This window comes from Lissotriton vulgaris, chromosome 2_1 (genome assembly GCF_964263255.1).
Source record: "Lissotriton vulgaris chromosome 2_1, aLisVul1.2, whole genome shotgun sequence".
Classification (NCBI taxonomy): Eukaryota; Metazoa; Chordata; class Amphibia; order Caudata; family Salamandridae; genus Lissotriton; species Lissotriton vulgaris.
In genome coordinates, this window is record NC_141687.1 from 208,535,347 (window position 1) to 208,679,525 (window position 144,179).

Genomic DNA, 144,179 nt, shown 5'->3' on the forward strand with positions numbered 1-144,179 from the left:
GGACACTAACCCTTCTCGACCCTGGGAGCAGTTTGCACTGGTTCTTCTGGCCCATGTGACCTGGTTGACTACACCTGGAGCATTAATGACTGCTGTGGTCTTGTGATCCATGCCGGGAGGAGGCTACAGTGGATTCCTCAAACATCTGAGGCTGTGTGCTGCCCGCACCTGCTCAGTCCTCATCTCTGGATTTTCAAAGCATTTTTCTCAGTAGAATTTATTTGAGTAAAATCAGCAATTGAGTATCTTTACCCTTAGCAGTGAACTACAGCTTTTTGATGAAGTCCAATTGCATGTCCAGTCAGTAACTGGAAGATCAGAGAGGGCTAGACATTAACCATGCCTTACGCTGTTTCCATTACAACACTGGGTTACACAGTATCATAATATTCTCTAGTTGAGGGTGTAAATTCAATACCTATAACTAGCTTGAATGAATGTCTGCTTATTATCAACAATCCAGTGTATAGCTTATTGTGGAACACTTCCTCTGCTCTAATAACTACCAGTAATGGATGGCAGGTCTAACACAATTCCATTGTAGTGGAGTCAGTTGATCCAGATGTGGTGGGTAGCGATGTCGAAGATGGCAGGCAGGCCCAGGAGGATGAGGGCTGCTGTTTCACCGTGGTTTATTGGTTATGGAAAGACTAAGAGATAGGTCTAACACACAAAGACAATGACAGGAGGGGGTGGCTGGAGGTTGTGAGATGGGATTACACAAATAACAGAGACACTTACACCCAAACATTGAACCACTGGTCATCTGCAAGGATAGATATTTCCTAGTGGGGTCCGAGCTCCTGAAAGAGTTAGCAGAGACTATGATAAGTCATACTGCCATGTCAGAAGGCTTCTTGGTCTACATGACTCATCACACAATAATTGCAAGTTGCAATTAAATAACAACACACTGCATAATGGACAGGCCCGGCCAGATATAGAGGAGTCACTGAAGTCCTTAATGAAGGCAATTGACAGTAGGGAGAAGTAGGTGAATAATAAGGAACAAACTTTGAGACATAGTCAAGGCACAACAGGACTTGGAAACATAGCATAATGAACTTGAGAGTATAAACAGATGGAGAAACTTGATGAAAGTGGGTGAGACCGTAGTAGTAAATGTGGTATATAATTGACAGTGTGCACTGCACAGCTAAATAAACACGGAAAGGTTATTTGACTATGGTATCTGGCAGTTTCTCCTCTGTTCCTGGAGGTGCAGCTTTGGGCAGAAAGTGCAGGGCGTTATACTGGCTGGGTAAAACTTGATATGTGAGGATCAATGGTGTTAGCTCACCCATCTTCTCGATAAGTAGAACTAGGCAGGGGTGCCCCATCTCCCAGCTCCTCTTTGCCCTGACAATGGAGTCCTTTTTGGACAGACAAAAAAGACCTATGGTGTCACCTAGGGGGGTTAAAGTGGAACTTACAAATATAAAATGATAAAATACAGAGAACCAGACTCCATGCCCCAGGTTAAGGAATGTTGTATGGTGTCTGGGTTTAGGGAAAACTTGCAGAAATAAATCAAAGCTAATGGACCTCACACTCCCTCACAATTAAGTCAGACAGCTGAAAGTATGATACCTGTTTATTTGGATGAGTGACTCACTTACCTATCTGGGGATACATATCATGTCCACACTGTCTTAAATGGCTCATTCGAACACACAAAATCACAGGTGGTTGAGTGTAAATATAACTTTAGACATGAAGAAGAAGCTCAGAATAGCATGGGCTACCTGTACCTCTTACTGAAAAAGAGGTCTGGGATCACCAAGTGTTTCTGAAATCCTATTAAGCATTCCAGCTTGGTTCATGATTGAAGAGGGTTACAGGGAGTCCAAGAAGCAAGGGTCGTGTTCGATCAAGCCATAGCAGCCACTCAGATCTGCAATAATTCCATGTCTATCCCAAAGCATCATAGCTAGGGACTTTATTATTCTTCAATGACTAGGTCCAGCCCGGTGGTGTGGCACCAACTAACACGTGGATGAACACCAACTACCTTCCATCATTTAAAACACTAAGGAGGAGTTTTCACCTTCTTGAAATCGAAGTTTACATACCACAAGTTTAGACACGATGTCCAGCCTACACTCTTTGAAAGATGGCTCCTAACCAAAGACAGTAACAAAAAGATTGTCCATCACATATACTGACTGGAATGAGTTCATCAGATCACAGATAAGAAGTGGAGAGATATGTATATATACATCACAGAATTTATCAGGAAACATTAAGGCAAGAGTGGCTATTTCTAAGCTATCACACTACTGCTATCATACTCTTCCTATGTATGGTGCTTAGGAGCAATTGTGGATGAAAGGGCACATTACTACACTTAATATGTGCTGGTTTTAAACTCCAGCACTTCAGGTCTAACCTACTGGATGAGAGTGATATCATGTTTCAAAAGAATACTCCCAGATTATATGCATACATGTTGCATCGGATACCCAATACACAAACATATAAACTGCACACTCAGCAGATGGCTCATGCATTTTGCTTGTAGACAGCTGATAACCCCAGACTGGAGAAACATGCACACCTCCGATATTGGAGAATGGCACTTGAGACTGTGGGGCCTGCTAAGTGATGAGAAACTAACCACTGGTCACATTGTCAGACTTCAGTCTTTAGGGAATTTACATGTCCCAGATTCTTTAGAGTACTCAGGATCATCCCGTCAGCCATTTCACAATTTGTCCGGTTAGAAATGTGAGTATTAGTTGAGGGTAGTGAGACCCACCTCAAATAATAATCGCAATCCTTGTTAGGTTGAAGCTCTCATGGCAGAGGGCCCCCCTGGAGGTGACGACGCGGATACGGCAAACAAACTGCTTAACGCCCGTATCACGGCGGCTCTAGACCGGACGTCCCCTCTTGGCCGGCCGAAGGTGGGCGGTCGTAAACAGAGAACGGCACCCTGGTTCAACGAGGAACTACGGAGTGCCAAGAAGAACTGTAAGCGAGCAGAAAGGCAGTGGCGGTCAGCATATGACAGCCAAGTAAGAGAAAAGTACCTCGCTAATAGACGGACATACCACAACCTAATTAAGAAAGCAAAAACGGCCTACTATTCCGTCAGGATCATGGATGCAGAAAATTCAGCTAAGGAATTATTCTGTGTCTACAAATCCCTGGTTGTCCCTAAGTCCTCGACAGGATCAGAGGATCGCTCAGTCACTGCATGCAACCGCATTGCTGACTATTTCAGCGACAAAGTATCTAAAATCTACTCTGCCTTCCCTGTCCAACCCGTGGCAGGAGGGGAGGTTAAAATACCAGCAAGAGAGGCTGATGGACAAAATATGCTGCTTAACTTCTCCACCCCACCAGCAGAAGACCTGATCAAAATTTGTAAATCAGTAAAATCAGGCTCTCCTCTGGACCCAGCATCTCCGAAACGGTTGGGCGACAGCTTGACAACACTTGAACCATATATTAGGCATCTGCTGGATGTCTCCTTTAGTTCCAGCTGCATGCCTATGGAATGGAAACAAGCTGTGGTGCTCCCCCTCCGCAAGAAGCCAAATATCAGCTTCGATAAGTTGGAGAATCTGCGTCCCATCTGCCTTCTACCCTACTTCTCAAAAGTGGCGGAGAAGGTGGCCAATTTGCAGTTAATGCAATTTGTGGAGAACACGAGTATTCTTCACCCCACCCAGTTTGGATTCCAGCCCCGACACTCAACGGAGTCGGCTCTTCTCATGGCAACCGAATCCATCAGGCAGGGCGTCGACGAGGGCCACACTATGGCCCTGATCCTACTAGATCTAAGCGCTGCGTTCGACACTGTAGCTCATTCCATCCTGCTACAGTGTCTGAACAAAGGAGGGGTAGGAGGTGCAGCCCTAAAATGGATCCAGTCGTTTCTATCTGGCCGTGGTTTCCAAGTCAGGCTAGGTGACTGCTACTCCGAGCGAGTTGCTCTAGACCAGGGGGTCCCACAGGGCTCATCCCTGAGCCCAACTCTTTTTAATCTTTATGTTGCCCCGGTTGCCACCATAGTGGAGAGTCACGGCTTGCGCATGGTATCGTACGCTGACGACATGCAGCTGGTCATCTCCCTATCACGAGCGCCCGGTCTTGCGGCAGACATCTTCAGAGCATGCATGCAAGACCTAGCTGCCTGGATGTCTGCCAACTGTCTCAAGCTCAACGGAGGCAAGACTGAGGTGCTGGTGGTAGGGGGAGACCGAGCGGCCTGGACGTCAGAGTGGTGGCCACCCTGCCTCGCACTCACACCAATCCCTTGCCAGGAAGCGAGGAATCTCGGTGTTTGGTTAGACTCCAACCTAACTTTCGGACCACAGGTCAACCGTGTGGTCGGCTCATGTTTTGGGACTCTCAAGACCCTCAGGAAGGTCTTGGAGTTCCTTCCCATCAAAACCCGCCAAACACTTGTGCACGCACTAGTCACATCCAAAATGGACTACGACAACCTGCTCTACTTAGGGACCCTCGAGAAGAACTTAAACCGCCTGCAGGTTTTACAAAACGCCGCAGCTCGGCTGGTCCTCAGACAGCCCAGAAGATCAGCATCAAAATCCGCGCTCCAAACGCTGCACTGGCTCCCGGTGAGACACAGGGTGAAATTTAAAGCACTCTGCACGTGTCACCGGATCATCAACGGCAGGGCACCTCTCCCCTTGCAGGATCTCCTGGCACAATACGTGCCTATGCGTTCTCTCAGATCATCTGGCACGGGACGCCGGTCCATTCCAAAGGTGTCCAAAGCTAGGATGGGTGGCAGGTCCTTCAGGTACCTGGCAGCGTCCAGCTGGAATAAACTCCCTGTGGCGCTTCGCCTGGAACCCTCAGAGTCCATCTTCAGAGCTAAACTTAAAACATTTCTTTACGCACAATAGCGGACCACCTTTTCACCTCTTCTGCTAGCACTAGGATCTTCAGCGCGGGGACACGCCGTTGGCGTCACCATGCGCTCTACAAATCCCCCTATTATTATTATTATTATTGAACCTCAAAAGTCACTTACTAAACCTATCCTTAACTCTCTGGTAGGACATAAAAGCAGAGAGGCTTACTTTTGAGGCAATGTGAATGAAGTACTCAAACAGTAATAAATTGAGAACACCACAACAGAAAAATCTATCTCTGTGGGGTCTTGAGTATCACCGTAATCACACAATGTCTCTGTGGGTACCTGACCGTCACTATAATCACACACTATGCTTGTAGGGACTTGAACATTGCTATAACCTCACACTATCTTTATGGAGACTTGAACATTGCTATAACCACACACTAATTGTGGGGACTTGAACATCACTATAATCACACACTATCCTTATGGGGACTAATCACACTCTATCTTTGTGGGGACTTGAAAATCACTATAATCACACACTATTTTTACTGGGACTTGAACATACTTACCTTCACAAACCATCTCTGTGGGAACCTGAACATTCCTATAATCATGCACTACCTCTATAGGTTTGTAGAGAACATTGCCTTCACATACCATCTTTGAAGGACTTTAACATTCCTATAATAACAAATTATATCTGTTGAGAACACCAGAACAATCCTTCTCAATGTGGAGGCTTGAGTATTCCTACAATCACACACTGTCTCTGTTTGGACTTGGACATCATTATCTTTAAGCAATGTGTGAGGACTCTAACATTAACTTAACACACTATCACTCGGGGTGTGTGAACATGATTACAGTCACACACTATTTTGTGAAACTTGAGCACCCCTATAATCACACACTATTTATGTGGAGGTTTAAACATGCCAATATAAAGATTGAGGGCCTGATTTACAAACTTCACTTTGTAGTAGGTTTTGTAGTACTACAATAGTACTACTGAACATACTACAATGTGCAATTCACAAACTGCACTTTTGTAATAAGTCACTATTTCCAATATTTTCTATAGGAAGGTGTTGCAGTACCAGTGATTGGTCATGTGTAGCGCTGGACTTCCTATAAAAGTGTAGTTTTTTTCAGAGGTGTAATATACTACAAATGTGAAGTTTGCAAATGCTGAAAATTAGTAAACTTACTCAAAAGTGTAAACTTACTCAGAAGTATAAATTACCTTTGTGACTCATGCCCATTATCTCTGGACTTAAATATCATTATCTCCACAAACAATCTGCATGGGGGCTTGAAAATCTTAATAAGGCACTCATTCTGATCAAACACTATCTTTGTAGGAACTTGAAAACCACTACAAACACATATTGTGTTTCTAGGGCTTAAACATTGCTATAACAACACACTATTCTTGTGGGGACTTCAACATTGCTATGATCACACGCTATCATTATGGGGACTTGAACATCACTATAATTACGCACTATCTCTGTGGGGACTTGAAAATCACTATGAACACACACTATCCTTGTGGGGACATGACAATCACTATGATCACACACTATCCTTGTGGGGACTTGAAAATCACTATGATCACGCACCATCCTTGTGGGGACTTGAACATTACTATGATCATACACTATCCTTGTGGGGACTTGAACTTCACTATAATCACACAATATCCTTGTGGGGACTTGAAGATAATTACCTTCACATACCATCTCTGTGGGTATTTGAACATTACTATCATCTCACATTATCGGTTTGGACTTGAACATCTTTCTCTGTACATGTGTACGTGGAGACTTGAACATTATCTTTACATTCTAGTTCAGTGGGGAATTAAACACAAATTTCTTCACATTCTATCTTCACACTCTGTGTCTATGGCGACTTAAAACTCCAAATAATCGCTAATTAAAATCATTATATTCACCCTATCTGTGTGGAGCCTTAAACAATATCTTCATACATTATCTCAGCAGGTCTTGAAAACGTTTATCTTCACATACTCTCTCTGTGGGAACTTGAACATCCTTACAACCACACACTATCTCTTTGGGGTTATTAACATTGCTATAATCATACATATCTTTGTGGGGACTTTGAAATGATTCCCTTTCCATATAATTTCTGTGAGGAATTGAACATTTCTATAACCACACACTATCTCTGTGTTTATCTGACTATCCTATCTTCACACTCTACCTCTGTTGGTACTTCCATCACAGTTGTAGACATTATCTCTGTAAATACTCTGGTGCCTCTGTGGTCACAAACCCTCTCTGTTGATATCAGAATATACCATTCCTATACATCGATAGCATACCAACTCTGTGGGCATCTTCACACTGCATTTGTATGCAGACATTAACATTCCATTCCATTCCTAGGGAGATATGCTATAGTATCTACTCTTGATTTCACTCAGCCTTTGAGCACTAAGCAATGGATTGAACTCAATGTTAAGTGTATTTCAATGAGTATGGTATGTGATATTTTCTGACATATTTTGAAATAATCCAGTTATTCTTAACTAGTGGTTCGGGGACTCTGTACAGGTCTGCAACACTTTCTCAGGATGTCCGCAACAGTTTTAGAAATTAAATAATATTATCAAATTAGCAACAAAAAAAAATATATATATACATAAAAAAGCAAAACATTTAAAACTCTGTAAAAGTGAAGAAATCTGAAAATGGAGGCTAAAACGGAAGTTAGTATCCTGTTTTTGGCTTGTGGGAGCAGTGCAAACATAGTAAAAGGAATCTAGTAAGGACGATTGATGTTCTCAAATGAAGCTTTAGTGTACACCAACAAAAATATGAAGCATTTGACCCAAAAAACAAAATAATATGCTAGCATCAAGTATATTGCTTTGTATTTTAGAAAAATACTGCATTTTGAAACTCTCCAAACTTCTGATTAAAATTACAGTTTTGAATTTTGCCTCTTTTTGTTTATGAATGTAATCAAATATTTTATCATTTTTAAAATTTTACGTGATATTAATTTGTTTATGTATTTTCTTGTATTGTTTTGAGTTTCAAGTCCTAGAAATTGCTTAGATGGGGGTCCCCGGCATTCAGTAGTGATTCAGTGGTAGTCCACAAAAGACAAAAGGTTAAGGACCACTGACATAGTCCATCTTTTGTGTTTACATAAATACGTACAACAATTCAAATGTGAATAGATTATTATGTTATTTATATGTATTAGTGGTAAAATAAACATTTAGTCATGCACCTTGGACTGTATTGAATCATATATGATGATTATGAAGCAGGTCCCCACAAGGATGGTAGCACGTGTTCAAGTCCCCACAAGGATGGTGCTGTGCGCGTGATTAAATAACAATATATTTGCAAATTTGAAGCAAGATCCTGTATCATGAATTTTTTCTTAACATTTTTCTGTTATAAGTGTATTTTAAAAACATTGGGAAAGGTTAGTCCCCACAATGCAGGTGTTCACACATAGTCCCCACAAGGATGGTAACACGTGTATGTATGTGTGTGTGTGTGTGTGTGTGTGTGTGTGTGTGTGTGTGTGTGTGTGTGTGTGTGTGTGTGTGTGTGTGTGTGTGTGTGTGTGTGTGTGTGTGTGTGTGTGTGTGTGTGTGTGTGTGTGTGTGTGTGTGTGTGTGTGTGTGTGTGTGTGTGTGTGTGTGTGTGTGTGTGTGTGTGTGTGTGTGTGTGTGTGTGTGTGTGTGTCTCTGTCTCTGTCTCTGTCTCTGTCTCTGTCTCTGTCTCTGTCTCTGTCTCTGTCTCTGTCTCACAGTCAGTCAGTCACAGTGACTGATACCCATCTGCCTTCTTGCCCTTGGACCCTCTTAATGAATCCAAAATGCGGTTTATTTTGGAACCCACTTAAAAGATGAGGAATAGCGTGGATGATCCTGTGGCAAGGCATCTTCTAGCCCAGTGGCTCTTATCCTTTTGCTGACCTCCACTGATTATTACTGGAACTCGGGGACCCCACTTGTGTATTTACTGGAACCCGGGGACCCTGACTTAAGCATTTTCGATAATTTGAAATGCAAAATAAAGCATATAAATTACAGAAACAAGCACTCATCAAACAAATGATTTAATATTTATTTAATTCACAATCAAATACATTTTAATGAGAAGGTTGGAGCTTTTCTTAATTGAAATGGGCCACTGATCGTCCGTACTGTGTTCTATCTGATGCATTTGCGCTGCTCCCGTAAATCAATCTGAGGATACTGACTTCATTTTTAGCCTCCAGTTTCAAATCCTTCGCATTTACAGAATGTTTTAAAATTTCCCAGTGTGCCTTTCACTTATGTATTCAAATATATACTTTATTCATCTGTTAGTATAATTTAATTTTCTAAGCAGTCGCTAATCCATTGAGTAATCTTCGTGTACCACAGATTAAGAAGCACTGTTCTAGCCCACCTTTCTCACTGGGATCCAGTGTTTCAGATCACACTTGGACAGCTCCATGCAACCAAATATGTGATCCTCTAACAAGAGAAGCTGCTCAGAGACTCATACGTCAAGAAAGGGGGATAACATTTCCTCCGTATGTTCCCCTCAGAAGCCAATTCTGTTCCAAAGAGCACTTTCACCAGTCTTCCACTAAACACTGCCATCTGGAAACCCAGAACAGTATTGAAGTGTATTCGTTTCTTACACAGAGTTCTGGAATTAAAGTGAGATGCTTTTCAGCAGAAGCAACCGCCTGTCTTCTGCCAGAGCTGATTATGTGTCATGACTGATGCTGCCTGTATATTTTTCTATAGATACACTCAAGACTCCTTCCCTCGCAGTCCCCATATTGTCAGTATTCCTACACCTATATGATACTCCATCTACCCCATTGCTTGCCTCAGCTTTTTAACGTTGTCTAAATTAGTACCCAATTAGACTAAAATACAAGTTAAGACGTTATACTGTCCAAACTAGTACTCTAAAATGTGCTGCCTATGCAATAGGTTCTAAAGTAGACCTAACCTATGCCCCTGCATGCCTCTGTGCCAAGAAACACTGATCTAGTAACATGGAACTAGTTACCCATGAAGACGTTGTGTTGTAAGCCTGATCAGGGATCAGCAAAACACACAAGCCACACAAGCGGGGCTCGGCTTAACCACAACTTGAGTTCTTAGAGTGCTTGGGTGAATTGCTGCCTTCCTTTGTGGCATTTGAAATAGTCATGCCTTGCACCCTGTAACGTGCTGCTATTGCATGGTCGTCCTAAATGTTCAACATGCTTGTTGGTTGTGGATTGTGCTCCTGTGTATTAACCCTTAGCCTCACTCCAGGACACTTTACTCTCATTAGTGTTCTTTAAAGGGACCACCACGTTCACACGTTCCTTGCCATGCAGCCTCACTCACTGAAGGCTTGAAATTCGCCCACGACCGCCGGGGGGTGGTGGTCTCTAAAACTGTGCGGCACAGTTCCCTGCTCGTTGAACTGAAGGTTTTTTAGGTCGAGCCTGGGCAGCACATGCGCTGCTCTGAGAGGCAGGCTAGGGACTTGAAGCTCCGCCCACTCTCCGCCCATATTTTTCATTGGCTTGTGTCATTGACCACTGTAAACTGTGGCTGTTCATTGGTCAATAGGCATAGTCCATCATTAGTACCGACTTGTCTCATTTTTTAACATCCTATGGCGACACCCCCTGTAACATGTGTTGTTACTCGGTAGGCTTTAATTACAGCCTCCGAGCACTATTTTTCCCAAATAACTTTGTCCTGCCTGCTGTTGCAGGTAGAACACGCTCTCTCCTAATGCTTTTTCATTCTTTTTATAGCACAAACACATATGCAAGGCAATAGGTCTTTCATTTACGAGTTTAAGCTATTTGCATTGTAAATGACAATGCCTCTTATTTATCTGTTCTAAAAACAACACATAAATAAAAGCCATTGTCATTTACAATGCCAATAGCCCAAACTCTTGTAAACGCGAGACCTATTGTATTGCAAATGCTTGTTCTGTATTTAGGGCCTGGCATGACTTGTCTCTCTTTGTCTTTCAGCTGGGGAGTGACCTCGGAGTTGGCATCGGTGGGAGTCCTGCTGTAAGTTTTATCTCTGTGATTGTTGCAGCATATTTTCTAAACACTTTTTGCACTGCTTTGCAATGTAATTTTATCATTAGTTTTGATGCACTGCGTGCTCAGTGGTGATAGGTGGCCCAGGCTGGGTATCCTTCTGATCGGAATGACTTTTACTGATGCTGACAGGGTGATGGAGCCTCTCAACTTTGAAAATTGTTTTCTTTCATTACTCTGGTATCCATTGACACACATACTGAGCTGTTAATACGTGTGTTCATTATGCCTTATCCTTGGCACCAGTAAGATACCAGATCCTGTTTATGCCAGGGAAACTGATAGAGCACACTTAAATTATGCATGCACAAGAGTTATTCTTTATTTTTAGTAATGCAGATAATCATGCGTGTAAAAGTGAGGCAGGGTCACCCAACAAAACATATTATGGAATAGGCAAAGTAAGACAAGCGGGGAATAAAAATACAGGCGTTACCTTACATCACCCTGCAAGCACATCGAGCACCGCAAGGCTTAAGAGTCCGCTATACAAATACCAACACAAAGGTACAGAGAAGGAATAAGGTGGCCCAGATGTGAGATATTTTATCATAATCCTTGGTGAGTCCATTCCATTTTAGTACAGACTCCTTCTCTGGTAGGGAAGGGAAGATAAGTCACAGTGAAGGAAAACATCTGCAGCGGCCTGAGACTGTACACGCAAGGATGTGCCAGTCAGATGACGTTTTACACTCTGACACACCTCATGTGAACTCTTGTGCCAAAAAGAAGGCAGTCTCTAGGAGTAGGGCCCGCTCTTTCCTGGGATTTTACATGTGAATGGCAGAAGGGATTTTATTATTACATCACTACATCAGCACATCAGCACAGCAGTACATTATTTGCAGCCGTAAGAGCCAAGGTCGAAGTTCATTATGTCCAGTTCAATTGTACTACTGATTTTGCAAATGAACAATGAAACATTTGCGTTAGGGTGTCGGTACCCACCACATCAGAGTAACAACTGCATATAATGGTGTTAAGATACACACTCGTTAGGTGAAAATTCATGAGGCTGCTTCAAGGGCTTTTGCATTCCTTCACAAAAAACAACTGTCTATGTGGGTCTTATTGCGAGACTGTTAATAAATCTGGTGTGTACATTTTGCTTACCAGGTGTTCATGTTCTGCCTAACAGCATATTTCTTAGTGTGAGGCTGTGGGATTGATTTTTAGAAGTACGTTTCTGACCATGGACTGAAGTTAAGGAAACTGCACCTTTGCAAAACACGCCTTTGACGCATAACATTGTATAGTTTTTGCAAGATAAAGCAATCACCATGATTGCATCTATTTAAGGGTTCTAGGCAAACAAACGTTCGGCACTAAACAGTTAAGTTAATATTATGTATTTTTTAAATACAGGGCAACATATAAGTTTTAGTTGCAATAAAAGCCAACAAAAGATGAATAGTATCAAATGTAATATTTAAAGTGCACACACTTATTCATTCATGTGCTTCTGTTGCTCATATCAAACTATTAATTTGCCAACCTGGGAAAAAAAACTTAAATGAAGGATCTGATATCTTATTTCCCTGTCCGGTACACTCTATAGGAAAACCTCGGTAACCGGGCAAATGTAAACATTTTCCGAACAGGTAAGCTATATCACGGTTTTGTTATAATCATAAGCCTGACATCTTAAATGCACTTTAAGAACATCTTGAGAGTGATTTCTTTTGTGAACAAGCGACTTTCTTCAGCATTTCTTTAACTTGCTTAGATCTATAGCAGAGGGACTAGAACCGCCCACCAATGCATTCCAACATACATAAAGTTTTTCATGAGAGCATCAATATCTCCAAGTATATATACAGTTTAAACCACAAGATTAAGCTATCACTTCCCAGGCAGTAAGATTAAGCTCTAATCTCACAGGTAGTCTATAGCATTGGGAGGTAGTTTCAGGAAATGTATTAAAAATCGCCTTTCTTTCCCCCTGATCTGACATTCCAGGTATCTTTCACTTTATGTTACTATTTACCGGCTTCCCCGCTGACCCATTGCACTCAGAGGTCCTTCCCGTATGAACACACGTCCGTGTATAGTGTACTATTGCCTTGAGTATTGTTCTTTCTTTTTCTTTTATAAAAAAAAAACAAAAAAACAAACATAAATATGACATGACTCTGCGTTTGATGCAAACTTCATTCTGAATCGCTGCCGGGCCTCAGGGATGTCTGCTGAAGACCTGTGACATATAGTAATATACTTGCTTCTATTTTTAATTAGCGGCCGGCCCCTGTGGTTGTAGGCCCTTGCTTGTAAAATTATCGGAATGCACAATAAAGGTTTTCACAAAAAAAAATCGCCTTTCTAACTGTAACCAACAGAGTCTTATGCCTAAGGCTAAAAGTGTGGTTCAATAGTTTGCTTGAGGAATTACTTTACCATCAGATTACCAAGGCATCAGTCAGAAGTGCATGCACCATACATGCTGTCACAATGTGGAAGCCATGTACTGTGGCAAGCACTTTAGTTCAAACATCGGGAAGATGAGCATCTCAGCTTGGCCTTAATGAAACTATCAACCCCCAAGCATTTAAAGGATTACCCTAGCTCCAAGTTTACATTTGCGAGCAACCAGGAAAAATGACATGATATATATATATATATATTTTTTTTTTAAAATTAATCTTTATATTGAACCGTTATGATGGTACATTGATAAATCGTAAAACCATACAGCAGTGACATAAGAGAGGCATGATACATATAGCAACTCAGAGGTCAATTCACTCTCGCATAGGACATTAGACAGGCAAAGAAACACCATCCAAAACATTATCCTGCAGTTCAAGCGAGAGAGAGATACATATATTCCCACAGGACTTATTCCATTTAGCCCACTTGTGGTCCCATTTTGCGGGACTATCTCTGCGTTTGAATACATCCTTTTTGGCAACCATGGCCAGATCCATATCCCTGACCCACTTTGCATACCTAGGGAGCTCCCCAGATCCCCATCCCTGTGCAATGTTTCGTTTAGTAAGTGTGCACCCTAGCGACACCCATGAATGCTCGGTGTGAGTCGGGTCCATGGCTTCCATACACTTAACAGGCCCAGTCACAGGGAAAGAATGATGGCCTTCCCACATATCCTGGTCAATATTGAGATTTTTCCCCATAAAGGCTGTAGTTTTGTCCACTCCCAAATTATTTGAAAGAAGGTGCCTTCGGCCGTACATCCTCTGAGGCAGTGCAGATCGGTCCTACTACCTATCCTAACTAATATGTGCGCAGACAGGTATGTTCTATGTAATGTTTTCAGTTGTACAAGTCGTAAACACATTGGGATGGTCACCTTCCTACAGGAAAAGATGGCTTCATGCCACTAGTCATCCCGTAAGTATCCTAGGTCTGTTTCCCATTGTTGTCTAAGACGTACCAAGGGGTCGGGCTTGTTGATCAGTTTGTGGTAGGTGAGCGAGATCGCCTTACGGGATCCGTCAGGAGCCTATCCTCCAGTGGGGAGGCTTCGGGTAATGTCTCCCGGCTAGGGACAACAGCTGTTAGGGCGTGGCGGATTTTGAAGTATCTGAACATCTCGGCCTCCTCCAACTGATATTCCCGTTGGAGGTCTGCGAATGAGACCATCGCCTGTCTCTTCTATAGGTCCCACACTGAGGAAATACCAATCAGGTCCCATTTGTCAAATCCAGGGCACCTGCTCAACTGACATGATATTTTTGACAAGATTAGTGTCAGCATTACTTTTGGACTTGTTTGTTCTATAATACAAAGCAAGAGCTGTCTCTTTCCCTCTATAATGGATGACAAGACCGTTGGTATAATATCAACAAGGTATATGTCAATTCCCCATATTTGGATGAAAAAAGATTGTCAGCCGACGTCTTAGGAAGGCCAGATAAAAGTAGGCCAAAACGGATAAGCGCTAGATCAGCCTTTGGTTTTAACCATTCTCTATGGGTACCAGGCGGGGCAAGGCCACTGTTGTCATCACATTCACTTGAGTCCAATGGTAAGAGTATAACCTCTCAAGAACAACTAATAAGCCTTCAGGACTATTCAAGCTTAGCAGTTAAAGGTGCACAAAATGCATAGGAGCATGAACAAAAATTTATTATAATTCATGAATAATTGGGCAACCCACTGAGCAGTATTTGAGCGGAATGTGCCTTAGATAATGGCCAATCCTATGAGAAATCACAGGGATAGTTGGTGGAATCCAAAACCTCTTTCATGAAGCAAGAAAACACACTATATCACTAGGAAACCATGGATGTATTTATTTTAAAATCGAAATCCTATCCTAGTTAATACAATATGAATTGGAAATATAATAAAGCTAGAATAGTAGCACCAACATTTACCAGAAGCGGAAACAACAAGAAGTAGTCCAAAATATTTGCAGGATGACTGTATAGCAATCACACCCTAATTATTCTATTCACTAAGCTAATCGTAGCACTGAAAAAAATGCTGATTTAAGTTTTAGAGATGATTCACACCTGCATACCGGTTTGAAAAATAAAACTTTGTGTCCAATGTAATAGAAGAGTCTGCTATACTTGTCTTGTGCTTGCAGCTGGTCGGATAAGCGCAGCAAGTGAAGGCTGAAAGCCTTCCCGTTAGCCTTCAGCCAAAGTAGGTGATGCAATTTTATATGCACTGCCTCGTCTGTGTCTCCTGGCACGAAGTTCCTCTCTAATTCTTCATACTTTGTGCTTAGCTTTCATAACATTATTCAGTTGTTGAATCTTTCAGTACACGCAATTAGAACAAAGTGACATGATGTCTTTTTGATGATTTTCATTCTGCAACGCCGTGTTCTTGTAGTTATCGGATTGCTAGGAAACTTTTTTCACAACTCAATAACAGTTTTGTAACGCAGAACATTCAGCTCAGATTAAATACAGTGACTACATCCGAGCAGACTTGATTATCACATTGAAAATAAAAAGTATATAAAAGAAATGTGCATTCTATATTAATCACACACACTTTCTAAATGATTGACGTGTATATCCTAAAATGGGGATACCTAGAAGAGAAAAACATAAGAATCATAACAATATAAGGAAGAGCAGGATGACCTTTTGTATATGTTTTGGAAACATTTAAGAAGAAAAGAGTGGTCTGGGGATTAAAAAAGAAAAATGCAAAATTAGATTGTATGTGTGGACTCTGGGTCATCGCATAGATTTTTCATGGAATCAGACCGAATTCATCCCTTGTTAAGTAATCCGATCAGGCCAGCTCACAAAACAAGGAACAGTTATGTTCATTCTTGGATCTTGCTGAATTTTATGCTAAATTTGTTACCAACTTCGCTAACAAGACAAGTTGCATGAGAATGTTGATGAATAAAGATGCCAGTTTTTGTGTGATGCAGATTTTGATATACTCACGGATAAGAGATCCACAGCTCCTTATCTAAAACGCTTTTGGCACAAGATGTAATTTTATCATTGTAAGGGATGCAAGTAGTTATGGATTAGGAACTGTATTGTTGTAGATCAAGGATATTGGGAGACTGTGGTAGCGTATGCATCAAGGGCTTTAATGTAGGTAGGGACTAGGTAATTTGTGGGGCACAATATTTAAGATAAAGACAAATTATAACCATTTATTAGGTCTTTTTACTACTAAAGGGGCTGGTAAAGCAACTACCCGGCCTTGCTACGTGGCTTTTCCCATTAGTATGATTTTGATGTGCAATACATGCCTCTAATTAAAAAGTAACTACTGGATGTTTATCATGGAAGATTATGTGGTTGTTGCAGTTAGTGAGACGACAGTGAGGTGTGTATTACAATGCAATGATAATTTTCTTGAGGATTTGGTGATGAAGAATGTTCAATGTCTGGAGGGTGGGATTTGGCCCTGAATTTATAGGCTTGGTGCGCCTGTTGTACACTGAGCCACTTGTCCAAATAGTTGTTAATAATCGGGTCTCGGCGTCTTTTCGCCTTGGTCGTGGCACTCGGCAGGGCTGCCCTCTCTCTCCCCTTCTTTTCTCGCTGGCCCTGGAACCTTTGGCGGCCTGGCTGTGCTGGGAGTCATCTATCCGGGGCATTCGGTGGTCCCCTGATTAGGAGGACCGAGTTTCCTTGTACGTGGATGATATCCTGCTTTATTTAACTTCTCCCCGTAAATCTCTAATTGTCGTGGCCTCGTTTGGTAAGCATTCCAGGCTCTCCATCAATTGGGGGAAGTCTCTGCTGTTTGTCCTTAAGGGAGAGCCCCCGACCCCCCGCAAAATTGCCCCATTCTGATTAGTATGGACGGGTTCAAGTATCTGGGGATTTTCATCTCTCTTGACCCAGCAGTCAGGTACGACAAGAATCTCCTTCCACCTTTGCAGAGGCTTAGAAGTGACATCGCTAATTGGAGGAGACTTCTGCTCTCTTTGATGGGGCGAGAAGCTCTTTTTTTAAATGATGGCTCTGCCCTGTTTCCTTTATGCCCTTCAGAATTCCCTGGAAGTGGTACCGGCTAGCTATTTCCGTGAGGTGGAGGGGTTGCAGCATAGCCTTTTATGGGAGGGCAGGCCCCGTATCGCCTTAACAAAACTGACGCTCCCTTGGTATGATGGAGGCATTGCCCTCCCAGACATTAAACAGTACCATTGGGCTGCCCAGCTGGCTGCGATCAATCATGGTACATATGGCATGGATAGAGGGCTCCTCCCTGGAGGCAGATATAGTAGGGCGTTCTAACTCTAAGCCAACAAAGTTAGATTTGACAGGACCGACTAAGCACACGGTTCGGTTCTGGCACGATGCCACGAGTTCTCTGGGATGGAGGGACAAATTGACACTAGCTACCACATTTTTTGACTCTGAGCGGCTGGGTACGCTTTGGAAGACGAGAGGGTTTGGTAAGTGGGACTTGATAGGAATCTCTACCATTAAAGACATCTGGAGCAAGGGGAGGATTAAGACCATTTGAGGACCTGCAGAGGGAATTTGAGCTGACGAGATCTGAATATTTTCGCTATGCGCAAATTCGGCATTCACTACAAGCAGCCCTACCTGTTGACGCCGACCTTCCGGAGGCCTCTCCCCTTGAGGATAGAATTTTAGACTGTCACCTCCTCAAAAAAACGATCTCCCTGATCTACAAGAAATTAATTAATCACAGGGCGGACTTACTTATAGAGTTGAGGGATAAGTGGGTACGAGACGGAATAGAACTTGATGACGAGGACTGGCAATCTGCTGTGTCTTCTGTTAAAGTGGTGGCCATTCCTGCACGGTTGCGGCTTGTTCAATAAAAAATATTGCATAGGGTCTAGGTTACGGGGCCAACCTGGTACGGATGGGTCTGTCTGATACCGGACTGTGCAGACGGAAATGTGGTCTCATGGGACGTTCCTCCATATTATCTGGGAGCGTCGCCATATCGCTGAGTACTGGTGTCAGATCCATAACATTATTCATAAGGTTCTGGGGGTCTCCTTACTACCAGAGGCGAGGAGATGCCTCCTTAACATATGGGAACCTACCGACCTTAACTCCGCACAGACACAGTGGGTCACATTGAGTCTCGTGATAGCGAAAAGGAACATTGCCCAGCAATGGGGTACAGAACAGCCCCCCACCCTTGAGACCTGGAAGAGATTGGAGCATGTTCCAGACTGTTTTTGTGGCAAGGAGCCGCCCTCGGAGGTGGGCATCAATATGGGGCCCCTGGAATAAATATAGAGGAGAGATCTGTGTACCACCTAGTAATGCCGTTTTTGACGTACCCCCATCCCTGTAACGTTCCTAATGTGCATGTATTCTTATATCCTCTACCCCCGTGGGTGATGAGTTGAATGTGACATTATTCTTCTGTACTGTTTATTTTTGACTGATGCTATGTTTTAATAAAAAGAATTGTTAAAAAAAAATATCTGGAGGGTGGGTGGCCAAGGAAAGAGATGTTGAGCGACATGATGGGCTATAAAATGTGGAGATGAAGGTATCTTATCAGGATGGTATTTTAAAACAGAAAGAGCTGTTGGTGGGTTTTTGAGATCTGCGATTTTGAATATGGCTAATGAAGGACATAAAGGAACGAGTACAATGGAAAGGATAATCATAGCAGATTGTTGGTGGCCAGGAGAAGGTGAAGCAGTGCATTCCATATGTATGGAGTAACAAGTTGCAGAAACCAGATACTAGTCTTACAAAAGAAGTGGAGAGATCAGGTGGTCCGAGGAAGATCGCTTTGGACCTCACTGGACTCTTTCACATCTTTTGTAGTGATTCAATCTACACTTGTGATCGACTATTATTCAAGGTGGCCAGTGATCAAATGTGTGTCACATGTTGAGACCAGGATAGGTGTTGAGTTTTTAGTGGAATTGTTTGCCTGAGAGGGCGAAACTGCAGAGGTGGGAACATAAAACTGGGTGCAGTTAGTATAAAGCCACCCCCTTTCCGGCCAAGGTCATCGAGAAAACAGTCAACAGACAGCTAACCCGATACCTCGTAGAAAACAGAATCATGGACCCTTCCCAGTCAGGGTTCCGCTGCAACTACAGCACCTAGACTGCCCTCATCGCCGCCACCGACGACATCAGGATCATGCTGGACAACGGCGAGACCGCAGCACTCATCCTCCTAGACATCTCTGCCACCTTTGCCACCGCACACTATATGCATGCCTCCACGCCGCAGGGATCTGAGACAAGGCTCTGGATAGGACCACCTCCTTCCTCTCCGACAGAACCCAGAGCGTCCACCTCCCCCATTCCGTTCCAAAGCCTCCGAGATCATCTGCGGCAAACCCCAGGGATCCTCCCTCAGCTCCACGCTGTTCAACATTTACATGGCCCCGCTCGCACACGTAGCCCGACAGCACAACCTCAACATAATCTCCTACGCCGACGACACTCAGCTGATCCTCTCCCTCACCAAGGACCCCATCACCGCTAAAGCCAACCTCCACGAAGGAATGAAGGCCGTTCCGGACTGGATGAAGACCAGCCGTCTGAAGCTGAACTCGGACAAAACGGAGGTCCTCATCTTCGGCTACAACCCTTCAGCCTGGGACGACTCCTGGTGGCCGACGGCACTGAGGGCAGCCCGACACCCACCGACCATGCACACAACCTGGGAATCATCCTCGACTCAGCGCTCTCAATGACCAAGCAAGTCAACGCCGTCTCCTCCTCCTGCTTCAATACACTCCGCATTCTCCGCAAGATCTGCAGAATGATACCGACAGATACAAGAAAGACAGTCACCCAGGCCCTTGTCAGCAGCAGACTCGACTACGGAAACGCCCTCTACGCGGAAGTCTCGACCAAGCTCATCAAATGACTACAACGCATCCAAAACGCCTCTGCACGACTGATCCTCAACTTACCACGCCACGGCCACATCAGCCCCACCTGAGAAACCTGCACTGGCTCCCTGTCAACAAGAGGATATCCTTCAAGCTCCTCGTGCACACAAGGCACTCCACAAGACCGGCCCAGCCTACCTCAACAGACGGCTCTCCTTCTACATCCCCAACTGCCAGCTACGCTCTGCCGACCTCTCACTCGCCACCGCCCGCGCTCAGAAGAACAACCACCGGTGGGAGATCCTTCTCCCACCTCGCCCCCAAGACATGGAACACCCTCCCACTGAGCCTACGAAAGACCCAAGAACTGCAGACCTTCAGGAGAATACTCAAGACCTGGCTGTTCGATCAGTAGCAGCCCCCCACTCCCAGCGCCTTCAGACCCTCGCGGGTATTTAGTGCCCTTTACAAATGATTGATTGATTGATTGAGTGATAAAAAATAAATGAAGGGAAGGGACTTATTGGGAAGGCTTCTCATTCGTCATTCAAGGATGTCTGTGTTTTACCCGCAATGGATTGATTGAGAGATGGAATAGCGTTTTGAAGGATAGTTTGCATTTGGCATTGTATGGTGCTGAGAACAGGAGGACTGTGGCAAGGAAATGAGAATGGGCATACCGCTCTACTCCCAGTGTGGTGACAGGAGAGACACTAAAAGTTGATGCATAGAAGGGATTTTAGTTCTGACATCAAAACAAAATGTGACTTAGTGTTGTTGTTAAAAGGAGCAAAGATCAGAGAAATGGTCCAAATCATGATGTAACTGGCTGCGTTGAGTTCAAGGAGGGGGGTTGGGTGCATGTAAAACTGGAACTGAAGGTGAGAAAGGGTATGTCGAATTCCTCCGCGTCCATGCAGGTAAGTAGAGTTGGGTTGCATGTAGTTGAATTATCTGACTGTAATGCATGGAATGTGAGAAAGGTTGTGCATATGCCAGATATTTCACTGCACTAAGGCTTCGTGGTAGACAGTGATGTGGCAGCATAAAGAAGAGGAGGAAGGTGGTAGTCCTTTCAGGAGTTCCTCATTATCCTTTTGGATGGTGGTTTTGCCAAGATTCCTTACTTCTAGATCTGGAAAGTTGAAGGGATCTGGAAGTTTCATGTTGTTCTCTTAAGGTGTGAGTATGTTCTACTGAGAATAAAATCGTCAAAACTTGGTTGAAGAGACCGACAGGGCTGGCTTTAGCACTGGTAGTGCCCTGTGCGACAGTGTCTGTTGGCAAGCCCCCATTGACCAACTCTACCACGGATTCCCTCACCACCTCCCTTTAACAATGGCCCCTCAAGACACCAGAACCACTGTCTCTCAGATTCATTTAGTTTTATAGCACCACTCATACCAGTGTAAGGTGTCCGAGCACTTTACACCACACACACGTTGCACAGAGACAATCATATGTGTGTAAATCAGTGTTTAGGAAATGTTACATCAGACAGGACTACAAGGTGTAGTGTAGGAGTAACATGTCATCGATACTGGTAGGCAATGTAGTTTAAGTGTCCTTATTCTGGAAAAGCACTCATTCAGAATTTAAAATATAACACCATAGTTAGGGGTTTTCTTTAATAACAAGAATTGTATTCCACCCAAATGAACCCTTTTGGCAAGATTAGGATAATTAAAGACTGGCTCTAGCATATACCTTGCAGTTTGCATGTAGCTCTTTGATTGCAGTTAATAGCTCAGTGTTCTATATTAGGATTTTGACAAACGTCAAGTATCAAAAGGAGCTCTCTTGCAGAAGCAGTAACCCACTGATCTATTTACATTACATGCACTTTTATCTACATGGTACATGTTCTTAGCAGCAGGCATTTTACCCTCTGCGCTACCTTTGCATGATTCAAAACTTCCACTAGACAAACCTCGGGTCTCTTTCCAGGAACCCGATAAATCACCGGAGCTATCATGACGTTTTAATTGATACCTACAAAAATTGCTGGAGGCCATGAACACGCCAGCAGGTTGGTGCTTTTAAATGATAATTTTACTTGTAAAAATGACGCCCTCACCCCAAGTCAGCACCCGGTGCGGTGGCATCGATCGCACCGCCCTAGAGCCACCGAGCATGCTTACCTAAGACTTCACATCTGCCCTGCCTCTGGCTAGCACGGGCATTAAGATGTCCAGTCAGAACATCATCAAATACAGCTGGGTTTATAAAAACGCCAGTTACGACTAAGATAGTACCTAAATAAGCTTCTCTTATGATTGTGACATCACCTTCAGGCTCTAAAGAAATAGTAAAACTGTGAGAATCTGGATGAATAATTAACTTAATAATTAAGCAGAGTATGTAATCTGAACATAAAGTAAGCCAACAAATCAATATCCAGTGACATTCTGAGTTTACTGCATGTGCTCAAGAAATGAATGTACGTAGGACTCCCTTGCTATCAATTGTTAATTTTTCAAAAGTGAGAAATCACAGTTTGAAGGCTAGACCCTAAGCTTAGACCCCAGTTCCTAGTGGGAAGCTGCAGGTTCATTAGGCACCTCAGGCACACGGTTTATCTAGTCACTTGAGCATTTAAACACTATCAAGAAGAGGGCGCTGTATCACTTCAGCCCCTTGCGCCTCTCTGTATAGTTCTTGTAACTTTAGGTCTAGGGATAAGAGGGGATTCGTTTAGGTTACAGATTCATATATTTTCTTACTGGATGTAAATGTCCTTGCAGCTTGTGTAGTTTTTTTTTTTACACAGTCGTCTCTCACATTTTATTTGCGCACTCTGGGTGCTTACTGTTTCTTTTTGTCCTTAGCTAAAGTTCTTTCTCCTCCTGTAGGTTGGACAAACCTTCATTCCATCATCTGTACCCACGACTTTCGCCCCTTCACCCACACCAGCCGTGGCTAGCAGTGGCCTCAATGACTTGTTTGAGCTTTCATCCGGCATTGGGATGGCGCCTGGTGGATTTGTGACTCCCAAGTCTGTAAGTACGGCCTCTAAAACAAAATTCCAAACAGCTCTTGAATGGCCTCAAAATGTTTGTTTTTCTTTTCCAGACGATTCATTTAAGCAGCTAATCATGTACAGCCAGATTACTTGAAATATTTTCCCAACCTTTTTTGTTCTTTTGTCTGGTACGTTAGAGCTTTCAGCAGAGATTGCAAAGCTCTCTGTAGCCTGATGAAGTATATGGCTGTTTTGCTGGCTCTTTACCATTAGTCTTTGATGTTTTGGCCTCAGTAGAAAAGTAAATAGCATCTTTGGGATATCTGAGCGGTGTTTAAATTGCGACTCGGACTGGGCTCAATTGTCTGATAGACAGTTTTGGAACAGGCTCTTTGCTTCGATCCATTTCACTCTAAATTTGATTCCCTGTTCAGTGATCGTTCTAGCCCATCTGCTAGCGATGCATTGAACGCCTTCCGCAGTAGACAGCAGGGTCCTCTCTCCTTCTTCAGGGCTTCTCTGTGGTGGTGGTACTTATTTTTAACCTTGAACATTATTTTTGCCAGATACCCCTGTGTTGAATTGGTAGTCATTGCATTAAGCAGTTGTTTTCCTCTGAGATAAGACTCTCTAGTTCTGATGTATTGGAAGTCTTGAGTACTCTGTAGAAACATTCTCTTTGAGTAACCTGGTTAAAAGTATATTATTTCTAAAGAATTGCAAGGGTGTGTCACAGTCTCTGGTGCAGGTTTTTTGTGGAAAATCAGAATTCTTGATTGTTTGCTGATTTCAGAACTTTGAAATCTGTACTCATATTAAGGGTATTTTTTAAATTTCCGATGAAATTGAGGAACATAGATGATTATTTTGCATATAGAAAATATATGGCTGTATCAAAGATTGAGGAGAAATGTCTAACCGAGGCTGTATGGCGGCACCTGTTGTGATCATTGTAATGTAGCAAACTGTTGGTATTGACTCAGGTACTTCATAGTGATTTTTTTGGTAGTGGGCCACCCAGCCATGGCCATTGGAGGTTTTTACTGAAGTAAAAATTGGCAAGCATGCATATGGTTTTATAGGCAAAAACGGGCACAGCAGGGTGGATGGAGTGGTGAGAGTACAGATACTGACATCAGGACAGACCTGTACATAGGGTGAGGAACAATAGTAGGAGCAGCACAGAGACCCTTCCTATTTCAGTTGGCTTGATTTCTAAACATTAATTGTTTGAAAATATATACTTAAAGCGAGTCCAGTGCAAATTATTATTTTTATAATACCATTGAGAAATATTGGTATAGGTTTTAACCATTGTTTCTTCAGATTTAGATTTTTCTGTAAAATTGTTACATTCGTTTCACCTCAGAAACGTGAATACATTTCCTCATATGTTTGTTTGTTTTTCAAAGATTTGAACTGTTTGGTCAGAAGTAGTATTAAACGGTCTCTTCCTTCTCTGTTTCGTGATAGTTGGAATTTTGACAGGTTCATCTCATTCGCTCGTTTAATAGTGGTTTCTGTCAGTTTTCCTGTGTTATTTCATGTTTTGAGCAGTGTCCGGTAAGAAGGCCTGTCTCACTTTGACCATCTTCCTTGCACTTTCTTTATCTTTCTGCTCACTCTGTCCTCTTAAGATTTTTCTTTTCCTCTCTTCCACTTTTTCTTATCACGCTTTCCCCGTCATTTCCTTTTTCTCTTTCTGATGTCTTTTACCGGGATCTTTCATGACACGGTTCAAATGATTGTACTGTTTCTTTTGCAGATTTGGCTGCCTGCAGTGAAAGCAAAGGGGTTGGAGATCTCCGGTACCTTCTCGCACCGGCAGGGTCACATCTACATGGATATGAACTTCACAAACAAGGCCCTGCAGCACATGTCTGACTTTGCTATCCAGTTCAACAAGAACAGGTGAGATATCCAGCTGAAGCGAACCTGGTGCAAGGGCGTCATTCCGCTGCTGTTTTTGAAGCAATTGTTTTTGTAGCCCAGCCCGAGGTTGGGAGTTCTTGCTTTAGCTCTTCTTCCAGAGAATGATGCTCAGTCACTTTTACCGTCTCGGTTCGAGAAGGTCTTGACGTCCGCTCCCCATAGTGAAACCTGCTGCTACTTCACTGGAATCAGCTTGCCAAACTCTCTATGGTTCTGTTCTATTATCTTGTTTCTCATAGCTAATCTATGTTTTCTTCCTTGTACTCCAAAAAGTTCTACTTTTTAATTATCTAATGAAAGAAAAACACCCACAGCATCAATAATGCATGTCCTGCAGTGGCATTTACTGTGTGCGTGTTTGTTTAGACCACGATTTATTGGTGGCCTTGGGAGGTGTCATCAATGTAACATAATTAAAGGTCCCACTTAAGATTTTTGTGGCCTAGCTGTAATATCTAACCTGCTTAACAGCCTGCCTCTTCAACTAGCAGATTGTCTATTTTTCACATGCAGTGGCCTTAAAGAAAGGACTTTTAACATGCTTGGTGGCTGGCTTAATGAGCTGAACGGTTGCCACTGACAAGTGTGGTGTTCTGCAGGTCATGAATTTGAATCCTAGGAAGGTGGGTTTGGTCTTCCATCTTCCTTCCTTCCCTTAAGTTTGGTAATGGTAACATGTATCATTTACGGCATGAAGAAATGGCAGGAATGTAGTATTCAGTGTTACATAAAAGCAAGCTACTAACATAAACGCAGTACCATTTATCTCATTAATAGTTGGGTATCTGCCGCCACAGTTTCAAAAATGGTCCTAATTTACTGCATTAGTTCCCATTACTGTGAAGAACATTTCAGTCATTCTGTGTCTGACCTGAATTTGCTCCCTATGTGTTTTACACTTTCCTCCTGTGATCATGCAGTCAGTCTGTCGCAGCCTTTTAAGAAGAACCTCTTTTTCCCTTAATTTTTTCCTCCTTCCTTTTTCCCCGGACGCGGGCCTCCTCTCAAGGCCAGTAGTACATTCTTGACTTCCCCGTGTCACTTAACATTAAGCGGCCTCACAAGTTTTTAGGTCTCGCCTGATCTTGCGCTGGGCTGGCCGAGACATTTAGTAGCTGCTTTTAAAAGTGCTACCAAAGCGGCCACCAGCTTACTGTCACGCGCACAAACGCCCGCATCCCTAGCGTGCTTTAGCGCGTCATTGCAATCACTTTCGCTTTCAGAGTGATCGCGATCGTGATGACTTTCGCTTTCACGGCGGCGCTGCGTTACTTTTACTGCCACGCGGCCAATGCTTGTTGATGTATTAATTATGAGGACAAGAGGAAGGAAACTAGCATTCTCTTTTTCAGTAGACAACAAAAAAACTGTAACGTTATACTTATTTTGTTTAACAATGTAAGTGAGGTGAGATCGATTGCTAATTCCTGCCACATTTTTTACCATTTGCTAAAAAGTCCTTGACTTATCTTCACAAACGTAAAGGTGAAACACGCTGCATGGCGCTGCAGTAATTGTGTTACAATTCGCCATCTGAGTGTTGAAGCTAACAGCAGATGACTCAAACGGATTAGGTACATTTTTCTCCTGATAAATTAAGAGATTTTTCTCCCCCCAAAGAGCAATTTCTAGCACCAGTCATGTGGCAACCATTTTTTTCTTTGAAAACCTAAGGAGTTAGGCCCTTATGGACAAGTGGTTAGGCTGGACCCTATTCAGATAAGAAAAACACAAAAGTGCCTAGCCACCATTATTTTTACACAATTTTCAATTCAATAGGTCAAAAACACCACTTGTCTGATTTGACCAGGTATTTTTATTTATACCAACTATTTGTATCTATTTTAAAAAAATTTAAGACATTTTTTCAGCAAATAAGACAACTGTACATCCACATATTTACACTATTATACAATGCAAAAAATGACAATACAAAAAACTTTAAATAAAATGAATACTGACATCCTACATAAAATACAAGACTGTTAAACAAGACCATACATCATATAATCATGTGCCTTGAAATTTGACACTTCAATCAATTCAAAACTAAAAGGAATTTAGTCAATAAATGACAACTATTTGGACCATCAATTGCTGGTTTAGTGCTTTGAATAACCAAAAGTCCTCCTTATTAAATGCCTTAGGCATTTAATAAGGAGTACTTTTGGTTATTCAAGGCCTTAGGGATTTAATAAGCATTGCAGGCATTAGGCGAGGAATATACCCATTAGGAAGGTTTTGGCCTCCTTTTTAAAGTGAGCCAGCGATGGAAGTCTTCTAATGGCGGCCGGGAGAATGTTCCATATTCTTGTAACGGCTCCATAGAAAGCCTGATTGTAAGGTTTTTTTTACGCAAGCGTGCTGGTTGGAGCAGGAGGTTACTGGCAGACCAGGAGTTTCTGGCTCCTCCCGATACCACAAGTTTCTGGGCGAGAAATGCAGAGGAATTAGCGTATAAGGCCTTGTGAGTAATGCACGCCAGCTTCTGGTGGATTCTGGCTTCAAAAGAAAGCCAGTTCAGAGCTTTTAGGTGTGGAGAGATGCTGTCAAACATTTAAGAGTCAGTTAGGCGTCTGGCTGCCGCGTTGAGGCAGGCGTTCAAAGGGGCCAAAGAAATCTTGGGAAGACCGGCGAGGGTTGAGCATCCATATTCTAGTCTCGAGATGACTAGTGCCTGTATTGCCATTTTCAGGTCGGGGTGTTGAGGAAAGGTTTTAGGTTTCTTAGGCCATCGAGTTGATATGGCCACGCATGTTCAAGTTGCAGTTGAGGGTTATTCCGAGGGATTTGGCAGAGTCTACTAAGGTAGGAGTGCAGTTTAAAGCTGTGGTAGTCTTAATCCATTCCTGAGTGTCTGGGCTACTTTTGGGTGGGGAGATTAGAAGACATTTGAGGTTTTTTTCCGTTGAGTTTAAGCTGATTGGAGGAAAGCCAATGGACAGTCAACTTCAAGGCCTCATTCAGGGAGATAATGTTTGCAAGAGATGAGATTTTGATGTAGATCTGGGTGTAGTCGGCGTACATATGGTAGGCAATGTTGGTGGTGTGTAGTACTTATGCGAGCGGCTCAAGGTAAAGATTTAAGAGGGTAGGGGCCAAGGTTGATCCTTGGTGGACTCCAACTGTGATCGGGGTGGAGGTGGATAAGCTACCATTAACTAGGACTCTCTGTGAACGATTGTGGAGGGAGGATCTAAACCATTCAAGAACAGCACCATCCAATCCCATCCTGATATTGAGGCGTTCAAGGAGTTTTTCATGGTTGACCGTATCGAAGGCCGAGGAAAGGTCTAGGAGGATTAGGAGACAGGTTTTGCCTTGGTCAAGTGTTTGGAGGGCAACATCAACGAGGTGGAGGAGGGTGGTTTCGGTGCTGTGTCCAGGCCTGAACCCGGATTGGAAGTCGTCTAGCAAGTCAAAGTTAGTGATGTGTTGGTTCAACTGTTGTTGCACACATTTCTCCAGGACTTTAGCTAGAAGAGGGATATTGGATATAGGCCAGTAGTTGTCAGGGAAGGCAGGGTCCAATGTAGGACTTGTCCTGCTTTGAGAGAGGCAGGTATCGATCCCTGTTGGAGGGATGCGTTGATGATTGCAGTCCAAGACGGGATGATAGCCTGGGAGGCAGCCGCTAGGCAATTGGAGGAGAGAGGATCATGAAAGTGATTGTTCGGTTTTAGGGAAGATAGAATTTTTGAGCCGCTTGGTTTTTGGGTGGGGTCTGGGCAGGTAGCACGGAAGGAGGAGGCAGAGCCTCAGGGGTTTGGGAGTGAGTGGCAGATCTGAGTTCATTTTCTAGGGCAGCGATTTTGTCAGCGAAGAAGGAGGAGAATTCCTAGCCTGAGACTAGGGATTTAGGGGTTTCTTTTGATGTTTTTGCCAGTTTGTTAGATTGGTGTTTGACCAATTCGAATAGCTTGCCAGGTCTTTTCTTGGCGTTATCCAGTTCTGTTCTGAAAAATATTTTTTTTTAGTTGAGGATTTTCCTATTGTAGGCATTTCTGGCGAGGCAGAGACGTTTTAGATGGGCTGCTGATGGGTGCTGTTTCCAGTTTCGTTCTGTCTGGCGGAGGGATCTTGTCTCATTTTTTGGGGATCCGTTGAACCAGGGGTTTCTGTCTTTTGGGTTCCTTTTAATTTTAGCAGAGCAAGGTAATCAAGAATGTTGGATATAGTCTTGGAATAGTGTTCAGTGAGGTTGTTGAACGTTTTGATATGAGGGGGGAGGTCAGTCTCACAACGAGGAGCCAGTTTCCCAATCTGATCAATACAGGTAAAGCCATTTTTTCAGATGGACAGCCTTTCATCTTTGGAGAGGCCCAGTAATGTAGGGTACCCTAGAAACCCACATGAATCTGCAATGCAAAAAGTCCTACCAGCCGCCAAGCCGATATGCGAAGAGAAAAGCCTTTTCTTTATCAGAACCACCTTCAGCTTCTTCTGATGTTAATCATCTGAGGATGTCTTAGTGTTGCCAACACTGAGTCTGTGAGCCCCTAGTAAAGTCATGAATCCACATTTTAATAATAATAATCCACATTTGTAAAGCGCGAACAATCACCCGTAAGGGTCTCTAGGCGCTGGGGGCTGTCGGGAAGATTAAGCAAGCTATTGCCCAGAGTCACATGGTGCTGGGCTAATCTGCTGCCGGAGCCAGGGATCGAACCTTGATCCCCAGATTCCGGAGTCAGTCGCCCTGGCCGCGGCGCCACACCTCTTCCTCTCCTTTGAGCCAAGTCAGACTTAGCCATGTTGATTGCAAACCCCAAGTTCTGTAGGAAGTCCATCGTCGGGGATATTTAGTTCCAAAGAGTTTGTTGGTGGCCTTCCCTCTTAAAAATAATGTTTCCCATGCACAGTGTTGTGGTATTCCCCTGGGGCTTGAAGACTCCATCACTGGTTTCATCAGTGTGATGAAGCATAATGGAGCCAAGAAGAGATTGATAGAAAGGGTTGTTACATCGAACACCTTCCCTCTTCAGAGAATTGCATGAATGTGCTGTAAGGAGCAGAGATTAAGAAAATCAAATAAGAGCCCTTCAGGTCCACACTAACTATCCAGTCACATAACCAGCAGAAAATCACTGCAGCAGTAAAACATGCATAACAGCATTGAGAATGTGTGCACCATTTTCCTGCCCAGTCAGTCGCTTTGGCTATCTCCCTATTTGTGCTCCCTCCATTACACTAAGTGCTGAAGGGGAAGATTCTGCTTTTCATTCAGGGCAGAAGAGCTTCTTCTTCGGTTTGTAGTCCGTTTCTTTCTGTTTGTCACTGATATGTATCGCACAGATCCAAGGAGAGCTGAGCGCTGGCATGTGTGATTATTCCCACTGCTTGTTGTGCCAGTTGCTTTTCTACATCTCTGCAGTGCACACTGCCTTCCTTACTAACACTTCTAAAAATAGCTCCAAGGGCAGCTGGCCCAGGTGCCTGCTTCGTCCTTATTCTCCCTATATTCTCATTTCACTGAGAATGGCCGCCGGACATCTGCCACTGCAGGCTGCTTCATCTAGAATTCCTTCAGTTAGGGAGACTGGGCCGAGGAGTAGAGTAGCTTATGCCAAAAGTGAAATCCCTCATCAGCAGGCTGAGGCAGAAATCGCCACAACTTAAAAAAAAAAAAACAATTCAATTCGGAATGTTTTAGTAGCATTTAATTTTAAATAATGCTTAGTGACCTTGAGCTCTCTGTCTGATCTGAAAGCCAGTCAGCAGCTGTTAGCTTATACTCCTACCCACTCTCATAATCTTTGGAAGCGGGTTTATGTGTCCTTGAGGTGCAGGCGTAAGGCAGCAGGACCCAGTACCCTGCATCCATGTTTGTGACTGTGGTGGAGTTGCCTATTCCAGTTGCAGTTTGGCTTAACCTCTGCTTTTGTAGAGCCCATCACTTCTGTATACAATATCTTAAATCTCTTTTTCGTGCAGTATTGCTAAATCTGGTGGTGTTCCAAGCTATTGTAAGACAGCGAAGTTTGACTCTACAAGAGATGTAATAGTTATTAGTAAACTTCCCCACCAGTGATCGGTGATGTTTGTCTGTGGGTATTAAACAGTAGCAAGCCACGAAGTCGCATGGAAGGACAGAGCTGGAAACTGAAGCGGGCTCTTCTAAAGAACAGAGTAAACAAATTTAGTATCTTCAAGTTATGCAAAAAGTAAACCACTTTTGTTCCGACAATTGAGCAATGTTTCGTAAGGAGCAGTACTTCCACTGGCAGAACTTCTTATGTCTCACTAGATCTAGAGCTTCAAAGAAAGGTTCTGAGATAATCGAGGTACTGCTGAAAATACTCCAACTGGCCACCTTGAAACTTGATGTGCTAGAGATCAGACTGAGGTCTTTGAAGAGTACGGTTGGTAATGGCAACCGGGAGCAATTGGTTTTACCAAGATATGGCCCTGTAAATTCTGTGTTTTGTAGACTTAGGAAAGTTGACAAAAAAGTGAATGTGAATCTGATCCAAAAGATCCTATTGAAAGGACTGGAAACACTTTGGAACAAACACCATAGGTTAGCGTGGAATCGCCGATGGGCATTTTGACTCATGCGTATTGTATGGTTAGGGTTGTACAACAGAGCAGTGCGTGTTCATTATTACTTTTACAGAATTCAGTACAGGCACTAGGATTAAACATCTACGATCAGCAGTTAGACTCCCTTACCGTGAAAGGAGAAACCAACATCATTACTATTGCTCTCACTTCTTTTACTTTCCTATTTGTACCTCGAAATAATATCAGATTGTAGAGTAAAATAATTTTGCATTTAGGATTAATTCCAGTGTTTTTCCAAATAATCTTACAATGGGCTACAGTCATTGCCAGTTAATATTTTAAGTATATGTGCAACATCTGCTTCCCTCAGATGGAGAGAATCTGTTTATTAAAAATGTAGGGCTTTGAGTTTTTGGTGAAGTTTTGAATAGAAAGGTGAAAGATCTTACGATGGGCACGTTTTGCTTGAAAGTAAACCTACAAAGCCTACTTTTTACTGGGCAGTTTTCCTACAGAAATTAAGTTTGCGAGAAATATTTTATTTATTTTTATTTGCCAGAAGGCTTCACCTACATGCCTAGTTGTCAGATTACACATAGATACAGAGTTAACTTAGCACATATCTGCTAATGGAATGTTAACTTCTCACATATCTGATTTTGGGATATTCATTCTGTTTCGTTTTCTTGTGGCCTACCTTCTGAGGCATCAGTGGAGACCCCCCACCCCCACCGAGGTGGTTAAATATATTGAGTGTCTAAAATACATTTTACAGTCTGCACATGTTCTAGATTCTTACTCTTTCCTTTATATTGCCGTTTAATGCTTGATCTGTAGATATAGGTTTACAAATATTTGCATACTGCCAGAAAAAACACCTGAACTTGGAGTGTATAATCTAGTCAGGCCTCAACAATGACCTGGGCTGAAGCCCTTCAACTCCTCGGGATAGCCTAGCTTTTAATTAGTCTCTCACCACATTCAGTCCAAACCACATGCAGTATTGAACATTTTCTCATAAAACCACTTCTAAAGATAGTCGTAATACTTATGAGAAAAAATATCCTAACATTCCCGCACAATCTCCGTATTCCAGTTGAAAATTAAGATTGCTTTTTTCTTCAAATCAGCAAGAGTCTTCCAAGTATACTTTTCTCAGCCCAAATTGTCTCCCGTATTCAACTTTAAAATGTAATAAATTTTGATCACATCCAAAAAGCATCCAATTGAATAGACCTAGCCAACGCTTGGTTCACAATATGGTTGTTTATTCACGCCTAACAATATTTTCTTAGTGACTTATTAAATACAGATCAGAGCAAAGCAAAATGCATGAAACCCCCTTGATACGGGTCTCAATAGCTTACTCTCATTCACACTGGCACTCACTTTTACTTACTCTAACGCAATCTCACTCATTCTCACTCTGACCCTCTCACTCACCCATTCTCACTTACTCATATTCAGTCTCATTAAATCTTTCTCACTTTCATTCACTTTTACTTACTCTGACTAACGCAGTCTCACTCATTCCAATTCACTCATAATCACTCACTCAGTTTCACTTATTTATCCTCACTAGTTTTGACTCAGTCTCACTGGTTCTCACTCATTCTCTCTGACTCCCCTAGACTCACTCAGTCTAACTCCGTCTCACTCACTGACTCAATCACTCATTCGCACTGTGACTCACGCTTTCTTCGACTCGCTAAGGCTTACTCAGTCTCATTCTAATTCACTCAGTGTGTCACACAGTAATATTCAGTTACACTCACTGTCACTCTGTCACTCATTCGTTCTCACTCATGCCCACTCTTTCTATCTCTAGTGAGTGTCTGTCCTTCACTGACACACACTCACTTTCTTGCTTTCTCCAACACATACACACACACAGAAATGCTCACACATGCTGTCTCACAGACACACACACAGTTGTGTGAGTGTAACCGGATGTGCCCAGGAGAATAATCACTGTGCCACTTCGTCGAAGGTCTATTGCTGTGGGTCATAAGACACGTTTGGAGGGGGCACTGCAACAGCACTTTATAGCTGGTGCTCCTATGAGCTTTTCACCATGCTCAACCTGGCTAAGAGACTGCAGAGATTCACCAGGCTCGCACCCAGAGGACTAGTAGCAGACCCGGTATGGTGATACCACATGAATTATGAAAAAGTGCTAGCAATATTAACTGCTATAAATGAACTGTCATAAATCTAAAAGGAGACAGAACAGCTCTCAAAGGAACATATTCAAATTTCGGAGAGGGCATTCAGATTACTTCTTTACTGGGGTAGCCGAGTTTGTTATGTTATGTTAAACTTAATTTGTAGAGCGCACGTACACCGGGTTGGTTTCTTGGCGCTACTCTGAAGGAATTATAATAAGGTGTTACTAGTATGCCTGTTTGAATAGCCATGTTTTCAGGAGTTTGCGGAAGCTCATGAGGTCAGTTGAGGATCTGATCTCCAATGGTAGGGAGTTTCAATATTTGGGACCTAGGGTAGCAAATCTTGACCCCCCCTGCTCGTTTTAGTCTGAAAGGATGTGTGGTCAGGAGATGCATATGGGTAGATCGCAGGTTGTGGGCGGGGGAGTACCTATTGATCAAGCTGTTGATGAATTTTGGGTTTTTGTTATTCAGGGATTTGAAGATGATGCATCCCACCTTGAAGGCGCATTATTAGGAGCCAGTGTAACTTTTTCAGCAGTGGTGTGATATGTTGGCGCCTGTTGCCCTGAAGGGTCAGCCTGGCCGCCTGGTTTTGAACCATTTAAAGGCGGTTGGTGAGGTAGGCCGGAATGCCAAAGTAAAGGGAGTTGGCATAGTCGATGTGGGATATTACCATAGCGAGGACTGCCTGTATCTTTGCTTCCTGGTTAAGGAACCTGCTGATTTTCCTTATTTCTCTTAGCTGGAAACAGCATGTTGAGATCACAGATCCAATTTGATTTTTCATGGTCAGGTCATTGTTGATCATGATCCCCAAAGTTTTTGCAGATGTAGAGGGGACAGGGGATTATCCCAGTTCTTTAGGCCTGATGTGGGAGTTCCAGGGATTCGATGGGCCACCTGTGAGGATGACTTCCGTTTTATCTGGATTCAATTTGAGGTGGTTGCTGTTCATCCAGTCACGGATGAACAGTATTGTCGTCTGGAATTCGCGAATAGTGGTAGGGGATTTATTGATCGGAAATATTGATTGAAAATCATCTTCGTAATTGAAGGTTTGGCCTTTTCTTTCTTTTAGTGCATGGATCAGTGAGAGGAAGTATAGATTGAATAAGTGAGGGGAGAGTGAGGAGCCCTGGGGGACACCGCAGTGTTTTTAATCTTGGGGGTTGTGAAGTTTCCCTGGCGGACTGCTTGATAGCGGTTTCTTAAGAAGGAGCTTATCCATTTGAGGGCTAGTCCTTGGATTCCTGCATCCATGACACGGTAGATCAGGGTGTTGTGGTCAACCGTGTCGAAAGTGGCAGAGAGATCCAGTAGCACAAGTGCTTGGGGGGATCCTCCGTCCGCCTTCTCTCACATGGAATCAAGGAGTGACAGTATCACTGATTCTGTGGAGTGGGCTGGTCGGAACCCTGCTTGATGAGGGTCCGGGAAGTCTGACTGCTCCAGAAAGGCAGATAAGCTTTTAGCTACGTGGGCTTCAAGTAGTTTGGCCAGATATGGAAACAGTGAGATGGGTCGTAATTGGTGAGAGTTCCAGGGTCAGCTCCTGTTTTTTTCAAGAAAGGGATGACAGATGCCTCTTTGAAGGTATTAGGTACGTGGCCCTGGGATAGTGAATTGTTTAAGAGGGCCATGGCTGTCTCTGGGCAGGCCGAGAAGGCCTTCTTTAGGATCCACAGGGGGCAGCAGTCTCTAGGGGAGCCAGATTTTACTTTGGGCATAAGGTCAGTGAAAACGTCTTTTCTTATCATAGGGAACTGTTCTAACCTTTGTGTGTTTTTTAGTTTCGTTTGGCAAGTGGGCTTTGTGCATATGGGGATGCTTGCTTTGATAATTTAAATGTTATCAATGAAAAAGTTATTCAGGGAGTCGCATAAGGATTGTGATGGTGTGGTTTTTAATGCCACTCTGTCAGGGTTTGATAGATCATTGATTATTGAGAAGATGTCCTTCGATCTATTTTTGGAGGTGAGGATTTTGAGTGAGAAATATTCGGCTTTTGTGGGCAGAATCGTTTTTTGTAAGTTCTAAGGGCTGTTAAATAGGTGTTTTTGTCTGGTGAGTATTTGTGTCTCCATTTCCTTTCTGCTTGGCGCAGCGCAAGTTTGAATTCTTTTAGGTATGTGGAAAACCATTTCTGGGCTTCGTGCCGTATTGCCCGTTGTAATTTCCTCAGCAGGGCATGTTTATTGCTAGCTGTCAGGGCCAGTCCGACAAGTTTTTCTCACTCTCATCTATGGAGGATTGGGTGGTGGGGATGTATTGTCCAGGGTTTCGAGAAATAGATGTTTGTCGATGGTGTTCCAGCTCCTAAAGTATCCGGGGTCTGGTGGGAGAAATTTAAGTTTGGCAAGGTTATTAATGGAGAATTTAATAGGATCAATTGTGACTTTTCAAATTCAAGCAAGAACCTGATACAAGGAGTTACATCTAAGTTTGACATAGTCAGGTGTGTGGACCATACCTGGTCTAGTATATGCCCTTTAATTTGTGTAGCGGTGGTGAAGTGCCGGCTGAGGTTTAGCCCCATAAGTAGGTCAGTTAATTCCGCCGAATGCGGACCACCTGCTGGGTCATTGGCCCAGTAGTTGAGATCACCAATGAGTAGTATTTTCGCATGATTAGTTATGAGGTGTGTCATCTGTTCGCTCAGGGACTGTGGGAACTGTGGCATGCTCTGTGGTGGTCTGTACAGAATGACACAGACTAATGGGGCAGAATCGGACTCTAGTTTAATCACTATGTTCTCTACTTGTGGTAGTTCAAGGGGGGTAAGTACTGAGAATTTTAAGTCTTGGTGTATTATAGCTGCTACCCCCTCCAGTTTTTCCCTGGTGGCGGTTAGCTTGGAGTATGTAATAATTACTAGATAGTGCTGCTAGGATATCAGGCGCAGAGTCCTGTGTTAGCCAGGTTTCTGTTAGCAGAAGGATGTCCGGTTTTTCAGTCGCCAGACGGTTGTGTATTTCAAGTTGGTGTCTGACCAGGGAGCGGGTATTTAGATAAGTGACTGTTAGGGTTTTTACATTGTTTATTGCATTGAGGTTCGTGTTTTTACTCGGATGAGTATATTCACCGACTTCTGAGAATGAGGATCCTTTACCATTATCCCATTTGCGGCTATGTTCACCATACAGCGCTGGTCGATTGCTAGATTGTTGGAGTGGAGTGATTTCAGTTGGGTCGTAGAGAGTAATAGTTTGGCTTGCCCTGCTCGGCCGCGGACGGGCGCAGATGGGCTTGCCTTTGGCACGCCTTCGGCGCGACCCGCTGCGCGCGTCCGCTGCGCTCCCGCGTTGCTGCCTGCATTTATAACCTGTGGTATCCCCAGCTCCTCCCCCTCTTCTCTGATTAGCGCTCGGGTGGCGGCTCCACCAGGAAGAGAGTTGAGCTGGTATGGCGGCGGGTTTTGGCGCGGTGAGTTTAAGTTTTAAAATATCAGAGCATCAATTCATCAATTCAAGTGTGACTTTTCAAATTCAAGCAAGAACAGTTTTTAAAAACAAAGCAGGCTTAGTGCTTCGCGCAGGCAGTGGCACGTTCGAGTGTTTGCTCCCGCGCTGCTATCAGCTTTTATGTCCATTGGCAGCCCCAGCCCCTCCCCCTCTTCTCTGATTGGCGCTCTTGTGGCGGCTCCAGCAGGAAGAGAGTCGAGCCTGCAGAAGCACCAATCCCTGATGGCTGGAGTTCTGACCAAAATAAAATTGCAACTGTTATTCACAGTACCACATCTTCAACTATTCTGATACCTTCCTAACTCCAATCTGCTGCGCACACTGATAGTTTTGAAACTTGACATTGGCAATTCTTCAAAGTGGCAATACACTATCGAAAATGTCAAAATAAAATAAATAAACCGCTTGTAAGTTAGGATCTGGCTAGAAACGCCTAGCACCTACTGGTCTGCGTATGCCAAGCAAAAGAAAAATCTCTAGCCCTGTTGGATGGCAAATCCTGACCAATGATTTTGAACTTGACCTCTGATACCTAGCTCTGGCTGCTGCCACGGAAACATGCGAGTTCTTTCTGTTAACAGTCCAACCTGATTTTCCAGAAAATATGGTGGTCTTTTAAGTGTAAGAAAATTAGGTGGTCTTTTAAGTGTACAATTCTGCAGTCCCTAAAGCTTTCTTAAGCTCCATGCCGAGGCAACGTAGTACCAATTTTCCTCCCTGCTCAACTGATACTGAGATTAAAAGGATGAGCTCTGTAATCCTCCAGAGACACTAGAGATGTGAATATAAATTCTTCAGTTCTTACTGTGAGCAGATCATTGCAGTCCAAAAGGTATTTTCTCAACTACTTACCTGTTCAAGGGCAGCAGCATCCACTGCTCTCTGCATGTATTGTAACAGCAGGCAATGATGCCTCCATTTTGGCAATATCTCCTCTTCAGTTTATTTTACTAGAAGTCCAGAATTTTACAGAAACAACCAGTGGCACCATCTTCTGATTTTTAATAGAAGATGGCGGAGATAAACATCAAGTTGGATCCCTTCCCAAGCAGTCCAACAGAATGGAAAAGTAGATATTAGACGTGGAGTTCACTCCTTAGATCCTCCTCTGTAAGGTGTACTGCTTTGGTATTAAATGGCAAGGTGAGGAATGTGCGGTTATAATGTCCAGTAGAAGAAACACTTATTTCTGGTGGATGCTCTAACTGCAGATTCCTCACCGCCCACTCTTCTCCCTGTTATGTGAAGAGGACTTTCTAAGCAATTATGTTCCCAGCTAACTAAAACACACACACACACACACACACTCACACTCTCATACACTCACACACTGAGGATGTGGGAAATATCATTGGTATGCAGGGCTGGCACTTACATGCGGCACTATGTTGTCATGTCTGGACGTGGGACAGTGACACAATAGAACTTAATTGCACCACCTGCTGGCACATAGAAGCCATTGCAAAAGAGTTTTTTTGATCCAGCTTGGCCGCTGGCATAGGTGAACATTCAGTGGTTATAATAGCCACAAGAGAAAGCTCTAATGAAGGTGAGTAAATCGTTTATCTATGCTCAACTCAAAATGCCCTAGCCCTGTCTGCCAGGTGAAGTTTATGCTTAGTATCTACATTAGAATAGTCATTGGGATTATCATTTTCTAAACAGTGCATGAATGGATGGCAAAAGCAGCGCAAATATGCGTTTCTCTGTAACCAGTGGAAATGAGCTTTTCGTTTTAGTTCTGTTTATCATGGATCTTTCTCCTCTTTTGTAAATAGCAGTAATACCTCACCCTCAGTGGCCAAGATTTTAGTGCTTCGAACAAAGAAGTCACAAGTTTAAATGGTTTTGAGTCTGAGGTTCGTTTTCACTCTTCAGATAGTGTTTACTCATTTGTCGGTGAAGCGAGACAAGCCTGGGAATGGTTCTACTGTGCTATCCATTATTTTTGGGAACATCTTGAACTACTCTTTTATGTGCTCTTAGCCAGACATATGACACTAACAAATTAAGTTGTGCATCTGTATGTGAATAAAATAGTCCTGTGCGAAACGAGCAGGTCGTCTTACGTTTTGTGTAGGTTGCATTGCTAGTGTTTGGAACCAGATCCTTGTTTTTTAGGTACGTTTTGCTAATACATATCATAATCTTTCTCTCTTTGCCCTCTATTTAGCTTTGGCGTTATCCCCAGCACTCCACTCGCAATCCACACCCCATTAATGCCAAACCAGAGCATTGATATTTCACTCCCTCTTAATACTCTGGGACCTGTCATGAAGATGGAGCCACTAAACAACCTCCAGGTAATGGGGACTTTCATGCATGGAGTGAAAGGGGGCTATTAAAGAGGATGGTTAAATGCAGGGTTATGGCACTTTAATTGAGAAAGTTGAACAATTTCACTTCTTTGTCAGCTATTTTTCTATGGCTGGTGGTCATTTGGAAGTAGCCTCGAATGTGCTGGGTTACATGAATATCTCATTATACTTAGCTGCACAAGCATCCATTTTATATGTCATTATTTTCTCTCCTTTACTTTCCCCTTATTTTCTGAGACCTCTGTTAGTCACCTGTTTCTGTGATGGTTCTTGCCAAGCAGTGCTCCTTACTTTAAGTATCTGGGATTTATTTTTGCTGTCTTCGCTATTACTTTTAATCTCTGCTATTTTCATTCTGCTCTGTTGCACGTTTTCATTTTTGTTTTGTTATTTCTCCAGCTGCTTCTGTTTCCCGCACGTTCCATAGTCTTGTGCCCCATAACTTCTTTGAGTTTCCCTTCATGTTTCTTTGTCGCCTGGTATTTCTGTTCCTCCATCTCCGGCGTATTGACATTTCCAGTCTTCATATATGGCGCGTTCTTGTTATTTCATATACCCTCCCATGTCATTTTGTGATGTGATGTGATGTGATATGCATTTCTATAGCGCACTACCACTCCAGGAGCATCTTGGCGCATTAACTCATGCAGCTGAACAGATGGTCACAGCTTCCTTTGTCTCACTCAGCCGGCAGGGGGGGTTAGATTAGTATTTTACATGCGGAGTCTGTAAGGCCGTAGATCCATGTCTTAAGCAGTTTTCGAAACTTTTGTTCGGTGGTGATCGTGCGTAGATGATAGGGCAGTTTATTCCATGCCTTAGCACCTATAACCGCCAGGGATTTTCCTCCCTTCGTTGTCAGTCTAAATTTCGGGACCGTCATCAGGTTCGCTGTCGCGGATCTGAGGTCTCGCGTAGGATGGTATCGCCTGATGTTTTTGTAGAGATACCGTGGGCCATGTTTATGAAAGGCCCTAAAGGCAATCGTCAGGACTTTGAATAGGATACGCTTCTGGATAGGAAGCCAATGAAGGGCATCTAGCGAAGCGGAGGCAGAAGATTTTCTTCGCCATCTAAGAACCAATCTCGCTGCTGCGTGTTGAACCATCTGCAATCTGTGCAGGGTCGACTTATTCGCTCCTGCATACAAGCTGTTGCAATAATCCAATCCGGATGTGATCAATGCTACTGCAACAGTGCGTCTGGCTGATAAAGGAAGGAGATCAAAAAATTTCCTACGGCCCTTTATAATGTTGAAACAAGAGCCGGCAACTTCCCGCGCCTGCTGTTCGAACGAAAGGGTCTTATCTAATTTAATCCCTAGATTGCGTGCAGCTGTAATAGTATTGGGCGGGGCTTCGGCCTCCTCAGGCCAGCACGTCTGGGGGGGAAAAGAGGTTGTTTTGTCCAAACGGCAAAGTTTCTGTTTTAGCTGAGTTACATTTGAGATGATTATTAGACATCCAGGCAAAGGTCGCAGTTAGACACTCTTTCAGGGTCTGTTCAGCATTGGCCAGGTCCTCATCTAAAACAAGAACTAATTGCGTATCATCAGCATACGCTACTGTGCCGATGTTAAACTAGGAGATTAGTTCAATCAGGGGGACCATATACAGATTGAAAAGAGTGGGGCTCAGACTGGAGCCCTGTGGTACCCCTGATTGCACCACCTTCTCTTCAGAGCAGAACTGTCCCAGCATAGTAACCTCCCGCCTGTGTGTCAGAAAATTTTTGAGCAGCTTTAACACGGTGCCCGCTATGCCCGCGTTTGCCAGGCGATGTAACAATATAGCATGGGACACTGTGTCAAACGCTGCAGATAGATCTAGTAGGATTAGGACTGCCTTCTTGCCCTGATCCAGAGCAGTTCTTAAAGTCTCTGTTGTAAACAGTAGCGTTGACTCAGTAGAATGATGGGCTCTAAAACCAGCTTGGTTAGGATGAAGAATATTTTCCTTCTATGTGTGATTTGGCTTCTGTGTCCTTTAATTTTTTTGATCACTTTAGTTTGTTAGTCAATAACTGTTACTAACATAAGTTGTCAACTTAAGGAGTTTACATGCCCAATACAAGTATTAAAATATTATGCACTTCTTGGTCACCGCCTAAGAGTATCAGACATTTACGAAATGTCATTAGAAGCTATTGATAACATTCTGGGTGTACAACCAGGCCCCACTCAGCAGACCAAGCGTGCAAAAACTTTTCTGCTAATGCAGTGTTCAACAATCCTGTGAGAAGTTGGCCTGGCATATGATGTCCACTATTCTAGTGGGCACCTTGCACCAGTTCAAACGACCCTTATTGATGGTAGGTTTAAGACAACCTTTATGGAAAGCTATCCTAGTGGTAGCTGTGGAGCGCAACCTTCAGGCTAAGTCTTGAAGGAATGTAAAGCAGCTTGTTTTACCAGTTTATAATCCCTTGAATAATCAAATGAAAGGAGGACCACACCAGGTATATATCAAATATATATGTATTTATTCTAAACACAAGCCCTCTAGTCTCTTTACGTGGCTAGAGGCAAAAGTACAACACAAGGACTTAAACAGCACACAGTAAATTAGCACAGTATACGTTTTGCCCTAGGGGCCCCACAAACCATATACTAAGACAGTGGCGAACCACATAGAGCATAGAGACAAGGCCTAGAGCCTGTAGAAACCTGGGGTAACCAGGAACCACCCATGGTAGGGACGCAGGAGATCCACGGGGGACGCATGCAGTGTCTAAATACAGCCGCAAATCGCCATTGACTTCTATGGCGGAAATTCAAGTTAGTTTTAAAGTTTAAGGTCACTTAGGAGTGGACTGCAGTGAAACCCCTTTAGAACTAGACACTTCGAGTGTCAAGACCCACGGGAGCAGCAAGGACTCGTGTTACTTCACCCAGGGAAGCTGGGGTGCATAGGTGTCTTTTCGTGTCAGGGTTCGTCGTCAATTCCAATGGAGAGCTGCAAAGAAGTGCTGCAGGCGACCAGAGGAAAAGTGTCCGGATGGATCCAAGGGTGGATCGGAGATCTGAAGAACCTGAAAGCAGAGGGGACAGAATCTGGGTCACTAGCCAGTGACCAAGATGGCGGCGAGATGAGGCCAGCCGATGTCTGGTGCTTTAGGGTGATGTAGGTGAACCTTGATTCTTCAGCCACGAGGACCAGGGGGCATCGACGACAGCCAGGAGCTGGATTCGAGCTGTCCCGTGTCGGATGTCGAGTGATGCAGCGTCGGTATCCGGATTGGACCCAACAGCCTTGGCAACAGCAACCCACGCAAGATGACAAGATTGGCTTTGGTGCAGACCAGCAAGGTCTGAAGGACTCACCATTTGGAGGGGAGTCACGTCACGTCTGGAGCAACCACGAAAGCCAAAGAAACAAAGGATTGTCCTTCGTGGGGACCCACCAGTCGACGGACTAGGGATCTCAAAGGAGCCTCAAGCGGAAATGCTGAAAGCGGGCCCACTCGTGGAGTGGAGGCCCACAATCTTCGATACAAAAGGTGCTCGGGCTTGGACTACAAGTAGCCCAGTGCACAACTTAGGGAAAACTCGGGAAGTTGATGTGCTAGCAAATGTGCAGGATGTCCAGAGTTCCGGTCCCAGGTCTCTCGTGATAGCGACAGGTCTCAGCTTCGCTGGGGACTCGTGTCAGCCTTGGAGATGTCTGAAAGTCCATGTCCTTTGTCGCAGATTCTTCGGGATCCGGCGGGAGCCTCGGCAAGATGCTTCTTTGGTGCCTGTTTGAACAGGGAAGCCACTCCTTGACCCCAAGGTCAGATTTCTTCTGTCTTCTAGTCGATATGGAATGTTGTAGGTCCAAGATTTCTTCTTCAGAGTTTCGTCCAGGGTAATCTAAAGCCCTAGGGACTGGGTTCCTATACTTATACTAAGGAACTGTAAAATGCAGGGGACACCTTGTGTGCCCTAGACAGTGTCTGAAAAGCATTCACTGAATGCAAACCACACTGCCCCAATATACTAAAGCCTGTCTGGGGAGGTGCTGGCACCTCCCTGGACAGGAAACCTATTGTCCAGGCCTCCCCTGCCGGAGTTTTGTCCAGCTGCAGGAGGTCAGCCTCGTGTCTGTGGCAGCAGCATCCATTTTGTATTGCTGGGGCTCTTTTAAACTATTACCGGGAAAGTATGGACACTGCATTCTTGAGGGACAATACCAGTGCACTCACCAGACGACTTGTCTAGTCAGTATCCTAAACTCAAACCCCGAAGGTCCAGCAACATCTGCTCAACCTGCCCTTCGATGGAGAAATCTATTCAGCCCACAGGTTGATCAGATGTTAGAAAAAAACACTGCAGAGACCATGGGTGCCCTTCAGACTCCATCATTTATGGTTTACTTTCAAAGGCTACATTACAGGGAAGGCTCGAAAGCCGCTTCCCCGTTACCCTACCCCCTCATTCCAGATGCAGCAATAGTCCTACCACCAGCAGAAGGCAAAAGGGTACACCAGGGGTGCCTACAGGGGCAACAATACCCAGGCCAGGAACCAAAGAGGTTCTGACAAAGGGACCTCCACCTCAAAACATTTAATTGCCCTTCCTCTCCTGATTCTGCTCCCCTACCCCCCTCAAATTTACACAACATCCTGTTGTGGGAAGAATCCAGGATTTCCTTCCCCGCTGGCAGACCAAGTTGGTGTTAGTGGTGGTTTGCCACAGCTACTGCCTAGACCTTCTCACATCCCCTCCAAAGATTCCTCCCTGCAGCCTCAACCGTAACCATCTCGCCCTTCGACAGGAATAGGTATGAGCGGTCCTGCAAAAAGGGGCCATAGAGCTAGTGCCCCCTTACCAGTGGGGCCAGGGCGTTTACTCTCTTTAATTCACCCCCGAGAAGGACTGCTCCTTCAAGCCTATTCTGGACTTCTCGTCGCTACCCTGGGAACACTTCAATATTGTAACACAGCAAGCTGTTGTTCCCCTACGTCAACAAGGTGATTACATAATAGCATTAGACCTCTAGGACGCCTGCTTTCATGTCCCCATCTATCCCGCTCACTGACGCTACCTCTGATACATGGTAAGAGGGCATCATTATTAATTCAAGGAAGTTTCCTTTTATGTCACCACTGCTCCAATGATCTGCCCAAAGTGCCTAGCAGTAGTAGCCTCCCACCTAATGAGAGGGCCATCCATGGTTTCGCCTACCTTGATGATTGGCTGATCAAAAGCGCAAGCACGAGTGCCTAGCAGCTACCCAGGATGTCATCTTAATCATACACATCCTTGGTTTCACCATGAAAGCCGCTAAATGCCACCTTCAACCCCTTCAAGCCCAAGCCTTTTTAGGGTCGTAATGAACTCTGTTACAGGCAAAGGCCTACCCCAGCCTGTCCAAAGAGGATGTTAGCCTTTCAGCGGCTCTTACTTCTTTTTCAGCCAAATTGTCTACTCTCCGAACCTTTATGTGCCTACTAAGCATGATGGCTTCTTGCACTGCTGTAATACACCAGGACTAGATCCATATGTGTCCGCTACAACAGTGACTCTTGGATCAATGGTCACTACAGGAGGGTCATTGGGGACATCTAGTGTCTGTAAGTGCGAGCAGCCATTGTTCTCTGCAGTGGTGGAACATAAAAAACTGTTGTAGGGCAGACACTTGCTAGACCCCTGTCACGTAGTCACCATAATCCTGGACATTGCTCAACCCTGCTGGAGTGTGCATATGGACCACTTGACCCTAGAAGCTGTCTGGCTCCTCATCAGCAGGGGCACCACACTAATTATTGTGAGTTCTTTGCCATGCATCTCACCCTGAAAGCCTTCTTTTCCTTCATTTAGAGAAAGGTATAACTAATCAAAACAGAAACCATGACAGCTATTCACTACCTCCACAGACAGGGCAGTACTCACTCTCCCTCGTCATTCCTGGCACAAAATATATGGCATTGGGCACTATGGTAACACATTTATCTCATGAAAGAGTATCTTCCGGGGGTGTACAACAACCTGACTGGCCTGCTTAGTAGGATGCATCAACATTAAGTCCACGAGTGGAAACTCCATCCGAAAGTCCAACTCCATTACTTTCAGCATTGAGCACACCACATATAAATCTGTTCACCAACCCTGAAAACACAAATTGACAAATTTAGTCTCTAGGTACCCGCACCAAAAGTTCATGGGCAATGCCCTATGAATGAACATGTCGGTGATATTTGCTTACACTTTCCGGCCTCTCCTACTCCTTCCATTTGTGGGCCAGAAAATTAAGTATTCCTCTCAGTCTCTCATCCTCGTATCCCTCACTTGGGCCAGAGACACCATGTACTCACACTCCTCTAGATATCATTCCGCCCCCGCGAGAACCTCCCCAACTAGCTAGACCTTCTCACCAGGATTCCAGGTCAAATCACACTAAACCTAGCGATTTGACACCTGAGGGCCTAGGGTTCAACTATCTATGTCTTCCACAAGAATGCATGGATATCGTATGGGAGCCCTACAGGCCTACCACACAAGCCTGCTATGCAGCAAAGTGGGACAGTCTTCTCTATGTTTGCATCCCTGAAAGGAAATGCCTCTTTGCTTTATCACGCCAAATATTTTGGACTGATGCTGCTGGTTTTTGGACTCAGAGTGCACTAGGGCCTGCTAACCAGACCTCAGTGCCAATGTTCCAGCCCATTGCAAAATGTATGTCTAATTTGCTACTCCCTATCGGCATATGCTGACTTATAAATCCCTAGTATATGCTACCAAGTGCACCCAGGGCTGCAGCACTGATTGTGCCAACCTGTGTGTGACAGAGTACAAAATGGCTTCCAGCCTTCCACTGCAGCTTCGAAGAGCGGTTTTAAACTGCTAGTTCGACTTTGCCATTTAAATCCATGGCAAAGCCCCCTACTTCCCTTAACAATATATATGTCTCACCTAAGGAAGCCTATGGAGCCCTGAGGCAGGGAGCTGTATATTTTTAAGTGGAAGATATGTTATTAATATGTCCTTAGCAGTTAGTAGCCCCATTGACTTGCACAGAGTTACCGGCTGACCTCTCAGTCCGGCTAAGTTCTGAATGGGCCTCCTAAAATGTGTACTTCAAAGTATCAAATTATTGGTTGCATTAAATGTTGCCCAAGTCAAATTTGATGTAACTTTTTAGGAAAGGCAACTTTTAGAACATTGCCACTCTGTTACTTAGTTTGTCCAGCGGCATCGCACAGTTTTTGGCCACCGGCAGCCTTCTGCCTTCCTGGATAGTAATGTGAATGACTCCCAGGCTCATGAACATTAGAAGCCTGCTGCAGGGAGAGGTGTTAATTCCTCTTCACAGGAAACCACTCAGTGTTTGCCCAAAAGTTGAGCTTCAAAGGCAAAGCCGCCTATGGTGGGCAGATGACAATCACACTCCTGAAGGGCTGCCCCTTTGTTCAGCTAGACAAGCTGGCGGTGGCAACAAAAGGTGGAAACCAGTGGCCAAATGTGTTTTCCTGTGGGCGTGTAGCCCACAGGCAGCCACATCGCTTAGGTGGACTACCAAGCTCCTAACATCCAAGTAAGGGGTCAGACATCTTAGGAGTGGACAGCATAGTGCACTTCTGGGATTGCTGGATGCCACACATAGCTGGAGGTCATCACAGGGCGAGAAGAATCCTGGTATTGCACCTGCCATACCTTGGGCTAACATATATAGTACTGTGCCTGTGGCTAGAGGCTCATTGAAAAGTCGCTCTCGAGCCCCAGACCAAAGAAGTGACTCTAAGGGTCAGTCTACTGGAACCTGCACCAGGGTCATCAAAGCTGAAGAAGCCTATTCCGGCTTCTTCAAATCCGAAATCACCACTGGGTGACCCAGGAGACCAATCCTCAACAGCCGAAAATTGCACCTGAGTCTGCCAGACCCATAAGTGTTTTCTGAGTGCAGATTGGTGGTCAAAGAGGGACACCAAACTTCACCTAAGGATACAGCTGGAGCTGCAGTACTGAGATCGATAGTCCAGCCACAGCTGGCATTCTATTGGCACGAAGAGGACTTTGAGGAACTCCAACCTCTGTGGCCAAAGTCGCCCCACCTTACCTGTGGACCAAAAAATAACCACAATGTCACCCCCGTTGATCCAGAGCATCCTTCTGCATTCTGCTTCCCTAGCATAAGGACCAGTCCATTGAAGTCTATGGGGGCCTTGATGTAAAGTGTGGAACTGGACTTGAGACTGCTTTGAGGACCAGGTAACAGTACAATTACTGCTTAGTGCCGTCCCTCTCCTCCCCCCGACCTTCTCCCTGTCAGATTTGGCCAGCCCACAGTTACCATTGCTTATTTGTACATTGGACTAAAAAGCTGAGATTTACATTTTACTTAAAAATCTATATTTCGGGAACCCTCTGGTGTATTTTGCGCATCTTGGCTTCTAAAGGTTCATATAAATATAGTCAGTTTTTATAAATTAGTGTTGGTTTTCTTTTTGTGCTCTGCGACTTTCTTAAATCATTGTTTAGTGCTCCAAAATGCGTTACAGTAGTTCCTATGTTTAAGCCTTGCTGCTTGAAGCCACAGCTAGCTACCCAGGGTCAAGGTAAAGGTTTTACAAATGACCCTGACTGAACCCAAGACAGGTTTGCAAGTGTACTACAAGGTAAGGTCTCACAGCCATACCATATAATACACCACAATCCCCAAATATCTGCATCCCTAAAACCTGCTGTCCAGGACATTATTTGCTAATTGCTGTAGAAGTCCAGTATCGCCTACACTTCCATGTGGCCTCATTTAGCAGCCATAGCTGCTAACCAGTAGTTAAAGCCTTCATGGGGAACTTAAAAAGAGTCACCCCTTTTCAGAGTTACCCCTGCACCAGTCTGAAATCTCAATATAGTTCTCACTAGACTAATGGGACACTTCTCCCCTCTTTTGAGCGTTTGCACTCTCGCCCTCTCCAGTACAGTCCCTGGAAGGTAGCTTTTCTTGTGGACATAACCTCTCCTATATGTTTTAGTGAACTGCAAGCCCTTACATTACAGTGCCCTTCATTCGGGTTTATAAAGATAAGGGTACTCAGGACCACTGCAAAGTTCCTTCCATAGATGGTTACCCCATTTCACCTCAGTCAAACCAGAGAGCTACCAGTTGTGTTGCCTCAACCAGACTCCGTAGCAGAAACAGCCTTTTATACTATGTACTTCAAGCGGGCTCTCATGTGCTACATTGACTGAACAAAGCCCTTTCACAAAACTGACCCCCACAAAGGGACAACCCGTCCCCATAACAGGCATCGCTAGGTGGGTAGGTAAGTGCATCCAACCTTGCTTTCATAAAGCTGAAAAAGCATTCCCTGTTACCCCTAGGGCACACTCTACATGAAAAAGGCAGCAACCATTTTTTCAGGGCAATATTTAATTCGCGGGCATATGCGTAGCTGCTACATTGTCAACCCCACACACATTTACTAAACATTATAGTGTGGATATCTTAGCCAGAAAACTGCCAATGGTTGGCCAAACTGACATCATTGACACTAATTCAGACATCTGCATCATTTACATGCTAGCCCTCAGTTGTAGAGGGGTACTGCTTTACAGTCTATGCAGGACATGTGTACCCATCTATTCTACATCAACACGTTACTAACTGGAAATGTTACGCTGTAAACATCAATTCTAAGTGTGAAGTGCTGTAGATTCACATGCGCTGCCCCGCCACCCCCCGATGTGTGTATGGTTCTGATCACAAATCTGATCCTGTATTAACTAACTTTCTTTTACAATACACATATGCACCTTACTTCGTTTAGTCACCACTTCATACAACTCTCACAACCTATGCTTAAATCAGTCTAATACGGAGTTGGTGCCATAAATATTCCAAGAGAGGGGTCACACTGCTTTTCATGACTCAAAAAAACTTTGAAAAATGAAAAACATCCGAGCTCAACAAGAGTATGCCTAGCATGAGAATCGACTGCTCGATATGCTATTAATAGATGCTTTTACAGGATAACATATTTCTTTTATTACAGAAGGCCGGAACTGCCTGCCGTTGTTTGGTAGTGGATGAGCATCTCCTTCAACAACATAAGGACATTCTTTTAGACAGTGTTAGTCCCTATGGGATGTACTTATTTATTTTTAGCTGGTATCTCCTTGTCCCTCCTCTTTAAAACCAACAGTGCTTTTGGCACCACTACCTCATCTATTATTCTGCTGAGTATCTCATACATTTTGACTTGTTTTAACTTCCCTACCTCTCTGCCTGGGTCCACTGCACGCTGCACTTTCGAATCGCGTTTTTTGCACATTCTGACCCGTGCCGCCCTTAGCGCTCGGCCCCAGCGGTTCCCGGAAGTGAGGCGGGACCGCATTGCACCGGGGTTGGCGCTCTAGTCTCCTGCCTCGCCCGCCCCTACTTATTTGGAGCAGGGAGGCCAGTGTGACACTATGTGAGTACTATCCGCCCCATATCTTGCACTGTTACTCTGCCGATTTTTAACTTAGTCGCTTCTGCCGTTTTTTAACTTACTCGCTTTTTAAAAATAAATTGTTTCATTTAATTATATTGCCGCCTTAGCGCGAGCTTTGTATTGACTTGTTTTAACTTCCCTACCTCTCTGCCTGGGTCCACTGCACGCTGCACGTTCGAATCGCGTTTTTTGCACATTCTGACCAGCGCCGCCCTTAGCGCTCGGCCCCAGCGGTTCCCGGAAGTGAGGCGGGACCGCATTGCACCGGGGTTGGCGCTCTAGTCTCCTGCCTCGTCCGCCCCTACTTAACGCAGCAATGCGCAGAGCGCGCAGCGGTCGCGCGTTGCGGGCGCGCCGTCTGCGCGCCGAAGGAGCGCCAATGGAGGGCCCGTCTGTGCCCGTCCGTGTCCCGGACGGGCCCAGGGCCGTGGCACCCTCTTACCTCCCTCGCTGCTCTCAGGCTGGCTCTCTGAGGTATTCTTCTGAGGAGCTGTGTGCCCTTAATACCTATAGCTGCGATGCCGCCAATTCTTGGGAGGTGCTAGAGGCTACGCATCGCCGATGCCCGGCATGTGGTTTCTACTTTGCTAGCCGCCAATCTCCGGCCGTTGCGTCCAGGACCAACCTAGATACTACTAAGCCGGCCTGATCAATGCTAGATCAATGGTCAGACACGCGGCTGATATATTTGAGCTGCTTGATGAGAAGGAGCTTGATCTCCTTTTCGTCACCGAAACTTGGCTTTCTGAGTCCTGCATGCCGGTGGTTGAACTTGCTATACCACGCGGCATCAGGATCACCAGGATGGATCGACCGACGGGTAGGGGTGGCGGTTTGGCAGTAATTTACTGAGACCACTGGACAGTGGTGAGCGAACCGCCCGAACTACTTGGCGAGACTGAATTGTTACACTTCGCTGTGGTCCTCTTCCCCCCATTTCACCCTGGGAGGTACTCTGCTTTACCGCCCCCCTAGCTATGCGGGTTGTTTTGCTGGTAATATTGAGGAGGTCATCGTCCCCCGCGCCCTTAAATTCTCTCTATCTTCTTTTGGGGGACTTTAATATTCATATGGACGCGGTGGATTTACCGGAAACGATCGGCTTGGCAGAAGTCTTTTCGTTGGCGCATCTTACACAATGGGTGAACTTCCCCACCCATGCGGCTGGCCATTGGTTAGACCTGGTCTGTTCTAACTTTGAGATCACTATGTTACCCCCTAGGCGGGTTATTTGGTCGGACCATGCCTTAATTCTGTTCACCTGGCCCATAAATTCAAGAGGGCCGAAGGAATTTTCTGCCTCTCAAGCTCATGCCCAGCGAATAAATTTGTCTACCTTTTCGGACTCTCTTATGTCTAATCGGCCGACCCTGCCATTAAATCTTGATTCTGCGGTGGAATCATTCAACACCTGGGTTGAACAAAGTGCCGTCCTACATACTAATAAGAGTGGTAGCAGGCGGACGAGGTCGTCTCCCTCCAAACCCTGGTTCACCCATGCTCTTAGAGAACTCAAATTAGGGTGCAAAAAACTAGAGCGAGCCTGGCGCCTTGAGTTCTGCCCTGAAATTAAGAGCAAGCTGCGGAGGGCGCAGAAGGTATATTATGCTGAAATCAAGGCTGCTAAAAGTAGCTACTTTTCAGGAAGGATTGAGAAGGCAGATAACAATGGCAGAGAAGTCTTTGCCATTGTTCAGAGCTTCCTCTCTCCATGTGCTGCCTCCCCAGCTCTCCCGGCTTCCGATCTGTGGTGTGAGGAACTGTCATGTTTCTTTGATAATAAGATCAAAAAAATTCAAGAGGAGCTCTTAAACTCCGGTGGTCCCCTTCTGCTTTCACCACCTATCATTGATATGGATGTGAAGCAACATGTTAGCCAATTTTCCACCTTTGAACCAGCTCAGCAAGCTGATGTGCTGGCCATTTTGGAGTCGCTTAAATCTGGTTTACCCTTTGACCCGTGCCCTGCTAGGGTTTTGGGGGGAGCGGCTAGCGTGGTGTATCAGGAGGTTACCCAGGTTGTTAACATGTCTCTGGCTTCTGCCTCAGTTCCTCTCTGTTGGAAACAGGCGAAGCTTCTTCCTCTGTTGAAGAAGCCCGGCCTGGACCCCCTGGCTACCTCCAGCTATCGTCCGATATCAGTGCTCCCAGCACTAGCGAAAGTGACTGAAAAAGTCGTTTTTAGGCAACTGAATAGTTTCATTGAGTCTTCTCAGGCCCTGCACCCGGCTCAATCGGGGTTCAGGGCTGCTTTTAGCACTGAAACGGCTCTGGTGGAAGTTTCAGAGGCCATTAGGGAGTGTCTCGACGGAGGCGGCAGAGCGGTCCTGGTTTTGCTGGACTTATCTGCCGCCTTCGACACGGTACCCCATGCCCAGTTGTTGACTAGGCTGGCAGAGGTGGGGTTGTCGGGTGCTGTTCTGGCCTGGCTGTCTTCGTTTCTGTCTGAGCGGTCGCAGCAAGTTTGGCTGCCCCCATTTGCCTCATCACCCAAGAAGCTCACCACCGGGGTACCACAGGGCTCGACGCTAAGCCCACTGCTGTTCAACGTTTATATGACCCCGTTGATCTATCTGGCTGAGCAGTGGGGAGCCAAAATAATGTCATATGCTGATGACACGCAGCTGTTGTTCACCTGGCCTAAGGACTGCTTAGACGCTCAGGCTGTCTGTTCTTGTTTGACCCATGTCTTCCGATGGCTTGTCTCAGCCCTGCTCAAATGCAACAAGGACAAGTCAGAGCTACTATTTTATGGCAATTTTCAGGCCAATTTTAGGGAGCTTATTTGGCCAACTGATTTTGCCAAAAACCTGGGGGTCTGGTTTGGACAGGATCTTAAGTTTGAAGCTCATCTAAAAAAACTTACTGCGACCTGTTTTGCGACCCTCAAGTCACTCAAGAGATTCCTTCCACTTCTTCACAGGGAGGCGAAGGAGACTGTTTTGCGTGCTTTGATCCTGTCAAGGCTCGATTATGCCAATGCTCTCTACAGTGGTCTCCCTAAATACCTCATAAAGCAATTGCAGATCATTCAGAACGCGGCCGTGCGACTTCTGTTCCATCTTCCACGAAGAACTAGTGCACGTGCCCATCTTCGAGAGTTCCACTGGCTCCCAGTGGCACACCGCATTATGTTCAAATCACTGGTTCTGGCCTTTCGGGCCGTGCATCAGCAAGGCCCACAATACTTGCACAAGAGGTTCACCTTTTACACTCCTCATCGTGCTCTTCGATCGGCCAATCCCCGTCTGATGTCTATGCCTAAAGTCAGATATGCGAGACTGGGTGGTCAGTCAATTTCTGTCCAAACAGCACGGGCCTGGAATGCCTTGCCGCTTTTTTTGAGATCCTCAACTACATTAGCAGGATTTAAGAAAGGGCTAAAAACCCATCTTTTTAATCTCAGTATTTAGTTTTCTGTTTCTTTCTGTCTTTTGGATTGGGTCAGCTTAAGTGCTTACATATCGCGCCAGGATACTTTGTAGTAGCAGAGCGCGTAATAATAAAATGTTTTATAACATAACATTTTCCTCCAATACCTTACAGTGCTGGGACGTTTCCATGCCACATGCATGAAACCTGCACCTACATCTGCTGTGTCCTCTTATTTCTATATTCCTGCATCTTGTTGCTGCTTTGAGGAGAGAAAAGGGTATGGATGCAATGTGTGAGTTAATTCAAGCACTCCAACAATCTTTTTTTTTTTGCTTTCAGTTAGATGCCATAACTGTGGCAAGAATCCCGAGGCTTCAGTCACATAGCTCACTGTGCCATAGGACACAAGATGTACCTCACTGAATATTTCCTTCAAGTCTGAAACGGTCTGGGGTTCCTGTTGTTCTCATTTAGAGGAGACATGGCCTGGCGGTTGGATCCGGACTGTTCCATTTGGAGCAGAAGCAGGACTGATTTGAATAACATTCCATGTCAGAAGCTGCACAGTGAGCAAAAAAGTATGGACTGGAATACAGCCCAGAGTAATGCTCTGTGACTAAGATTACAAAATGGAGTAATGGATATAGATTAAGGAATAAGGTCTTTGGGGGTGTACAAGGATGTGAAGTTGCGAGACTGCGGTTTATCTTAATTTAAGTGATGTAGATTACACTGGCTCGAAGTGGTGAGCATCACACAATAGTAGGCTTCCACCCGCAGCTAGAAGGAAAACGTGCTACTGGGTTCCTGGGAGATGATCAGAGTACTAGGTCGAACAGGGACAGAAAATAGTCCCGGACTCAAAATAAATATAGCCCTCAGAAGTGAATTACACATAGCTAAAAGTGGAGAATATTTGCAAATTGGGGAAGTTTTAAACTTCTAAAGGCACGCTGTATAAGGGTTTTGCAATGCAAGATATGGGAGACTGCATGGATTTGAGCTTGCTGCTAATTTTTTGGTAATATCGGGGAAATAAACAGTAAAAAAGTGGCACCACCAGACCAAAAACAGGCCCACAAACAGCCCAAAAAATGGCCCCTCACAGAACAGCCCTTCAGTCAGTGCCAGAGTGACCTATAGCACAGTCCAACCCTGCCTGAGTATACAGGATATAAGACGCAAGCCCTTTGCAATTTAAGCCTAGCATGCTGTATCCAGGCCACTTTTATATTTTTAATAGTATGTGGAGAGGAAGTATGTTCAAGGAAGTGAGATTTAAATGGCTCTAGGAAGAGACTCCATTTCTTACTGGAGCTGAAGTGTTTGAAAAAGTGATGTCTTGCTGCTCCTGGTCTCTTGAGCCAGGAGCAGCTGGCACTTTTATGAGGCATGATACCATTGTTTATTAAATATACTTTCTTCACATTCTAAACCTGTGCTAGTAAAAACATCCCAGGAACTGAACCAGAGGATCACTAGGAACCTACTAAACAACAAGACCTGAGTGGCTGCTGCTGTCATCCTCAACTTCCAACTATGCCTGTGTGTGCCAGCTAAATTTAAGGTGCAAGGAAAGGCATAAGGCCTGTGCTAAAAGCAGCTGTCATTCTCCCGACAATTCCAAGATAAATGGTAGTGCAAAGGATAACGTAACAGCTATCACACCTGCTGTTGTCGTTTCCCCCTCCAAGATAAGTGAGAGAGCAAGGGATAATATGGGAACAGTCGGTACAACCGATGGCATTAGCCCTCATTTGAACCAGTTGTCAGAACTCCTGTTGTCTTACTGACAAAACAATTTTCAACCTGGTCAGGCAGAATAGATGTTCTTCAAGCAGCTTTTCAACATCAGCAATATTACTAGGTCTTCCCCGAAAGTTAGCCAAATGTCTTATCCGCCAGCCTCGTCTCCTTCCCTCCAAGGAAGTTGTAACAGTCCCTCATTTCATTAGTGCGGCCCTTTTTCACCTTTGAGAGGTTTTAACCAAAGAGTATTTCTTCTCTTTCTTTCGTTAGAGTTCTATTGTAATTCAGACATTCTAGTACAGGGGAAATGAAGGTTGCAAAGTGAGCATGCATTCCAAAAGTAATCCTCAAATTTATGTTTTTTTGTTCTATAAAGTTGCACATTGGAGAGACGAGGAACCTCAGTTGAATGAAGTACAAAAAGTAATGTAAATTAAGAGTTCCCAAAAAGTTTGAGGGTTTTGCAAGAGATTATGTACAAGCCTTTTGAACGAGACTACATCTAAGGGATGCAACATACACTCTTGGAGAAGCAGTCTCTTCCTAGAGCACATTTCTCTTTCAGTAGAGCTCCCTCCTAAATATTGTCCCTTGAGTAAGCTCTTTTGTTTTGTTTGTTTTTTTAGTTCTGGTTTTGTGGACGCATCTGTTGCCTGCGTAACAGAGTGCTATACTCCTGGGTTTTAGAGCCCATTTCAACCAAAAGAGCAAAAGGGGGCCTTGGTCTAAAATATTTGTTTTGTTGCAGAGGTTCTGCATTTGCTACCCATGGGGCAATGATAAACTTGTTCTCCTTTGCTTCCTATTTCTATGGTGCATGATCATTACAAGGGGGGCTTTGATTGAAGGAAGAGGCATGAAAGTGAGGGTTAATGGTCCAAGTTGCTGACTGCTTACAAAACAGCTTCTTGTAAGGGAGCTCTGAGGATGGCGGAGAATGAGCGGGGTGGCTGTGGGATCTACACTCAACAGCACTGTTGGATGCTGGCTCTTTATGTGGTACATCAAAAATCTGATATACCGTGTAAAGAGCCCTTTGCTGTGCAATCCCAAAGTGCTCTATTAGGGGGTAGTGTGGTTGAGAAGCTTTAGGCCTAACACAAGACATTTGCAAATGTACTCAATGAATAATTATTGAGACACACAACACAAGAAGGAGATCCACACCAATTTATAAAAAGAGCAAGTATCTTTAGGCATCAGAGAAAAATTGTTTCGGAAAGTACGTTTTAAAATATAAATTCCTTTCATTTTAAAAAGTGGACACCATTCAATTTCTGAGTTCTGCATTGTTATCCTATGGAAGGAAGAACACGTTCTGCAAACAGTTATTATAAAGCAACTTATAAAACCAGTCTCCAGGAGTTAAGGTGGGTGGTGGGCAAGGTGCAAGGCAGCACCAGCAATACACTACCAGCAGCATGAGCAAGCCCGGGTGCAGGGTGGAAACAGCGTTAGGAGGCCAATGTATTTTGAGGGAGATCGGTCACTGTGGAAAGAGGTTACAAAATATGTCCAGAAGGCCAGTAGTGCTGAACCAGTAAGTGGCTCAGCACTTGCGATGCTTGGGGATGGGGGGTACAACTTTGGTCCTCTTCTCCAAGGCCTAGCGGCAACAGGTGTAGGGGTGTCCTTAGGCGTCTGATTTTTCCTTACAGGAGCAGTCAGGGTTGAGGGAGCATGAATGCAGAGGATGCAAGCGACGTCGGGGAGTCTAGTAGGGGTGAAACCATGATGCACTCGAGCTCTGGAGGACCTTGTTGACACTGGTGGCCCACTTCAACTCGGGCTGGAGGCGACAGGTGCAGTGGTGGCTACGGGTGTCGGGTTTTGGCAGTTCTGGAGGCTTCAGTCTTCTCTTTTGTAGTTCCTTCAGAAGAGATCCACTGTTCAAAGGAGGTCTTGAGTCTTTTTCGAGAGCAGGCAATCCTTCCAGGTTTCTGGAGTCCACAACTACAGGCCGAGTTGACTTTGGCCCAGTTTTCCACAAGGTATGCAGACAGTCCGGCAGGGTTGGTATCCGGTCAGCTGCTGCTTCTCTCTTTTCTGCTTTTGCAGCTCTTTGGTATCCACTCTCTTCTTAGGTCTTCAAGTTCTGCTTCTCTGGTGCCAGGGGCTCCCCTAAATACTTAATTAGGGGGCATTAGAGCAGTGTAGGTTTGTAGACGATTGGCTACTGACCCTTGGGGTCATTATGCCCCCTGTAAGACCCTTCCTGTGGAGAATGGGCATAACCCTGTCCCAGAATTCCTATGTATGCCACCACAACGATCACTACTTCCGAAAAATTGAGTCCACCTCACAGTAGCCCGCCTTTGAGGTGATACTAGCCTGGAGGTGGCCTACCTGACTGGTTAATTTTGCCATCTGTGCGGGTGCTAAGGAGGTCCGGGATGGGGGGTGTGGCTTCCTCTCCTGTGAGGGGAGCCAGATTTTCATTCCAAAGGTGGTAGCTCTTTGAAACTTGCCAGCCCCAGGAGGCTAATCAGCTGGTCATCCTGTGGAAGGGGTTGCTACGCCCTCTTCCCGGACAGGCTTGTGTTCTAGGTCTCCTGAGAGCAAAAGCCTCTCACCCTAGGAGGCCAGAACACCATCTGGCAGAAACCACTCCGCAAGTACACCAGAGGCTGGTAGGTTTTCAGGGGGCACCTCTAAGGTGCCCCCTGGGTGCAAGTATTGGTAAATCCAACACTGGCATCAGTGTGGGTTTACCAATACAAGATGTTTGGTATCAAACATCCCTATTTTCAGTGAAGCCATCAAGTAGCTGGTGAACTCATTTTCACCAGGGTCCAGCACATTTTACAATGGCTTCCCCGGTCACTTGTATGGCAGTAAAAGGACTGACCAGCACAGGAGCATAATTGTCATGTAGGTATGCCCTCACATATAATATTCAGCCCCCTGCCTTAGGGTTTTCAGGACTGCTGTAGGGGTGAGTTGCAAATATTACAGGCAGCGTTAGGAATATGGCACACATAGGGTACACAGACAAAATATCGAGTTTTAAATTTCGATATACAATTATATCGAAGTTTAAATATCGATGGGACAAAATATCGAAGGTAAGTAATATCGACAGTCTTAATATCAATATTAGTATGATATCAGTAATATCGAAGTTTTAAATATCGATGTCAATAATATCGAAATAAATAACTTTGATGTTACTAATATCAATTTTGTAAATAAATTTAGTGTATATTATATTGTATGTATTATGTTTTATTATTTATTTTTAATGTAATTTAATTAAATATTGTCTTTTACTACTGTAGCGGGTTGTGGGTTTATAGGGGAATAGGGTGGGAAGTAATTTAATTATGTTAAATTAATTATTAATTAGTAGGAATTATTAATTAATTAATTGAGAATTACATTTTAATTAATTTTAATTAATTGATTAATTGATAAATATGTTCTGTAGCGGGTTATGGGTTTATAGGGGAATAGGGTGGGAAGTAATTTAATAATAATTAATTAATTAATATATGTTTGTACATATTTTAATTAATAATTAATTGGTAATTAATTTATATTAATTAGTTAATTAATTAATATAATTGTGTACATATTTTTAATTATTAATTAGTTGGTAATTAATTAATATTAATTAGTTAATTACATTAATTAGAGTAATTTTTTTATATATAATTTTGTTATTCTTAATTAATTAATTGGGAAAAATAATATTAATTATTAAATTAAATTAATTACAGCTAATGTGCTAATATATTTACTTTATTGTTATTGTTAATTAATAATTAATTGGTAATTAAATGATATTAATTAATTTTGGGTAAAGGAGTATTTTTAGGGTTCAGGGTCAGTTTTCAGTTTTTGGGTAAAGGGGTATTTTTAGGGTTCAGGGTCAGTTTTCAGTTTTTGGGTAAAGGGGTATTTTTAGGGTTCAGGGTCAGTTTTCAGTTTTTGGGTAAAGGGGTATTTTTAGGGTTCAGGGTCAGTTTTCAGTTTTTGGGTAAAGGGGTATTTTTAGGGATATTTTTAGGGTTCAGGGTCAGTTTTGGGTTTTTGGGGTACAGGCGTACAGGGTAAAAATAAAAAAAATTACATTAAATCAATTAAATGAAATTAAAAAAAATTACATTAAATTATTAAGTGTTTTATTTATTTTAAATGTATTAGTTTTAATTTTGTTTTAATATTTTTATTTAATATTTGTAAAATTATATGTATTTTAAAATTATTTTTACATTATTATTAATACATTTTAAAAAACGATATTTTTAATTTCGATATTTTTGTACTACGATATTATTTTTTCGATATTTTTGTACTTACCTTTATGAAGATATGACTCCGATATTTTTGATGTCGATATTTTTGTGCCGATATTTTTGTATTTCGATATTCTGTCTGTCGATATTATGTCAGACATTCACACATAGATGTGTGACATATCCTGTTTTCACTCTTGTCTACACCCAGACATGCAGCCTGCAATGGCAGCCTTGCATGTGCTTGGTGAGGGGGTCCCTTTGGGTGGCACAATTTCTGCTGCTACCCTTCGGGACATTCTCTAGTACCTCATGCCCTAGTTACCAGTGGTACCATTTACAAGGTACTTACAGAGAGCGCTAAAGGTATTGTCAATTGTGGGAAACCTATGTACAGTTCTCTGAAAAAACACCTTTACTGGGGACTTGGTTAGCAGAAACTCAGTACACTTCAGTCAAAGTTGCATCAAATACCAGGCAAAAAGTAAGGAGGTACTCCAACAAAAATCCAGTTTCTCAAAAGCCCTCTGAAGCACACATCCCTTCATAAATGTGTACATTCAACCTTCCAACTTGTAAATAAATTTCAGTGTGCAGAGGGGGTGGGGCCTTGTGCCTAGGCCTACCTAAGAGGCACTCTGCCCTCCACCTAGCTCACCACCCTCTCCCCCGAAAAACAAAGGGTCGCTGAGGCTGTAGCCAATGTCCTGTGTTGTTTTCACCCTCCTTTATGCACATCAGCGGCTTACTGCCTAGAAAATCAAGCTAGAAAGCCACTTTGTGCTGTGGTTTCCAGCTCGTCTTTCCAGCCACCCTGTGATTTCGGCTCTTTGCTGGGTGACCGTGCAAAGGGAGCTGAAATTGTGTGACACACTGTGGCACAGTGTGAGTTGGCAGGTAAGAATGTGACTGTCTTTGTTTCCACACACATCTAAGGAATGTAGCATAGTAGCTAGAGAAAAGACCTGCATCCACCTCCCTCCGAGAAGAGGTGCAGGTTTGTGAAGCTCTCAAGGCGCTCTTTAGCATGTGGCCCAGTAACACATGCTTTCCTCCTGTACATCTCACCCACCGCACTTCTTACTCATCCCAAATGACCAGGAAAACGTAGTGCCAAGACACCCTCTTGGGTCACAGTGCACTTTACACAACTCCTTAATCAGTCAGTCAAAGCTGTAAGAAAGGTAAAAATACAAACATCCATTTTTGTATTCATATTGTTCAATGAAGTGCGTGGTGCAAAAATGGTTGGAGGAATCTGTTCTCCCACGTCTGCATGCTTCCTAAAGGTCTCCTCTCATAAGTCGTTCGCTCTTGAATTGCTTATTTCAGTGCTTATTTATGCTTTTTGTTGGTTGATTCAAAATTTCACTGCTGTCATTCTTTTTTGTGCAGGTGGCTGTGAAGAACAACATTGATGTCTTCTATTTCAGTTGTCTCATTCCTCTAAATGTTCTATTTGTGGAGGATGGCAAGATGGGTGAGTGTTGCAAGCAATTCCACCTCTCCGTTGGCCTGTCACAGCCCACAGAAAATATTCCCATATTCTTTAGCTTTCTGCGCTCTCACTTTAGACTGCAGGAGGTAAGTTTCCTCTTAACTGTCACTTTAAACTGCAGTTGGTGTTTCCTCTTATCTGTCACTTTAGACGGCAGTGAGTATGGTTCCTCTTAGCCTGTCACTTTAGACTGCAGTGGGTATGTTTCCTCTCAGTCTAAAAAAATGAAATCCTATCTTAATCTGGCTTTATTTATCCCCGCTTTCTATCCTATGGGGTTAAAAAGTACTGAAAGTTTTTCAAGTGTAGTACTAAAACACTAGCAATGTTCTCACAAGCCTTTCCTTTCCATTAACCAGCCATACCATTCTAGAATTACCTAAACATCGTCCAATTGGGACAGTCATTTGTTGCACCTCCAAGTTTCAGCACGTCTCTCTTACTTCACGTCTCCCGGTCCACAAAACAGATGGTGGTCCCTGGCTGGTTCATACTGATAGCCCCTAAGTCTCTTTACCATTTTTTATGAAAGTGAGCGCCTCCACGACCTCTTGCAGTTTACACAAATATAGTTTTGTTTCAGCAGTGATGTACTTTGCACCTAAATCATCCGACATTTTCCCTATTATCACACCTGTGAGAATATTCCACCAATAGAAATATCTTTAATTGGAATGTCCGGTTATGATACCCTGAATCCTCTACAAAATGTACTGTGTCCCTTATACTAGGGTCAAGATCCTTACCAGAATTATAAGCATGGCCACCTTACCTTTGGAATAGTTTTCCCTTCTTGGCCCTACACGCTAAGGCATTTCCCTACTTACAAGACTCTTTCCTTGCTCTATGGACAGAGAGGTAATCGAGAACCATGCTGAAAGAATGCTACCTCCACAACAACATGCCCCTTTCTCTTCCTGCCTTTGTTATTTATGCTTTGCTAAGTCACACACTACTGCCACCACCCACCTCTCTGGGCCACAACCAAGGCACCAGGGCAAACTTACTGTCCGCACTTCTGTAATTCTCAATCGAAATCTTCCCTACAGCTTGCAGAAGCTCTCGTCAGTCAGGGCAAATGCTTCAACTTTAGATTGTCGGTTCATCATGCCATTAACTGATCTTAGTAGAATTGGCCCAGAAACGAGCACAACCCTATTGCTGCCTTATTAGACCCTTCAATAACTTCGCCTTGGCTATCTTTAACTGTTATAGACCATAAAGCATCAGGAGCTATGCATATTAGGATGGAGATGCTTCTCGTACTTTTGTTTTGTCCTTCAAAATCCATACATTGCAGCAGTATGGATTTTTTAAATTATATTTACTGGCAACATATGCGATCTTCTGATTGCATATGTTGCCAGTAAATACAGTTCCCAGGCTATAAAGTGTTGTCCCTCCCTCTGTAAATAAGCATGGAAGGGACTGTGGAGAGGATTTCATCAGATGGATGATAGAAAATCAAGGCACTAACAACTACACTGCGTGAATGATCAGGCACAAGATGTTGGTACAATTGCATAGGTACATAGAGCAGAGACAGAGCAGATAGTGTCTTAAAGCACCAGCTGTATGTGTGTTTTGCAGTCTGGATTCGAAACACATACTCGTTGATCCACACTCTCTTTATCTTGCTATTTTTCTCTATCTAACACTGTCTCTCTCATAGAACTGTTTGTTCAGATACTGCTCTCTTCCTTCTTCGGTAGTTTTGCCTGGAAGGTAGCATTCTTATTTCTGACGCCCAGTCCAACTGAAAGTTATCCCTGTAGGACTGGCTTTCTAACGTTGTGCTATCTTCTTTTTGCAGAGCGTCAGGTCTTCCTAGCAACGTGGAAGGACATCCCTAATGAGAACGAGCTGCAGTTCCAGATTAAGGAGTGTCACCTCAATGCTGGTAAGTAGCACAAAGTGTACATAGAAAGGACCCGGAGAGATGAACTTAGACTTGAACTGGGGCTAAATCCTCACCACTTAGGTACTAGAACTACAGCACAAACCTAACTGTGAAGCAGCAAAGTGCTGTATAATTCTGAGTAGGGAATGATTTGAGAGATTGTTCACGTGTGTGTATATGTCTGTTTGTCTCCCCCCCGCCCCACCCCTAGAGGCAGAAGGAGCTGTGACTTTGTTTTATTGGTGGTGGAAGAAATTCTTCCAGACGGACTGTGTTTAGCTCCTGTGTGAAGCAAATGAGTGAGCATGATCTGTGGTGTGGCTATTGTTCCAGACACAGTGATACAAAAGCAGGGAAGGCCACCTGAACACTAGTGAGTGAGGCAAAGCATTGTAGGACTGCACTCAGCCACAAGATGATTAAAGCGATAACCTAAAAAGAAGAATTGCCAACTGAACACCAGGTCAGTCTAAGGCTTAGTACTCATGGATCGATACCTAGCTTTGCTGCACTGAGAGGGTCTTGACTTAGCCAGGGAGGATAAGGGTCACAGAAACACCAATAGACGTTGAAGGGCTTAGTCCTCCCGGGGTCATAAGGGAAAGAGGACAACTCCCATCTATAACCAGCTAATAGCCCAATGTATACGCCTACTCAATAAAAATGAAGTTGTACTAGCAAGTAGTTAGTATCCCTTGGTTTCACTGTCTTCATCCCTATCCTTGCTCCACACCGCCTGCCTGATTAAACCTTAAAGGGCCAGACTTCAACAGCCCCCTAGCCATTGGCCACAGTTGGAATAGTTCTTAACAAATAGTGGTTCCTTCATGGGCAACGGGCATCTTTGGTGATGTGTAGTAAATGTCACACACCTGGTATGGGGACATAAAGGCCTTATTTTTGTTTCCTGCAGGATTCTCGAATTTGCAGCTGTGCTCTTGGCCTTACTAGTGAATGGTATTACTGAAGGGCAGTTGCTCTGTTGACCTGGCCAATTGACAAGGACTGGTCCTTCTCTAAGACAGTGCCCTTTGAAGAACTAGTGCTCGTACACTGATCCATTGCTGAAGGGCTGGTTCTGTACGCACATGGTCTGTGGTCCTATTGATGAGGGACTTGTGCTTCTCACTCACCAGGCTCACTAAAGAAAGATGAGCCAACCACACTCTCACCGAGAGAAAGGGGGATGCACAGTGGGTCAGGACAGGCATGCACCCACCCACCCTTAAACCCCTTCCAGTCTCCAGAGGCATTGCGCTAGAGTCCGCCACCTCACACATCATCACAGACACTTTCCATTCCATTCCTGGGTTTTCATGTTACGAAAATATGTATTTCTGGTGTAATAGTCTTACTTTACTTCCACTGAGATATAGTTTGTGATTAAAAGCACATAACTGAAAAGGTCTTCCATGGACCAGACTGTATCAGACCTGCCAAGTTTCTCAGGTCCATGCCTCCAAACCAGTCAGGCTTTTTTTTCTCATTGTTCTGGAACTTTAAAATCCTGGAGCAGCACGTCACCACGGATTGAACTGTGAAACCTGGCAGCTGCGCATAATAAAAGGTGTATTGTCGAAGGGCTACATTGCTCGTTTATTAGTCACTTTGTTGGGTCAGGAGGCGAAGGGATGTAGTTGTGCGCACCTGTTTCAATGCACACAAACGCCACGCTGCTGCCGTGGCCTCGCAGCTCTAGTCGCACCCTCTAACCTTACAAGGCTGATGGGCCCAGTGCACGAGACACGCACGTCAGTACTGGTTCGTGAATCACAGCAACCCGCTGCTTTTCCTCTCAGTAGAGCCCTCAGCGCGTGAGAGACCGTCCTTCGGAACACGCTACCCGGGGCATGCTTGGAGGTAGTGTCGCAGCAGGAGTTTCTCGAGACAGGCCTTCAAGTGCTTGTCGCAGGCAGGCGCGGCTCACAGGCCCACGGCCTCCCGCTCCTGGCGCTACTTCAGCGGCATTGATTGCGAGAGACGCCGCAGTCTAGAGCTCCCCGACAGAAGGCCGCGGCCGCAGCCGGATGAAGGATGTAAGTACAGCGGCGCGGGAGGAGGCCGAGGCGGGCGGAAGCCAATCACGGCCGCCGCTCCCGTCTCTCGCAGCGGAAGGCGGCACCGAGGAAGCGAGCGCTACTGAAGAAATACAGACAATAAAACATGGCACGAGGGGTTGTAAAAGAAACATTAGAAACCAGCTCAAACAGTGCGCTGAGGAGGGTGGGTGTAGTTAAAAACGTCTGAACGGATCAAATGGAGACAAGTGACAGAGAATTAAAAAAAAAAATGACAGATGAACAAAAAAAAAACAATAAGCCAGTTATTTATAGCAGTAGCTTCAGGACTTTAAGCGGGATTAAAAAAGTGTTGGGTGTGATCTCTGGAAGGTATTGGTCTACGTAAGTAAAGGGTGTGGCTTAAACCCGGACACTACATTTCTGTGATTCACTTGTGCCACCCGATCTGTATTTTGGTTCCTCTCTAAACTCTATATAACACAATAACTGACATACGCCAAAAAGCAGCCGGGATTATTGGCTTTGTCAATGGTTGTTAGTAGTAGTATATAAATGAGTAACAGCAATGATTTTGTTGTAAATAATATAATTGTGAGACTGTGAACTAAACATTACAGAGGTCTGTACAAGAGCGAGTAGGGGATCACAAACCACCAGAGGGTTCCGGAGATATAGACTTTACAGAGTATAGTAAATAAGCACTTTTCACTCAACCACGAACAAGCCTTGTTGAATTTGACACCTAAAACTTCTTAAGCAAAAACTTTGTTTGTATTGCAGTTGGTTAGAGTTACTTTGGGTGACCAGCTCCGACAGGGATCCAGTCAGGGGGACCAGTAAAGAACCTCAGAAACAGTTATCTCAAGAGGTGAAGCAGTCTTCAGTCAGTTGTAGGCACTTTTGTTTTTCGTTGTAGGTTCCATTGATAGAGGTCCTGATGCAAGGGATAGGGGATGCTGTAGATGCTTAAGGATGCTATGGATGCAATGCTGTTGATGGGGGTCTACCTGCAGCCACTCCTCAATCTACAGAGGGGGTGAGGCAGTCCTGGCCACAGAGTCTACATCCCTCAAAGTATTCTTGGTTCTAGCTGAAGTCCAGTCACCACTGGACTACCAGTCGCTCGATATAGCAGTTACAGCCATATCCTGTCCTGGGCAATAACTTGGATTCTGGGTGACTCACCTGCACTTCAGCGACTCTTGCTGGTCCAGCAGACTCGGGTGCAACTTTGAACGTCAAGTCCTGGTCTCTGCATGGCGGCGGTTGGTGGTTGAATATTGATTCTGGGCTACCAACTTGCCCCAGCAGGCTTCCTCAGCTATGGTGGCCCTGAGCTGCAAACAGATCAGCCAACTGACCCTTGGAGTCTCTTGCTTTAGTAGGACTCCAGAGACAACTTTTCCATGAGCAAGACACAGCAGGCACAGTCCCTTCTTTTTTTGTTAGTCACCAGGCTCAGCAGGTGAGTCCATTCCAGTTCTGGTTCAATGTTTCAGCAGGGCAGCCCTTCTCTAGTCCTTTGTCCATTCCAGTTGAGATCTGAGTTCTGGGTGCCAGTGGTTCAGAATTTATGCTCAGTAAATGCCCTCAGGGTAGGATGCAGTTGGTAGTGAATGGGCTGCCAGATTCGCTCCCCCCTGATGTCTACTTCCTGCTAAGTGGTGCTTCTGACTATCTCAGGATGTTCTGCCCACTTCCAACATGGTAGAACGTCTCTTTGGTGTCCAGAGTGCCCAAGCCAAACCCAGAGGCTGGGCTTACATACCCCTGAAAAACTGGTGTGGCAACTGGCTCACCCTCTCCTGCCGAGTGCCAGCCTGTATAATGAAACAATAGGGCACCCCTCTCCCAAATGGTCTCACCTTTGAAGCTCACCTTTTGAGCTAACCCACTTATTATGGCTTCCTGCCTGGGAGGAGGCAACACCACTTCCAGTGGCAGGCCACTATAGTTATCTTCCCTCGGAGTCGTTCACACATCTCCCCAGGAGGGCAGAGGCTATCTGTGAGGAAACCTTGGGCAACCAAAGCAGCAACTTCTAAAGTGCCCTTTGCTCGCCAGTGACTTTACCTTTAGATCATATTTAGGCCTTCCTGTTATTAGTTTCTATTTTTGGTAAATTCTGGTGGGGTTTTCCAGTTTTTTCAATACCTTAAAAAACAGTGGTTATCAGTAGATACACATTTTCACACCATCAAAAACAACAGAAACAGTGTTTTTCCGGTGTTTATGAAAAGTTTTGCTTTTAATTATTGCTTGCTTTCTGCACTGTTAGTGCATGTGTATAGATAGCATGTGTACAGGGTATATGAGGTCCAAATACATTTTTACAAATCAAACTTATTGTAGTACACAATACAATACTTCTTTAGTGAGTCTTTGGTCGTGCCGCTCGCTCTTTCCTTCCTTTGTAAACTTTTATCTGTGAAAAGGCCCTCTCAACATTGGTACTTGAGACCGGCAATGCCTAAACAGCCAGCACACAATTTGCTAACTCTGGCCAATGACATAGCTTTCCATGCCACTACTGGTGCACCTAAAGATTGTGATTGTCTAGGCCATGTTCCTCAACATATGCGTTGAATTGGGCGCATATGCCCTCAGTTATTGAAGCGGTCAAATATGAAGCAGTACTTTTCAAAGTCTGGAGAAAATTCAGAAGAAACTTGTGCAGAGTACCTCAGTGAGGCTTCATTAACTCCAAATGCCATGGTTGGTGAAGGGACATGTCTATGCATCACTGCAAGTCATTTCCCATAGACTGTAAAATAAAATTTTCTGAATAGCTCCGCAACATTTCTTTGCTTACTAGGGGCAAGAATTCTAACATGGAGCATGTTGCAGTGCCAGCAGGCGAGCGAGCGAGGAGGAGAGAGGTGCCGTAGGAGCAAGCGGGCTCGGGGCTCGTAGTTGCCAAATCTGCCAGACTACCAGCGGATCGATTTGGGGCTGCGGTTGCGGCTTCGGGAATCGCTGCGGCTGCAGGAGCTGCGATCTGACACAAGGGCAGGGGAGTGGTGAACGAACTGGAACTTGGCAGCGGCCTCCCGCCCCCTGCGTTTTCCCATGACCTGCGGATCTCGGCGATTCTCGGCTGCAGGCGGGTAGAGAACAGCCAGGACCAGAGAGCGTCCCAGGAACTGAAAGACCATAACGGACCAGACCTCGGCAAGCTTCGTGGGTACACGCAAGGCTGCCGGGGAGGCGTATGACTCTCCAGCGGGTGCCACAGCATTTGAGGTGCTACGTGTGGAACTCTTGTGTTTGCCCTTACGGAGCTGATGGGTGAAGGAACATACCTGCCCAGTTTTGTATCGTCACTGCACCAGGGCAGATTTTCGGGGGCGAGTGCTGACATTGTTCGGATTCATAGTCCCAGGATTCCCCTCACCGCCCACGCCTGAATCGGGGCTTTGAGCACCACCCCCTGCTGTCGTTATTTAGTCAACCTCCCCTACCGCTGCGCGGGAGCGTCCCGGGAGAAGCCTGGGCCAAGGGCGGGCCGGGCTACCCCTCTTTCATTTGCAACTTGGACTTTAGCGTAAGATTTCACTGTGTTCATTGCATCATTAAATGTTTGTTTACTTTTGACATTTGTTTCAGATACGCAGCTAATACTAGGTTGCATTGAAAATACTTGTTATCATTAGATGGGGGTAAAATGTCACGTAAACGGAGGAATTTAACTACAGCGGGGAGTGTTACTGGCACCATGGAACAGTCCATAACCAGGGCTAGATCAGTCTTGGAAAAAGAAATCGCCATCACTGAGCGTCGCCTGTCATTGGAACCTCTTTATAACAGACGTTCCTCCTTGGGCCCCATAGCAACAGCCACCACTCCAACGAATGATGGGAATGAATCATCCAATAATGGGACTAGAGTGGGAATCAGAACTGAGCGTTCAATCGAGGCGTCACCTAACCTAAACATAATCAGGGAGGATAACGATACTGACTCGAGCCCAGATTCAGACCTAGATGTTACATCCAACGAGTCACTAATGCTTCTTCCAATAAAACCTAAAGCAAATGCAAATTTAGTGGTAACAGCCAACGGGCAAGGCCCCGCAAACAAAAGGAAACGCGGTGGGACTAGTCAGAAGGGAAGATGCCCAAAAACAGCTAAAATCCCTAAAGTACCCAAAAATGCTGTCAAACAACCACAAGATCCTTTAACCTCAACCCTCATACCGACTAATACCCCTTTACCTAATGTTTTAATGGTAGAAAAATCAGTTTCCCCTTTATTATGCCACTTACATAATGAGGGGCTCATGGATAAAGTTGAACATCTCATGAAATCCCTAATGGCTCCACTCTTGGAAAGGGTAAAGTGGATGTGCGAAAAAATTGATAACCTGGAGCAAGTAATGATATCTAGTTCTAATACTAAAAGGCAACTTGTGGATGGTGCACACAGCAAGCCCGCGGAACCCCAAACATGTTCCAGAGCCCAAAACAGTGGATCCAACAACATAATCCCGTCACCATCTGCCCCCAGGCCTTCAGCCGCCCAACAAATGAATAACACCGATGAGACTGGTAGGCTTTCTCTGAGGGTGCTGAGGGCGGTTGAAGGCGAGGGTGTGCAAATAGGGGAGGGTGGTTTGGATAAGGTTATAGAACCCGCGGGACAGGAGAATAAAAATATTTGTGTAGGCAAGGATTTACCCATAGCTGCTAAAGCAAAGAGGATATTCCCACATATTGACCTACCCCCACAATCATCCCCATGCACTGTAGTGCTAGCTGGTGTCCCGTAGTTGGGCCAAGAAAAATCAGAAACTTACCCAGAGCTAAGAAACAAAGCTGCCCACTGGTTAAACAAGAACAGGCCACTCCCGCCAAATATGTGTGGAGAAATTTTATTTGCCAGGAGATTAAGTTGGGTGGGCCACAGAAGAAAAGATTTCCCGGGGGACTGTATTATCATCAACTTCAGGGATAGACGGGTGGTCCATCACATATGTATCTGGCCTATTCAGTTTGGCGACAGTGGAATCCATACCAGAGATTTGATTTTTTTTCTACCCCCAATTACCCCCCCCCCCCTCCCCACTCCCCCACTTCCCCCTCCGCCCCCGCAACACCAAAAACTATGTGCTATAGGGGAACCGAATATGGAACTGATGGAGGGGACTAGAACTAGATATAACATCCCAACTTTCAACTATTTTGATAAGCTCTCTGAGCTGGAAAGGGTGGACTGACTTGAGTCAGAGGGTCCGACTTCTAACATAATGTCTAACTCCTATGCCCCTATTGAATATCCAATTAACCTAAACCAAAGCACTATTGCTAATGAAGAAACATTGTCTACCACGACCCAGATTAGTCATCATGAGAAAATCATGGGTTTAGACCGTGAAATTGCAATTAATCAGAAAAACCCGTCCCTGAAAATATTATACTGCAATGTCGCTGGTCTGCGCGCTAAGGTGGTGAATGACACCTGGCTCAATTTTGTCCATAATTTTAGTATCCTGTGTTTGCAATAAGCATGGGCGACATCTGAGATACACCTAGAGGGCTTTAAAACATAATTTTCTCCAGCCCTACCATCACCCTCTGGCAGAGCAAAGAGCAGTCTGACTATTTTCATGTCCAATGTCTTGCAGTTCACGAATATAGTCCCTATTAAATTGGAATTAAACTTCCAAATACTCATTCTACACCAGAGTAAAACCAACGCCCTTATAATGGTGAATTTTTATAATAATCTCCCCACAGACGATCTAACAAAAGTTATAAAAGAAATATTTTTCTCCCTCCATGAACTACTTAACAAAGCCACTAAGGAAGTGGCTATAATCTGGGGAGGGGATTTCAATCAAACTCTATGCAATCACAGTGTAAATATAGTCTGTGGCGTTGTGGATGAATACGATAATCCGGTAACTCATTTCCCTCACACTTTAATTGGGGATTGCTTGAATGAAACTCTTTGCGGCCTTGACCTCGCCCTTGTAAATGATATGGTGAATCCCTCCATACCTCTTATTCCCACCTTCAATGGTAGAGGAAGGTTGAGCATAATTGATTTTATCTTTATCTCCGTCAAAGCAGGACCCCAAATATTGAAATGTAAGACCCATGACATTATTATCTGTGACCACTATCCAAATAGTATCATATTAAAAATCCCACAGAAATGCGACAGGTATGATATTATGAGGACCCTTGGTCAAAATAACCTGATACTAGATAGGTTAAATGGTTATTCAGTTAAGTGGGAAAAAGTGGACCCGTTGGATATTACTGCGAGACTGGTCAGAAACTCAAGATCAGTGATCGATAAATGTCTCGATCCTGCTATCACTAATGAGGGAGTTATGGCTAACTTTGCAATATTATTAAAATCAGTAAAGGAAATTCTATTTGTTAACCTGAAAACCAGTAAGTACAGAACTAAGGGATGGTTTGATAGTAGCTGTACAACTGCCCATCAGAACCTGAAATTAGCCTTACACAAAAAGGATAGAGACCCAAAGAAAATTGCTACTCTTAGGAACATTTATAACCGGGCCTTAAAATGCAGGAAGGAATTGAAAAAAGATCTCTTGGATCAACTGCACAATTCATACACCCTGAGGGATAGTGCCTCCTTCTGGAAGGTCATTAGTCGCCATTTTTATCAGATCCAAGGACTAACCCCAGTATTGACGTTGCGATCGATGAACAGCTCTGGGTTGAATATTTTGAGCGGATATTCGGCCTCCCATTAACCGCAACGCAAACGACCCCAGTTTTGACCAGCATTAGACCAAAGTTAAATCCCTTCCCGTTAGCCATCCACATATCTCACGAGGAGGCCGAACTCGCACTGTTGGCTAACAGGAAAGGAAAGGCGCCAGGCCCTGACGGGGTTCCAATGGATCTTTTCAAATTTAACTAGGGTCCTTCAAGTATCATGTGCCTTGGGGCTTGTTGACTCTTGGTCCCAATCAATTCATGTCCCCATTTTCAAAAAAAGGGGACCGCCTATCACCCTCTTGTTACCAGCCTATTTCCTTGTTGGATTCGCTGGGGAAAGTGGCTGGGCGCGTTATCCTAGCGCGTCTGCAGCAGTGGGCGTCCGATAACCAAGTCCTATCCGACCTGCAATTTGGGTTTCGTGAGGGTCTGGGCACCACTGAACAAGCCCTTAATTTATCTCTCCTAATAGGCAAATACGTAAATGCGAAAGGGGGGGCTCTATACATGGCGTACGTCGACCTCTCGGCAGCTTTCGACTGCGTGAGTCACATCAAGCTGTGGACTTTTTTAGCGTACATGGGAGTAGAGGTGTCCCTTGTAACTTTCCTACGCAAATTATACTTAGACCCCACAGCTAGAGTCAGGTATGGCGTGGGGGGCGAGTTAACAAAGTCATTCAGAGTAGAGAGGGGAGTAAGGCAGGGCTGCGTCCTGGCCCCGTTTTTATTCAATCTTTACACCAATGGCCTGGAACAAGCCATGGTAACAGGTTGCCAGGACCTTCCTACCATTTACAAACGCCCAATACCGGTGTTACTTTATGCGGACGACGCTGTCATTCTAGCCCGTACCCCCATGGAATTACAGCGTGCTCTCGTGAGATATTGTACCTTTATGGCCAACCTGGACCTGAAGATCAATATTAAAAAAAGTTTGTCATGTCCGCTGGTTCCAGGATTAAGAATATTAAGGCCATCTATATTGATAAGCAAAAACTTGAGAGTACAATTACGTACCCGTATTTGGGCATCGTTTTCGATCACAAATGCTCCTGGAAGTACGCCATTGAGTCCAGGAAGCTGCTTTTTATGAGGGCGACAGCTGCCTTGGTTAATTTTGTAAATAAACTGGGCAGACGGCCTCCGGCCGAACTCGGAGAGATCTATAGGGCAACATGTTTAGCTACTGCAATATATGGGGCTGGTGTGAGGGGTTACTGGAAGGTTGCAGCAGTACAAAGGATAGAAGATAGTTTTTAAAGATTTTTACTTCCAGTCCCACAGGGCACATCGACCTATGCATGCCATTTGGAAGTGGGCCTGTCTTATATAACCGATTTTAATTAAAATCCAACCCCTTCTCCTATGGCACCGCATTTGGTCTTCTACTGAAACAACTTTCTGCCAAAGGTTCATACAGGACTGTATTTCCTTAGACAATGCTCATAAGATTGGGTGGATTGCATACATCAGGAAATTCCTCAATGAATTGGGCATGTCACAATATTATCATTCCCGACCTTAATTGCTGTTTTACCGAGAAATTTGTTCAAAAACGTTTGTTTGGCCCACTTAGAATCTCTGAGGCTCTCTAGCGAGGTTAGTAAAGTTAGAGAGCAACATTTGCTATTAATCCAAACAACTATGACGGTCCAGCCGTATTTAACTTTCAACTTCTTAGGTTATGAAAGATTTTTACTAACTAGGTTCAGACTAGATATTTTCCACCATCTGGTCACTTTTGCCACAACTAACAACTGGGCAAAGACCCTACAACCCTGTCCTTGCGGCGACATCTCCCCTCAATCCACGATCCATACAATATTGTTTTGCAAATTCTATTACGAATCGAGGAGACGCTGGCTCATACCGATCTTAAAAATTATTGGCCTACGAAAGTGCCGTCCCGCTTTCCTCGCCCTGCAATGTTTGGATCCTGAGTATTTTGCTAAATCGATAGCGAAATTTCTGAGTTTAGCTGTTAGGCACAGGCGAGACTTGGACTAACACGGGGTGCTTATTTTTTATCATGACTTGTTTTAACTGCCAAACTTTGACTTGATTTTACTAGTATTTAACTTATCACAGCAAATGATTGCTGTTTTTTTTATTGTTTTAATTATTGATCCTAACTTTAGCATGATCTTTTCATGCACGCACCACGCACTTTACGTACGTCACGTGGAGGCTCTGTTCCATGGAGTCTCACCTTAAAGATTACTGCCATGATTTTTTCACTGTTACTAGGAGAATTGGCAAACTGCACAATGCTACAATGAACCTGTCATTCCTATGAAATCTTACTATGATGGTTATATTTTTTAAACTATATTTTTATGTACTTGCAAGTTTACTATGCTTTTATGGCTGTTTGTTACAACCGAATAAAGCTTTATATTGAATTGAATGTTGCAGTGCCAAAGTCACAAAAAGTGTCGCCCAGCCTACTCTCAAGGAAATGTTTCACATCTACACCTATTATACTGAACACTTGGTAGACAAGGATGTTTTCAGATTCTAGTATTTTCATTAAGTCCACTACAGCAGTCATCTTTTCATGTAAAAACCTAAGCATGCAGTACTTTTTTCACATCACTATCAATGTGTGACCAAAGATCATCAAATGTTTTTCCTTTGACATAATCACTAAGCAAAAGTTTCGTAAACGGTCACCACATGGATAATATGGCTTCCCAGCTTCTGTTACTGAGAACCACTGGTTAGATGATACAGTTAGGATGACTCTTTATTTGATTCCACACAAAGCACAAAATGAGAAAGATTTGCATTTTAGTTCCCGGGCATAACGAAACAGTGTACCAGAATAGACTACAAAATCAATAGCAGACCTCTTTAAGTCTGAAGATTATAAAGATCGTTTCAGCATACCATCTAGCAAGTGACCATGATCTCTTACAGGAAAGCACTTCAGCTCAGGTAGCAATTTTAACAGGTCATCATACAACGTTTTCATATACTTAGCAGAATTACTGCAAATACAAGCAATATCACTCCTCTTTATTGAACTTGGTAGGAACTTTTTCCAGCAGCATTCCAGTGACAACTGCGTTCCATGTTTACCAACGTCTCGAGTCATGTTTTCACCACTATCTCGGATGCTTGGTGACAACATTCTTTTCACATATACCTGTTTCTAACCCTTGTATTGAATGTTTAAAGTCTGTGGTGTTTGGCAATTCACCTACAATCAATAATGACTCGCTAGGAAAGGGGGCTGATATATCAAAGGATTTCACCCATTCTCCGTCTGTGGGTAAATGTGATGGTAAATATTGGGAAAGATTCTTATGAAACCAGCCATTTTACCTGTCAGTAAAATCAAATGTAGCCAACGTATCAAATATGGTTTTGATATTTCCTGATTCTCTACAGTTTTTAAAATAACTAAATAAGACCTAAGAAAGATTGGAAGTCCCTGTAGTAATCGTAGCAGACTAGGAACGCTGAAAGAACTTTTTCTGGGGGAGGGTTTTTTTTTTTGGTGTATGTAAGGTAGTGGGGGTATTACAAAACAAGCTCCATAGCTAAAACAAAGTAAGTAACTAAAGTACACTAAAGTAACTGGCAAATACTACTAAATTATAAAAACAATGTGCAAAATTTATTCACAGCCTCCCAATTGGGTTACATTCTAAAACATAATGCCAAACATTAAAAAGACCACCAAAAGTGGTAGCACAGTCTATAAAATTACAGTCAAAGTATTAAAAAAGTCGACGCGGCGTTTCGGTGCTAGTCAATCTTAACACCTTCATCAGGACATTAAGGACATTTAACTCCGTATCTGTATTTTCGGTTGAGAGAGCTTTTCAATTGCTTTTCAACTCGATGTGAGCTTCTCAAATAGTTTCCACTGTTGTTTTTAAATCTTGAGGATAATACACAATATTTTCTGTGTGCACGGAGGAACCACCGTTGTTGATAGGAGTGGCTACTTCTTAGACACTTTTTCTTTGGTTAGTTATTCTTCGTGACCAACTTTGTATGAGTTGGGTGTATGAATACAATTAGTCTTCACCGAGCATCCGGATATTTTTCAAACTCAGGAATTTGATCTCTTATGATTCGAAATCGGCCTCCGTGCTGTTACCTTCATTCCAACAATATCCTGGTAGATCTGGGAAAAAATAGAAGAATGGTGTATGTTAGCCTTAGCTGTCTCCCTAGATAAACTTAGGTGAGACCGATTGTGGTATCCCGGCAGCAAGTAAGTGTTTTTTGTTGCGTTTTTGGAGGCACAGACACTGGGATAATCTCCTAGTTCTTTTACCAGCCTTTGGGAAACATTTATCTAGGGAGACAGCTAAGGCTAACAGACACCATTCTTCTATTTTTTCCCAGATCTACCAGGATATTGTACCCCTACCGATTCCATGGGGCACAGTTAAGCCTCTTTTTATGTATGTAAAAATGTCTTTGTGTGAGCGCAGTCACAACAGTGTGGTTGTGTTATGTGTGTGTTCACTGTGTGCTCACCAAGAGGTGCTTAACCACGTTTTCAAAAACGTCTTCACATCAATGGGCCACATGAAATACAGTCAATATTCTTAAAGTTCCATGCAATATGTGTGTCATGTGAAATTACAAGGGGAACTTGATACCCCATAACTATCACTATTGTTTTCCTTTTATTTTACAGGACCACATGATTAAGTTTGGTTGCGTAGGTACCAGATGCATGCCTCATTTATTTGCAGCATTGAATTAATTATTATTAATATTTCGTATTTAATAGCTTATTAGGCTTTGGATAAGGAGTGGCAAACACAGGGCTGGTCCCTGTGTAGCCCTGAGGAAGTGCTAGGGGGACGCACGAAACATGTTGGCAGACAGGAGTTGTTAGGTACACCTAAACCCATTACAATTTAGGTATCCTACCATTTCTACCCCATTTTTAGCTATACCACCTAGGAGCCAGAATAAAGTATTTGCAACTCACTAGGCAGGTAATTTTAACTAATCACATATACTTCACTCCTTCACATTACATTCCTTGCACCACACATAGGGGCTCCATTAGGTTGACGGGCAGACTTTGCCCGTCCGTCATCCCATCGTAAATCGGGACCGCCCGCCTAAAGGGCGGGGGTCCCGACATTTGGCATTAGGATGCGCCCGCCACAGTGGCGGGCGCATTCATCAAATTAACATTGTGGCGGGCGGTGCTCACTGCACCTCCCGCCACAATGTTAAAAACAATGCACGCATTTGCATAATCGAAGCGGCAGGCACCGCGCGGTGCCTGCCGCTGCGATTATGCAAATGCAGGGAGGGTACCACAGGTACCCCTCCGTGTGCCACCCCCCTTTGGCCGTCACTCTGGGGGCCCCCTAGAGTGAATACCGCATGCCGCCGCCACGGACAGGCATTGAAAAATGCCTATTCTATTTTGGCTGGCGGTGTCTGATAGACACCGCCACCATGTTATCCCTTTTCCGCCCCGGCCGCAAGGCGACCGGGGCGGTAAACAGGCGGGCGGTGTTTCCCACCGCTGGGGTCCCCTCCGCCATCGTAATATGGCGGGGGGGAATGCAGGGAAGCATGTCGGGCGGATGTCCGCCCGACATCCTAATGGGCCCCATAGTCTTTTGTGAGTGCTCCTACGTAATTCCACAAGTCGCAGCACGCCCCAGTCCGTAGAGTGCTGGGATGGCTCCTATGATGAAGCATGTCACCGTGGGGCAACCCTGGCTGAGTGAGGGGACACCTAAAAAAAGGAATATTTTTCCTTTTTTTCCTTTTTAGGTCGAAGCCTCCATTGCAGGGCATGGCCCTGCTGGAGGCAAAGACTTATTGTGAACAGGAGAATTTCAGTACTGCGTGAAACCACGCCCCCTTTTTCCATTGGCAGGCCTCTCGAAACGGAGGCCTGCCATTGGAAAAAGCTCCTGTTTAGCAGATTTGTCTGCTCTGGATCCCACCTCTCGAGGACTCCATGACCTGCCTTACGGTAGCACAACAATATTTTCAGAAATATTGCCTTGGCAACCATGAGGCAGGTCAGGGAGTCCTGGAGGGGCGGGAATCAGTGTGCGCTGCAAGTAACAATTATCACAGCATGAGACCCCACTTATCACAGCATGTCAACAGGCGCCCCAGGCTGCTGGAGCACTCAACTATAATTAATGTGCAGTTGAGTGCTCCAGCAGCATGGGGCGCCTCTCTGCATGCTGTGATAATTATCACTTTGGGGTCTCATGCTGTGATAATTAGGGCGGCATGCTCTATTTGCAGCACTGAACATTTTCAAAGAAGGCGAAGCAGCGACATTCATTGGAGACACTCACCCTCACGCCCTCACCCCCTCAGACCCCCTGACCCCTCACACACCTCCTCACCCTCACACCCCCTCACTCTCACACACCCTCACCCTCTCACCCTCACACACCCTCTCACCCTCACACACCCTCACCTTCACACACCCCCACACACCCTCACACCCCCTCACCCTGCCTCACCCTCACACCGCCTCACCCTCACACCCCCTCACCTTCACACTGCCTCGCCCTCACTCACCCTCACACACCCTCACTCACCCTCACACCCCCTCACTCACCCTCACAGACCCTCACCCTCTCACCCTCACTCACCCTCACCCACCCTCACCCCCCCTCACCCTCACACCCCCTCAACCCCTCTCACCCTCACACAACCTCACTCACTCTCACACCCTCACCCACACACCCCCTCACACCGCCTCACCCCACCTCACCCTCACACCCCCTCACCCTCACACACTCACCCCCACACCCCTCACATACCCTCACCCTCGCTCACCCACACCCCCTCTCACCCTCACACACCCTCACTCACTCTCACACCCCTTCACCCTTACACCCCCTCACCCTTTCACCCTCACACACCATCACCCTCAAAAGCCCTCACCCACCCTCACTCACCCTCACCCACCCACCCTCACACACACCCTCACACACACTCACTCACCTTCACACACACCATCACACACACTCACACACCCTCACATACCCTCACCCGCATAGCATAACAAAACATAGCATAGCATAACGAAACACAGCATAGCATAGCATAACAAACAAAAGCATAGGATAGCAAAAGCACAGCATAACAAAAGAAAGCATTGGATAGCAAAACAAAACATAGCATAACAAAACAAAACATAGCATAGCAAAACACAACAAAGCATAGCATAGCAGAACAAAACACAACAAAACATAGCATAGCATAACAAAACATAGCATAACAAAACAAAGCATAACATAACAAAGCATAGCAAAACAAAACATATAGTAAAACAAAAGATAGCATAGCATAACATAACACAACAAAGCATAGCACAACAAAACATAGCGTAACAATACATAGCAAAACATAGCATAGCATAACAAAACAAATAATAACATAACAAAGAATAGCAAAACAAAACATAGCATAGTAAAACAAAACATAGCATAGCATAACACAACAAAACAGCAGAACATAACAAAACAAAACATAGCATAACATAACATAAAACAAAGCATAGCATAACAAAACATAGCAAAACACAACAAAATATAGCATAGCATAACTAAACACAACAAAACATAGCATACATAACAAAACACAGCATTGCAAAGCATAGCAAAACATAGCATAAGAAAACACAACAAAACATAGCATAGCATAACCAAACACAACATAGCATAGCATAACAAAACAAAGCTTAGCATAACAAAACATAGTATAACAAAGCATAGCATACAATAACAAAACATAGCATAACAAAACATAGCATAGCAAAACAAAGCATAGCATAACAAAACAACAAAACATAGCATAGCATAACAACACACAACAAAACATAGCATACATAACAAAACGTAGCATTGCAAAGCATAGCAAAACATAGCATAGCTTAACAAAACACAACAAAGCATAGCATAACAAAATACAACATAGCATAGCATAACAAAACACAACACAACATAGCATAGCCTAACAAAACATAGCATAACCTCTTAAGTGCTGCGTCGGGGTGTTGGCCGACGGCAGCACTACCTCCCCAGTGCTGCGCACGTCCATTGGACGTCCATTCAGCACTAGTTCCAATGGACAGCGCAGCACTGGGGAGGGATATTTGCGCCGCATCTAAGGTGATAACAAAGCATAGCATAACAAAGCATAGCATAACAAAGCATAGCATAACAAAACATAGCATAGCAAAACAAAGCATAGCATAATAAACAAAACATAGCATAATAAACAAAACATAGCATAGCATAACACAAAATAGCATAACAAAGCATAGCATAACAAAACACAACAAAGCATAGCATAGCATAACAAAACACAAAAAACCATAGCATAGCATAACAAAACAAAGCATAGGATAGCAAAACTAAACGGAGCATATCCTAACAAAACAAAGCATAGGATAGCAAAACAAACATAGCATAGCATAACAAAACATTGCATAACATGACAAAACATAGCATAACAAAACACAACACATAGCATAACAAAACAGCAAAACACAACAAAACATAGCATAGCTTAACAAAACACAACAAAACATAGCACAGCAAAACAAAACATATAATAGCATAGCAAAACATAGCATATCAAACACAACAAAACATAGCATAACAAAACAGCATAGCAAAACAAAGCATAGCATAATAAAACACAACATATAGCATAGCATAACAAAACATAGCATAGCCTAACATAGCATAGCAAAACATAGCATAGCATAACAAAGCATAGCATAACAAAGCATAGCATAGCATAACATAGCATAAGAAAACATAGCATAACAAAGCATAGCATAACAAAACATAGCATAGCAAAACAAAGCATAGCATAGCAAAACACAACAAAACATAGCATAGCATAACAAAGCATAGCATAACAAAACATAGCATAAGAAAACATAGCATAACAAAACATAGCATAGCAAAACAAAGCATAGCATAGCAAAACACAACAAAACATAGCATAGCATAACAAAGCATAGCATAGCAAAACACAACAAAACATAGCATAGCATAACAAAGCATAGCATAGCAAAACACAACAAAACATAGCATAGCATAACAAAACAAAGCATAGGATAGCAGAACATAGCATAACATAATAAAACAAAGCATAACAAAACATTGCATAGCATAACAAAACATAGCATAGCAAAACAAAACACAACACATAGCATAACAAAACATAGCAAAACATAGCATAGCATAACAAATCATAGCAAAACACAAAAAAACAATGCATAGCATAACAAAACAAAGCATAGGATAGGATAGCATAACAAAACAAAGCATAGAATAGCAAAACAAAGCATAGAATAGCACAACAACACATAGCATAACAAAACATAGCAAAACAAAACATAGCATAGCTTAACAAAACACAACAAAGCATAACAAAACATATCATAGCCTAGCAAAACATAGCATTGCATACCAAACACAACAAAACATAGCATAGCATAACAAAATATAGCATAGCAAAACAAAGCATAACACACACAACCACAACCGCACACACAACTATCTATCTATCTATTTATCTATCCATATCTATCTATCTATCTATCTATCTATCGATCTATCACCCTCACTCTATCTATCGATCTATCGCCCTCACTCTATCTGTCTGTCTATCTATCGCCCTCACTCTATCTGTCTATCTAATCGCCCTCACTCTATCTAATCGCCCTCACTCTATCTATCTAATCGCCCTCACTCTATCTATCTATCTATCTATCGGCTTCACTCTATCTAATCGCCCTCACTCTATCTATCTGTCCTATCTATCTATCTATCTATCGATCTATCACCCTCACTCTATCTATCGATCTATCGCCCTCACTCTGTCTATCTATCGCCCTCACTCTATCTGTCTATCTATCGCCCTCACTCTATCTGTCTATCTAATCGCCCTCACTCTATCTAATCGCCCTCACTCTATCTATCTAATCGCCCTCACTCTATCTATCTATCTATCTATCTATCTGCCTCACTCTATCTAATCGCCCTCACTCTATCTATCTAATCGCCCTCACTCTATCTATCTATCTATCTATCTATCTATCTATCTATCTATCTATCTATCTATCTATCTATCGGCTTCACTCTATCTAATCGCCCTCACTCTATCTGTCTGTCCTATCTATCTATCTATCTATCTATCTATCTATCTATCTATCTATCTATCTATCTATCTATCTATCTATCTATCTATCTATCTATCTGTCTATCGATCTATCACCCTCACTCTATCTATCGATCTATCGCCCTCACTCTGTCTATCTATCGCCCTCACTCTGTCTATCTATCGCCCTCACTCTGTCTATCTATCGCCCTCACTCTATCTGTCTATCTATCGCCCTCACTCTATCTGTCTATCTAATCGCCCTCACTCTATCTAATCGCCCTCACTCTATCTATCTAATCGCCCTCACTCTATCTATCTATCTATCTATCTATCTATCTATCTATCTGCCTCACTCTATCTAATCGCCCTCACTCTATCTATCTATCTATCTATCTATCTATCTATCTATCTATCTATCTATCGGCTTCACTCTATCTAATCGCCCTCACTCTATCTATCTGTCTATCTATCTATCTATCTATCGCCCTCACTCTATCTATTGCCCTCACTCTATCTATCTATCGCCCTCACTCTATCTTGCTATTGCCCTCACTCTATCTTGCTATTGCCCTCACTCTATCTATCTATTGCCCTCACTCTATCTATCTATTTCCCACACTATCTATCTATCTATCTATCTATCTATCTATCTATCACCTTGACTCTATCCATCGCCCTCACTCTATCTAATCGCCCTCACTCTATCTATCTATCTATCTATCTGTCTATCTATCTATCTATCTATCTATCTATCTATCTATCTATCTATCGGCTTCACTCTATCTAATCGCCCTCACTCTATCTATCTGTCTATCTATCTATCTATCTATCTATCTATCTATCTATCTATCTATCGCCCTCACTCTATCTATTGCCCTCACTCTATCTATCTATCGCCCTCACTCTATCTTGCTATTGCCCTCACTCTATCTTGCTATTGCCCTCACTCTATCTATCTATTGCCCTCACTCTATCTATCTATTGCCCACACTATCTATCTATCGCCCTCACTCTATCTATCTATCTATCTATCTATCACCTTGACTCTATCCATCGCCCTCACTCTATCCATCGCCCTCACTCTATCCATCGCCCTCACTCTATCGCACTCACTCTATCTATCTATCACCCTCACTCTATCTATCTATCTGCCTCACTCTATCAATCTATCTATCTTTTGCCCTCACTCTATCGCCCTCACTCTATCTTGCTATCGCCCTCACTCTATCTATTGCCCTCACTCTATCTTGCTATCGCCCTCACTCTATCTATTGCCCTCACTATCTATCGCCCTCACTCTATCTATTTATCTAGATACTGATCGCCATCACTCTATCTATCTATCTGTCTAGCTATCTATCGCCCTCACTCTATCTATCGCCCTCCCTCTATCTATCTATCGCCCTCACTCTATCTATCGCCCTCACTCTATCTATCTATCTATCTCCCTCACTCTATCTATCTATCGCCCTCACTCTATCTATCTATCCCACTCACTCTATCGCATCACCACAGCATTACTCAGCACCACCACAGCATCACTAAGGGGCACAACAACATCACTATGCGCTACCACAGGATCATTGAATGCCACAGCATCACTAGTCGCCACCACAACATCACTCAGCGCCACCACAGCATCAATCTGTGCAACCATTCAACAACAACTGGGTCAAATATGTTCTCTCAATGTTTCAAGCTTTATTACAAATGTCACAAAAAGAGGTTAGTATTTCACTTCTGTTCTTGGATTTTCGTCACAATAAAATACACTGAACATATTCTTCACAAAAGTTATTTACAAAAGTTTAAGCTATTGCCATTATAAATTACAATAACTTTTATTTAAGTATTAATTATTAAAAAAATTAAAAGCCATTGTTATTTGTAATATCAATACATCGAAGTCACGTGAATACAACACATATTGCATTACAAATGCTATAGGTGTCACAAGTTATAACTATTGGCACTGTAAATGACAAAGCTATTATTTTTGCTATTTTCAAAACCAACACATAAATAAAAAATGTGTCATTTACAATACCAATAGCTCAAACTTTCCTAATGCGAGACCATATGCATTGCAACTGCTTGTTTCTTTCTTGGAACTATTGACACTATTCCAACACCATTGTGTGCTTTGGGAATAGAGTCATAGACTACGGCTGGGTTCTTGATCTCTGTCCCCAGAGATCTTGTGTGACTTGTTATTGGATATCTCCCCTATCTCATTGGGAGCGCTCCACAAAGTTGCGAGCCCAATTTCTCCCAGGGTGGTTTTTACGTACTTTACCCAAGGTAATTTGTGGGAACCCGCAAGACTTAAGTATTTCTACTAAACACGCCCAATACTGATGGAGTCCTGGGGTAGCCCAGATCCTCTTCCAATACAGGATGGGGCGTAGACCAATTTTATCTGACAGTGCTCTCAACCCAAGATCAAGTCTTAGGAAGAGTCAGGAATATTTATAGGCACACCTAACGCTGTCGGATGAACCGGTTTTCGACTAAGTCTAGCATGACTGCATCCAAATGGCCTCACAGCTCTGCGACACGGGATGCTGTCCCTAGGGCTTGCAGTTGATATATTTGTACGGACGGGTGGGCAGGCCAAAAATGCGAGCTATGTATCATCTTTGATATACCTCCCACAACTTGCTCTAACTTTAATCTGCGCTAGGTAATATGTGCCTGCCACCTGAAATGTTCAGTTAAGGTGATGTCTTAATACATGAAATCATATACTCTTTCTAGGGGAGTCCCTGCCAAGACTGGATTAGCCTTCGTCAAATACCCTGAGTTTAGGATCATGTGCTTCATCTTGCCTTTATTAAATTCAAGACCTCGAACCCTACAAAAGTGCTCAGAGGGGTCCAGGAGCTATTGTAGACCCATGGTGATTTAGACAGTAAAAGGGTGTATACAAACATGAAGGCAGGAATCCTAATGTTTGCCAACCTGGGAGCTTCGTCATTCTTCCTCCGAAGTCTATAAGGCCATTTATGTACAGAGAAAAAAGCATTGGGTCAAGTACACAACCCTTCCTTACCCCTCTGCACACAGGGGATGGCTCAGTCAGCTCACCAGCCTGGCCGCACCTCACCTTTATTCATATACAACCTCACAAAAATATCAAGTATGTTGCTGGGTACCCCTAGCTTTTGCAGTACGCGCCGCAGGGTTGGCTGTGGACTAAAATTGAATGCGGTGCAATGGTCCACAAATATGGCATAAAGGCATCTACTACCCAAGGAGGCCACCTTCCAGTACACCATCAGGAGCTGGAACACATGGTCGATCGTATTTGTCGCTTTCCTAAAGCCCTCCTGAAGGGGTGACATAATATTCTTTCCTTCCTTCCACTCATGTAATCTGCCAATTATGGGTCCGATTCACAGAACTAACTTAAGACAAAATCCTAAACTTCGAGCATTTTGGTATTCACAGAAGGCACTTACGCATTTCGGTATTCACAAAAGTTAGGAGTCCAAAACTTTAGGATTCCTAAATTCTTTCTGTGAATACCGAAAGTTTTAAAGTTAGGATTTTTCTCAGTTTAGGAGTTGTGTGGCGATCTTTGCATTTGGCAGCATGTAAGAGACTTTCCACGTTCTTCTCTCCCTTTCTTTTTTAGCATCAATAGGGGCTTTTTATGAGTGCGCTTGGCAGCCTGGATCAATGTCTTGTCTTGCTTTTTCATTACTTTGATCAGATTAGTCTTGGCATCCCTACAACATTTGTTACACCAAGTCGGTGGGCGCTTCCTCTCAAGAGGTTGACTGGTTTCAACACAAAAGAGGTTCCTTAATTTTCCAAACATCCCCGTATGGATCTCAGTAATTGCACCCAGTGATCCTTCCAAGCCTCCTGCCGAAAGGAGTAATGCCTTTGCCTCTATCCCTTCTGCCAGCAAACAAAGAATCTAGCTTATGACCTCTTGCGAGGTCTCCATCCTGCACCATTTGACCCTGCGCCTATTACTGGTAATCCTCAATCTCCTGTCTAATAGATCTCCAATATGGAAAATGTGGCATTTTATATTTAGGCTGAGCTAGAGGCATTGTGGTCATTATCCAGACGCAGCATTACATGCATATCCTCAAGATATGGCCATAGCTTAAGATCCAGGAAGATCTATTCAATGAGATTAGCTGATTTAGGGTGATTGACTGTGTGGGCCCTACCCCATCCTTCTCTATAGATACAAAGTGGGCGCATATCAGGGTTAATTGCTCCACTAGGAGTTCCCAAACCTTGATTAAACATTTGTCCATAAATTCATTAAAGATACCGGCAGGAACGTGTCATTAGACTATACGAGGGGTACATTGGGCTGCTTTTTCCTATAATGGGGCTGAATGAGCGCTGAGGGCTCCGGTTTTATCCGGCCTACGAGCTGACTAGTTCTTTTTCTCTCACTGGGGATTGGCCGTTGCTATTTATGGACAACTCCATGGCGTTCAAGAGTTGAATTTCTGTCACTCCTAAGGAGGAGCACGAAGGCGAGGATACAAACTCCAGCGTAGAGGCTATGCTCTGATCAATCCCCAACTCAGGAGCCATCTCCAAATGGAGAGGCATCCACTGTTCAGTGATCTCAATCTCCGTTCTTAGAACCCAATAGCTCTATGTAGCATTCGATCAATAGAGGTGGTCTTAGCTAGTGGAGTACTGGTTGGGGGTCAGTCTGTGGCTTTTCTTTTACCCATTTTTAAGAAAAATTATCGTGCCTGGCGTATGGAATTCGGGTTTACAACAACTCCCCTCACCCTCCCCCCATGTGAGCACCAGGATAAAGAAGAGGTTTATCAACCAATGCCAGACCAAAATGTGACAATACCTCGCTTTACTAAGGGGACAAATACTACTTCTGAGGTGACCAGAACTATTATAATCAATTTACACACTTTCCCTTTTTGAGACCCTTAAAATATAGGCATATTGGCCCTTTTTCCTAAAGTCAGCAGCAGTTCAAGGGGGTTGCCACTTACTACTGATCACTCTTGTATTGCCTCAGGTTTCCAAGGTCACAGTCCAAACAATGTTCCCCCAGTGACTCAATGATGTAATAAATTGTAGACCACCTTTTAAGAAATCTTCGGATGGAGAAGCTCCAAGAGCATTTGAGGGGACTGGTAATAGTTATAACAATAGTGCAAGGCTCCTCCTTCTCCTGATGGATCTTGGGCCTAGTAGTCTCCTCATGGGGTGGAGTTCAAGGCTCTCCCTCGGGCCCACGTATACTGAAGAGGCCCTGCAGTCTGTAACAAAGCCTGTTTATTGGTGAAGCTCGTGGTTCAGCATTTAACATGTACTGCATCTGCTATCACAGTACTCCTCCAGTGAAGCACAAAATAAAGGGCAGCCAATTGTGGAACGGCAGTGCTGGTACAAACATGCCTCCTCAAAAACGACCACTCTCAAACATTCCCAGTGATGGTCATACGACAGCTTTTAAATAATACTTAGACTGGGACAAGGGACTAAAACAAAGGAGGCACAAAGGAATGTACCAGATAATCAAATCAAGGGGGCAGCCCAGCCCGGCTCTTCTTGTCAATGACGACACAGGAGGGGCCCGCCCTTGGCTCAAGCTTTTACCGGGCTGGTCCTGCGCTGTGGGACAGCAGCGCTGCTTAAGTAGTGCAGATTGAAGTCAGCTGTGGGTCCAGGAAGGGATTGTGGGACCTGTAGTCCCCAGTGGCCGTGTAGCGCGGCAGCTCACCCCTTGGGTCAAATGCTTGTGATGTAAGGGCCATTAATGCAGCCCCAACCCAGAGGAATCGAGTTTCTGCTGCCCCAAAACCGACCCAATGCCAAGAGAAGCACAACACCGGGCAACGCAGCATGTATCTCACCTACTGGTGCGAAAGTTATAGTAGCTACTAATAAAAACTCTGTCTTCAATCACAAACTGTTGATCTAAGGATCTGTGGATAGGTTAAAAGGAGGCTTCATTAAGGCAGCTAGAACTGTATTAATCTGCCATGCTGGTGTAATTTGAATTTATAGCGCAAAATATCTAAATAGTCTTCTTTAAAATGTTCTAGTTGAAACAGCAATGGCTGAACTGTTGTTCTCAGTGACTGGAAATTGCCGCCCAATGTACTCTCATTAAAGACTAACACATTTCTACACATGTTAGATAAATAGAAGTTAATGAAGTGATATATTTCACGGATCTACAATATTGCATTGAGCTCTCATGTAAAAACTTTATTTAATACCATATGACTTCACAGTGGATGTCATCCAGTCAAAACACCCTGGGAAGGAAATGCTCCTTAGACAGCAATATGGAGAAAAGCCTTCAAATCAGGAGCAGGGTACCGAGATCAACAAGCAAGTCATCGAATCCATAGCAAGGAACAGGCACAAATCTCAATTTATATGAGATAATATAGGTCTGTTTGCTGATTCTGTAGGCGAGGCCTAACCAGCAAAGCCCCATTAAAATTAAGTTTCCCAATTATCAATTACTACATGTCTACGAAAATTGTGTTTTGAAAATAGTTGTTTTTAACTGAAAAAGTTTTTTTTAAACATTTTTAAAGTTTACTTACAGTAGTTTAAAAAGATAGAAATTCCGAGGTTAACGCCACACATCTTTAACCTTATTCCCTTGCCATTTGTCATGGCTTTACAATAGTTTAAAAAGGCAGAAAATCTGAGGTTAATGCCACACATCTTTAACTTTATTCCCTTGCTATTTGTCATGGCATTACGTAGCCTCACATATCACATTAGTAAACTTCCGTAATGACATTAGCTGGGCAACAAGGATTTAGTTTGAAAGAAGACCTACGATGTCCCTTGTCTTCCCGCTCCACTTTTTTTTTTAACATTCTGCCTGTCATCTCTCCCTTCTCGTTGTCTATTATTCTTTCATCTGAACAAGATTTCTAGCTGCCGATTCCTTACCTTTGAATTATATCCAGGCGCCAGACTGGCTCTTGAAATTTTTCATAAGCAGTACCCATTAGCAACAGTGGGTGGCATTGTCTGCCTCGTATGACATGTGGGGTACCTACATAGACAACACCCTAGCACACTGATGTCAATTCTTTTGATTCCGGGACAGTCAATGTTGATCCGAAGAGAGTTATCCCTGTCATTTTTTGACTAACCTTTTTCAACTTTTTGTCAACGTTTTTTTTAGAGTCTGTCTCCTGGTGTGACAGGGATGTCCGCTAGGAAAGCTGGCTTCAAGCCTGCAGCACCTCTCACAAACCGATGTGGGTAACTGACCCACATCTTGCTTGCCTCTGGTGCTTTGAGCGCGACCACGGCGCAAAAACCTGCGTCGACTGCCCGGCAGGGCATCCCAAAGCCTTGAGGGAGCGGTCCCCCAAGCTCCTTGGCTCTCGACGTACAATGCAGCAATGGTTTGAATCCCGGCGAGAGGAAGGTCCCGGGATTGGTTGCTGAGCCATCGATCTTCATCACAGTCGTTGGGGTGTTCAGATAAGTCCCACAAGAAGAATAAGAGTAAGAAGTAGAAGAGGTCTTTGGCTTCACCCTGTCCATCGAAATCATCTGACAAGTTAGCGTGGTCATTCAAGGCCTGGCTTCACAGGTTAGCCTGCGTCGGCTCTGTGCATCCCCAAGTTTCCGGGATCCAGAGCAAACCCTGCCCACCTCTGCATATTTTTTGAGGCCATGCACCTCATCTATCGCAAGCCCGTCTTCGCTGGTGTGCCTTTGGGACCTGTGAGTTTGAGAGGGGTCCCTACCCGTTCCACGCAGACAGGTCCACCCCTGGTGCCAGATGGCCCCTTGGATTCACAGATGATCCGAACCAGAGCCGGTTGTATCACCTTGATCTTCCACGCTGCCAGTCCCAATGTCAGCGCTCCTGGCAGCGCCATTCCCATTCACATCACTAACACAGACCGGGAGGGGCGTCACCCCCGCTGAATCTGCCCCCAACTGGAGCCTTGTACTTCCGACTGGCGCCTGAGCACTATCCCTACGGGCTAGGACTTGGGGAAGATTGGAAGGGCGCTATCTTAAATGTATCTATCCAGAGTTGGGGGTCTAGAAATCAAAGAAATCCTTACTTGGCGAACACTACAGATTGCGGAAAGGAGATCAAAACCTTTTGGTTTTTAACCCTCATGCACCCTATTGGTTTCATGCTTCATCATCTGCTTCACCCTGACTCCTAAAGGTCAGGGTGGGCTCAACTATATTTCAGGGAGCTCTTAGGAAATGTAGGCCAGGGGTACTTAAAGATAAAAATCCTACTCCGTTCCCCAGACATCCCTTTTATTCGTGGGGACGTAGTGGATATTAAAAACAGTAAAAAGCGGGTCTTTTTTGTAGTAATGGTCATATGACCCTAATAATCTGCCAACATGTTTCAGCCCACCAAAAATTGGCCTCAAAGGTCCCGGGCTTTCATCAGGACTCAAATGGTTCCCTCCCTGGTGTTGACAGTGATTCACTCTATATATAATAATTGAACGAACAGATAGCTGTAACCTTCGTGCTCAATAAAGGAGGGGAAATACTCATCACCCTTCTTCAGGAAACGAGAAAAAATCCACCTGTAAGGGGAAACAAAAACGACAACAGCACAAACACATAAGTAAATGTAATGTATGAATACTTGTTAAGCGCAGCTGCCACCCAAAGGGTATCCTGGCGCTGAGTAACAAATAGTTACTGTACTTGACCGCACCCGTCATGCCCGGGTGCTCATAATCCAAAGTTGTCTACTCACTAGTGTGTGATAGTGACCCTGAGCTTCAATATCGTAATTGAATCATGACCTGCACGGAGTGCGGAAACTGTTGCACCTATATTTTGTTGAAATCTCATAATTGCTTATCTCCTCAAACATTCAAAAACATAAAAAGACTTTTAACCCCATTGATGATCGTGACCGAACCCAGCCGTCATGAGCCACAGGTGGCCTGTGTGCATGATGGCTGGGTTCCGTCACGACCACACCTGCGATTGGAATGTCCAGCACTGGACTGGAATTCCTGCCGCAGGCAAAGTGTTAACCATACCCACGAATGTCCTGTCAAGATTCCATGACTCGCTCTTCGCTTTCGGGCTGAGTGGTCGCTCCCCAGTGTCCCTGGCGACATTTGGTATCGTTGTGCAGCGCTTCTGATCATAACTGCCTATCAATTATTGCCTGCAGTCTGCCCTGGTTGCCGCTTTGCTTTGTATGCACTTTTAAATAGCAATTGTAACTTTCACTCTGATTGCGCGTTTTCCCCAAGCGCTCTGCTGTGCTCACCCCTCCGCTGCCATTTTGTTTGTTGTTGTCGTCCTCTGTAGCCCGCCCCGCCTCCCAGCTGAGCCGCCCTCCCACAGACTACAAACAGCGCTCCCTTACCTGAAAGCGCTGTGACTCGCTCTTCGCTTTCGGGCTGAGTGGTCACTCCCCAGTGTCCCTGGCGACATTTGGTATCGTTGTGCAGCACTTCTGATCAAAACTGCCTATTAATTATTGCCTGCAGTCTGCCCTGGTTGCCGCTTTGCTTTGTATGCACTTTTAAATAGCAATTGTAACTTTCACTCTGATTGCGCGTTTTCCCCAAGCGCTCTGCTGTGCTCACCCCTCCGCTGCCATTTTGTTTGTTGTTGTCGTCCTCTGTAGCCCGCCCCGCCTCCCAGCTGAGCCGCCCTCCCACAGACTACAAACAGCGCTCCCTTACCTGAAAGCGCTGTGACTCGCTCTTCGCTTTCGGGCTGAGTGGTCGCTCCCCAGTGTCCCTGGCGACATTTGGTATCGTTGTGCAGCGCTTCTGATCATAACTGCCTATTAATTATTGCCTGCAGTCTGCCCTGGTTGCCACTTTGCTTTGTATGCACTTTTAAATAGCAATTGTAACTTTCACTCTGATTGTGCGTTTTCCCCAAGCGCTCTGCTGTGCTCACCCCTCCGCTGCCATTTTGTTTGTTGTTGTCGTCCTCTGTAGCCCGCCCCGCCTCCCAGCTGAGCCGCCCTCCCACAGACTACAAACAGCGCTCCCTTACCTGAAAGCGCTGTGACTCGCTCTTCGCTTTCGGGCTGAGTGGTCGCTCCCCAGTGTCCCTGGCGACATTTGGTATCGTTGTGCAGCGCTTCTGATCATAACTGCCTATTAATTATTGCCTGCAGTCTGCCCTGGTTGCCGCTTTGCTTTGTATGCACTTTTAAATAGCAATTGTAACTTTCACTCTGATTGCGCGTTTTCCCCAAGCGCTCTGCTGTGCTCACCCCTCCGCTGCCATTTTGTTTGTTGTTGTCGTCCTCTGTAGCCCGCCCCGCCTCCCAGCTGAGCCGCCCTCGCCCCTCCCCCTCCACCATCCATATATGACCGCTGCATTAACGCGCAGCGTCCACGCGCAGCGACCGCGCCCCAGTCGCGCCGAAGGTGCGCCAAAGGTAAGCCCGTCTACGCCCGTCCGCGCCTGGACCGCGCCCAGTGCCAGAGCTCCTGGTCCTCGTAAAGTCCTCCCCTCCCGCATTACTTACGATGCCACCACCCTCCTAGCCCTCAACCCCGGCCGCTCCCTCAACTGCGCCCAAGCTGCTCCTGGACACACCCATGGACCCTTTTCCTGCTACTCCTGCAATTCCGACGGCACCAAGGATAACTCCACATCTACGAACACACAACAGATATCCGACCCCAACCACCTACAATTGCATCCTGCTCAACACCCGATCGGTCCACAGGCACGCCATTGACCTCTGGAATCTACTAGACACCATCTCTCCGGACGTCGCCTTCCTAACAGAAACATGGATGAATGCCTCTTCAGCCCCGGACATCACCATTGCCATCCCGGAAGGATATAAGATCATTCGCAAGGACCGTACCGGCCACACAGGAGGAGGCATCGCTATCGTCCATAAGAAATCCATCCGCATCTCAACCAGCTCAGACGTCAATCTCGCCAACTCTGAACACCTTCACTTCCAGATCCACATCGACCCCAAGACCACACTCAGAGGCACCCTCCTTTACAGGCCACCAGGACCCCGCGCACAATTTAGTGAAGACATCACGGACTTCATCACTCCACACGCGCTCCCCTCCGAGGACTACATCCTTTTGGGAGACCTCAACTTTCACCTTGAAAAGAACAACGACCGCAACACCACCACCCTTTTGGACAACCTCGCAAACCTCGGACTTAAACAACTTGTCACTACCCCCACCCACATCGCAGGTCACACACTCGACCCTATCTTCACCTCCAGCAAGCATGTTTCCTTCAGCCACACCACAGCTCTCCTTTGGACTGACCACAGCTGCGTTCACTTCACCTACAACAAGCCCACATCCAACAACCACCCCCAACCCACTCTGCAAAGAAACTGGAACAAAATCACCATCGACCAGATCTCCTCATCGCTTCTTCAAAAGGCCCCCGCCCACTCCTCAAACCCAGACCAAGCAGCCACCAACCTCACCCAATGGTTATCCAACAGCGCCGACATCCTAGCACCACTGAAAAAACGACAAATCAAACTAGGCAGCAAGAAGGCCTCCTGGTTCAACGATGACCTTAAGAAATCCAAGAAACTCTGTCGCTCCCTCGAGAACGCTTGGAAAAAAGACCCAACCACCAGCACCAAGGACGCCTTCAAAAACGCCACCCGCATACACCACCAACTAATCCGAAATGCCAAAAAAGCAGCCTTCAAGGACCGTCTAGATAACAACGCCCACAACAGCAAGGAATTATTCAACATCGTCAAGGAATTTACCAACCCCTCAGCCAACTCCAACGACATCACCCCCTCTCAAGCCCTTTGCAACTCCCTAGCCTCATTCTTCCACAACAAAATTGCAGACATCCACAACAGCTTCGACAACCAACCCGGAGACCAACCCACCCAATCCCCTGCAGGACCCCCACCCCCCCTGAACATCCTCAAGGACTGGAAGCCAATCTCCACTGAGGACACCATCCGCCTGATGAATTCTATCCACTCAGGATCCCCCACAGACCCTTGCCCTCACCACATCTTTAACAAAGCAGACTCCATTATTGCACCGCACCTCCGAGACGTCATCAACTGCTCCCTCAACTCCGCAACCTTCCCGGAAAGCTGGAAACATGCCGAACTCGGCGCCCTCCTGAAGAAACCCACAGCTGACCCCACCGAACTCAAAAACGATCGCCCTATCTCACTCCTTCCATTCCCGGCCAAAGTCATCGAGAAAGCTGTCAACAACCAGCTCGCCGCATTCCTCGAAACCAACAAATCCCTCGACTCCTCACAGTCCGGCTTCCGAGCTAAGCACAGCACCGAAACCGCCCTCATCGCAGCAACAGACGACATTCAAACGCTACTGGACAATGGAGACACAGTCGCCCTCATCCTCCTCGACCTCTCCGCTGCCTTCGACACAGTCTGCCATAGCACCCTTCTACAGCGCCTCAAAAACATCGGAATCCAAGGAAAAGCACTGGAATGGATCACCTCGTTCCTCTCCGGAAGAACCCAGAGAGTCCGCCTTCCACCATTCAAGTCAGAGGCTACTGAAGTCATCTGCGGAGTACCTCAAGGGTCCTCACTCAGTCCCACCCTCTTCAACGTTTACATGAGCCCCCTTGCGGCCATCGCACGCCAACATAACCTCAACATCTCCTACGCCGACGACACTCAACTGATCCTATCACTCACCAGAGACCCTAACACGGCCAAAACCAACCTACACGAAGGAATGAAAGAAGTAGCCGAATGGATGAAGCACAGCCGTCTGAAACTGAACTCAGACAAAACAGAAGTCCTCATCCTAGGTACCTCCCCCTCCGCCTGGGACGACTCTTGGTGGCCAGAGGCCCTTGGAAAAGCACCCATCCCGACGGACCACGCACGGAACCTGGGCGTCATCCTGGATTCCTCACTCTCGATGAACAGACAAGTCAACGCCGTTTCTTCATCTTGCTTCAACATTCTTCGCATGCTCAAAAAAACATTTCGCTGGATCCCTACCGAAACTAGAAAAACAGTCACCCACGCTCTGGTCACGAGCCGACTGGACTACGGAAACACCCTCTACGCCGGCACCACCGCAAAACTCCAGAAGAAACTACAACGCATCCAGAACGCCTCAGCCAGGCTCATATTAGACATCCCGCGTAAAGAACACATCTCTGATCACCTGAAAAACCTCCACTGGCTCCCCGTCAATAAGAGGATCACTTTCCGGCTCCTAACCCACGCACACAAAGCACTCTACGAAATCGGACCCGAATGCCTCAACACACGACTATCCTTCTACACCCCCTCACGCCAGCTACGATCCTCCAACCAAGCCCTTGCCACTGTACCTCGCATCAACAAAACCACCATGGGAGGTAGATCCTTCTCCTACCTAGCAGCTAAAACTTGGAACTCACTTCCCACTCACCTTCGCCTTACTCAGAACCACCTAGCATTCAGAAAGCAACTCAAAATGTGGATATTCGACAAATAACTCCCCACCCTTCTTCAAGCGCCTTGAGACCCTCTGGGTATGTAGCGCGCTATACAAATCTTTTGACCTGACTTGACTTGACTTGACATGCCTTGTCAGAATTCAGTGACAATCAACGTGCATGATAACACAAGCATCAAATTTAACATCTAGTATTCGAGTAATCCATGCACACAATAAGCATACACACATAGTTAACTGGCATCACAACATTTAAGTTTATGAAAAAATTGTGGATAAATATGGATTCATAAGGAGGAAGTCTAAAGTGGAATTATCAGCAGGATCTTGTATCCATTACAGCAGTGCGTCTGGGAGTGGAGCGTCACAGCGCTCTCCAAAGCAATGGTGTACAGAAAAGCAAGTTGACCTTCTTTCTGCTCTCTCTCTCTTATTCTTTCTCATGCCCAGCAGAGCTATGCTTTGGACACATTAAAAGGCTATCTTTCAGACATCTCGGCCTTCCTGCGGTTGCCAGGCGAGCCATCCCTCTTAAAATGTATTTTTGTAAATAGGATTTTGAAAGGTTTCCAACATATGTTTACACCTTTGACCATCATCATACCTTGTCCTTACATTTCTGATGTGCGCTCACTTTGAGCCGCTGCATAACTGTCCTCTCATACCCCTTACCATCAAGACTGCATTCCTAGTGGCGATAACATATTCCCGGAGGATCAGTGAGCTTCAGGCATTGTCATCTAAGCCTCCATACCTAACCACCTTTGTAGATGAGCTGGTTTTCCGCACTAGAGATTTGTTTCTGCCTAAAGTTGTCACTCCCTTTAACGAAGACCTATCCATCACCCTGACTACCCTTTATGCTCCGCCTAATCACTCTAAGGAAGAGGAGCAACTCCATCAACTGGACCCAAAATGAGCATTGTCGTTGTACCTTAACCGCACAGACGATTTCTGGATAAATTACCAACTTTTCATGGGGTATGTCTGAGCCAAGGGCTTTTCAGAATCAGACCATCTCCTGATGGATCATGCTTTGCATTAAAATCTGCTTTGTATTGGCCAGGAAGCAACCCCATAAGGGGTTGCCTCCTCATTCCACCAGAGCTACGACTGCAACCACTGCGTTAGCACACAGAGTTCAGGTCCTGAACACCTGCCTGACAGCGACGCAAGCTTCTCTGCACACATTTACCAAGCAAAACTGCCTGGACAGTTTGGTCCTTTGAGATGGGCGCTTTGCCCATACGGTCCTGAAGAACTTTCTAGTGTGAATTCATTCAGCAGACCCACCTCCGGGGAGGTATTGCTTGGGTATCTATTTTAAGGTATAGAATCTGCGGCTAGAAGTCTATCAGTTGAACAAGTTACTTGGCTTCGGTAACGTCTTATCTGGCAGAGACTCTGTCTAGCTGCATATTCTTTACCAAACCACCCATCCTCCACTTTCTAGGTTAAGACTGTTCCTGTTCCCCTTTCAGGGCCTTAGTTTTACACACCAGTGATCAGTGTTCTTTGTGGCTCCGCGCTCCTGGCGTAGAAAGTTGCGAAAATAAATTGATGTCAGTGCACTGAGGTGACGCCTATATAGGCACTACGCATGTCACATCCGGTGCGGACGATGCCATGCGGAGCCGAAATACGCCACCTACCGGCACGCAGGGGTAAGGTAAGGAATCTACAGCTAAATAAAGTCTTAACCAGATGAGGCATTACCGAAGATAAGTAACTTGTTCCTCTTGCTTATTCTTCTTTCAACCGTTCTTTCACTTGCTTCACACTCTAAATTTCACTCTTTTCCTTTTTTCATCTCCTCTCGTCTGTGTCCTGTTATCTTACTCCTCTTCAACCTTTCTTCCCCCTTCACTCCCTAGAGTCCACAGAGGAGTTTGTGGTATTTTAAGATTATTTTCTAGCTTTGTTGCGAAAATGTTTATTTTTTATGCAAAATATTGATTGTGTAGATTTGTGTGTGTACCTTGCGTGTGTGTATTAAAATGTTAGCTGTTGCAACTTGTCTGTGATTCATGCCTTCATTCATTCCCTATTTTGGATGCGTTCCAGATGCTGTTTCCACCAAACTGCAGAACAACAATGTGTACACCATCGCCAAGCGAAATGTGGAGAGCCAGGACATGCTGTACCAGTCTCTGAAGCTCACCAATGGGATCTGGGTGCTGGCTGAGCTCCGCATTCAGCCAGGGAACCCCAACTACACGGTAAAGAAGGGCCTGCTGTTGCTGGGTTGTCTCTTTACACACTTTCCAGAACAGCAGCATTGGTGATCTTTAAAATCACCTTTCCAGCTTGTCCACTCTGAAAGTTGTTCAAGCCTCAATAGTGATAATGTGCACAGGAAGATGAAGCAGGGGTAGGGATGGTTGTCCCAGGATGCGGGCACAGCATTGGAGTCTTCCATTGCCTCCTTATCTGCTTCTCTTCAGTCACCATGTTCCCAGTCCTGTACTTCACTACTACAGATAATTATCATGAAGCAGATTAGTTTAAGCAACCGAGGACGACACCTACCAGAACATGTTACATCACTAAATAACACTTCATGATTACAGAGGGTCTGCTGGTAGCATGTAGCTAGATGACGACTTACATAACAGGTTTCCTTTAAATTCTTATTTAAGCACAACTTGCTTTTGTCAAATCTTTGTGCATTCCACTGCTCCTTCCTCAAGGTCTAGTTAGAAAAGCACAGCACAGCACAGCACAGCGCAGCGCAGTGCAAGGTATCAGATGCTAAAGGCTTACATTTCAGGGCTAGCGCTGATCTATAGTCCTTGGCAATAATGCCCCACATATGAAATCCTATTCTGCCGCTGACACAATGTGCACTTCTAGATCTCTTAGTCTGTATAGTTGTGCAGTCTCCCGGTCGTCTTCTCATGTTGCAAGACCTTCCTAGGACTGCAAAATGGCTTAGTTGTCCTTGCTGAGAGAAAGACATGTTCTGCATGACAGCAAAAGCTCCATCACCGGATAATAAACTCTCCAGGGACTGATGAGGCTTATGCAGACGCTAGCAGATGTTTAACGTCTACTCCCTGGGCGATTTTAATGCCGTTTTAATTTTAATCTGTGAGCTCCCTCTCAGCGAACACTGTGTCCGTTCTAATATCCACAAATATTGCTCTGAAACAGCCCTCGCACAGCAGTGTCTGATCACTGGCACACCCAGCTTACTTTTTAATGCCAGTATGCATGTGGTCCGTGTTTGTCGGATTGTGAAGGTTTCATCACACATTGCACAAAATCTACTTGACTCATAAGCACATTTTATTTATAACAGTTTGGGCACAACCTGGAATATACTTTTTCAAAGGTGTGGAAAAATGGGGTGTATTATATGGTGTGGTTGTGCAATCTCACTGTGTAAATTCCTTTAGGACCCTTGGGTTCCGTCTGTCAAATCCTCAGTTCAATCGGGGTAGCTGTGGCACTGAGTAGCATGGCTTTCAGAGAGGAACGAGTGTTAAGCATTTAAACATCACCAAAACAATTGAAGAGGAAATCGACACGACACAAGAAATCAGACACCAATTTATAAAAATAGATTGTATTTTTATAAGAATTTAGAGGCTAGAATGAAAACGATCCACCAGAGGGTTCAGAAGATATAGATTTTACAAGAAATAATAAATCTGTGCAATTCAATAAACGCAAATAAGCCGTGGCAAAGTCAACTTATCCGACACTTACAAACTTTTTCAAATAAAACTTAAGTAAGTGTCAATGAAGTCAGGTAGAAAAGTGCTTAGGGTGACCAACTTAAGTTAGGAAGCTAGTCAGGGTGACCAGCAAGGTCCTCCAGAACAGTTACCTTCACTGGGAGAGCAGTCCTTCAAACAGTTCCAAGCACTTTATCCGTGTATGAAGTTGTCCTGATGCAGGGGATGAAGGATGCTGAATATGCTCTAGCAATACTGTGGAGGCGACACGTTCGACAAGGGATCTTCCTGCAGGGATACCTCAGTCCACGAAGATGGTGAGGGTGTCCTGGTTGTAGGGTCGATACCCAAGAAGTCCAGTCGCTATTGGACTACCAGTTGACAGTTGTCTCTTTCACAGGCCAATCCTTCCTAAGTCGATAACGTGTCTTCTGACGGTCCCAGCAACCATAGACTGTCCTTCAGGGTTCAGAAAACTCGGGTGCAATTCTGGTAATCATGTCTTGGTCCTTGGTGTTGCACGGCAGTGGAAAACTGTGGGCTACCAACTTGCCCCAGCAGGTTTCTTCAGCTGTTATGTCCCTGTGCTGTGAACAGGAGGCCAGTTAGCTGGCCCTTGGAGTTCTCTTGGATTGACTGGGCTGTGGAGGGAGCTTCTCCCAGCTGCGTAACACAGGCCCCCGCATCACCCGTGGGGGGGGGGGGGGGGGCTGAGCTGCAGGGGGACCCCTCAGCACAGTACTCAGGCGTTAGAGCTCCAGATTAAATCTGGAGCAGGGGGCCCCTCCATGTACCTTGCGAGGGGGGCTCAACTTTTGTTACGCCACTGGCATCTCCCTGAGCAGGACACAGCAGGCACAGTCCCTTTCTTCTCTAACCAGCAGGTACTATCCTCGTCTATGCAGCATCTCTTTACAGGTCCCCTGGTGCAGCAGGGCAGTCCTTCGGTCCTTCTTCCAAGTCAGTCGACCTCTCAGTTCCAGGGGTGCCCCGTTTATGCTCGGAAAGTGCCCTTAGGTAAGGATGCGGTTGGTAGCCAATGGGCTACCAGGTTCCCTCCCACCAGGCGACTATTTTCTGTTGGGTATGGCAACTGGCTATCCGATAATGCACTACTCTGCCAACTCCCAAGATGGCAAGGCCCCTCTCCTGGTACACAGACCTCCTTAGCCTATCCTGGAGTGTGGCTTCCTCAGGGCTACAATGCTCCTAGGGAAACCAGTTTGGCAAATGGTTTCCCCCCATTGCTCCTCCTGCTGGCCTGTCTACCTCCACAAAGGGGCAGCCCTCTCCCCTGGTGTCCCACATCTGCTCATCAAAGTTGGCTTCGCCTTTGATGCCTGCCTTTTGGGGCTATCATCTGAGTGGCTTCCTGCAAGAGGGCGTTGACACCTCCCTTGCCTGCAATTCCTCATTGTTCTTTCTTCCTGTGAGTCATTAGGATGTGTCTCTCGGAGGGCAGAAGGCTGTCTCGTGGAGCAGGATCCATGTGTGCCCGGGAAGGCACAGAAGTTTTAAAGGCAACAAAGTGGCAGCTTCACTTAAGCTGCACACTGCAACAAGTTCCATTAATTTCGACTTCAGATACAAGTCGAGCTTAAGGTAACACGTTGTTTAATACCTTGGAGTGCCCACTTCGAAGCCCCGTTCCGGAATTAGCTCAGCTGAGGGGCTCAGTGTGTAACCCTGCACTCGCCGATTGGGCGACCAAATCTTTCCACAGTTGTGTGTTTCCTGTCAGGGCATGTAAAGTACATGTCCTGCCTGTGGTATATGTTGTACCTGCCTTCAGGACTTGGTAGGCCTGCCAAAGGGATGACTTGGACACATGTCCAGGGAAAGTGGTGGCTTTGCCAGTGCTTGCAATGGCAAAGTCGGGCTAGCGGTGCACGACTGCTGTACCCGTCTACCGTGACGGACTGGCAGACTTGTTTTACTTGGGTGACCGCCCAGATAGCAAAATCAATGCTGCAAGTCTGCGTTACCCCTCTAACCTGCATGCCCTGGGTATGAGGTTACCATTTACTAGGGACTTACAGCTAAGTTAGCCATTTCCAAATGAATGGGTATAGACAATTAGACATAAACTTTTAGGGTCAGGGCACTGAGGTCTGGTAAGCATGCCTCAGTGCACTCTCGGAGTCCAGAAATCAGCAGCATCAGTCAAAAAACTTGAGATGACCATGCAAAAAGAGGCCTTTCTTTTTAAAAGGGAACTGCTGAAAAAACCGACACCACAAGTGTACAAGATCTCTTGTCTGAAGAGCGAAGAACACATTCGGGCTAAACCTAGCCTTCTACTAAACCACATAATGCAGTAAGAAGTGCAGGGTGGACACGGAATCCCAAACGAGCATTCCATATCAGGATGAATCCATTGTATTTATTTAACTGTACCTTCATACAAACCATCACACTTAGCAGTATGGTCTCATACGAAAATATAACACCAATTACAATCCTTAATTGCGAAACATGTCATTTCATTACATAATGTTCTCATAGTATATTCAGTTAATTTACTTTGTCATACTGTATTACTAACCAGCATTGTTAGCACATAAAAGGCATCTTCCTTAGTGGAAACTGTTCAAATGTATTTTATTAACCTAATGCAGGACTCCCCAGGAGGTATTGAGTCATGTGAAAAAATCCACATTGTTTCAACTTCCAAACCATACATATTCAAGGTCTCCCTTAGAATTCCATCTGAGACTTCTCCTTTTTTCCCATGTCAAAATTAAGTCTGGTCTTTCGTTTTTTTTTCTGTTTGATAGCACAATTCTGATACACCTCATTTTACTATTCTGGACTTCTGCATATACTACTTGGTGGCTGCATGTTCTTTTGATGCCCAACTGTTGTCATTGGACCCGAGCCTTACTTTACAAAATGTTTTCAAGAATTTATACATTTATCTGTTTCTACAGTTTCAGCGGCCACTTGCATATCCTAACATATTTTTATGCACTCTGGGCAGTCTGTCTGCATTTTTTCAAATGCCTGCAGACTGCCCATCAGGGCATGATGAATGTTGTGTACATCAAATTCTGAATTATCTGACCTTGCATGAAATAATCCATAATCCCAAAGGGCTGTGATATGGTGTAAATTAGCCAACAGTCAATGTGTGGTTTAAAAGGACGCCATCACTAATATATTGTTCTTTACCAATCGCAGGAAGTCTTACTTTGGCGCCATAAACTACTATTTTAACAACTTTACCAGATTATAGGAACTGCACAACGGCACAGATAATTGGCGAAAATTTGTTTTAGTGTAGTTTTTTTTCTTCCCTAGCAGATATCCCTAGGAAATATTATTCACTAATTTGTGCCCAGATTATTAAAGCCCTTTATTAAAGACCTTTACTTACACCAGTAGCTAATAGTCAACGTTTAGTTTAAGATGTGTTTCCCGGTTCATCTCCGATACTTTACCCGTTTACCTTCATCCCTTGGATCACAGTTACTAGACACCACATCTGAAGACCAACTTGCAATGAACCAGTAGGACCAGGCCATCGGCATAGAGTGATATCAGAATGTGTTTCTAACTCTGGCTGAATCTCCACCAATAGTTAATTTCTGCCTCAGAAATATGCATGCCGGGGATCATACTTTTTACAATGCAGACCTCTCTTCTCATCGTTTCTTGCATTGAAAGGATACTGTACACAAACACACACATATTTTTAAATGTTGATGGTAATCACTAAACTGTGGATAAGCCCCGGTTTGAATACAGTGCTTTTTATGCTACCGTGGGAATATAAGTCCTTATCACATTGCTGTTTTTTTATTATACAAACATCACATGTTCTCTGTGCCCAGTATCATAATAGTTGTCTTCATGCCCATTAGCTATGTGGTTTACATTCTGGAACATACTCGTGTGACTTCGATGCTTTAAACATTTTAAAACTTATTTCTTGTCACATGTGGCAGCATTTGGTTCTGCTTACATTTTCCTCCTCAATTTCAGACTGTTCTCAGGTAGCCGTGTCTGAATGTTCTTTTCTATATAAGTAATGATTCTCTTGGTCAAGAATTACTAACCATATATAAAATTGTTTACGTTGAAACATTTTTCTTTGTTTTCTTTGCAGCTTTCCCTGAAATGTCGTGCTCCAGAAGTTTCTAACTACATATATCAAGTCTACGACTCCATCTTGAAAAACTGAGATCCATTTTCCCAGCGGTCAGATTGTTGATGATCACGTTCTTCATGTGGACCAAAACAGAAACCTACAAAAAAAAAATAGGAACTCACAAACATTGCCCTTGTGTATGTATACCTGCCAGTGTGTGGAATGTCAAGGCACTGCACACTCAGCAGGGCTAAAATATACATTATTCGACGTACACAAATCTCTCTGCATCCTTGGAAACTTTATTTCAGGTTCTGTGTTCAGGTGTCCTAATTGGTCTTTTTGAGCCTCTTGAAATTAGTTTCCCTTTTACGTGTTTAGAGATTGGTGGGATTGGAAGTCATGTGAGCACTTAAAAATTCCTCCTGCTGTACTCTAATTTAGTCGTGGGAGCAGAGATGGTGGCTATTAATCAATTATCGTGGGATGTCATTTGGTGTGCATTTAAATGTTAAAGGATGGCTGAAGGAAGACACAATCCTTTTTCCCAACTGATGCCTGCTTCAGATTAATGTTGCTTGAGGGCCATGGTCCATCTCCGAACTCTTTCAGACACCAAGTCTAGGGACTATTGGTTTTCACTGATTTGCCTCAGCACCCCTGGCGAAGGGAAAAATAAATACCATAATTTGTTGGATGGTAGTCCGGATCTGGAGATCTCTGTATTCAAATTATTATTTGCCTTGAAACCACTCTCTGTCCATTCCCTAGGTCATGTTTTCAGAATTCCTTCCATCTTGCCATGTCCTTTTACCACAGGGTTTTATTTTATTGTGAAGTCTGAGCGTTGATGTGTAAGACCTTGCAGATGGATAGGCGCATTAAACAGGCAAAGGAATCAAATTGTAGTTAGGTGTTGGATACAAATGGCCTTGTATTGTGCCTTCCACCACAGCATGAAGTCAGTACTGCTAATGTAGCCTTGTGCCAGTAATTTCTGCTGTCGGCGTAAGTGCAGCTGATCCATTTTCTTTTTCTCTGTCTCCCAAGGATTAATTGCATCTTCCAATTTTTTTAACCCTGTAGAATGGTTCCTAGGTTCAGTGTAGAGCTGTGATCCTTGTACATCCTGCCGCCTAAACTCAAGGGACCTCCTTTAGGAAGGATTGCTCTTTGAGGAAGTGCTTCACATTTTGTGGTGGTCCTAAAAGATATTAAAAGTGGCACCTTTGGGTGCAGACCAGGGTCTGGGAGAATCTGGGTCTACCACTCCAGTTGAAATGAATGATGTGGCTGGCGTCCTTGTAAGGTTTCCAAGTTGTGGCTGGATTTGTGCACTATGTGTAGGTCTTAGCACCAGTGTTCGTGTAGAGAAAGACGCATCTTATAGTTGTTAAATAAGAGCGGCAATAACTATTGTTTTCTTAACCCAGGAAAAATCTACCTTGTCTGGCTGAGCTTCCAGAGTTCACACATTGATCCCCCTGTGTTAAATCCCTACTCTGTTGCAACCGAAGGCTGTGACATGACGCGCCACCCCAAGGTCAGGAAGACATCTGTGATTCAGTGTTTGGTTATGGTGCATATTTTACTATTGTCAGTCTGCTCATTAATCCCTCAATAAATTATGCATTCTCAGTCAGTAACCCCAAACCCTATTCTGAATGTATTTGCAGAGTATCAACAGTGGTGCCTATCAATGGGCCGAGTAACATCCTAGGCCACCAACTGCTTCTCAAGCGCCATTGCTTTCAGAGGAATGATATTGGTCCACAACTGTGCCAATACTTAATCTGGCATACTCCGTTCAGCACTGCTCTATTCAGAGGACCCTGCACGTCATCCATGCTCGTTGTTCATTTGGAGGAGTCTTCCTCCTCTGAGATCTTAACTTTCCAAAGAAACATCCACCAAGCTCCTGGTGAATGACAAAAGCAAGCAGCTTTTATCAGTGCAGAGTCATAGCACCCCAGTGTATTTGTTTTCCATTGTACAGACCCGCGCTATATCTTTTTCAGACAGTGTACAGTCACTATTAATTATGCCATCCTTTTTTTGTACACCTCAGAACGCTTTTTTCCATTGTTTTCATCAGACCAAGTACAGGAAAGATCAGATTATTAGGGAACAGCTTCTTGACTTTTCAATGCCCAAGACGGACCTTGTGATCAGTCCAATAAACCTTTCCCATTTTGTTAAGCACGCTGTTATCTGCAATCAAATATGGTCTTATTTAAACATGACATACAGACACCTCAGTTTAAATGGGCCAGAAGTACAATTGGCTGATAAGATTGTCCTCACTGAAAATGTGAATTAAAGACAAGAGGCAAACCTGCATTGGTAAGAAATGTACTTCTTAGGTTTGGCTTCCTTGTTTTTTCTTTTTTTAAGTATCGAACAAACAAGCGTTTCTGCTTCTCTGCCTGCACTGCTCTGGATTTTCAATGAAGTCATATGACTATATTGAAGCTAGCACTTCAGGAATCCATTTTGCATATTTAATTGTGGCCAGAGCTAAAAAAGCCATCGCCACTATAGACATTTCTGAAAAGTCAAAGAAGACGCTTGTGTCATAATAACTTAACATACAAAAGAGGGCAGTAGCACTGCTTGACCATCATGCCCTGACAAAGTCCAATATGATGCATTTTGATCAACCAAGTGTTCCCTTCCAAACGAAGTGTATTGTGTGCCTGTTATTTTGAGGCACGCCTACATAACTTTGAAGTTTAGGGGGTGAGTAGATGTCACTAGTTTTATTTCTCCACAACAATACAGTGGTCCCGAGTAGGCGGACTAGGTGAACTATGGAAGCTCTGCCGAGCGGCTTCTCTGTAAATGTATCCTTGTGATACCCCATCCATTGCTTTACTGTTATTGTGGGTGTCTTCATTTTGTGCCAATGCGTATCGTTTTCTATTTTGCTTTTGATGTTTGCTGATATTTTATAATCTGCCTCACCTTGCAAGGGAGGCAGGACAGACCGGCTCATTAAAAGTGTATAGTGTGTCAAACTTGTGATATTTTCTGAGTTCTTTCTTTCATCACAGACCTTAAGTGGTTGGGTTTTTGAAACTTGGAGATTTGATCTATTGTAACTTTAAACGAATTAAGTACCTATCTTCCAATGCAAAGGAAATCCACAGAACTGAAATAACATTGTTGGATGTCTTGAGATTCATGGGAGGAAAAAGCCCTCACTAACTCTAGTCTAGATCATCCTTGCTGCTAAAATACAGGATGGGCTTGAAAATATTTAGCTCTTTGTGTATATGTAATCTTTTTTTTTTATATAGTGACTGGGCGTTAATATTAAAAATGACTAATCCACGCCCATGTATCCCTTTTGTTTCTGCCCTACTCTTACACACCTGAGTCCAAAGAAAGATTTTTGCTCATGATCCTCATTTTTAAATGCCTTGAAAGTTGAAACTTTCCCATGTCAGACCATGAGCAAGAGAAAGGAGACTGGCTTTATTTCCATGAAAAAGAAAAACGTGTTTGAGGCATATGTGGCAGTTGATACACATGCTGTGCATACTCCTGCCATGTAGTTTTTGGCCCGGGTGTAGAAGTTGTTTTTCCTTGAAGGAGTCTTTTGAGTCACAAGGTATTGTGACTCCTCCTTTTGCTGGTAATGCGCATGGACATTGATTCCATTGCTAGATTGTTTTCTTTCCACCGTCTGGTTTGGATGTGTGCTCCCATGCTCCAGTTCGAGACCATTGTGGTGCTCCTTTTCAGCTACACAGGTTCCTTCCCTCCATCGATATTGTTTTTCAATTGCATTTAATTTCCCTTTTCATCTCGGATCGGCGACCACAGCTCTAGCCGGGTAGCTGTACGAGTCTGGTTCAACCCTGCATGGCGCCTTTCCCTCAGGGCCTCCTACCATGTCATGCCTTGTCTCCACTACCATGCCTCCACTGTGATGGAACAACGCCCTTCTGCTACTGTCCTCACTGCCACGTGTAAAATCCTCAGGCAACTCCTGATAAGGTCTGTAATCTGTCTCTCTAGCCTGAGCTCAACAAGGTTTCCTGTGACGTATGATGCTCATTCATCTCCAAGAAGACTGTGCCCGACCGTTGGGAACATCGAATCGAGATGTCGCAGAGAAGATACTCGGGACTTCTCTAGAGATTGAAGGGGAACAACATCCCCAGCCGTTGGCCGCAGATGAGGAGTTTTCTCCCCTGATGACAGCTTAGACTTTGACCTGGAGATTGAATAGCTTCCAACTGCTCAAGAAGATGTAAATGTCTTTCCCACTCACCCCTCGCTTGGCTCACGAGTTACAAAGCCCTCTATGAAGGGCCCTCCAACCTCCCTGGAATATCACAGACAGGCTGCGGGCCACCACTGCCCCAGGCTCATCGTCGGCAGATGCAACTCCCAGCTCTGGCTCAGCACCAAAGGAATCAACAAATCTACCTGCTTCAGCACTGACCAGACCCGCAGAGCCAACACATTCAGTGTTGAAATCAAAACTGCCCTCTGAACCGATGGCCTCAATGACGAAACCGCCTCCGATCCAAAAGTCTCTACGTTGATGACCAAGGCTGGCTCAGGCTTTGGCAGTGTTAAACGGATTCTCCAGAAGCTCCTGGAAGAGAAAGATGCTCAACAAAGACATTTGTTCATATACCTCGTTGGGGTCGCATCCTTACCCACCCATCATAGTCTGCTGCTCAACCATCCAAAAGGCAGTTGTCGTTCAAAGAAGCCCTTGACATGCCTATTCCACCCAAACTGAACAACAATTGGTCCTGACGTACCTTTTTCAGGCCAGCAAAATGGCGTAGAAGGACTAAAACATTCAATCCAAAAGGTCATTCATTAGGTTATTCTATACATAGAGATATTTTTAAGTATTGAAAAAGTTAACATTTAATGAAAAGAAAAGGGAAGGGGTTAAAAATAAAATATAAATATACATTGATGATAACGTTGAGTACTTCCGATAATACAGAAATAAAAGATCATACATAAATATAACAAGATAAATACAAATGTACTAAAAAATCTGGTCAGGTAATAGAACAATTCATAACATATAATAAAAACAGTACTGAGAACAATAATGAAGAAAAGAACAAATGAGAATGTCAAGGGGGTTTCAACACTACTTTCAACACTTCTTGTTTCGAAATCTGAGGCACAGAAAAAGCTTAGCATGACTATCTATAAAATCTGTAACTGGGGACCACATAAACAAGCGTTTGGGAGCTAAGGAAATTGGGAATACATAAGCAGTATCTAACCTGTGATTATGACAAACGGCATGCCACCAAGCCTGAAAGGATAAATCGGCTAAGCTTTTCCAATGTTTGGTAACTTGTTGAAAAGCTACTCCCAAGAGCAAATCCAAAACCTGTAATGGTAAACGACATCTCGACCAATCTGCAGATAGAGAGCTTAAGAAAATATTAGTAAATGAAAAAGGAACCGTCAAATGAAAAATGTGGGAATTTGATTCCACACCTTCTGCCAGAAACCCTGAACAAAAGGACATAAAAAAAGTAAGTGATGTAAGTCAGTCTTATGGGACAAACATGACTAACAAACATCTGGGAGTTCAACCCTAAACTTATGCAAAAAAGAGGGGGAGAGAAATAACCTATTGTATATAAAAAAAAAGAGTGTTTGCGTGGTATTAGCTGCTCTAGATGTTTTCCTTATTTTGAGCCAAATGCGATTCCAAAGTGAAATAGGCCAATCAACTTGAAGGTCACGTTCCCAATCCGATTCGATCTTAGTTTTTTTCTCTATGAGGGATTGGTTTATGTAAGTATTTATAGATTGCTGAGGCTTTGGGACCAGAACTTAAAAATGTAAAAGCATTAATAGAAGGATCCATCAATTTCATTATCAGAATTGCTGTGTTTAAAGCATGATGTAATAGAGTATATTTATTAGAGAAAGAAGTAGGGAAGTTAAACATCCGTTTAGCTTGCGAGAAAGATAAAATCGTGTCATTTTGAAAGAGCTGATGAACCCAGAGGACCCCTTTCTGTCTCCAAGATTTCCAATATATGGATCTATTGTTGACCACTATACGTTGATTATGCCAAATTAAGGAATTAAGAAGTGAATTAAGATCAGAAGAGCCCTTTAATAAAAAATGGTCTATTAATGTGTAAGTTTGATAATGTGTGTAACTAATTTTTGAGGTTTCCTGGAAAAAGAAAGGAATTCTGAGAAGAAGGGAGCAATAAAGGATTGTTCAAGTGATACCCAGAGAGGAGAGTCTTCAGAGGGGTTTTTAAGCCAATGAGAAGATTGTCGAAGAATAAATGTTTTATGGTAAGAAGGGAAATCAGGAACATTTACTCCACCTTCTGTTTTAGGACGCCGAAGCTTTGGTAGTGGCATTCGAGATTTCTTCTTACTCCCATGGAAAAGAAGACATCAGAGAGTTCATTTTCTTAAAATATGTTTGAGGTATAGCGATAGGAATATTAGAAATAGTAAATAAGACAAATGGGGATAGCATCCTTTTGATGGTATCTAACCTCCCCCACCAAGATAAATACAAGGGATGTCATCTATCAATAAGATAAGAAATTTTTGAACAACAGGTATCTAAATTAATGGAGACTGAAGAAGGGAATAGAAGGCGAAAAATAAGTTCCTAGGTATTTTATATGATGTTTGCTCCAAGAGAAATTGGTAGATTTAAAGTCTTCTTTAATGGTATATTTAGTGAGGGGTAAGATTTCGCACTTGTCATTTTTTAATTTGTAACCAGATACTGAGGATTAAGATTGTGTTTCAGATAAAAAAGCAGGTAATGAAGAAGAAGGGTTAGAGACAAACACTAAAATGTCATCAGCATAAGCTGTTAGCTTAACGTGCGAATCACCAGAAATGAAACTTTGAACATCCATATTTTGACGAAGTTTACACAAAAAAGGTTCTAAAGCTAAGTTAAAAAGAAAAGGGGATAGCGGGCAGCCTTGACGAACACCTCTGCCTAAGGTAAAGCTCGAGGAGGTGAGGCCATTAACAAATATAGTAGCTTTAGGGTCTGAATATAATAAAGATATCAGCGAAATAATATTAGGACCAAAGCCGAACCATTTGAGGGATGAAAAAATAAATGGACAGTAGACTCTATCAAATGCTTTCTCTGCATCCAGTGCTGTGGCCGCTAAAGAATCCGATAAATGAGAAGATTTCGAAAGAATATAAAAAATAAACGAATATTATCCGTAAGAAAGCAACCTTTCACAAAGCACGATTGCTCCTTACCTAAAAGATCCGGGAGGAAGGATTCTAGACGTAATGCCAGTGAATTAGAGAATATTTTATTATCCATGTTAACCAAGGAGATTGGTCTGTAATTTTTGCAGAGACTGGGATCTTTATTGTCTTTAAGACAAATGAGAGCCTCCAAAACGGATCCTGAAGCAGAACCAGACTGTGAAAAAAGAGTCAAAAGTTTATGCAATTTAGGAAGGAGATGTTGGGAAAAGTGAGAAAAAAACTCAACTGTGTATCCATCAGGACCTGGGTCTTTGTCCTTTTTAAGAGTATGTGGAGCATTATGAAGTTCCTTAAATGAATTATCCATTTCTAACGGTTGAAAATCAATATCACGGTCTGAATTATTAGCAATAGAGGAAAAATAAACAGAGATGGATTGATCGGTAGGATATGTTTCTGGAGTATACAAAGAATTACAAAACGTATGAAATTCCTGTAAAATCTCTGAATCCTTAAATCTAGGTGTCTGTTGAGCATCTAGTATTGAGTCAATATTGAATTTGTTTTTCTTTACTTTGAGATAGTTTGCCAATAATTTACCTGATTTGTTATTACCACCATAAAATTGCGCACTCAATTTTAACAAATAGAGGGAGGTATTACCAGTAGATACCTTATTGAATTTGAGTTTGGCAACTACTAAAGCATCTAGAGAATCTTTTGATTTAGATGTGTAGGTGTTATGTTCTAGGGATTTTATTTTAGTAAAAAGGTCTGTGGCAGATTTTCGGCCTATATGGCGTTTCTTAGAAACAAAATTAATAACAAAGTCATGTGCTGCTGCCTTAAAAGCATCTCAAATAGTAAAAAATGGAAGAGCATCAGATTCATTAAAAGAGCAATATTCATTGAAGAAAGAAGTGAAAGAAGATGTAAAGATAGGATCGAGTAGTAATGAATTATTGAAGCGCCATTGTCTAGGGGCAGAAGATTTATGAAGAATGTCTAGAGAAACTGAGACTAGGGCATGATCATAAATTGAGATGGAACCTATGTCAGAAAAAATTAAAGACTGAGAGAGGACATGAGAAACAAAAATATGATCAATATGTGACTGTGAATGGTGCACTGGAGAAATAAAAGGTGTATTCTCTCAAGGAGGGATTGCATAATCTCCAGGCATCTACTGGGTGTCTATGTTGAAAAGAGTGTAAAAAAGCTTCATGTGCTTTAGAGGGAGTAAAAGAGGAAGTGGAATTACGGTCAATAAAAGTATTAACAATCATGTTACAATCTCCAGCTAAAATCAAATTGTCTTGAGGGAGTTGCATTCATTTTTCTGAAAGGTGGGACCAAAAAGAAAAATGAGAAATAGTCGGGGCATAAACATTAAATAATGTAAGAGGGGTCTTCTTTACCACTAGTTCTGTAAGAAGCCAATGACCTATATCATCAGTCTCTAGAGAGATAAGTTTAGCCTGAAGAGACTTAAGACAGAGGGTAGCAACACCATTGCGTTTGCCATCACCCGGAGAAAAGAAAACCTCTCCAACCAGGTCTCTTTTCAACTTCAGGGATTCTGATTCATTGAGATGAGTTTTTTGAAACATGGCTATATCAAAATTCAGTTTAGAAAGATGTGAAAGAGCATGTTGTCTTTTAATATGGGAGTGTAAACCCTGGACATTCCATGTAGCAATCTCCACATAGAGATGAAAACAATGGAAGGATAGTGGGGGGAGGGAGACCACATGGAACGTTGATGTACCCAGACTCCATGAGGTAAGGCGGGGAAGACTTCGGGATGAAAACAACATTCAAAACTAAAAGGTCATGCACATGGGGTTAGGATCTGTGTAAAAAGAAATTTAAAAAATGGTTAATCTAAACAAGATGGAATATATCATGACACACTATGACCTAAGGTGATAACCTGAAATGGAAGAAAATAATGAGAATCAACAAACTATTATACCATGGTAAAATCCATTTTTAAAGTTCTGTAAGTAAAACAACATACTGAAACGCTAAATCCTATTCCATTATAAAACTGAAGAAAACCTATTCAAAGGGTAATAAGAACAGAGAAAGCCATTATACCATGGGAAAAACTATACTAAACTTCTATAGTTGAAAGAGCCCACTAGGGATTTAATCCCTATTCAAATATACTCCAGAATAAAAGCTATTTAAAGCAAGTGCTGGAGATGTCCATCTTTTCTGGGCAATGTGCACTGAGGAAACTCTAACTTTGTTGGGTCCTCATAAGTTGTGGTGTTATTGTTGAGAGTGACTTTAAACAAGCAGGGATGAAGCAATCCTAAATGTGCTCCAATTGAGCGCAGTGCTGGACGCATATCGAGGAATTCTTTGCGCCTACCTGCTGTGGACTTGGCATAGTCTTGTGAGAAGAATAACTGTTGACCTGAAAATGAAATACGCTTTAAGAGCCTAACTGCAGAAAGCACGTTGAGAAGGTCTGTATATTCAAGAAAATATAATATAACTCCACTTGGTCTTTTCGTGCTTGAGGGTGTTGAATGCAGTGGGCCCAGTCTATGAGTGCGTTATATATTAAGAGTAGTGCCCTCCGGGAGATTTATTACTGTCAGTAGACATTTTTGAAAAAGGGAGATTGAATCTGATCCCTCTGTGCCGTCTGATAAACCATAAATGCGAAGGTTGTTGCGTCTGTTTCAATTTTCAAGGTTTTCAACCTGTTTTTTGCAAGGATGTAATTTGGGAATGAAAGATGGCTACTTTGTTGTAACAAGCACTGAGAGTTTCAACATTATGTTCAACCTCGGTGAATCTGTCTTCCAATTTTTCCCATCCATCGGTTAGGATTTGTATTTCAGAGTTTGTCTCCTCAACAAATGGCCGCAGAGCTCAAATTTCCTCCAGAAGGACATCCATGGAGACAGACGGAGAAAGCTTTGGTGGACAAGGTGGATTTTACTTAAAGCGTTTAGTTATCATAGTAAGAGAAGAGGTGTGCCACAAGTCGCAGTCAAAGGAGCAGTTGTTTTGGGCAATGGTTTTTGGGAGTCTTCCATTTTAATGAAGTTTACACATGGCTTTGAATGGACAAGAAATCTACGATTTGAAGATAATTGTGATGAAGATGCTCTTTTTAGCCTACCCATGCAGTGGGAAGAGTTAAAACCTATATAGAAAAGCTTATGTAAACCTGCAAGGTATAACGTAAGTGCGCAATTTCACGTAATATTAGTGGGCAGGGCACACTGTAGCAGAATTTGTATACCTTTGGCATAGGACAGAATATCAAAACATACATTTACCAGTAGGCATGAGGTGATATACAACAGTACTATCTGTATGCTTAAAGGGAAGAGATTGCATATATGAAATGCAATTCGCCACAGTACATTACAAGATCATGTCTATGCCCAAGCATGCATAACTTAATATCATATCCAAGAGAGCCACTGTAAATAAAGAATCTTGTAGTATTCTCATCTAATAAATGTAGTCTCTGAGAGGAACAGTTAAGAAATGCAGTTATTTGCGTGCACACATTTTAGCAACACAGAAATATGGTTACAGAAATGCCCATCCAAAACCTATTGATACAAGCATATGAAGGTAATGACCAAAAATGCTTTTCAGAAAAAATATCAAAAAGGGGGAGTGAAGAGGTGGTGCTGAACTACACCAAGGTGGGCGCGTCCTCCTCTCCTGAAAGTACAGATAATCAACAAGGTCCACCTTACGTAGAGTTAGTGTATAACAAGGTGTTGATTGAATACACAATATGTGTTAAAATACCCCTCACACACCAAAAGGGCCCTTGGTGTCCTGCTTCATCATTGGGGTCTTCCCGCCGACGGGGCAGTGCTGCGACAAGCGACTACGTTGGAGCACCTTTTATTTTGAGGGTGCTATGGGAGTGAGTGTCAGTAGGGTCAGGGGTGATAATAAATAAGTGATGTTAAAAAATACCTGGCCTAGTGGTAGAAAAAACTTTTTAATAAACACTGGCTGGTATTGTTAAAAAAGTGATGCGGAGAGGTAAAGTGGATTAATGAACTTACTCTCCTGTGCGGGTCAACATGTTTCGGGGGCTCCATGGTAGTCGCTTGTCGCAGCACTGCCCCGTCCCGCAGCGGGGCGGGAAGACCCCAATAATGAAGCATGACACCAAGGGCCCTTTTGATGTGTGAGGGGTATTTTAACACATACTGTGTATTCCATCAACACCTGGTTATACACTAACTCTACGTAAGGTGGACCTTGTTGATTATCTGGAAAAATGCTTTTCTTCATGACTATTAGTGTAAGACATCCATAGTCAGTGAGCTGGGGTCAGTAAAAGAATAAAACATACTGCTGTTGAGGAAATTCAGCGCACGACAGAGATAATCTCCTTTTAGTAGGTGAAAGTCAGTACAAGCAGATCTCTACTACCACCACCTGTTGTGAAGTAATTCGGGGTTCCCAAGGCCTACACGCTCCAGAGATAACCCACTTACACTCAAGAACTGTTGGCACGGAAACTGTAAAAGGCAAAGAACAAGTTTATTAAGACCCCATGGGGTGGTGGTACACTCAAACAGCACCCTTCGGTAATGCAAGAGGTATCACACCGAACACCGGTGTGACCCCGTTTATATACAGTTTTGGGGCAATAAAAGATAGGCGGCACAAGTTAGGACACATTTAAGGACATATATGGTCATGTTTTGGAATACTGCCAGCTCATTGGAGGGGGCACAACTCCGCTGGTCAGTTTGGTGCACATTCCAGAAGGTTTACGGGTCAGTGGGAACTGCGCATGTGCGACTTGACCAGTACTAAAAATAGCCTGTTGCTGGGCAGATAGGAATGGTCAGCGGAACGGAAAACGGACTAAAGGGCACGTCGGCCACGAGGCCGCTCATGATCTAAGATGGCCGCTGCAACATTCAAAATGGCGTTTTCATATATAGCCAAGTTAAGGAGGACAACGTGTAGGTTCAGCTAATCGCTAATGCGGCCGGGCCAATTACAACAGTTGTGCCCTAGATGCTGCATATACTGCTGCTGGGTGCATCAACTCCAGCGTCCTGGTGCATAGGTATGCGTGGCTGTGCATTTCTGGCTACAAGCCTGAAATCCAACAAAATCTGTACAACATTCCATTCAATGGCCAACAGGTTGATCAGATGTTGGAAAAGTTTATTAAAAATACTGCAAAGGCTATGGGTGTATTCCAAATTCCCAGTCCTCGTGCGTCCTTTTCGCCGCATATCATACTGTGGGGGTTAGAGAACTACCTTCCCCCAACGCCTCCATAACAGGGCAACGTCCCGAGGCCCAGCAGCCTTCTGACGGGGGTTACTTCAGAGGCTCATTTAGAGGTATCCGTAACAGAGCTAGAGGTGAAGGTGGCTCACCCAGAAGGGCTGACGCCTCCACCACAAAACCCTGTCTTCCCTCTTCTTCCTCTCATCACACAACACATGTCGAGGACGTCTACAGGGGTTCTTCCCCACTTGGCGGAATGCCACCTCCGACCAGTGGGTGTTAGATATTATCCAACATGACTATTGTGTCCCATGCCACCAAAAATGCTACCACACGCAGACTCTCCCCGGAATATCAAAGACGTCTCAGGGAAGAGATTCAGGCACTGTTCCTCAAAGCATCCATGAGTCCCATCCCTTGTCATCAAAAGGGCACAGGAATATACTCTATGTACTTCTTGATTCCCCAAATGGAAAGCTCCCTCAGACTCATTCTGGACCTTGGGCCCCTAAACGAATACATCCTCTCAGAACACTTTCACATGGTCGCTCTTCAGTGTGTCATATCGCTTCTGAAGCAAGGTAACTTCATAGCTGCACTCGACATGCAGGATGCCCATTTCCACATACTAATACACCTGGCCCATCGCCATTCTCAGGTTCACGGTCAGCAGAAGACAGAACCAGTTCAAAGTGCTCTCTTTTGGGGTGACCACTGCACCTCAAGTATTTCCCAAATGTTTTGCAGTAGTGGCTGCTCACCTGCGCAGGCACAGTGTCCACTTTTGTTTGCCCTGCCTGGACGTCTGGCTGATCAAGAGCGCCACCCACCAACAATGCTGCAAGCACATACAAGCTAAGTTAACCTCCTACATGAGCTAGGGTTTACCACCAACTCCACAAAATTCCACCTCCAACACCTCCAGATCCGACCATACCTGGGAGCAATACTCAACTCAGAAGTTGGCATGGCCTTTCCTAACCCTGTCCAGATAGTTCTTTTCAGGCACGGATTCCTAAATTCCGACCTGGCCGTCAAGTCCCAGTCAGGACAGTCATGCGCCTTCTAGGCATGATGGCCTCCTGAATCACCATACTTCCACACGCCAAACTATACATTCGTCCGTTACAGTAATGCCTAGCGCAACAGTGGTCTCAAAGCGAAGGGTCATTGGGACAGTTTAGTGTTGATCGTCCACAGCACCTGTCGCTCTCTGAGGTGGAGAACACCAACAACCTATTGCAGGGCTGACCTTTTCTTGAACCAGTTCCACAGATGACCATGACAACAGATGCCTCCGGTACAGGGTGAGGTGTGTACTTGAAGGATCTGACTGTCTAAGTTCAATGGGAGCCCAGACATCAGGGCCTACACATGAATTTCCTGGAAATGTTAGCCGTTCCCCGGGCGATGAAGGCTTTCCTACCCAATTTGACTGGCAAGGTTGTCCTCATCCAAATAGACAACATGAAGGATATGTACTATCTTCAGAAACAGGGCGGCTCTCTGTCAACCCAAATCTCTCAGCCCAGACCATTTGGCGGAAGGCTCTCCGCTGGAAGATTCACCTCCTGACGGAGTATCTCCCAATAGTAGACAACGACTTTGCTGACCTCCTCAAAAGGCTGAGGCAAAAAGTTCACCAGTGGGAACTCCACCTGAGAGCCCTCCTCCCTTATTGCCAACACTGAGAGGACCCTCAGGTAAACCTTCTCACCACCACCAAATGCCCAAGCTTCACACCACAGTCTATGGGCAGTGCACTATGGATGAATTGAATAGTGATATTTTCCTGTGCTTTTACGCCTCTCCCCCTACTTCTGTTTGTGGTTCAGAGGCAATGGCAGATGTCCCTTACCATCAGTCCGGTGACTCCCACTTGGGCCCTCTAGCCCTGGTTCACAACCCTACTGAAACTCTCAGTAGTTTCGAACAAGAGGCTCCCCAACAGGCTGAACATTCTCATGCAAAACTGTGGAGAAATGAGGCAACCAGACCCCAAGTCGCTCATTCTTATGATCTGGCTCCTGAGGTCTTATGGTTTGGATACATTAACCTTCCACCTGAAAGCATGAGCATACCACACATGCCTGTTACGGTGCCAAATGGAAACGCTTAATCCATTATTGCCACTCTAAGCAAATCGATCCTTTAATGCCCAGGGTCCTGGGCATGGTCTGCCACCTCCTACACTTGCAGATATTTGGTCTGGCTCTCACTTCCGTCCACCTTCACCTTGCTGCAGTAGCTGCCTATCTTCAGAACAGACAACACATTTCCTTCTTCTGCATACCAGTTGTCAGAGTTTTCATGGCGGGTCTCTAGAGTCATGCTGCCTTGGGTTCACTCGACGTCAAACCTCAACGTTGTCCTCACAAGACTCATAGGTCCCCCATTTGAGTCCCTTGCCTCCTACCCCTTTTCCTTTCCTCGAGATGGCATTCCGCATTACCATCACTTCACTCAGGTGTGCCAGTGATCTCTAGGAATTAATGCTAAATGAATCTTTCTTTCAGGTACACATGGACAGGGTTGTCCTCCGAACCAACCCTAAATTCTTTCTGAAGGTAGGCTCCCCTTTTCACCTGAACCAGTCCATTGACCTTCCTGTATTCTTCCCACAACCTGACTCAGTTGCAGAACGGGCTCTCCACACCTTAGATGTAGAGTGAGCCCTCATGTATGAAAACGATAATACAAAACCTTTCAGGATGACACAACAACTTTTTGATGCTTTCTCTAAGCCACATAAAGGGAAGGCCCTGTACAAATTGGGCTTATCTAGTTGGCTAGTCAATGTCATCCATACATGCTGTGCGTAAGCCAAAAGGCTTTTGTCTATTTTTCCTAGAGCTCATTCTACAGGAAAAAAGGGCCTCCATGGCCATTCTAAGATATGGTCCCATAGCTCACATCTGTAAAGCAGCTACATGATCAACACCTCACACCTTGACAAAACACTACCTGTGTGGAGGTGCTGGCTCGCCAACACGCCAGTGTTCATCAGGCAGTACTTCTACCACTGTTTCAGTCCTCTGCAACATCCACAGGCTAGTCACTGCTTTTTTAAGAGAGACCTTTACAGTATATGCACAGCATGAGTATTTACAGCCACACGTGCCTCAGTCAGAAAAATATTAATATGTAAATCAGGGAAGACATTAGACCCTGCTATTTGTAAATAACTCCAGTGACTGTTCTACATTGGGGTATGATCTTTTCAGAGTGCTAATCTGAAGACTGCCATCCATATTAGGAGCCCAGATGTTGGCACTGGGAACAAGCTATAGTCCCAGTTTCTGTGGAAAGTGAGTCCATTATTTGGTGGAGAACCTCTGTACAAGGAACTCATCTCAGCCAATGCTGTAAATGAACCAGAACCAATGCACGCGTAGATACCAGTTACATTCCGACATTTTATACCACCCCACAGCAGCAGAGACTATGCTACTACAGCGTATCAGGACATGGGTGAAGCAGGAGGAGAGGGTGAGGAGGAGCACAACAAGGAAAAGGATGAACAATGAGGTCCAAGATGGTGATAGGAAAGGAATGATCAGGTCAGGACGGATTGGCAAAACTTTGTGGATCTCCTAAGGAGGTCTAATGATGCTCATTCCCTTACAGTGACCTTGCTCGTTTCCTCTCACTCCTGAAAAGGCTACCAAATTATTTGACTCACCGGTGAGGTCAGCTGAAAAACATTACTTCTTGTTGCTATGGGTTCTCGGGACCTTCAGTAGTGACCTTCCATATCTCGATGCATCCAGAGTGCTGGAAATATCTGAGAACGTTAGATTTTGAACTAGAGCAAAGGAAAGAAACTTAGAAAAGGGAGAATGAAAGAGCAAGAAAAACGGTGACTAAATGAGATTTAAAAAAACTTAAAGGAGTCCGATAAATAGACAGGAGGTTTACAGTAGTGGTAAAAAGAGGCATGCAGTAGAATCAAGACTAGGCAGCCCCAACACTTGACAGCTGTGGGATCCTAACAGAAAATCTGTCCTTCACGGTATTTGTTTTTCCAAATTACAGTTGGGTACCAGGGATAACCAATAGTTCCAGGTTAACCAAATGTGTAATGTCAAGGAAATGTAAGTCTTTCATAGTGTGTTAACTGCAAATATCAAATGGGTGTTCTGGTCAGATGTTTATATTCACCCAGAATGAGATCTCAGTCAGAAACGGTAAACATGTGTTGGGCAAGGTCAAAATGGAAGGAAGCTAAACATTTCAAGGGAGCCTGGTAGATTTCTGATGGATGCTTTTAACTGCAGATTCTTCACCTTTAGAAGTTTCCCTTGGCACCACTCTTGGACCCCAAAAAGGGCATGAGGGTGTCATTTTCCCTCTTGGTCTCACTCCTGATCTTCATCAGAGTTTACTCCCACTACATCCTGATTTCTTAGGCCCTTCTGTGACTTTGCAGTATGTAGAGGCCTTCTGAGATGCCATGGTGTGAATTCCTGGTACTTTACTTGTTCCTTCTGGTGCACCTTCGGTCCCCAAAGATCATGAGGGCCTCTAGACATGCTTTTGCAGGCAGGTTTTCCCTCTGCAAGATCTGTGCCCCTCCAACACGCATCAGGTTCAGCACCGGCTCAGTCCTCAGCACGGTTTTCCCTGGCATAGTTGTCGACACTTGATGCCAATGGAGGACGTGCATCCTATTGTGCTGTCCATCTCTGTGCAGATAGACCACATCTTACTTCCACAGGGGTGCAGCCAACTTTCTGTTTCTGATACCTTGCTCTTGCAACAAGATAGGACTCGATATTTGCGTAGTCTTTTCAACCCTAACTCATATAAAGACACTGATGAAGAGGATGATTTTATTCCCCAATATGATGAGGACAACTGGTATGAAGAGCTGCCAGCTACCATTGGCATGGATACTTCTCCAAACACTGGTCTTATTTTTCCTCCTGGCTCTGCCACTGAGGAAGGTGCCTCCGTTGCTGTGATTATGTGTAGGGCAGCACAAGTATTAGATTTACATCTCCCAACTATGGAAGTGGGACTAATGTTCTGAAAGATGTCCTCCAAATAGTATTTTTGCACCGGGTATTGATTTATCATGACAATGTATGACAATGTACAAGTGAACAAATACGCATAAATGCTTCTTCTGTACTTAAGAAATCTGAAAATAAAGTTTAAAAAAAATATGCTCCAGATTGGCCAGGCTTCTATAGAACTTTTATCACCATTTAATGAGACCCTTTTGGACACTTGGGCAAAACAATGTTCAAGATATCCTGTTAACTAGCAGGTGGCTTGACACCATCAGTCAGCTTCAGGAAACCCAACCTTTCTAACAAAACAGTCTGTGCCAAAGATCTTGGTTGCGCAGGTGTCTACCAGGAGGGTAAATACTAACTTCTTCCCTGCCACCCCACCTGATCAGGAGTAAAAAAAATTATAGAGACATTTGGCAGGAAGATTTTCTCCTCTATGATCCTTGCATTAAATTCAGTGAACGCCAGCTTTCTTCTAGGCTGCTACTCCATGCCCTTTGGGACACTGGCAGAAATTTTACTAGCAGTTCCCGACGACCTTTGGGTATCACTTACTCAAGATATCCATGATGGCCACAATGTAGTGAAAATTGTTATCCATTCTGTCCTTGACTCAACCGACTGCTTAGGTCGTGCAATGAGTACCAGTGATGTCCAAGCAGCCGCCATGGACATGCCATATGATTGCTCTCACCTTACTGACAATAAGATGGATTCGGCATTTGAACGTTTCAAAGAGAGCAGATCCACTGCATGTCCTGTGAATCGGTTTCCCCTCGTTATACAATTCCCTCTGCAGTCTCTCCCCCTCCGTGGCTATGGTAGGAGTTTCCGTTGACATATGGTCAAGCCCTTCCTGACCTTTAGGAGCCAGGGTGAGCCCAGTGATGAAGCATGTCACTATTCGAGTGAGTGAGGGCTATAACAACAGAAGGGTCTCCCTCCCTTCTCATCGTTCAACCAAGGGACACCACTAAAACCAGGCATGTGTAGCCAGGTGTAGACTCCTTTGGGTGTTCTGTCCCTTTTCAGAACCCCCTCCTTATCATTGGTCGTTGTTTGTCTCCTACCTTCGCCACTCCCTTTTTGCCACATGGGGACCTTGCCAGGTTCCAGGAGGGATATCTTTAACGTCAAATAAGTGATCTATAGGGAGGATATATCCCTTCCCACCTTCTTCGGGAGGCCCTCTCTACCCATCGAGGCCCTGATTTTTGTGAAATGGAGGAGTTTCAGTTTTGCCAACACCTGATCCTACTGTCAACTCAACAGACTTCCAGCATGTTCGTGGCTTAGGTTATGCCTCACAAAGACCGTGCCCAGGGTAACCTGGACAACATGCAGCTCACTCCTCTGCCCCTCCAGCATCTGCAGCCGCAAAACCCCTTTGGTGTGCCCTTGCCAGCACACAGACACACTGTTCTGATCCAGGATCCAATATTTTCTCCAGTTGTACATTGGTGCTTGATGCACCTTCCACCACTGAAGTATACAAAAAGTGATGCATGGAGTGCTTGAATTATTCTCATCCACTGGTAATTACTCAGGCAGCATCCCAGTCTATCATGCATAACACCTTAGTCAATGATGGCATTGTAGGGAAATGCACATTATTGGTATTCAACCCTGATGGGATTGTTACTAGCAAACCTGCAAGCCCTCAGTGCAACATGCTGTCATATGAAAAGCCAGGAATGGCGGATAACATTACACATAGGGTTACGGTAGTTAGGCGGTTGTAAGTGACAAAATTATACATCCAGAAAATTAAATAATGTGACTTATGTTACAAAGTTTTAGCAGTATTCTTTATTTTGAGATTTTAGCAACTATAAGGTGTCTGGGTAACGTTGCACCTCATTAGTACCACTTTAACACCCGACTACAGCTATCAGCAACTGAAAAGTAACCTGTTAAACTTTGCAAAGCATCTGACACTGCTAAGAATTACGCATTGCGCTTTTTGTTTAATAACAGTTTGAGCTAGAAACACATTTCTTTTTTAGTGAAATATTAAAATTATTCAGCAGATGGTGCATTATGTGGCAAATAATGAAAATCCATGATTATGTGGAAGAAAGCTGTGGCTGAAGACACACTTCATTCCAGTGGCCCTGAATATGTCACGGTGCTAATTTGCAGGTTTATCAAATGCAAGATGATACTTCCCTCCAGACTTTAGCCAATCAAGCTTTAAACAACTCAGTGGGTGAGAGGGCAGAGATATCCGTTCCAATGCTGATGTAAGCATCTCACTGTTCACGGTCTAAAATTGCAGTCCTTGGATAAACAAAGGGACATGCTAGAATGATATTTATCAGTGTGATGTGAGCAGCTAAAGAGTTTGAAGAAGCACTGAGAAAGAAAAAACAGTTTGCGGCCCTCCATTCATCCCAAGCCCATCCTTGTCTTAGACTCTAGCGCCTTGTTAGTTCTCGACTCCTCTCACCAAAGACCCACACACACCCGCCCGCCCGCCCTCCTCGCCTCCGCTGCATCTCCTGCCGCTTCTAATTCACACTCCAAGTGCCGAAGCACTATCTTCATTCATCAATCAGTCCCCCTTCTTCATCTCTGCGGGAACACCCAGCTCTGGGCCCGTTTTCCATTTGCAATTCCGTCGGCGCGCGTGCGCTCGCGTGAGGGCTGCGAAGGATGCCGACCTGTAAAGCATCTGCCACCGCTCGAGCGTGGGGAGAGGATTACACACCGGCGGCGGCGGCAATTGGATCCATTACAGAAGAGGGTTATTCCCAACACAGCGGGACGTACGGGGAACGCTATAGGCAGACTGGGAGCGCTATACATAGTGATTTCAAAGATGGATGCCAAGCTATACATAGAGCGCCAGGCGGCGAGCTATAAAAAGTTTTCGATATATGGACAGAAATACACAGCCTGGTTTCCTGGAGTAAAGTGATACTCGCTGAAGAAAGCGCTTCCGCGTCTAGGGGTGTAAGCGCTACATTAATGCATCTACAATATAGAGGTACGGAAAGTCCGGTTGTACACTGAATGCTGAGACACTTGGAAGGTGCGACGATGCGAAATCTGCCGACTCGCATCTTTATGTAATGTTATTTTATTTTTTAAGTCAGAAAATACTCGAGTCAAATGACCCAGGAATTCCTTCATGTTTTGAGGAAACCTCTGACCACACGCTCAATTTTGTTTAAAGTCTATCAACTTCAAACTAGTTGAACCGCAAATATATCACTGATGCTAGAACTCGCAAGCCAAAGCAGACTCCTGTCAGTAATGGGATCCCCAAAGTCCGCGTGGGACGGTGCCCTGCTGTTTGTGCTTCAAAACCTGGGGATAGGGTGTGGCTTAAAGGTTAGAACGGTCGACCTCGAACCTGGGGAATCGGGGTTGAGTCTCAGCAGGCAAGCTCAACATCCGGTGATTCTGGACAAATCGCGTAATCTGCCCGTGCCTAACAAAATGAATGTGTCTTTCTATGTAGCACAACTGGTGCTCACATAAAGCGCTCTGATACCATCGGATCGAGTTCGCGCTATATAAAAATTAAATTCCATATTAGTGGCAGAATGAGCAATAAATGAGTAACACAACCCAGAGAATCCATTCATAACCTTTTCACTTCCATGGACCCACACTGAATCACTGCTGGAAGCTGGGGACCCCGCTGAAACAATAGGACGTGAACTTAAAAAATAAACAAGAAACTAACTACAGAAAGAAATATTCATCAAACAAACAAATTATGAAATATTTTCTTTAATTAACAAACAAAAATTGACAATGGAATGGAAAGGTTGGAGCTTTTCAGAATGTAGGTTTATTTGTAAAAGCCCCCGCAATGTACTAGAGTCCACCAGATCCCCATTTCTTTTTTGATCCTAGTGCATCCTCTCTGTATGTCGGAGGATGCTGGTGTCCAGTTGAGGCCACTGCCATCCACACTACCCTCTGCAGTGCTCTGTCGGAGCACGCTTGTGTCCAGTTAAGGCCACTGGTCATCCACACGACCCTCTGCGGTGCCTGCGCTGCTCCCGGAGATCAAGCTAAGGAGATCAACTTCATTTTTAGACTCCAATTTCAAATTCTTTCACATTTACAGAGCGTTTGAAATTTGTAAATGTTAAATTTTATAAATCTACTAATCTTATTTAATTTTCTAAATAGTCACGGCACCCCAGGTGTATCACTGACAGTGGTCGAAGTAGGAAATAAAAAGTAGGGGAACTGTGGGTGGAGAATCAGGGGGCAGGAATAACCGAAGATTGAATCAGTGGGTGGAGTCAGGGGTGTGGCTAGAAATAGCAAAACATACCAATTTTTAGTACGTTTAGCATTTCACTGACCAGTTACAGCTTATAACATTATTTAATTAAAACAATGGATAAACATGTTTATTTGAGGTGTAATTCAGGAAAAAGCAAACACTTATAGGGAATACAGGTTTATGTAAAGCGTGTGAAATATAAGCAGGAACAACATGTTACCTTCATTGCTGCCGTCGGCCAATGGCCGTCGCGGGCACTACCTTTGTAGTGCTCCGCACGTCCGTTGGCCGACGCGGCCCTGCCCACTCATCAGAACGCCCGCACCGTGGCGGAATTGCTGCCGCGGTTAAGGTGTTAACCCCTTCTGTGCTGCGCGAATTTTGCTGCGGTGCTGAACGTTCCATTGGGCCTATGGAACCATGACGGAACGGTTCCGTCATAAGCACAGGCCAACCGAAGCTCATGACGGAACCGTTCCGTCATGAGCATGGAAGGGGTTAATGCTTTTACTCTCAGTGTTCAGAAATCCATGATTATTCTTTGTCTCTGGAACCATTGAGGTCATGAATACAGGGCTCCTCCTGTACACATGTGTTAAGCAGGGCTCAGAAGAGAAAGGGACTCTTCAGGAGAATCTGGACTCACGAAAATCCACAAAGGCTCCTTCATATTCATGTCGGCCAGCTAGCTGCTCAACCATAATATAGCAAAAAGAACAACTGGTGGACAGAATGCAGAACAATATCATACATTCACCCCAGTACAGAGATCTGGGCTTAAATCCATCGTTTTTTGCCTCACCATGCCATTCCAGTTTGGACCCAGCCATGTGCAAATCAGTCTTGATACTGCGCCCAATGTGAACAGTCCAGCCCGAACTGCCAGGCCATATGTATTCAAGTAGGTATTGGTATACAAGGGAACCCGTAAAAATGGCCAAGGACCACGGGTAGTACTACTTATTTTTATTTTACAAAGGTCCTAGGTTTTAGTGATACTTAGAGAAATAATTTCCACAGGCTCGAGATAAAGACTGTGTTTTTCCTTCTTCAGTGTCCAGCCGGACCTAGAAGCATTTATTTGGAACACAATTTTGTAGTATAAACAAGGTAGGGCGAAACAAGTCTCATATTAGTAACTGGGCACAAGCCTGTACCTAGTCAGAGGAAGACAATACAAGGGGGAAAGAAAAAGAATTTACAGGCAAACAAGGAGAGCAGGGTGGCTTATAATACAATGTAAACAGTTTTTTGAATAAGCTCAAACCCACAGTAACTGCCATGAAAATTGCAAATCATAAAACGAGCAGTACTGCAAAACAGTCGACGAACGTTTCGATCCCTATCTCCAACAATATAGTGGAATCATCTTCAGGACTAGAATGAGCTTTGCCTGATTGGGCGAGTGAGCCTGTAGGGTTTAAACAGGAGGGAAAAAGGGGAAATGAAGATTCTTCATCAATTTGTTACATAGTGAGGGCTAAAAAAGCTAGTCAGTAACCACTCTTTACATGCAGGGTGCAACACGTGCACATGCAGTTGTTTGTTCCAAAGGGCGCGGGTGGCTATGTGCTCGTATTTGGAATGTGAGGGTGACCGAGTAAAGTGGGACATACCGCGTTTGTACATTGAAAGTGGTGCTCGGTGACGGGATGCATGGTGCTTGTGCAAACAATTGACAAGGTGGGGGAGTGTTGGCCAGAAGGTCGGCAAGGTTGTGAGTTTAACCTTAATACAAGAATTTCTAATTACCACGAGCGAGGCAAGGTGGGCCGGACGTGGCTAAAAACACTTCAGTTGGCATTCAGGTTTCGATGTAGCTGATGCCTATAAGAAGGTATATTTGTCATACACTTTGCGAATAACGGGTTAATTTAAATAAAATAAACAGGTAATAGGGTTATCGGGTTTACCGTTTCCGCCTAGCAATTTGTGCGCGGCGTCAGGGAAGTTACTGGCAACAACCCGGTTCGGTCAGTACAAATTGGACCTGTAAAAGAGGTTGGTCAGAAATTAGGACCTACTGGATGAGGCCGAGATAGCGAGTTAAGTGCAGTGAAGGAGCGGAATATTACCGTTGAAGCCTAGCGTCTCTAGCGTGGGCTTGACGGGGAACTTCAGTTGAAGTAAGCCTGTGAAAAAACATGAACGATTGAAGGTTGGAAGTGAGTGAGGGTGAGAGTGAAGGCGGCGAGTGCTAGCAGGTAATTACCGTAAATTGCGGCTTGTGATCTCTGCAGGGCGCTCAGTAGCGTGGGCCTTTTCCTTGCGAGCCTGCAACGAGGAAATATAGAGGGCGCACATAAGGCATATTGGGCTGAGAGGGGCCCTCGTGGGAGCCAGGATAGTGCATCAAGTCAAGGCTTACCGTAATATGCTCGTAGTGGGGCCGGAATGGGGTCCCGTCTGGAGGCTCAATGGCCTAGTGCTGAGTGTCTGCATGCAGCGACGCCTAATGTGGTCCTCGATTGTGGTGATGGAAAGTGAGGAAGGACTAGTCGGAAGTGACAGTGATTCCGATATTGGGCGCCACCTTGGAATGGTCAACCCAGCGAGTGAGTGAGATAGGTGCATACAGGACGCCGTTTCTAACATAGAAAGGTGAAACAACCGGGGGATTTGAAGGGAGCACATACAATTATATGGGCTCATGTAAAAGTGCGTTCAAGGCGCGGTTCTGAGGATAACAAGGTCACAAGCTATTTAAAATAACTGACATTTTTGAAAAGTTAAAAATGAACACAGACAATTGTATAGGCTCATGCAGAAGGAAGAAAAACATTGATAGCCAGCCTATATTAGGCTAGTCCAATCCTCTGTTCTGTTGAGGCCATCCTGGATAGAATTGAACTGTATGATGGACTTCAGCTCTTCTTTATTGAGTAGTTGTCCCATGTTGCCACCTCTCGGTGGAAGTCTCAGTACTTTCAAGACAGTCCATTTCAGATCGCTGTCAGAATGTTTTTGGGCTGCAAAATGTTCCACCAAAGGTGCATTTGGAGTGCCGCATCGGATGCGACTTCTGTGTTGCCCAATGCAAATTTTTACCTTCTGGCTGGTTTGTCCAATGTACACTTTTTGGCATGGGCATAGGATTAAATAGATGACATTGCAGGTGTTGCAGTTGGAGAAGGAACGACATTGTATGGTAACATTGTTAAAGGTAAAACTTTTTCCTTCCATAGTGCTATCACAGTTATTACATCCACCACATTTAGCATGCCCAACAATGGGGGACAGACCCCATATATTATCAAGTGTAGCCGGAAGTAGAGAATTGGGTAAAGCAGCCCTCACAAGGTGGTCTCTGAGGTTCTTATTCTTTTTGAAGGCAAAAACTGGTTTTTCAATGGAGAGGACACCTGTGTTTAGTATTGGCCAGTGCTTGAGAATAGTCTTTCTCAGTTGGTTGGAAATTGGTGAGAAAGTCGAGACACAAGCTTTGCGCTTAGAGTCAGTCTTTTCCTTCGGTGTGAGTAAGGCTTCCCTAGGGCAATACCACGCCCGCTTGCTAGCGTTTTTTTACTAGTTTCTTTGGATACCCCCTTTCCTTAAGTTTGAATGCTAGGGTGGCTATTTCCGAGAAGCTACCACCCTAGCATTCAAACTTAAGGAAAGGGGGTATCCAAAGAAACTAGTAAAAAACGCTACCAAGCGGGCGTGGTATTGCCCTAGGGAAGCCTTACTCACACCGAAGGAAAAGACTGACTCTAAGCGCATAGCTTGTGTCTCGACTTTCTCACCAATTTCCAACCAACTGAGAAAGACTATTCTCAAGCACTGGCCAATACTAAACACAGGTGTCCTCTCCATTGAAAAACCAGTTTTTGCCTTCAAAAAGAATAAGAACCTCAGAGACCACCTTGTGAGGGCTGCTTTACCCAATTCTCTACCTCCTGCTACACTTGATAATATGTTATGTTATGTTATGTTATGCATTTTTATTTGGCGCACAGATGCTCCAGCTAAGGAGCGTCCTGGCGCCCGACAAGGTAGCTGCACAACACAACTAAACAAAAACGAACGTATATACACAAACTAAGGGAATAAAAAAGTTTTTACCGCGCGGCGGAAGGAAAGCAAATCTCTCATCGCGCGAATCGCCGGGGGCAGGGAGTTCCACAGGGCCGCCGCACGCACTCGGAACGAGCGTCCTCCGACTCTGCTCCGCTTGAAGCGCGGCACAACCGCCAGTTCTAGGTCCGCAGATCTTAAGAGTCGCGCAGGGGTGTAGTTGGTAAGGAGTGCCATAAGGATCGTTGCTGAAGACCCCTTCAGAATTTTATAGGCGACACAGAGGACCTTAAACTGGATCCGCTGGGCCACCGGGAGCCAATGCAGTGACCGCAGGGTACTAGAGGTAGGACAGAATCTTGGGAGGCCTACCACCGCTCTAGCTGCGGCGTTCTGAATCCTTTGTAAGCGCCCGATCTCTGCCTGATTCAGGCCAGCCAGCAAGGAACTCGCATAATCCAGCCTGGAGATGACAGTGGCCTGGATCATGAGTTGCCTGGTGGGGGCATCGAAGAACTTAAGCACAGGACGGAGCCCGCGCAGGATGCCAAAGCAACATGCTGCCGTGCGTTTGGTATGGCACGCAAACGTGAGGGAGGGGTCCAGCCAAACCCGAGGTTCTTAAGCTCGGCGACTGGGATGGGAGCAGGACCCAACTCCCCAGGCCACCATCTCTCTCCCCACAGATCCGGCCGTCTACCAAAAACCATGACCTCGGTCTTACTAGCGTTCAGCTGGAGACAGTTGGACGTCATCCAGCTGGCGACCGCCCGCAGTCCTTGTTGAAACCTATATATGGGGTCTATCCCCCATTGTTGGGCATGCTAAATGTGGTGGATGTAATAACTGTGATAGCACTATGGAAGGAAAAAGTTTTACCTTTAACAATGTTACCATACAATGTCGTTCCTTCTCCAACTGCAACACCTGCAATGTCATCTATTTAATCCTATACCCATGCCAAAAAGTGTACATTGGACACACCAGCCAGAAGGTAAAAATTCGCATTGGGCAACACAGAAGTCGCATCCGATGCGGCACTCCAAATGCACCTTTGGTGGAACATTTTGCAGCCCAAAAACATTCTGACAGCGATCTGAAATGAACTGTCTTGAAAGTACTGAGACTTCCACCGAGAGGTGGCAACATGGGACAACTACTCAATAAAGAAGAGCTGAAGTCCATCATACAATTCAATTCTATCCAGGATGGCCTCAACAGAACAGAGGATTGGACTAGCCTAATATAGGCTGGCTATCAATGTTTTTCTTCCTTCTGCATGAGCCTATACAATTGTCTGTGTTCATTTTTAACTTTTCAAAAATGTCAGTTGTTTTAAATAGCTTGTGACCTTGTTATCCTCAGAACCGCGCCTTGAACGCACTTTTACATGAGCCCATATAATTGTATGTGCTCCCTTCAAATCACCCGGTTGTTTGACCTTTCTATGTTAGAAACGGCGTCCTGTATACACCTATCTCACTCACTCGCTGGGTTGACCATTCCAAGATGGTGCCCAATATCGGAATCACTGTCACTTCCGACTAGTCCTTCCTCACTTTCCATCACCACAATCGAGGACCACATTAGGCGTTGCTGCATGCAGACACTCAGCACTAGGCCATTGAGCCTCCAGACGGGACCCCATTCCGGCCCCACTACGAGCATATTACGGTAAGCCTCGACTTGATGCACTATCCTGGCTCCCACGAGGGCCCCTCTCAGCCCAATATGCCTTATGTGCGCCCTCTATATTTCCTCGTTGCAGGCTCGCAAGGAAAAGGCCCACGCTACTGAGCGCCCTGCAGAGATCACAAGCCGCAATTTACGGTAATTACCTGCTAGCACTCGCCGCCTTCACTCTCACCCTCACTCACTTCCAACCTTCAATCGTTCATGTTTTTTCACAGGCTTACTTCAACTGAAGTTCCCCGTCAAGCCCACGCTAGAGACGCTAGGCTTCAACGGTAATATTCCGCTCCTTCACTGCACTTAACTCGCTATCTCGGCCTCACCCAGTGGGTCCTAATTTCTGACCAACCTCTTTTACAGGTCCAATTTGTACCGACCGAACCGGGTTGTTGCCAGTAACTTCCCTGACGCCGCTCACAAATTGCTAGGCGGAAACGGTAAACCCGATAACCCTATTACGTGTTTATTTTATTTAAATTAACCCGTTATTCGCAAAGTTTATGACAAATATACCTTCTTATAGGCATCAGCTACATCGAAACCTGAATGCCAACTGAAGTGTTTTTAGCCACTTCCGGCCCACCTTGCCTCGCTCGTGGTAATTAGAAATTCTTGTATTAAGGTTAAACTCACAACCTTGACGACCTTCTGGCCAACACTCCCCCACCTTGTCAATTGTTTGCACAAGCACCATGCATCCCGTCACCGAGCACCACTTTCAATGTACAAACGCGGTATGTCCCACTTTACTCGGTCATCCTCACATTCCAAATACGAGCACATAGCCACCCGTGCCCTTTGGAACAAACAACTGCATGTGCACGTGTTGCACCCTGCATGTAAAGAGTGGTTACTGACTAGCTTTTTTAGCCCTCACTATGTAACAAATTGATGAAGAATCTTCATTTCCCCTTTTTCCCTCCTGTTTAAACCCAACAGGCTCACTCGACCAATCAGGTAAAGCTCATTCTAGTCCTGAAGATGATCCCACTATATTGTTGGAGATAGGGATCGAAACGTTCGTCGACTGTTTTGCAGTACTGCTCGTTTTATGATTTGCAATTTTCATGGCAGTTACTGTGGGTTTGAGCTTATTCAAAAAACTGTTTACATTGTATTAGAAGCCACCCTGCTCTCCTTGTTTGCCTGTAAATTCTTTTTCTTTCCCCCTTGTATTGTCTTCCTCTGACTAGGTACAGGCTTGTGCCCAGTTACTAATGTGCGACTTGTTTCGCCCTACCTTGTTTATACTACAAAATTGTGTTCCAAATAAATGCTTCTAGGTCCGGCTGGACACTGAAGAAGGAAAAACACAGTCTTTATCTCGAGCCTGTGGAAATTATTTCTCTAAGTATCACTAAAACCTAGGACCTTTGTAAAATAAAAATAAATATGTATTCAAGTGTCCTTTCATTCGGGAAGTGAACACAAAGCAGTACCCACTGAACTATGCACATAAAATATTGCTCTTTGATAGGCATGGTACATCTTCTTTGCAGCAGGCATATTCCCTTCAGCGCTACCATAGATGAGTAAAACAGCCACTAGAAAAAACATGCTCCCATCTCTCTCCAGCAGGTACATTGATCACCAAAGTTTTCTTGGCACTTGTATTGTTGACCGAAACCTGCTGAATATACAAAGAACTTTGCAGTGTTATTAAAACTCCTGCACTGTACAAAAATGGCCCCCCCACCCAAACTAAATTGACCCCCTACCCTTCCAGTCGCCCTGGGAAACGCCTGCTCCTGCCCTTTCACTGCTCCTGTCCAGTCAGTACTCCTGCTCATGCTCGATCAACACTCCTACTTCGTCAATTCCCCTGCCCCCTCCCGTAACTTCTCCTTGCCCGTCACTTCTCCTGCCCTGTTCACTGATCCTGCCCTGAAAACTGCTCCTGCCCTGTTCACTGCTCCTGCCCTGTTCACTGCTCCTGGTCTGTTCACTGCTCCTGCCCTGTTCACTGCTCCTGCCCTGTTCACTGCTCCTGCCCTGTTCAATGCTCCTGCCCTGTTCAATGCTCCTGCCCCGTTCACCGCCCCTGTCCATTCACCGCTCCTGTCCGGTCACCGTTCCTGCCCGGTCACTGCTCCTGCTCATGCCTAATAACTGCTTCTGCCTTGTCACCTCTCCTGCCCCGTCACCTCTCCTGCCCCATCACCTCTCCTGCCCCATCACCTCTCCTGCCCGTCACTTCTCCTGCCCGTCACTTCTCCTGCCCATCACCCCTTCTTTCCTGTTGCCTCTCCTTCCCTGTCACCTCTCCTTCCCTGGCGCCTCTACTTCCCTGGCGCCTCTACTTCCCTGGCACCTCTCCTTCCCTGGCGCCTCTCCTTCCCTGGCGCCTCTCCTTCCCTGGCGCCTCTCCTGCCCTGTCCCTTTTCCTGTCCCGTCACTTCTCATATCCTGTCACTTCTCCTGCCCCGTCACTTCTCCTGCCCCGTCACTTCTCCTGCCCCGTTCACTGCTCCTGCCCCGTTCACTGCTCCTGCCCCATTCACTGCTCCTGCCCAGTTCACTGCTCCTGCCCCGTTTACCGCTCCTGCCCGGTTACCGCTGTTGCTCATGCCTAATCACCATTCCTGCCCCGTCACTCTCCTGCCCCATCACCTCTCCTGCCCCATCACCTCTCCTGCCCCATCACCTCCGGTCACCTGCCCGTCATGACACCTGCCCGGTCACTTCTCCAGCCCGTCACTTCTCCAGCCCGTCACTTCTCCTTCCTGGTCACCTCTCATGCCCTGTTGCCTCTCCTTCCCCGTCACTTCTCCTGGCCCGTCACTTCTCCTGGCCTGTCCCTTCTGCTGGCCCGTCACTTTTCCAGCACCGTCACGTCTCCTGCCCATCACATCACCTGCCTGTCATGTCACCTGCCCGTCACTTCTTGTGCCCAGTCACCTTTCCTGCCCTGTTGCCTCTCCTTCCCAGTCACTTCTCCTGCCCCATCACTGCTCCTGCCCCGTTCACTGCTCCTGCCCCGTTCACTGCTCCTGCCCTTTCACCGCTCCTGCCCTGTAACCTTTCCTCCCCGTCACCTCTCCTGCCCCGTCACCTCTCCTGCCCCGTCACCTCTCCTGCCCCGTCACCTCTCCTGCCCTGTCACCGCTCCTGGCCATCAACTTTCCTGCCACTTCACCTCTCCTGCCCGTCACCTCTCCTGCCCCGTCACCTCTCCTGCCCCGTCACTTCTCCTGCCCGGTTACCTCTCCTGCCCAGTTACCTCTCCTGCCCAGTCACCTCTCCTTTCCTGTTGCCTCTTGTGCCCCGTCACTGCTCTTGGCCCGTCACTTTTCCTGCCCCGTCACCGCTCCTGCCCTTTCACTACTCCTGCCCGTTCACTGCTCCGGTTTGGTCAGCACTCCTGCCCGATCACTGCTCCAGCCCCATCACTTCTGTTGTCACATCACTTCTCCTACCCTGTTCACTGCTCTTATCCGTTCACTGCCCCTATCCGTTCACTGCTCCTGCCGGTTACCGCTCCTGCCCATTCCTAATCACCGCTCCTGCCCCTCCACTTCTCCTGCCTCACCACTTCTCCTGCCACGTCACCTCTCCTTTCCTGTCACCTCTGCTGTCCCATCACTGCTCCTGACACGTCACCTCTCCTGCCCCACCACTTCTCCTGCCCATCACTTCTCCTACCTGTCACTTCTCCTGCCCATCACTTCTCCTGCCCGTCACTTCTCCTGCCCGTCACTTCTCGAGCCCTATCACTTCTCCTGCCCGTTACTTCTCCTGCCCAGTCACCTCTCCTGCCCTATTACCTCTCCTTTCCCGTCGCCTCTTCTGTCCCGTCACTGCTCCTGCCCAGTTCACTCTCTGTACAACATTGACAAATTACACAAGTTGGCAAATTCCCCACAGTACTCTGTTTGGGGAAAGCTCCTCTGTAATCACTAACTCCAATCTCACTGGCACATGACATGCTAAAGGCAGACGGCGGGCGCATTGTCATTCAAAAGGGGGTAATCAGCCTCAACTGGAAACTAAAGCATTTTCAATCGGAAACTAAAGCATTTTCTATATTATATACAGCAAAGCCATAGTTGTATGAATGTAGTATATTTATCTTTTCCAACCAACAACCTTTGACAAAGCCAATAGTCCTGGCTTGTTGTAGGTGTAATGTTACTTGTTGTATTATATATGTGGAGGCAATAACAGAAGCAGCAAAATACAAGTCGGGCAACACATTACGCTGGGCACATATTTTTTAGCATAAATGTTTTAAGCCACATCCTTAATTATATCGGCCACGTCCCTTTGAGAGCCCCCCAGTTTTTTTATCCCACTTAAAGCCCTTCCCCAATTGTGCTGTGAGTGATGGGAGGTCATGAAAAGTTGGTTGAATGGGTGTCAAGAGGGATCATATTCTCAGAGCCACTGTAGCTTCACAACGAGAGATTTCCCAGCACGCAGGCCCTTTACGAGGAGATACAAAGCTATACTGATCTGCGCTGCTTAACGATTTCAATCAGATCTGCAGCCATTGCAGTCTCAGACAAACATAGTCAGCATAAAGGGAATTGAGACAAATAGTTTTTCTCAGTCTCTTTTGATTGTACTCGGTTGCCTTCCTGAGGAACAGTGCAAAAAATGTCAGTGCAGTGAAAAAAAATGTCTCCTTGAGTAACCCTATACATCGAAAAGGCATTTTTTTCAGGCCTTCTCACGTAACATGACACAATCATTGTATTGTAAATGCATTTATATAGTGCTTACGAGGCGTCGAAGCGCTCTTTTCAAAGCTCCTCTGTAATCAGTAACTCCAATCTCACTGGCACATGACATGCTAAAGGCAGAGGGTGGGCGCATTGTCATTCGAAAGGGGCTAATCACACTCAATCGGAATGACAATGGGACTGCCCTCAGCCTGTGAGAGCTCAGGGAGGGGTTGCTGCAGCCTCTGGAGTTCAACAGAGAAGTGCGAGCAGCCCCTGAAAGCTGAAAGAAAAAAGTTATCGTTTTTTATTAAGTAGGACTATTCTTGCCGTCCCGGGATGCTTTTTTGAAAGTAAGAAGTAGGGGAACGGACTGGAATAATTTTTAGAAGTAGGGGCACGCTGTTCCCTTCCGTCCCCGCCCACTTCTATCACTGATCACTGACTTAGAGGTTTAAAGGCAGCGAACTATAGAAGGCCTTACATAAGGTGAGTAAAACACAGAAGTATAGGAGCCAGATGTTTTCCCGATTTTCTAGGTATCGTAACATATTGATGGTGTATTTGGATTCCATTCAGCTTCTTTGTGCGTATAGACGTTTTTGTGGATTATTAATAACATGCAGAATAGTGATCTACACTCAAATGTACATGCCTGCAAGATATGTGGGGTTGCGGGGAGCAATGGTTTTGTAAATGATGCAACTAGTTTTGAAGACCGTGTGGGCCAGAAAGGCGAGCAAATGCAGTTCCATCATGTTTGGAGGTGGCCTTTTGTGACCAATTCAACAGTTAGGAGGTAAACCAATTTAGAACAATGCCATCAATCTTCAGACATTTTTGGGTCATGCCTACTTGGCAGGGCAGGCGCTGTCTGTTATGAATCATATTGTGGCTTTCCAACAACATATAGGGGCTTGGAGCTCGCCCAGAGCTTACTACTGGTTGGGTTTCCTTGTCGCTTATTTGCCAACTTCTTACTCGTGTCCCAGCTTGCTTGCCCCTCCCATGGAGCATTGCCTCTTTACATTATCTTTAATTGGCTGGCATCGCCGCTTCCATTGATTGCTTTTCAGGCACTGCTTTTTTTCTGTTCTGTAGAACACTCCATTAAAGTGCATGAGTTTTCGAGCAGTTTTCCTCATGTAGGTCTCTCCCCCTGCACTCTGTTTTGCTCTCTGTTGCCCGACAGCTTCTCCTACCCTCTCCCGCTCACCTGTGCGCTTCTCACCATTGCTTGCCCACACCTGCACTTTGTGTTGCTTTCGACCAACCCCCATTTTGCTTTTCATTCCTGCTCCCCATTGCTTTTCCATCCCTTACAGCTCTCCCCTCCCTTGACTTCCCGTTCCTTCCCATGTTGCTTCAGCGTCCCCCCCACCTTCCCAGCTATTGCTTCTCCGCTCGCACCCACGCACCCACCACCCCTCTTGTTGCTTCTCATTCTCCCCACAATCCCCAGTATTCTTCCCGCTCTGCCCACCTTTAGCACTTTTTATTGTGTTTTTAGTTGCCAATCTAACTTGGATCAGTAACTAAAAACAAAATGAAAGCGCCATCTTTAAAGGCTTTTTTTCTTTTTTTGACCTCTTTAGCCATGCTGCACAGCATCTCGGATACTGTGCAGCGTGGTGGCTACAATCATTGCCAAAGCAAATAGGTTACAAAGCCAAGACCTATTGTTTTCGCCATTCCTTGTCTCAAGATGTTGATGGAGGAAGAGATTCATGGTGTTGAAAGCAGCGGATAAGTTCAGAAGCACAAGTAGAGGCTTTACCAGAGCTGGGGTAGGGTAGAGCATCGTCTGTGACGTTTGAAAGAGTGGTCTCAGTGCTGTGGCATTGACAGAAACCTGATGTGCACTTGTCTAGGAGTCTGCTATCACAACCCCCCCCTTCACTGTGAAACGAGGGAGAAGTTATGAAGATCACCAGCGTCCACCAAGGGTTTTGTGAGAAGGTGGGAGACCATGTCAATTTCAAGAGAATCAAGGAAGACACTTTGTGAGATTTCAAGTGCCTGAGGGTCAAGTGCTAAAGGAGTGTACATGGTGCTCAGTGTTGACCTCCATGATAAGCGGACTCTTAGATGTACAATTCCCCAATTACAACCCCTGTTTTCCCGGGTCACCCAAAACCAGTTACAGAGCTCTTCAAATGTGATGCCTCTTTTTAACAACCCTTCCTCTGGTAAGTCTTTCGCCTCACATTCCTCGTAAGCCTCTACCTCTACATGCATTTACCTCTTTCTCATGCCTCCAGGGTGCCTCTCCTTCATCCCACTTTTTGCTCACATCTCTCTTTATTGTCTGACATCTTAATGTCTCTCCCCTGTTCCTCCTCACTTCTCTGTACCTCTCACTGATATCCCTCTGATACCATCCCCTCTCTCCTCCTTTCCCTGAGATTACTCTACATACCTTCTCACATCTCTTTCCCCGCAGACCTCCCCAGATCCTCTCTGTCGTGCACCCAATGCAGTCTCTTCTCATATCTCTAGCAGCTCTCGCTTTAAGGTCACTCTCTCTCTTGCGTCTGTCACTTAATATCTCTCTAATACTCTCATATTTAAATTCAGGCGGGCCCGATCTCTCTCGTTCCACCTCTTACCCTCTCTCGCATGGTTCTGACTCATCTTTCTCCTCATTGCTTTCTAGTGCCTCTCGCAGCGTTCTCAGCTCATCTGCACTGCCTCTTACACACCTAGGTCCCCATGGCCCAACTGTTTCTTCTCACATTTCTATCATTTTCTCATCCCTTTCCTTGCTGTATTGCATCGCTCCTCACACAAGTCACATGTTTCTTGTCCCATCGTTCTGATGCCTCTGGTATTTTTCTCAGTTCCTCTTTATCTCGTGAATGCTGATCTCACGGCTTTCTCCTGAATGTGTATAACTCATCTCTGTCGTCTCACATCTGTATCATGTCTCCCTCATCAGATCTCTCGCATGTTTCTCTTCCCATCGCTCTAATGCATCTCTCTCTGATGCATCCCTCTTGCATCCCCCTCCTCCCATCGCTCTAATGCATCTCTCTCCTCACTCGACTGCATCTGTCTCTCCACACCTCTATAATGCTTCTCCATCCACCCCTCTAATGCACCCCTCTTGCATCTTTTTCCTGCTGTCGCTCTCATGCTTTTCTCTTTCTCAACCGCTCTAGTGCCTCTCCACGCATCTCTCCCCCCGCAGCTCTCTAATGCCTCGCATCCCTCTCCTCCCGTCGCCGCTGCACCGCACTGCTCTCCCCACACCCTCCGAGGCCGCTCCCCTGCCCGTCATGCTCGCCCCGCTCACTTTGAGGCCTCCACCCTCCCTCCGGAGGATGGCTGCCTGTACACCTCAGGCACAGAACGGCGCTGCTATTTTTAGCCTGCTGCCAGATGAGGCATTTTAACAAGATGTTGAAACAGAGGCAGAAACCCGAGCAGGTGGATCCCTGGGCGAGGACTGCTGAGTGCAGCAAAAGCCTCCCTGAACCCAGCAACCAGCAACGAGCAGCCAGTAACTGAGGAGCGTGCACAGCGAGACGCGTGCACTCGCGGAACGTAGTAAAGCCGGCAGCAGGCACAGAAAATAACCGCTGAGTAAGACACACGAAACACCCCAACATCACAGACCATCAGAAGCAAAACAGGCATCGAAAAACACGCAGTGTGCAAAGAGAGGAAACGCTGCACAGAGCACAACAAAACCAGCACAGAACACATACATTCTAGCAGGCACAGAGCAAACTAAAATACACCACCAAGGAGCAGGAACAATGCTGCTGAGTACAGACGGTCAGAGTAGAGACAGAACAACAACAGCAAAACCAATAAATAGCATAACCATTCCTGATCCAGTAAAAAAACAATGTCTGGCATTGCATGCAAAAAAACAGTCAAACAAGCAATGGTAATGCCGATAGGGCTGGCCTATGAATGAAAGTGCTTTTTATATCATTGGTAGGTTAGCCACTCGTAAGTCATAAATCACACATGCAATCTGTCACTCATTTTCCACTCATGCATTAATTAATCCTTCTGCTGACGCTTTCTGCATTCCCATTCTGACACAACCACAAATAAAAACACACAACCTCAACAACATATGCAAGATAAATTAAAGAAATACAAGTAGAAAAAAGAAAACATGCTGCCTTCTAAACACGGCAAGCATGTGCCTGTACATAGCCTACTGTTGTTTTAAAGTTACATCATGGCTGCCACCTTTAGAATCAACGTGTTGATTGGAATGGTAAAATGATGACACACTATTGTAATTTGTGAGCAAATGTGCTTTATTATACGGTGTGGTTTGAGACCTTCCAGTGAAATGCACTCACAATACCGTCTTGGGTCCAGTTAGGCTCGTTTGTAAAACCTTTAGATCAACCCTGGGTAGCTGTGGTTTCTAGCAGCAAGGCTTGAACAAAGGAACACGTGTAAAGCTTCGTTTCAAAAACTTTATTCGATTCAAAACAAAAGAATCATAAAAGTTGAACAATTACATTTACAAACAATTTAAAATTCATTTTTAAAGAGAGTCTTACAGTTATAACACTATAAAATTCATTAGTTAATATAATCACAAATAAAGCCCATAGTTTTACTTTCAATTAATTCAGATGGTTCATGAATTCTTCGTACCGGGGTATATATTAGAGGGCAGGTAAGATAAGTAATAGAAAATCACAATGCAACAGTATACGATATACATAATCAAAGGGTCAGCTTCTTGGGGCCATATTTAGCCATACCGTTTTCTAATCAAGAGTGACACTTGTATAAAGTTTAACATTGCACAACAAACACCAGATGATGACAAAGATAATAAATAATCATAACCCTCTTTGTAATGGCATGGTTGTTTTTCCTTGAGGATCGGCTTAATAAACCTGATTCTCGGGTCCTTGTATAGAGAACAGAAAAGAACAATATGCATCGTGCTTTGGCTGTCTTTGTTATTACAAGGACAGGGGGGCAGTTTCTCGCACCAGCCCCCCTGTTTAGGAAACGCATAAAGGAAGTGCAGGGTGTGTAACCTAAACCTTGTCAAATAAAATCGCCATTGCACATGATTTGTGAAGGTTAGATAAAACTGGTGCTGCAAAGTGGCCTTAGGAACATAAGGGCTAACCAGGGAGTTTGCAAGCGGTGATTTCCAATAATTTGTTTTAATTACAGTTTTGATATCTCCCTGTATATTTTCGGGATTGTCAAATACATCTCCCAAGCCTATTCTATGGAGCATTTCTTTTACATAAGATAGCCAGGGGATCTGATTCATATTTGCCAGTTCTAAGCCGTCCCGGAGGATATCTCTGGTAAGCTGTAAGTCCTCTGATAGCCATATTTTGCCCCATAACAATAAAGGGGAAAGGCGAATGATGTCACTCACATAGGTTAGACCTATTTCGTTATGGGCAAATCTGTTTGAAGAGCCTGATGGAATAGCCAATACACGTTTTAAAAATTTATTCTCCATAATCTGTTTCGTGTCAGGGCTATCGGTCCCCCAAACCCCTGCCCCATAGGTAGCAACCGACAAACATTTAGCTTTGTACAAGGTTTTTAGATGTATGACAGGTTTTTGGCCTAATTTGCCACAGAAACGAAACAGACCCTCTATTGAGCGACTAGCACTCTGAACTCGTGTCTTCATTAACGGGGCCCAGCTTAGTTTGTTGTTAAAAAGGTTTCCCAGATAATTAAAATTTTCAACCTTTTCAATAATGGAGTTACTTACTACAAACTTTCTACTTTTGGTGCCCTTTGGGCCACAGACCATAACAAAGGATTTGGTAAAGTTTACCTTGAGGTCTAGGTCCAACATAAATTTGTGGAAGGCATCAAGACAATGCTGCATACTATTTGCTGTGAGTGTCATGAGTACCGTGTCGTCGGCGTAAGAAAGCATTGGAATGCTCCTGCCGTTGACCTTTGGGAAATCATGACAGTGGTCCAACAGATATTTTTCTAGACCATTGGTGTATACAAGAAACAAAAAAGGAGCTAATATGCATCCTTGTCGGACGCCCTCAGTTGAGAGGATAGACTTAGTTTTCTCTCCCCCTGGCCCAAACCTTATGGCTACAGTAGTAGATTCATGGAGTCTACGGAGCAAAGTGACCAAGGGTTCCTCGAAACCCATGACCTCCATCATTTGCCACAGCTTGCTCCGACACACAGTGTCGAATGCACTTGAGAGGTCCATGAAGGCAAGATGAATTGAAGATTTCCTTGCCTTCATGTATTTCCCTATGATCAGGGCCAGGTTCAGGCACTGTTCGACAGTACCTTTGCCTTTTCTGAATCCATATTGGGAATTCACAATAAGGCCCACAGAGTCTGCCCATGATTCTAGTCTGGCTAAAATGACCCTACCCAGAATCTTACATGATGCATCAATTAATGTGATTGGGCGATAGCATCGGGGTTCTGATCTATCGCCCTTCTTAAAAATTGGCACCACTACTGCCTCCTTCCATGATGCCGGAATACGGCTAATGACAACTGCTCTAAAAACGTTTAACAGCACGGGGGCCCAAGCCTTAACATTGTGCTTGAAAAAGTCCAAAGGCACTAGATCAGGGCCAGGTGCTTTTAATGGTATGCCTTTCGACAGAGCATCTTCCACTTCTTGCAGGGTGAGCGATGAGCTCAAGGACAGGGAGGATTGAGAGACCACCGTTTCCTTTGCATCTCCTGGTGATAGTTCGTTGGGTAAAGTTCCATAGGGATTAAAAATGTTCCCGAAATGTGATTCCCATGTTTCACATGCAATCTGCATCACAATATTGTCCTTGCCATTATTTGTAAAAAGGGGGCGATTGATGACTTCCCAGAAAAGCCTGCTATCCTTCAGTTCCGAGGCCTTTTCTAGATCTTCCCAGGCTTGATTTTTTAAATCCGACTTTCTTGTTTTTATGGCTTCTTTATAGGCCAATCTGGATGCTCTAACCAGTTCTATATCCCTAGGTTTTTGTTTTAATGCCGCTTTCAGAGATCTGTTTGTTGCCGAACATGCAGCATCAAACCATCTTGGGCCTAGCCTTTTGTTTTTACCAATTGGTTTTGTGAGGCGTTCGGCTACATGCCTACATAAAGATTCAAAGTTTCCTATGACCTTTTCTGGGTTAGTTGTAGGTGTTAGACATGCCTCGTATTCAGAGCTATATCCATTTAGGATCTCTGCCTCAAGACCCACCGCATCTATTTTACCCCATTTAAGAGTAATGCCTTGGTTCCTGCTATACTTTACAGGTTGCTCCCAAACAGGGTGTGTGGGTTTAATAGGACAAAGCAGGGATAGGATTAGAGGGTTGTGGTCACTGGCAGCATTAGCAATTACTTCCAACTTATCAACATAGTAAAAGTGCCCACTGGAGATAATTACAAAGTCAATAAAACTCATCGTACCTCTGGTACCCTGAAACGTCGGTATTGGAGTAGAATTTAGGCCAACCCAGGGCTCTGCTATGCATAAATCATTTAGAATAATGATGTTGTTTAAGGCGTCCCCCTGGGGTGTATGTTTGAAGTGTAACAGGGGTTGATCATGGGAGTCTCTCAAGCCACACACCTTCGAGTCCCCATAGGTGCATAATGAACAGTTGAAATCTCCCACCCAGATGACAAATAATAGGGGTTGCTCTTGGCGTGCCCTGGCTATGGCCTCCTCCAATTTCGACATTACGAATGTCTCATTGTTGTCAAAGATGTTATAATACCAGTTAATCAGCAACAATGGTTCAGGAAACAAATTAACCAACATCAACACTTGAAACCATGGGGAGTCAACTATCATAGAAGTTACAAGTTTACATAGTTTTAAGGAGGTTGCTGTCATTAGGCCACCTTTTGCCCTACCCACTTGTGAAGGTATCGCTAGGGTATTAAAGGCTTGGAAGCCCTCGATGTTCTGGGTGGATCGGCTCCATGTTTCCTGAAGGCACAAGATGTCAGAGTTACCCACAAAGTCTAACCATGCCTCATCCTCCAACCTTGAGGCGAGCCCAGCAATGTTCCAAGAAATTAGACGCATCCTTAGTTCATTTTGGTTCTTTCTGGCTGGTTCAGGTAATACTTCCAGGTTGTACCTTAAGATGATTGAACTTGGTTCACTTTCTTTAGTAAGGTCTGCCTCAGGGGCTTGGGCGTTAGAAGTACGATCGTCACCAACGGAAACATTCTCCCGTGAGTTATCGTTACAACTTTCTCCCTTCTCCCTCTGGCTGGGCTCACCTATTGTTACGGTATTAGTAATACAGGGAGGATTTTGTGATGGTCAATCTATCTCTTCCATACCTGCAAGTGGATCAAAACGGTTTCTTAAGGGGATATTGCTTGGGAACCATCCTAGGTAATCTTCCCCCTGATATCTTGGTCTTAGGTCGTTGTGCCAAGTTTGCGAGGGGTTATTATTGTTATAAATTGATCCCCAATGGAAGCCATCGCTCTGTTGCGGAGGTCCCCAGTTGTTTTGATTTGGCCATACGGCCCTATTTCTCCGGGCCCACCCAGGGTGTGTTTCACTGTTGAATGCCTGCCCAGTGTTCTTGTAAAGCAAAGTCGGGGGAGCAAAATTCAAATTTGGGTAAAAGTATTCTAGACCTATACATTGAATATCCCCAACTCTAGCAAATCTCGGTTTACAGCAGATAATATTTTTTACCCAGGTATCACTGAAGTTGATCAGGATACAGTCCCCCTCTAGGTCCTTCTCGCTTGGGCCCACCCAGGGGACTCTGCGCACACTAAGTATTTTTGTTTTGGAATCAGGAGGGAGTGGTCTGTTAATGTTAATCCAGTATATTATTTTGTTTTTTAGTTCCTGAATTGATTCCGTTTTATTGGGCAAAACTGGGGGTACTCCAGTGAGTATTACCATAAAAGGGGCTGAGTCTGGGGGCAAGTTTACAGGTGGTAGTTTCCTTTTGTGTGCTCTCTCGTTGTCGTTACTTACTGCAGGCCCCTGTGAACATGTTTGTTTGGGCCCTTGGGTAGTTCCCTGTTTAGCGATAGTAGCTTCTGGTGTTGGTGTTGGTGTTGCACTACCCATATTTTTACTAGGGGGCCCCGCAGTGACCGCCACTGCAGGTTTAGTACGAGCTAATGGTACAGGTTTTGTGCGTACTAAGGGGACCGGTGCTGCCCTAGGGTCACCAGTTGTGAGTGCTTTAAAAGTTTTACTCACATTTTTATTCTCTCCCCCTTTTTTTGGATTACTAATGTTGGTGTTACCATTTTTATTGTTGTTATTAGTGCCCCCCTCCTCAGGTAATTTATTCTTCAGTGCTAAAGTTTCAAGGGAATTGGTGTTAAGAGAGATGAGATGTTCCAATTGGTC

At 44.5% G+C, this 144,179-nt stretch overlaps 1 protein-coding gene across 1 annotated transcript; it reads left to right on the plus strand.

The window, feature by feature from the left end:
* The first annotated feature begins 2,798 nt into the window (after positions 1–2,798).
* LOC147729846 (AP-1 complex subunit beta-1-like) lies at positions 2,799–105,772 on the plus strand. The gene is made up of 9 exons (XM_086954042.1): positions 2,799–3,559; positions 10,786–10,918; positions 23,047–23,193; positions 24,922–25,067; positions 39,398–39,527; positions 60,716–60,800; positions 62,632–62,718; positions 97,050–97,204; positions 102,774–105,772. The coding sequence occupies exons 1-9, from the start codon at positions 2,799–2,801 to the stop codon at positions 102,846–102,848; spliced, it is 1,719 nt and encodes a 572-aa protein (XP_086810168.1). The 3' UTR covers positions 102,849–105,772.
* The last annotated feature ends 38,407 nt before the right edge of the window (positions 105,773–144,179 follow it).

Excerpts from the sequence above, each read along its gene's own strand:
- LOC147729846 (XM_086954042.1), top strand. The coding sequence starts at position 2,799 with ATGGCAGAGGGCCCCCCTGGAGGTGACGACGCGGATACGGCAAACAAA. Across the intron at positions 39,528-60,715 it reads AGCCACTAAACAACCTCCAG|GTGGCTGTGAAGAACAACAT; the intron begins GTAATGGGGACT and ends TTTTTTGTGCAG. Across the intron at positions 62,719-97,049 it reads GGAGTGTCACCTCAATGCTG|ATGCTGTTTCCACCAAACTG; the intron begins GTAAGTAGCACA and ends GATGCGTTCCAG.